This window comes from Lemur catta, chromosome 4, assembly GCF_020740605.2.
Source record: "Lemur catta isolate mLemCat1 chromosome 4, mLemCat1.pri, whole genome shotgun sequence".
Taxonomy (NCBI): Eukaryota; Metazoa; Chordata; class Mammalia; order Primates; family Lemuridae; genus Lemur; species Lemur catta.
The window spans coordinates 28306540-28450718 of record NC_059131.1 but is presented as its reverse complement, the minus strand read 5'-3'; the positions used below and the strand labels follow the sequence as shown (position 1 = coordinate 28450718).

Genomic DNA, 144179 nt, shown 5'->3' with positions numbered 1-144179 from the left:
CCTCCCCTGGTGCCATCCTCCAGGGACCTTCATGTGTTCACTATCCAGAAACTCCACTTTGCCCCCTTTTTGTGTCCCTGGATACCATTTTGTAGTTTATTGTTATTTACATATATGTTGTGGCAGCTGCTTTATGTAGGTTGGTTCATTTAACAACCTTTTCCCACAACCTCCCAATCTTTAGCTTCCCTTGCAGGTAGGAGTGGCTGCATGAATATTTCTATTCAATTAGATATACACGGAAGTCTCTAGGAAGGCTTCTGGGAAAAAAAGGCAAAACCTCCTAGGAAAGGGAAAGCTCTTTTTGTCCATTTACCATTCCTCCTCCAGCCTACCTGGCTTGGACATAAGGCCTAAAGGTAAGGCAGCCTCATTCCACCCTGAGGAGACATGCATGAGAAGGCCTACATGCTAAGCACAAAGATACAAGAAAGATAAAAAGTACCATACCAGATCTGAGCTATCTGCTTTCAGATTGCTTTTGTTTGGGACAAATAAACTCCTATCTATTTAAGCAGGTGTTTTAAGTGTTTCCACCCCAAGAAAAATCTTTTCTAATTTATCTTTCTAAAAAGGCCCTCAGGAGAGAAATCATAATTTATTTATCTTTATATCCTCAGTACTGTGTTCAGTTCCTGCATATAGTAGGCATTCAATACATATTTATTTAACCAATTAATAAATCTGCTATTCATTAGGAAAAGTTGGGATATTTTACAAAATACAAAGCCATAATTTAGGCAGAGAGATACTTATTTCATAAGTGACCAAGATATCCAAGATGAAGGTGCCAAATAAATAAATAAACAGAACAAAAAAAGCAAATTAATAGGTCAACTTCTAGATTGGTAAAGCAAGTAACAAAGGGACCTTTGCTTTTTCCAAGAAAGTTCTCTCCACTGAAGAATAATGTATTATTATTAGTGTAACAGAGAGAATGGCCTAAAAAAGGGTAAAAATGTTTTCTGTCTTTTCAAAACCCCCTCACCCTTTCTGAAAACTAAAATCTGCATACCTGCCTCAGGCCAGTGGTTGGGAGAGACTGGGGAGTGTCCTTTGTTCTTTGTGCCACAGGAGATGGCTCAAGGGAACTGTCAAGGCTCAAGGGCAGAGGTCACAAGATTGTTTTAGCCAAGATGGGATGAATGAGAAACCGTCAAGTATAACTGAACAGCAATAGCTTGAGGCTGAAAACCTCCCTTTAGAAGCTCTGTATTTCTGCTCAGAGGCTGGACCTTACTATACTTTAAGATGGCCATCTGCCAACCTCCTAATTGCTGACTCATTTGCAAACTAATAAACTTTTCTTTCCTTCTCAAGCCACTTGTCGTGGTTCTTCTGATGTGACAGGACAAGTGCCGAACTTTTGGTAACATTAGTAGTAATAATAAAGATAATAATAAATGATTATTAGCTCGATCTTAGCAGAGTAAAGCCACAAGATATATACTATTATTATCACTATGTTAACAGCTAAGTAAACTGAGGCACAGAGGCCCAAGGCCACATTGCTAGTTAGTGGTACAGCTAGAATACAAATCTAGGCAATCATACCAGAACGTGCCCTCTTAACCACTACAACCATACTAATTAAATAAGTGGGAATAACTCAAGCACAATTGTTCACTTGAAAGTGTGTTTTTAATTTATGAGGAAAATGTGTTTAAAAGTAAGCATTACCTAATCTGAAATACTAACTTCTCATCTTGTTCCAATTGGTTGTTTGGACATCTAGAGCTTTAAGATGATGTGTTTTAGCATGCCAAACTTTCCCAGCAGCTTCTGTTTCAAAGGGTAACTACAAGGAAGACGTACTCAACCAGACTTAAGGGTCTGGAAGTTAGGGACTGACTTTACCCCTAAGGTAGGTAAAACAATACCAAGTCCCATCCCCTGACAGCTGCTATTTACTCTCAGATTAGCCCTCTAACAATGGATGGATGCAAAGGGTTCAAGAGCTGGTCTTAAGAGGAATTATACTTTAGGGATGATAACTAAAGGGAGGATTACTAGGTAACTAAACTCCTCTTCCAAAAGCCAGTGGTCTATCCTCTTGGCCTCCATCAATTATCTTCAAAGAGTTTGTGTATAAAAAGGGGTAAAGGGCCTTTCTTCTCTATCCTGTGGCAAACTATAAACAGATATTTGAGCTTCCCACAGAAAGAGGGTAAAAAACACTGCCGGATCATACAGGGGCAGACAATCTTTCCTGGTGTAAAAAGCCAACAAAAATGGAAAACTATTCAAATCCATGCTATTCAGTGCATCATTATTTTGATATGTCAGTAACATTTTGAAGTCATTTTTTCTTTTTTCTTTCTTTTTCTTTTTACTTTTTTTTTTATAGCCAGTCACATTTAGCAGTGGGGGGTTGAATACCAACTTTAGTGACACTAATGTTAATAAGTTCTGATGACCCACTACCATCGGACCAGCCTGAAGTCATTTTTTCTAACAATTAAATAAAAACATTTAGAGAGCACTGGGATCCCTAATGTAACTACTTCCCCTATTTTATTTGGGAGTTGCAAACTGTAGTGACATGTTAAAAAACATTTTTTGAGGTTTTGAAAACCTTATCTAACATGATCGATAAATGCATAACATATGAGAGAAAATATTCTTTATAATGTACATCATTTGCCTTTTCTTTTTCAAGAACGTGTATCACTCCAGTAGCCAGTCTAAGACATTCCACTGAATAGGGTTGAGAAAGAAAGTGGAGAAAGGGCCAATACCTTTCTTACTTGTTACTGATCAGATTCTTGGCAGCTGCCTCTTGAATTATTTCCACAAAGAAATGATTTTTCAACCTTTTAATTACCTTGCCGATTGTGATTAGTATGATTTCAATCATACTAAATAAAACCACTCCGTGTTCAGATCACTTTTCTTTAGCTATTTGTCCAAGGGCTATGTGAGCCCTAAAGTGTAATCGGGCTTCCATGGAATAGTCTTTGTAGTTTTTTATGTTGTCGAGGCTTTTTGTTGCACTTTCATAATCTCCTTTTACATAGTGTAGAATTCCCAGTTCATAGTAAGCATATGGCACCAAATAGTGGTCATATTTTAACAATTTCTCCTGTTGAATGACACGATTAAAGTAATGTTCAGCCATTGAATATTTGCGTAAGTGTTTCAGGCATAGACCTTTCAGTAAATTTAACAAACTTATGTCATCTGTGCCATATTCTTTATTTGGATTCTCTTGTAAAAGGTCTTCTCCTTTGTTAATTATTGATAGCCAGCGTGAAATAAGCTCTATTTTTTTGCTCATGACTCGGAAACCACTCCAGGCATAAACGAATTCCAGAAGGGGCTGTGCTGTAAACCAGCCTGTAGTAGTACCATAATGCTGACCCTTCTCAGCAACAAACTTTTCTATTGGCATAGAAGTGCCTAAAAATTTCATTCTCAGGCTATCTACTTTTATGAAGAGAGAGTTCATATCCTCATTTACTGCTTTCCCAAAATTAGGAGGAAGCAAGGCTAGTATTACAGCTTTACTGTACATATATATCGCCTTGGACCACCTGCTGTGTTGAGACAGTAAATCAGCGTAGTAGTAAGCCTGCCTCCAATCCTGCATAAAAATGTGGCACCACATGAGTTCCCAGTAACAGAGGTGATGAACCTGCTTCCATTCATTCTGAATAAAAATGCACTCTTCTAATTTTAACCGTGCATTTTCAAAATTTCCATTCAACATACTAGAACGTGCATGAAAAAATCTAAGTATGACGCAGTTTGGAAATTTCTGGAGATAAATTAGGAAGAGATCCTCTATAGCAGAATTGTAAATGTTTTCAACACCAAAAGCAACATAGATATAACTGTAATAAAAGAGTAGAGTCAAAACACTTAAGATATTATTTATATGGGTTTCAGATGCACTCTCGTGAAGCAAAGCCAAGCCTACCTCTCTCTCACCAGTAAATCCAATGATATTGAGTAGTTTAAGTGTCCTTGGTGGCACAAGTGATAGCATCAAATTGAATGTTCCAAGTCCAAATTTTATTCCTCCAACTAGGTGTTTGTGGGCTTTACTTTGGTTGTTAGGCATCTGTGTTAATACTTGTTGACAATCTTTGTATATATGGTAACTTGACCCAATGTTGAACCCACTTTTAAGAAAACCAAGTATACTGTCATCCTGTATAAACGTCATGGAGGATTTCAAAACCAAACACTCAGCATAACAGATTTCTGCATGCAATTCCTCTTCTCTGATAGCTTTTATTCCTTGTTTACTCACTAGATGAGACAAAGTCATCATCCTAGGTTTTCGGAAAATGTTACAGGTTTTCAAAGCTTCCTTTGTGGTGGCCATTCCAATCTCTATATCCTGTGGCTCAAAAGTCAGGATGGCCTTGACAACCATAAAGATACTATATATTAGGGCATGGTATGAGCTGTTTTTAGACCATGGATGAATGAGGTTTATTGCATCTGAGAATCTGTTATTGAGAAATAAATATAATCCAGTTGTGCATTCTTCCAAGGAAGTTACTAGATTCATTGTTGTTGCTGCAGGGATGATTTCATGGGCGTCTTCAAAACTGTCCTCCTGATCATTTTCTCTTTTATTTAGAATAAGTGATCTAGTTACCTTGACCTCCTTATTTTCCCTTTTACTTACAGAGAGTGACATATTGTTTCCCCACTTAGAGGTGGAAAATATCTGAAGTAGAGTGATGTGGTTGCAATGAGGGTAGATCCTGATCTCCTGACCAGGGTCACTTCTTCCACACAAAGTTCGGTCTCAGGTGTTGTTGATAAAATGGATGCAAGCAAACGACTAGCTGTGAGGTGCAGCATTAGGATATTCTCATCTATGTCAGACAAGGGGAAAAAAAAAAAGATAATTTTATTTACCCAGAAGATGCATTTCTGGAAAGTTCAAATCATTTGGAATCAACTAAAGAAAAGATGCTCTTTTAAAACACTGTAAAGTAAATCCTTTGTAAACAGAAGAGTTCTTTTTAACCATCCCTCCAATTTATCAATTTCATAAGATCATGCTCTTGTATATTTGTATTGTAGAACCATGATGTGATAGCTGTAAATTTTCTCTATAGGAAGACCTTGGGGGGCAAGAATCTGGCTGGAAAGGGAATGTATTAACATAAGTCTCAAGTTAAGACTAAAGAGGGGTGACTTGTCCAAAGCAAAGAATAAAAATTACAGGAATGAAAACTCTATCTCATATTATTCTCAGTACCATCACTAATGAGTACTTGCATATATTTTCATTGAAAATTAAGTCTTAATGAAATGAAATATTATGGTCAGTTGTATAGGACTTTGGATATGGAGAGAGCTGTGTAAAACTAGAAAGATTACCTAGTTAGAAAAAAGAAATTCAAGTATAACAGTTGTTATCACAGCATTACTATAGTATTAATATCTTGGTAGAAAATTGTTTTCTAGGCTGGGCGCGGTGGCTCACGCCTGTAATCCTAGCACTCTGGGAGGCCGAGGCGGGAGGATCGTTTGAGCTCAAGAGTTGGAGACCAGCCTGAGCAAGAGCGAGACCCCGTCTCTACTAAAAAATAGAAAGAAATGATCTGGCCAACTAAAACTACATACAGAAAAAATTAGCCAGGCATGGTGGTGCATGCCTGTAGTCCCAGCTACTCGGGAGGCTGAGGCAGGAGGATCACTGAAGCCCAGGAGTGTGAGGTTGCTGTGAGCTAGGCTAACGCCACGGCACTCACTCTAGCCCGGGCAACAAAGTGACACTCTGTCTCAAAAAAAAAAAAAAAATTGTTTTCTACTGAAGTAATTTAACACCTGGAAGGTGGGGTGGCTGTGGGCACAATGGGAGACCAATTACATATAGCAAGCCATTTAATTTATTCATATTAACACAATAGGTTCAATTAATCTATTTTTTTTTTTTGAGACAGAATCTCACTCTGTTGCCTGGGCTAGAGTGCTGTGGTGTCAGCCTAGCTCACAGCAACCTCAAACTCCTGGGCTTAAGCGATCCTACTGCCTCAGCCTCCCGAGTAGCTGGGACTACAGGCATGCGCCACCATGCCCGGCTAATTTTTCTATATATATTTTTAGCTGTCCATATAATTTCTTTCTATTTTTAGTAGAGATGGGGTCTCGCTCTTGCTCAGGCTGAATTAACCTATTTTTAAAAGTAGAAACAGAAAACATAACAGTTCAACAGTTATAATTATTATAATGACTTCAAAATAATTGCAAGTGTACTTTAAAATGTGCCTGAATTCTGTATTTCAGTAAGTTAAAAGACAGGAGGGGGAGATAGAGGGGAATAATCAAAGGAAAAGGAAAAAAGAGAGAAAAGCAGAAGAAAGCTATAGATTTGCACAGGGGGAGAGAGAAAACAAAGAGGGAAAATATGTCATATATGAGAAAAAAATGATGAGAGGGTAGCAGCTTCAGAGGTGTTACTTTAGATAAATGCTTGTTTTTACACCTCAAGGTTCAGTTATGTCCCAGGTTATTAGCAACTGTAATCACCATCCTTTGAAAAGCTAGTTAATTACACATTTGTCTGAAAGGCTCCGTTCTGAATGGAAAAGCCACATAACTCATTAGGCGGAAAGTTATTCTTGGGGCAGGAATAGGAGTGGCTGGATCAAGGTCATCCAGAGAAACCTAGATGACAGCCTGATCCCACCCAAGGACAAAGTTTCTTTTCCTCTGGCCTAAAGCACAATGCTTTCAAGTTATATTCCATAGAATCCTTATTCTCTGTTCAAGACAGTTCAAATTTTACTTTTCCTGAAAACTTACTTACGTCCATCAGCATAATCACTCTCATGGCATTCTGTGTGTGTGTATATATATATAGGTGTCTCTCTCACTGCATTGTAATTATTTATACACCTGCTTTTGCCACTAGCCTGAGAGCATCAAGGCATGATTTGTGTTTTATTCAGCTTTAAATGCCAGTTCCAGCACACTCCCTTAAACAAAGTAGGCATTAATAAATGTTTGCTAAATGAATTCAGGTGTCCACAAAGTATTTCTAGGAATTTCTTGAAAACAAACTGTGAACTCAATTTTCTGCCACATAATTGCTAGGTTCCCTACTCCCAAAGAGCACATAAAGATAGAACCATAATAAATTTCCTATAATAAGATTTTTATTTTTTTTTCTACCATTTTTGGGATTGCGTTTCTGGTTTTTCCCCACTTTAAGGATTAATACTGTAAAGTCAATAATATAAATGTTCAGAGATGTTGGGGGAGTGCGTACTTATTCCTGATTTGTAATGCTCCCAGAAGGGGGATTTTCTACTAGAGGAGTACTGCTGGCTGGTGAGCTTACTTCTGGCTGGGGGTTGACAGAAAGAACTGGAAAAGTGTGGCACCAAGCCTTCTGGATTCTTTTATTTTGGAGTCAGCCTGTCCAAAGTTTGATATCAAAAAAGAGGAAGAGTTTGTTTTCTGTTCTCCAGCTGGGCCTGTGACAAGATGGGTAAATCTGTTTAATTAAGGGGCAAAGCATTCCTGAATGCACACATGTGACATCACAGTCGCTAGCAACTTAATCAAAAAGGTCATACTTTGGTCTCCTTCCACCTGATTCTTACATTTTTATCTCATTGGTTCTGAACTCGAGGGAGAAAAAAGGATGTTTTTTATTGGCCTTTAAGACCATCTCCTCCTTCTGCTCGATACCCTGTCTAGATGATCGGTACCATCACCCACCCTAGACTCTCCTTCCACCTCTCCTTCCATATCCTATCAGTGCCCAAACCCTATGACTTCTACCTTCCTGAGTGAAGTGCCTCTTTTCTGTCCTCCAAATCACCCTGGGCAAACTTCTTTAACAATGCTTATCACTAAGATTATAAAATGGTACAAAAGCACAGACTATGAAGTTGAACTGCTCAGATTTGAATCCTGATTTTGCCACTTGCTCGGCCTGAGTATGTCTTCAGTTTCTCATCCGATGACAAGGAATAATAGTACCTCTATCAAGGAGTGATTGGGAAAATTAGGTGAGTTAATATATGTAAAGCAATCAGAACAGTATCTGGCATACATAGTAAATACTCAATAAATATTATTACTCTGCCCTCCCCCAACACACAGCCTGCCATATAGTAGATGATTGCTGATTTTTTTTTTATTTTTACTTTTGAGACAGAGTCTTGCTCTATTGCCCAGGCACAGTGGCATCATCATAGCTCACAGCAATCTCAAACTCCTGGGCTCAAAGGATCCTCCTGCCTCAGCCTCCTGAGTAGCTGGGACCATGAGCCACCATGCCCAGCTAATTTTTCTATTTTTTTTTTTTTTGTAGAGATGAGATCTGGCTTTTGCTCAGGCTAGTCTCAAACTCCTGGCCTCAAGTGATCCTCCTGCCTCTGCCTCTCAAAGTGCTAGGATTACAGGCATGAGCCACCGTGATTACTTAAGGATCACCGGCCTTAAGTGATTTTTCTAAAATCAAATAGTAAATTGCAGAGACAGAATTCAATTTCAAGTCTTTTGAGTCTCGGGTCATGGTTCTTTTCATTACCTCACACTTTATTCATCAAAAAGGTAGTTTTCTGATTCTATGAAGTGATATATTTAAGCGAAGCTTTTAAGTATGAGTAGGACTTTCATAGGTAGAGCAACCGGTAGAAACAATCAAGGAATATTATAGGGATAAAAAAATGGCCTAAGGCTGGGCACCCTGGCTCACATCAACCAGCTGCTGCAGTAGGAAGCCAACCTCTGTATCTTTGTCACATCTTAGTTTACCTCAGCAATTACTTTGTCTATCTTGCTTTGTCGATAGGAATGGGTTGCTAATTAATTGCCAACACTTTCTTACTACAACTCTTGCACTTTTCCACACTCCAAGATGCTTTATAGTGTAAAACAACTTATCATTGAGCGTCCTTAAAGACAAAACATATATATATATATATAATGTGTAAAGAGTACGGAGTCTAAACTTCAATGACACACCCTTGAAATAGATCTTGAAAGTTAGTACTTCTGCGAAATTATATACAACTTTTTGTTTGCAGAAAATGATTAAAGAAAGGTGGCATTTATGGCAGAAGGAACAGGATTGAGGTTAAAAAAATTTTTTAAAAAGTTGACATTTAAACTAGTTTAAATAAATTGCATTATAATGATTTCCATTCCCAGTAAATTAAATATATATTTCTTGTGTGGTTCTATGTTGGTATTAAAATAAAAATGAAAGAAAGGAAATCATGGCAGATATGAAGTACAATAGTTTGAGCTTATAAATTTATCAAAAAATAAATTAAAATGTCAATAAATTACAGGAGTTTTGAAGAAAAACAGACTCAGTCGCAAACAGTGACTAGGAAAGTATAAAAGTGAATGTGATTTTTTTTTTTTTTTTTGAGACAGTCTCACTCTGTTGCCTGGGCTAGAGAGCCGTGGCATCAGCCTAGCTCACAGCAACCTCAAACTCCTGGGCTCAAGTGATCCTCCTGCCTCAGCCTCCCGAGTAGCTGGGACTACAGGCATGCGCCTCCATGCTCAGCCAACTTTATATATATTTTTAGTTTTCCATATAATTTCTTTCTATTTTCAGTAGAGATGGGGTCTCACTCTTGCTCAGGCTGGTCTCAAACTCCTGACCTTGAGCTATCCTCCCGCCTCGGCCTCCCAGAGTGCTAGGATTATAGGTGTTAGCCACCGCGCCCGGCCATGAATGTGGTTTTTTAAAAAGCATTCATGGAATATTCACTGTTCCACACTAGCTTATATGTATTCTATTGCAAATACTTCAGGACACAAATGGCTGGGGACTGTTTATCCAAAAAAAGAGTTGTCATCCCGGCCACCATATTCAGTAACACATAAAAATTATATACTAATTAGAAATATACCTGAATTAATAAAAAGTTAAGGGATATTTTGGAAGAATTCAATTTTATTAATTCAAAATTATATATAGTCATACATATACACATTTGTGGGCCGAAAATGTGCTGCAGTAAAGAAAGGAAAAAACAAGAGGCCAACATGAAATACTACATTTTCAGGATGCCTAAAGAACTATAGTAGCAGAAAGGGAGGCTCTTGCTGAAAAAGTTATCTTTTGAAAGACTATAGGAACAGTTGAGCTTTGGGGTAAAATCAGGAGCCACAAAATTACTAGGAAGCCTTTCTACAAGATTTAACCAGATTGTCTTCCATTGTGGGGTGGGAGAGGAGGCAAAAACCCACTACACAAAATATGGGCAAATGTGCTTCAAGACAATTTAAGAGATGATAGATTGACAAGGACCACCAGTACAAACCAACAAGTAATTATAAACAAAAGAACTAATGGAAGAAAACTATGAAATTATATAATGATAAATATAATATTAGAAATAGTAGCTTTGGAATTTCACAGCAATGGAGGCAGGAAAGAGAAAAGCGAAAATTTGTGAAAATTTTGACTAGGGTTGTGAGCAAAGTTCTAGGCAAGAAAGAACAGAGTGACTAATACAAAGTAAGGCAGTAGCTCACGCCTGTAATCCCAATACTTTGGGAAGCTGAGGTGGGAGGATTGCTTGAAGCCAGGAGTTTGAGGTTACAGTGAGCTATGATCATGCCACCACACTCTAGCCAGGGTGACAGAGTGAGACCCTGTCTCACAACAAACAAACAAACAAACAAAAACACATAAAAATACATACTTTATGTGTTTATATCCTACTGGGCTTCTCTGAGGGCAAGGTCTATACCTTTTTATTTTTTTATCCTAATGTTTAAGCACAGTCACTTTAGTGCACAATAATACAAGCTTCTGAGGAGGAAAAGATGAAAGGGAGTACACACATTTTCACTAAGGTTCTAGATCAGGTCGTGTAAAGAGAGTAAGTGATTTATATTCTCCTCCTCGTACCTCAAGTAAATACACATAAGTATTCAAAGTTTTCCTTTCATGGAAGCTAGAAAGCACCTATGGGAAACAAAACTTGAACCTCATTAGCACCTCATTTTAAGACATTTAACTGTAGGCAAAACTGCCTCCCTGAAATCTGAGGCGACTGAAAATCAAGGTGCCTTCCAATATTGTGTCAGAATAAGTGTAATCAGCAAAATCCAGGAGAATAATTTGGGTCTTTACACCTGGGAAGACCAGCTCAGAATTTTAACCTTATAGTTAAAATATCTGTGGTTGCTAGGAGTCAGGGCACATGCCTGTAGTCCCAGCAACTTGAGAGGCTGAGGAAGGAGGATCACTTGAGCCCAGGAGTTCCAGGCTGTAGTGCATTATGACTGTGCCTGTGAATTGCCACTGCACTCCATCCAGCCTGGGCAACATGGTGAGACCCTGTCTCTAAAACAAACAACCAAAAATGATCCGTATGACAAACACTGTACGAGTAACTTTGAACCAGTTACATTTGGGCAGGGGCTGGGGGAGTGGGAAGAGGAAGGAGGAAAAGACAATAGGAGTATGTGTGCATAAAAGTACAATAAACAATTTTCCATGGTATGTAACCAGACAGAACAATTCTAGGATAAAGTAGTTCGGGTTTTTTTGGTTGTTTTTTAACACCAACAATGTCCCACTGGAAAAAGGTAGTAGTATACTGGCAGGTTCATGGGCAAATTTTTATAACATAAAACAGATGTCTCACTACAACTCTCAAAGAATTGATACGAAGCCAAAACGAATTACTTTTAGGGAGCCAGTGTGGTATGAAAGAAATCTCTCTGGACTGGGAAAATCAGAGGCTCAGAATTTGTATACTAAATAGCTGTATAACCTCAGCAAAATCATTCATTTGCAAATATAAATTGAGCAATAACCATGTAAAAATGCTAAAATAGTTTTTTTAACTAAAATTCATTAATTCAACAAATATTACTATAGGCCAAGCACCATGCTAGGTAGTAGTAATGCATAAGTGAATAAAACAAAGTCCCTGTCCTTGTGGATCTTACATTGTAGTCAGGAGAGACTCTCATGCAATGAATAAGTCAGAAGGTGAGAAGGGCTATGAACAAAAATAAAGTTGAGTAAAATGGTGTGGGGAATGGGCTAATTAGTGTTTAAAAATTGTTACAAAAGTAATATATTTGCTTAAAAAAACACAAAACCTTCAAATAGTACAGAAGACTATAGTTAAAAAACTAAAGCTCCTCCCTATCTTCAACCCAATCCCACTTCTCCCAAGGGTGACCACAGTTAACAGTTTGGGAGTGGTCAGGTGTGGTGGTTCACGCCTATAATCCTAGCACTCTGGGGGGCCCAGGGGGGAGGATCTCCTGAGGTCAGGAGTTTGGTAACAGCCTGAGCAAGAGCAAGACCCTGTCTCTACTAAAAATAGAAAAAATTAGCTGGGGCTGGGCTCACGCCTGTAATCCTAGCCCTCTGGGAGGCCGAGGTGGGTGGATCGCTCAAGGTCAGGAGTTCAAGATCAGCCTGAGCAAGACCCAGTCTCTACTAAAAATAGAAATAAATTATCTGGACAACTAAAAATATATATAGAAAAAATTAGCAGGGCATGGTGGCGCATGCCTGTAGTCCCAGCTACTCGGGAGGCTGAGGCAGTAGGATCGCTTGAGCCCAGGAGTTTGAGGTTGCTGTGAGCTAGGCTGACGCCACGGCACTCACTCTAGCCCAGGCAACAAAATGAGACTCTGTCTCAAAAAAAAAAAAAAAAAAGAAAGAAAAAATTAGCTGGGAAAATTAAAAAGATCAAAGTTAAAAAAAAAAAAAAACAGTTTGGGAGTATATGTATTAATGCTAGGTTCTCCCTGTATCAACCATCCGGATTACTCCACCATTACTAATTGTACTTAAAATATTTGTACTTACTTTTTTCAAAATAAGATCACATTTAATTTTTTCTTACAAGAGATGCAGATATTAACATTAAAAAATCAGAAATTAACCAAAATGTATATACACTACACTCATAATACCAGCCCCACACAGATAGCACCTTTATTACCTCCATTTTATCCAGAGAAATCTATTAATAGAACAAAAAATGACAAGCATAGTGAGATGTTTCAGTTTACACAGCTACTAAATGCTGATTTCTCACTTCAAACTTGGAATTCCTGTCTCCAAACCCCCTACTTAAAAAAAAAATTATCATAGACATTTGTAAAACACAGAAAAGCAAACATAAAAACTTAAATAACTTTTATTAATACACATCATTTTTACAACACTGGAATCATTCTGTGCATGCATTTGGTTTTGAAGTCTGCCTTTGTTACTTAACTATATTTATACTATGAACATTTTTCTAACATTAAAAATCTTCTACAATGTGATTTTAAATGGCCATAACTTATTTAATCAATCTCTTTCTGTTTAATTTTCAAGCTATTTCCAATTTTTTTAACATTATAAATAAGATCCTATGAACATATTTCCATGTAAATCTTTATGCATGTGTATGACTATTTCCTAGAATAAATCCCAGGAAGTAAGATTGCCGGGCCAAAGTACACATATAATTTAATAATTTTAAAACATATTGTTAAACTGACCTTCAAAAACATTGTATTATTTTATATTCTTATCAGTAAATATAAGTGATAATTTCCCTACACTCTCGACAAAAATAGCATGTTGTTTCAATTTACATTTCTTTATTAGTGAGAATAGTTTTTTGTCTTCATTTGACAGTTTTTTTTTTTTTTGAAACAGAGTCTTACTCTGTTGCCCAGGCTAGAGTGCCATGGCATCAGCCTAGCTCACAGCAACCTCAAACTCCTGGGCTCAAGTGATCCTCCTGCCTCAGCCTCCTGAGTACTTGGGACTACAGGTGAGCAGCAACATGCCCAGATAATTTTTTCATTTTTTTGTACATATGGGGTCTCAACATGTTGCCCAGGCTGGTCTCCAACTCCTGGGCTCAAGTGATTCTGCTGCTTCAGCCTCCCAGAGTGCTGGGATTACAGGTGTAAGCCACCCCACCTGGCCTTAGTCTTGTTTCTAAAATGAGATGATTAGACTAATGATCTAATAAAATTCATTCTGGCTCTGCATTTCAAGCCACTTTTTCCTAGGTAGTCTAAATTTAATTATCTATTTGAAAGTTGTAGTATATGTTTCCATTTGTCACTGGCTTTGGAGTAGATCTTTTTTTTTCTTTTATGTGTGCCTGATCTTATAGAAATTAGCTTTAAGACTAAACTTGTAATAATCAAAAAGTGACAATTCTCCTATCTTACCCCCATTTCTCATGAACACACATCTTTCCGTTCCACAGGCAAATATCTTAGAATAGAACTCCTAAGGTTTCAGCATTTGAATTTGGGATTCCTGGGGATCTACTTTTCATGAAGAAAGTTTCTTTTTTCTGAATTGTTGCTTTTTATATATGTCATTGTTTTTCTCTCAGAGGATCATGTCAAAGAAGAAAAGTGACAATTTTGCTGTTATTGAAGTCAATGAGCGAAGAGACAAAGATGTCTTAGAGGGAGTTGGCTGGTCACTCAAACAAGGATAGTCACCATGTTAAAGAGTCTAGTTCCCAACTTTGCAGAAACAGAATTTCTTTTGTCAATGTACCCAGATCATATCAAATTTTGAGCAACTGACAAAAGTTGATCAACTACTACTAACAGTTAACATTTATTGAATACTCAGTATGTGTTAGACACTGTGCAATATTATTTACTTGGTTTACCTCATTTGATCCTAACAACTCTCTGAAATAGGTACTATTATTAAAACCCATTATTATAAAAACCCATTCTGCAGATGAGAAAGCTGAAGTAACAGGAGAATAAATAACTTGGTCAAGGGTAAGCAGCTAGTAAGTAATGGAGTCAAGCTTCAAACCCAACTCTGTCACATCCATGAGCTTATGCTCTTAATCATGACACTACACCATCCTTCCTATTAAAAGGAATTATTAACTAAAATAGTTTTTATCAATTTACACTAGAAGATAATCATTTCCAAGCACTCAAGGATCAGTGTCAAAAAATCCAAAGAAGTTAAGTCACTGGTCCTAAACAGTGTTTTTCTAAGCACAGCCAAGAGCTAGTCAATAAAGAAGGTTCATTAGGTCAATCCCCTGTCTAAGGAACCAGCATCTTTGGAGTAAGGATTTTGAAATCTTCACTAAGGGCATCCAAACAATTCTATGCACACTAAATTTTTATGCAGAATGGTCTTGAGTGACTTCACTCAGAAAAGCCCAAAGAATTATCCCTGTTTTACTTTAAATACACCTGTTTAATGACTGGAATAGTACTACCTACAAGATTACCTCCTTCCAAGATAGTGCAGAATAAACTGCTGAAGTCTTAAATCTAAGTTCGTCTAGCCCTCTAGTCAAGATACGAAGTTGACCAAGTCCCTTTCATTAAGATTCTTTCTTTAGAGAGGAAACAACACAATTAATTAGTTTAGGGGTTGAAGATGTCATAGTTTCACACTTTTTAACACAATCTGGTATTCCTCAGAAAGCCTCATTATTCCCTAGATTGTTTTACACTCCTAAATCACCCATTTAGGTAATATTTATATCCGTGGGGCACTCCTGCATCACATTTTTCCTCTTCCTAGTTTTACTCTTTGAAGTTGGTCAAAGCACTGGTGTTCTTTAACTATTGCTCTCTCTGCCCTTCTTTACTGCCAACTGTAGTCCAGTATTTGGCTAATGAGAAATTAATTTCTTTGTATAGTATGCAAGGATTCTGAACATGCCTCTATAAACTTTTCTTTCATACAGTTTCTTTTTTTTTTTTTTTTTTTGTACTCCTTGCTCTCATACAGTTTCTTTTTTTTTTTTTTTTTTTGAGACAGAGTGTCGCTTTGTTGCCCTGGCTAGAGTGAGTGCCGTGGTGTCAGCCTAACTCACAGCAACCTCAAACTCCTGGGCTTAAGTGATCCTCCTGCCTCAGCCTCCCCAGTAGCTGGGACTACAGGCATGTGCCACCATGCCTGGGTAGTTTTTTCTATATATATTTTAGTTGTTCAGATAATTTCTTTCTATTTTTAGTAGAGACGGGGTCTCCCTGTTGCTCAGGCTGGTCTTGAACTCCTGACCTCGAGTGATCCACCCGCCTCGGCCTTCCAGAGTGCTAGGATTACAGGCAGGAGCCACCGCGCCCGGCCTCAAACAGTTTCTTAACAGCATTCTAGAGTGAACAGAAGATCATGAAATGTTGAAAAAGAAAAAAAACTGTAGTTGAACATAGCTGTTTGGATTGACCTGTACTACATATATAAATATATATTAAAGACTGTTACTAAAGACTATTTATTTATATTATAAATACATGCATGTACAAAAGGTTTAAATTCACTTTTCTTTTCTTGTTTTAAGATGTTCACATCCAAGCTAAAATGGTGACAGTGACTTAAAAGTGAAACTAAAATGGTGAGGGAAGAAAGAATAAAAAGTGAACTTTTTCTTTAAATGCTTCCCTGGAAATACTGAATCTAGGAAATGCAGACACATTTTGACAATTGCTGTAAAAGGATTATGAATTACTTCCCCCTTCCTAAACTAATAATATTGTCAAAATTTCACAATAGTAACACATTAAGAATTAATATTTTACATTAGAAAATATTACAATATTTGAATTGAACTAAACAGTTTTCACATTCAAACTGAACCCAGGGATGTAATCTAAATTTAACACAGAATTCTAGAGGCAGAAACTTATGTGGGTGAAACTGATTTTAAAGAGAATCAGGAGGAATAAAAGTTCTCGGCACAATAAAATCTCCCTGATTTGGACTGACATTTAGTGAAAAGAACTGGTTGTGTGTTCTTAGAGAAAGAGTGTTCAGTATAGTAGCGCATGGAAATAGTATACAGTACTATTATTTTTTAATGGTAATCAGGTTACAAACCTGGCCTAGAATTGGCCTTGCTTTAATAGGGATAAATAATCTGTAATTAGCTTATCAAACACCTGTCTCCAAGAGAGGCATGGATGCCAGCCAGGGTTTACCCTTTTTCCTTTACTATATCTGAAAGCAGTTTGTTACAAGTTGGAAAACTACTTCTGTTTACACTATTATTTGCTTAGAAATTCTCTTTAGTACAACAATAGACTTTGTATTCAGAGGCAAAAAATATTTATGGAGGCCTATTAGGAGCTATGCAGTACAATAAGTACTCTTTCAAGCAGTTATCTATGCTTAATCAAAAATAATTTTCATAAATACTTAATAGAAGAAAGTCAAATTAGTGAGGCTTTACAGAGTTGATATTCTATCTTTCAGGGAATATATAAAAACATCTTTTTGTTTCTTTTGAGACAGGGTCTCACTGTGTTGTTGCCAGGGGTAGAGTGCAGTGTCGTGATCATAGCTCACTGCAGTCTGGAACCCCAGGGGCTCAAGTGATCCTCCTGCCTCAAGGTCCCAAAGTGCTAGGATTACAGGTGTGAGCCACCACGCCCAGCCCTAAAAGGATCTTTATAATTACTGTTTAATCTTTTTGGGAAGAACCCTGTTAAGTAGAGAAAAGCAAAAATCACAAAGACTAAGGGAGAACAAATATACTCTACAGAGCTTCTATTTTCTTGCTAGAGATTTTCTTGAGATAGACTAAGTCTTTTTGTAATTTGCTAAATATGAGAAAAATATATGCATATATTCAGAACATTACCTGGAGAGAATCCATGCTTTATTCACCAATGAGGTCTCCTTTCCCTGTTCTCTGCATCGTACACCTATACACACCAAATGAAGTTACAACAGATGAAAAAGATAAAAACACAAATACCTAAGGATTTCCTCTTTTATGTATAACATTTCCAACTCTGTATTGCAAGTATTTTTCATCATATAATGATGCCAAGTCGGTTTTTTGCGGTCTTAGTAAAAAGAACTTAAATCTATATTTGTAGAGTTGGTGTCTGGCAAATATAGTGTATAAAATCAAAACTGAATTTTAAGCAATGCTAATGTAAAGTTTTTCATTTATTTGATGTATATTGAGTGGTTAAGCAGCAAGGCTGCTATCTCCACTGAGTGGATATTCTAAAAGATGATTTAATGAGAGTCCCAATCCTCAGGATGTGAGTATTGGTGGATTATCGTGTTACTACAATACAAAGCAGACAGCACTAGACGGGAAGAACAAATCAATTACTTTGTAATTCAGATGCAAATAATTTCATAATTTCACGAATTGCCACTCGCTAAAATGCTTTAAGGACTCAGGGTTTTGTCACAATTTCAATATACCCAGGGGAAAAAAATCCCACAACAACTCCCCAATTCTGTGTTTTCCAGACTCCAAGAACTCAGACTGTGTTGGTGACAAATTAGTGACTGATTCTGAGAGTGGGTGCAGGGCAGGAGCAGGAGGTATTACCACGAATCCCAATGGCGGGGGTTCATGGAGTTTTCACCTTGGCCAACTCCTGATTACCTGTGAAGAGCCCCAAAGATCACTGAGTAGCAGACTAGGCCAGGTCCCCCAACAGTAAGGCGGCAACCGCTGCAACATCAGCGGTTAAATGGTACAGCCTTTCATAGCCCGGTCTCAGTGCACCTGTACTAAGATTGAGAGCGCTGAGGGTCTCTAGATTGGGGAAAACACAAACGGGTAGGAGATCAGGCAAAGGGAAGGAAGACAAGGAGGGTTCAGGAAAAGGGGGAGGAGAAGGGAGGGAGCGGGACACCACGGGAAACACCACGGGTTTACAGGCAAGATCGTGGCGTTCCCATGGAAACGTATCCCTCCGCCCATGACCGGCGTATTATGCTCTTCAGTTCCTTCCGCGCCGCTTCTAGACTGTTTCCGCCCTGCTCCTTTGTGCCGCGCAGAACGTCGAGATGACGCATGCGCAAAAAAATCCCGGCCGCCGCATATATAAGTGCGGACGCGGGTTCTTCCTCGTAGTGCCGCCGGGACCGTTGGCAAGCGAGTGAGTGTGACAGCTTTCGTGTTACGCGAGCCCTGGGCGCTGCAAGCTAAAGAGCAGAGCACGCGGGCCGGTCATCATGTCGCGCTACGGGCGGTACGGAGGAGGTAAGAAGCTGGGGTCCGGGGAGGGACGTTGATGGGGGTGCAGTGAGTATTGCGAGCCCGTGGGGTTGGCGCGGCGGTTGGGAGACGGTTATTCCGCGTGCGTAATGGCGGCTTCGGCGCACGCCATGCGAAGCCGGAGGCCGCGGGGGCGGGGTACTGAAGGGGAACAGGAGATGGCGGGTGTGCATGTGTGCCGGGTTCCGGATTCTTGAGCGTTTTCGTCGCCCGCTCCAGCCCAAAGCGAGGTCGGGGATCACGGTTTTCCCAGTGCCCTTCGTGGAGCCGCCCGCCCCCTCCCCCCGCCCTCGGGTGCGGCTGCCATTTTGAGCACATTGACGACCGTGGTGGCGCATTTCCTCAGCGCTTTCCCGCCACTTCGGCGGACAGATGTGGTCGCAGTCGTAAAATCACGGTTGAATTTAAGACTGAACGGAATGGAAGCCGCTTGCTGCACATTCTCGTCAAATGATCGATCGGTAGAATTACGGAATGGGAATGGGGCATAATCTTTTGCGACTGGCGGCTGGTTTCTTTTCTCTTTTAGCTCTTTCGAGCGCGGTTTATGGCTCTGGGGCGGGGAGCTGGAGTCTCGGGCGAGCCTGCGCCTGGGGCGGTTGCCTCGGAGGATGAGAGCCGGTGCAGCCCTGCTCTCCGGCCCGGCCCCCGCCGGGGCCCGCCCGCCGCCGACGCCGCTGCCGCCGCGGGCCCGCGCGCTCCCAGCGCGCCCGGGGCTGTCGGGACTCGGGGCGGGGCCGGGCCAGGGCCCGCCCCACGCCTTGGGTCCTGCTACTACGCATCTTTGCTTGTTTTCTGGAGGTTCCCCCCTCATTAGAATGTTAAGGACTTTGTCATAAGACTAGCTTTGCGGGAGTTTACGGACTTCACTGGTCTCAAGATTAAATTCAGTCCTCCATAGGGGACATGCTTTGCTTGGTCAAAAGGATGGCCCGTTTTAAGGCAAAAAATGCAATCAAACTTCGGCCAAATTTTGCATAACGTGCGTTCTTCTATTTGCGTTTTTAAACAGAAACCAAGGTCTATGTTGGTAACCTGGGCACTGGTGCTGGCAAAGGAGAGTTAGAAAGGGCTTTCAGTTATTATGGTCCTTTAAGAACTGTATGGATTGCGAGAAATCCTCCAGGATTTGCCTTTGTGGAATTTGAAGATCCTAGAGATGCAGAAGATGCAGTACGAGGACTGGATGGGAAGTAAGTAAAATGCCCATTGTGAAACTTAATGTTGATTAAAATATTTCTGTGGGCTGAATAGTGAACTAGATGCCAAGCTTGGATTCCATAGTCTGCAAGAAACCTTAAATAGCTGATCATGATGAAGGTTAAAGGGGGTAGCAGAGAGTTGGAAGGCCTTAATAAAGATAGCCAAAACTTATGAGGGGGGAGAGTGGTTGGAAAGAGTCTAAATCTAGAAATCACGGATATATTTTTAACTCTGGAATTTTGTTACTTTTCTTTTATAGGGTGATTTGTGGTTCCCGAGTGAGGGTTGAACTATCAACAGGCATGCCTCGGAGATCACGTTTTGATAGACCACCCGCCCGACGTCCCTTTGATCCCAATGATAGATGCTATGAGTGTGGTGAAAAGGGACATTATGCTTATGATTGTCATCGCTACAGCCGGCGAAGAAGAAGCAGGTACTTATTTTAATAAAGGAATGGTTGGTATTCTAGTTCATCAAGTAATTCTTTTATTAGCAAGGCAGAAACTAGTGTTTTTCTATAAACTTGAATGTTAATTGTACAGGTGTATTTTACAATTTTTGTTTAATTAAAAAATGTTAATATATTAATAATCAACCTGGTCAAAACCTTTCAGGTTTCTTCGTTTGAGTCAGTCGCCTTGATTCAGAATGTCACGAGCCTTATGATATCATGCTGAGGCGCCTTGCAAATCCGACAATTAAGATCCTCCTAGACCTTGAGGTGATCAGCATAAGAGGCCAGATCCCCTCGAGTCATCTACACCTAGCTTCACCTTATTCTTTAAAGGGCAGAAAATTTGAGACGGTGATCGCCGTAACAGTAAATTTGGCTTACAATTGGGGCCCCCTCCGGTTTAGAAAGAGGAACACCAGATTGACCACATTCCCAACTAGAAAAATCTTCTTGCGTCAATCAAGCCTCACCTGGCTCATTTGGCTGTCAGTTTGATCGTCGTTAGATTGAAGAAAACATCTAGATGCAGCGATCGGCTATAGATACTTCTAGATCGTCTAGATCTACTAGACCATGGGCCAAAGAGGGTCGACCTGCAAACTTGCAAGGTTTATTTTAAATACACATTACAGTGTTTTATATTATGTAATTCTAAAATGTAATTCAGCTTTTAACAAATCTTTTTTTAGGTAGTAAAAAAATAAAAAACTCGACAATAGGCCCAGAGTTTGTTTCCAAATGAGACACTAAATTTAAATAGTTTTGAGATTTGATTTCAGCAGAGGCATACAAACTCTAAAAACGAGTTATTGTCTAAAATTTTGTTTTTTTTTCTAACTTGAAAAATAGGTCACGGTCTAGATCACATTCTCGATCCAGAGGAAGGCGATACTCTCGCTCACGCAGCAGGAGCAGAGGACGGAGGTGAGAGATGTCTAATTCAGTTTTTTTTTTCCCCAAGTGTCTGAGAATTCTATCTAATTCACTTCATAACTGGCAATAATGAACTTAATTTGAAGATGGACTTAAAGTTCTTTGATTTAATTTTTAGGTCAAGATCAGCATCTCCTCGACGATCAAGATCTGTGTCTCTTCGTAGATCAAGATCAGCTTCACTCAGAAGATCTAGGTCTGGTTCTATAAAAGGATCGAGGTATTTCCAGTATGTAACACATTTTTCCCTTATTTGTATTGTCACATCTTAATGACAGCAGTGGAGTATCTTAAGTACATAATTCAAAGGGATTGCTTCACAGAATATTTGAGATATTAAAGTTGAGTTTAATACGTGATTTGTGACATGACTGTTTAAGTTTTATAGATGAAGAAAAGTGCTCCTAAAGATTTTAAGGCTAAGCCAGGAGAGGTAGTTTAAAACTAATCTCAGCCCTTTGGAAGACTTAGGCAGTTTGAGACCAGCCTGGGCAACATAGCAAGATCCTGTCTCTACAGAAAAATTAGCTGGGAGTGATGGTGTGTGCCTGTAGTCCCAGTCACTCAGGAGACTGAGGCAGGAGGATTGCTTGAGCCTAGGAGTTTGAGGGTGCAGTGAGCTATGATAGTGCAGCTGCAATGTGAGCCTGGGCAACAGAGCAAGACCTTGTCTCTCAAGGCTTGTTAAGAGGCCATGGCAATAGAGCATGGCAGGAAGGCATTTTGCTCTAAGCTTTTCTCGTGTCAGATTATCTATTATATAGGTAAGTGATAATAGTCCTGAAAAATGGTAATTGCCTGATTCCTGACAAAAAGCCCATGAGAACCAGGAAGAGATTTAGAAGCAAATTGAAACAGGTCTCATTTTTGGAATGATGGGGTGAACTTCAAACCCTGGAAAGTTGTGTAGGGTATTAGTGTACATACGGATGAATGTGAATTTTTAACTAGACACAGCACTGTAAATAGAGGTGAAAAATTAAACTAAGAGCCTCAGCTTTATTTCCTTTGTAGAAAGTCTTAAAAGGTGATAGAATGAAAAGAATTATAGAAAACGAGATGTTAATACTAGCAGTGAAGCAGTGGAACAGAATGCCATGGGGAGTTCATTGCTGTTTATTTTTTAATCCTCTAAATCAGCCAGAAAAGGTAATTGCTGTTTAATAGCATAAAACCTTTAAATGCAGGAACTCTGAATCTTGTGGTCCATTTGAGAAAGCTATGGTCCATGTCTGTAGATAAATGTACTTTGATTGTAGGACTCCAATATCTTTAATAAAAAATGATGTGTATGGGAGTCTAATTTGGTATGTCTGACGAATTGATGGCTCTGAACCATGATAATTTGAAGATCCAAGATAAAGCCTTATTTAGTGTAGTGGCTTTTTTTTTTTTTGCCACTGGGCTTTATCACCTGATGAATTGGAAGTCTCCTTTCAGGCATGTGGTGGGTTTTTTTGGTTTTTTTTGTTTTGTTTTGTTTTTTTTAAAGATGTGTGACGTTACGTTGTCCAAGCAAAAGTGCAGTGGCTAATCAACAGGCACAGACACAGTGCACTATAGCCTCAAACTCCTGGCCTCAATCCATCCTCCTTCCTCTCAGCCTCCAGAATAGCTGGGACTACCGGCATGTGCCACTGTTCTCAGCTCGGGTCTGTGGGCTTAAGTGAGTTTAAGTTGATTTTTTTTAACATTAAGTCATATCAGTCTTCTCAAATGAAGGACATCTATTTCCCTTGGATATTACATGGTGTTTGACAGTATTGCTTCTCTGTACAGGAACTAACCATTTGACTATGATAGAAACAATTAAAATGGTGGTTCCTTACTAGATAATAGCTTGCTTCAAAGTGATCATTTGTCTTACCCTTAGACTGATATTTTGCATCTTGCTCAGTTTTAGCTCTTCTATTTTTTTTTTCTTAAACTTTTTTTCGTAAATGTGTTGAGACAGTGTGTCACTTGGTGTCTCTGGGTAGAGTACAGTGATTGTAGCTCACTGCAAGCTCGAAGTCCTGGGCTGTCTGTCAGCTATCCTTCTGCCTCAGCCTCCTGTAGCTGGAACTACAGGCACACACCACGATGCCCAGCTGGATTTTGTGGTTTTGTATATTTTTTGTTTTGTTTTGTTTTACTTTTTTATTTGGTAGAGATGGGATCTCACTGTGCTCAGGCTGGTGTTGCCCCCCTGAACTCCACCTATCCTCCCACCTTGGCCTCCTAGAAAGCTAGGATTACAGGTGTGAGCCACCACGCCCAGCCTAGCTGTTCTATTAACCTACCTAAAAAGGTGCTTAGTAGGTGTATAAGGGAATTCCTGTTGACTAATTGGTATAATTGTGTTTCACTTCTCTTTATTAAGATCCCGTTCAAGATCAAGATCAAGATCCAGGTCTCTTTCCCGACCAAGAAGCAGGTAGGGTAAAGATCTAATTAATGCTCTTCTATCTAGTTATATGGCACCAATATCCAAAGAGTTCAAAGTGTTTTGAATTATTGAAGTTTTAAGTGTAAACTCTAAGCCTAGCTGTGAAGTGGGAGCAACAGTACCTCTTCAATAAACCAAACTAGAATTTCATTTATATGTGGCCTATTACTGGCTGACTTCCTGAACAAGGGAATGTGTGGCTATAGTGAGGAAGAAGTTTGTGACTTTGGGAGTTATATATTTAGAGGCCCTTGTTAGAACTAATGAGTGCATGAAAAAGCATCCAGAAATAAATGCGCTTAACACAGAATGTATTAGATTAATCATGATACAATACAGTAATAGTTCCGCTTATTTTTTAAAAAACAGTTGTTGGAAGATTGGCCTTTGTTAAGCAACAACTGGGAGGCTCTTTCTCAGTGTAACTGCATTCTGACATTTTAAGTTTAGGACAGTTGGGGGTTTGTTTCATGATACTGTGACTATAAGAAAGGGATTGGTTAGTACTTTTTCTTAATAGAATTTCTCATGTTTTGACAGCCGATCAAAGTCCAGATCTCCATCTCCAAAAAGAAGGTAAGCTAAATGATGTTTTGTTGCGAAATCCTACCTGTCAAGTGTGGCCTCCGCACAATTTGTTTGCTGCCTACTTTGCAGTCTTTGAGCTCTTTGGAAAATTGGTGCTATATAGATTAAAATACTAGATACTGAGTTCCTGAAATGTTTGCTTTTCTTGCTTCAAGAATGTCAGTTTATATTTTATTGGAAATATTTAGTCATAAAATGTTAGAGTGATAAGATGCATTCAGTCTGATGAGTACTTACAGAAATATGCTTTTTCATACATATGGACAGTAGGTAAAAAGGAAGTGTCCACATGAGGATGATAAGTCTTGTAAATAGTTGCAATTTACAACTAAATCATTATCTGCTTCGTGCTGTTTAATGACCAGAAAACTTGAAATAATTGTCCTTTTTAATTTAACTTTGTAAGTTTGACAAGGAGAGTATTAGTAGCCTAATCTTAAATAGGGACAAAAGGTGAATATATAAATCTCTTATTTTTAGGTAATACAAGAGATATGTCTGCTCTAGGAACTTAGTATCTTTGGCCACCTGTGAATTTATTGAAACTGAGTACATGTACATGAGAAGAGTAAGTTTCAATAGACACTAATTGGTTCCAAACTGAATGTTTTTCTTTTTAGTCGTTCCCCGTCAGGAAGTCCTCGCAGAAGTGCAAGTCCTGAAAGAATGGACTGAAGCTCTCAAGTTCACCCATTAGGGAAAAGTTATTTTGTTTACATTATTATAAGGGATTTGTGATGTCTGTAAACTGTTACCTAGGAAGGATATTTCAACCATCTAATCAAAATAGATCTGGATTATCACTCTGTAAATTCACAGCAGTAAGATAATATAAATTTGTTGAATGTATTAACATCCTATGGTCTGAAAATGTGGGTTTTTATTTGGCACATTTAAATAAAATGTTTCTAACTAGATTTTTGACTTGTGTTCAATAAACACTTCTCAATTGGTAAACTTCAGGAATCAAAAGAACTACATTCAAAGTTTAATGGTGTTGGTTGTCTTCTTGAATATCATTAACTCTTCTATATATAACACTTGGCCAGGATCTTAAGGGACTTTGAAAATTCCATTTTACCCTTAGAACTTTGGGTAAGATGATCTTGAGTCCCCTATAATAGCATGAATGCATCATGACAAGTCCCTAAATCTATTTCGTGTTAAAAGATATTGTCAAACTTAATGATCAGTGGTCAGGTTAGAGGGACCACTGATTTGGCTATAAATGAGCATGACAGGAACTAAGCGAAGCTTATCAAATGTGGTATAAGAAATAGAGAGCAGCTGATTTCCGGAGTCTTTTTAAGTATAGCAACTAATTGCAGTTTTCAGGCTTTTGGGTGGGATAGTGTCAAATTAGAACTCCCTATTTGAAGGAGTTCCACTCAGTGTTCTTTTGTTTCTTTGCTTTCAACACCAGTTGTCCAGTTTTATACCAAAAGAAATGCATGTTTGGGGAATTGTCTGAATTTGGGACAAAACATTTTCATGTAAACCAGCTTTGCAAAATTTTCCAGCCCAGATACTTCTGTTCAAGTGGATTGCCTTATTCTGAGCAAAGACCTGTTAATTTTCAAGCTAGGTTTTGCAGTTCCCAACTACCAACATTGTTTCTCCTATTTTGCCAGGCTGGTGCAAAGTAATTAATGATGTCAATCAGAAATGTTAATGAGACTAAAGGGGTTTTGTAAATCTCACCTATATTTAGCAACACTTCATGTAGCTAAGTTTATTTGATAGCAACCGGTAGAACTTAGAATGTTAGCCAGTAGGTTCTTTATTCAGACTTTAAATATCTTAAGGTATAGTAGGGCAGTTAATAACAGTTTTGATTGAGAGTTTACCAGGTATTTATCCTTGGTGCAAAAAAAGTCAGTGCTGGTGGCACAGGTATCTAGCCTTGTACATTTTCTTATGCTTTTCAACAAAGTCATTAGATAGTATTGCAATTTGGGAATACTGGTCTGCCTCAAATTTGGTGGTCCAAGTGATCACTAGTATGTTGGAAGTTATTTAGATTCTGTGTTTTTGGAATTTTGACAACTGGCTAAATTATGGTTGGTATAAAGTTTTGTGTGTAATTGGCAGGCTTATTTGTTGCACTTGGTTAGCTTTAATTGTTCTGTATTATATAAAGATAAGTTTACTCAACAATAAATCTGCAGAGATTGAACAAACAATCCTGACATTCAATTTTTGCAAGTGGGAGCTCTGAGCCAAAAGTAGGAGTCATTAATCCTGTAGCTTTAGGATGAGTAACTAGTATGAAAAGGTAAAGGGTGTGGAGGGGTGAGGGAAGGGAAGAGTTTTAAACAAGCAGAGAGAGAAAGTTCTGCGTTTATGGGGAAAGGGAATGCTGTCTAGGCCAACAACATTCATACTAAACTGTAACTCACTGCCCCTCTGTTTACTAGTAAGCATCTCATAATGATAAACTTTGGTGCATTCCTCCCTTTTTTTTCCTATTCTAAGTGGTGGGACTACTAAATTGATTATGACTGACTTGAAGAGTGCTAGTGCAGACTCATTCTAAATTTTCAGCGTAGGCTGGGTGCAGTGGCTCACACCTATAATCGTAGCACTCTGGGAGGCCAAGGTGGGAGGATCACTCAAGGTCAGGAGTTCAAGACTAGCCTGAGCAAAAGCGAGACCCCGTCTCTACTAAAAATAGAAAGAAAATTAGCTGGACAACTAAAAATATATATAGAAAAAAATTAGCCAGGCATGGTGGCACATGCCTGTAGTCCCAGCTACTCGGGAGGCTGAGGCAGGAGGATCGCTTGAGCCCAGGAGTTTGAGGTTGCTGTGAGCTAGGCTGATGCCACGGCACTCTAGCCCGGGCAACAGGGTGAGACTCTGTCTCAAAAAAAAAAAAAATTTTCAGCCTAGCACCGATTGATAGATAATTGGACATGTCACTCACTTTTGTTTTGTTTTGTTTTGAGACAGTCTCACTCTGTTGCCCGGGCTAGAGTGCCGTGGCGTCAGCGTAGCTCTCAGCAACCTCAAACTCCTGGGCTCAAGCAATCCTCCTGCCTCAGCCTCCCGAGTAGCTGGGACTACAGGCATGAGCCACCATGCCCGGCTAATTTTTTCTATATATTTTTTAGTTGTCCAGCTAATTTTCTTACTATTTTTAGTAGAGACGGGGTCTCGCTTTTGCTCAGGCTGGTCTTGAACTCCTGAGCTCAAACAATCCACCTGCCTTGGCCTCCCTGAGTGCTAGGATTATAGGTGTGAGCCACCGCGCCTGGCCTTCAGTCACTATTTTGAGTGCTTTAGAGATAGAACTTTATTTTGGTCCTCTCCGGTATAGAAGGGTAAGTAATGCATACCCTTGACTTCACAGTGGTAGTTCTCCATTGTGAACTACAGTAAATATTAAGTGAAAGTGTGGCCCTATCTTTCTGTATCCTAAGGGAGGACAAAGAATACTGAGGGGAGTCTTGAAATTCCATTAATTTCAGATTAGTTTAGTTAAATGAATAGTGGGGTAGGATTGTGATTCTCTTCATGTAGCCTATCTTGAAGTCCAAAAGAACATGATTTTCCAAGATAAAATAAGCTAATTAGGAACTGGAAGTTGTAAAACTTAAGTTGGCAAAGAGTTTGAAGTGAAGGAAAATGGGTGAACAACCTAGATGTTGCATACGGATAGAGCTAGAAAGACATGAAGCGGAGGTGGTCAAAGTAACAAATACTAGGTCTGGCTGATCTTGGAGTGCTTGGAGAATGGTGACAACCAGAAAGAAGCCAAAGAAATGGGACAAATAACTAGGTTCATGGTATGATAGATAGTATTAAAACTATTAAATCCAAACTTTTAAATGAAAGAAATAGGCACAATTAGGCAGTTTCAAAGCCAAGGGAATGCATTTACATTGGTGATGTCTGCAGCGGCCTGAGTCAGATATAAATCCACCAAAACTTCAGTTTTTCACACCTGTAAGTTTATTTTTCTAGTAAAACTATTAAAGGATATTGTTATTTAATCCCCACAATAAAATGTAATCCCAATCTCACAGACAAGAAAATGAGCTCAGAGATTGGTGACTAGGTTCATTTTCCTGTTTAACTCCTACCAATGGTTTCAAACTCTTTTTTTTTTAAGTCAATAAAGCACCTTATTGCTCCATTAAGACAAAAACCACATTATGGAAAAATAGAAATAAAATGCATCCTGTAGTCCTCCTGACTATAGTTTATACTATTGCTAGCAAGTTGGCAATTTTCTTTCCAGACTTAATGAGGAAAAGATAGTGGATAGAAGGATAATTTCTGGAGCATGTGGAATGTAGTAGCCTATTAACAACTGTTAAGCACTCAGGCCACTTCTCAAACCAAGTGTCTTTTCATTTTTCTGCAGGCCACCAGCCCAGCTTATTTTCCATTTCATTTCATTTTTGACTTGGTGTGCTTAAGGTGTGTGAAATAGGAAGAGTCCCTATCACTGACTCTAAGCTGTCTGGTTCTCTTCAAGAGGTCACCTTTGTGACCAGTTAGGGAGCCTGCTGGGAAGTCAATCTCTATGTAAGCAAATGTATATACATAGGTGTTTTCTCCTGTTTTTTTAATACAAAATATAGCACACTATAGTCACCTTGTTTTTCTCATTTAATGTTTTGGAAATCTTCATAGAAGTAAAAATGGTACTTCGCTCTTTTTTTTATGTTTTATAATCATTTAGTTTATTGGCTATTGTATAATTTGTGCAGTACACTTTCATGCTCCTTCAAGTATGTCAGGTACAGGCTTGGAATACAGGAAGTGAATAAAATTTATCCTTAGGCAGCTTAAGTTCTATCTAGAGAGAAAAATGAACAAATAGGTAGGTAATAAGCGATATGGAGAATAATAAAGTAGGGTAAGAGAGGGAGTTGGGTGCTGTTTCCAAAAGGTTATCTAAGGGGGCTTCTGATAGTGTTATTTGAGCAAGTGAGGGAGAAAGCCACATTGACCACTGGGGTCAGAGTGTTCTAGTCAGATGGCACAGTAAGTGCCGTGGCCCTAAAGTGGTTCAGGTTGTGGGAGGGCAAAGGTGCCAATATGAAGGGAACAGAGGGGAGAGTGAGAAGAGAGAGCATAGGAAGGGAGGGGCTGTAGGATTATATGGTACCTTATAGACCTTGGTAAAGACCCACATTTTCCACCCTGGAGGGTTTATATTTGTCATTTTCCTAACTTAAGACTGCTTTTTAAAGTAGCCGTTTTAGGTTCACAGTAAAATTGAGAGGAAGGTGGTAGAGATTTCTCATATTACTCCCCACCCCATGTATGGACTCCCCCATTATCAACATCTCCCACCAGATTGGTACATTTGTCACAACGGTGAACCTACATTGACACATCATTGTCACCCAAAGTCCATAGTTTACAGTAGGGCTCACTTCATTGCACATTTTGTGAGTTTGGACAAAGGTATAATGGCATGTATTCAGCATTATATTTATCATACAGAGTAGTTTGATTGCCAGAAGAATCCTCTGTGCTTCACCAATTTATCCTTCCCTTTCCCCAACCCCTGGAAACCACTGATCTTTTTACTATCTCCATAGTTTTGCGTTTTCCAGAATGTCATAATTGGAACCATTCATTTCAGATTGGCCTCTTTCAGCTAGTAAATATACATTTAAGTTTTCTCCTTGTCTTTTTGTGGCTTGATAGCTCTTTTCTTTTTAGTGCTGAATAATGTTCCATTGTCTGGATGTATTACAGTTTATCCATCACCTACTAAAGGACGTCTTGGTTGCTTTCAAGTTTTGGCAATGATGAGTAAAGCTGCTCTCAACATCCATGTGCAGGTTTTTGTGTAGACATAAATTTCAACACCTTTGAGTAGATACCAAGGAATATGATTTCTTGGTTGTATGGTAAGAGTATGTTTGATTTTATAGGAAACTCAAATTATCTTCCAAAGAGGCTGTATGATTTTGCATTTTTAACCAACAATGAATGAGAATTCCTGTTGCTCCACATTTTCTCCAGCATTTGGTGTTTATCCTTGCCATCGTTTGGTGTTATCAGTGTTCTCGATTTTGGTCATTCTAATAGATATGTAGTGATATCTTGGTTTTAATTTGTGTTTTCCTGATGACCTATAATGTGGAGTATCTTTTCATATGTTTATTTGCCATCTTCTTTGGTGAGGCGGCTGTTAAGGTCTTTGGCCCATCTTTTAATCAAGTTGTTTGTTTTCTCCCTGGAGGGTTTTTGAGCAAAGGAGTAACAGGAGTTGAATCAGTTCCTAGTGATGGATATGAGGATTGTTTTTAATTACTACTTCAGTGTTGCAGTGAATAACCTTATACAACATATTGCACAGGTGAACATGCATTCTAGGATAATCCCTAGAAATTGAATTGCTGGGTCAAAGGGTATGCATATTTATACTTTTGTTAGGTATTATTGGTTTGCCCTGGTGGCAGCGTATAGGAGTGCCTGTTGCCCTGTACCATTGCCTGCATGGTGGTGGGCTGTCAAACTTACTGACAATTTTACCAATCTTTTTGAAAAATGGTGTCTCAGCATAGTTTTCAAATTTTTTAAAACTTTATTTACTTATTTATTTTTTTTTTAGAGATAGGCTCTTGCTCTGTTGCCCAGGCTGGAGTGCAGTGGCATGATCACAGCTCACTGCAACCTTGAATTCCTAGGCTGAAGCAATCTTCCCATCTCAGCCTCCCAGATAGTTGGGACTACAGGAGTACCCCACCACACCCGGCTAATTTCTTTCTTTTTTTGAGACAGGCTCTCATTCTGTCTTCTGGGGCTAGAGTGCACTGGGATCATCATAGCTCACTGCACCTTCAAACTCCTGGGCTCAAGTGATCCTTCTGCCTAAGCCTCCCAAGTAGCTGGGACTACAGGTGTGTGCCTCCACACCAGGCTAATTTTTCTACTTTCTGTAGAGATGAGCTCTTGTTCAGGCTGGCCTTGACCTCCTGGCCTCAAGCAATCCTCCTGCCTTGGCCTCCCAGAGTGCTAGGATTACAGGCGTGAGCCACCGTGCCCGGCCATGGGTTGTGCTTCTTAATGACCAAGACTTGAAGGCGGCTGGATGTGATCCTATACAAAGACCCTACCGTGTTTTTATTTTCCTTTGTAACATATATTTTTTAGATTCTAGAAAATGATTCCTTTTCACTACCCAGGTTTCAGACCAGATTAAAAAAAAAAAAAACCTGTCCATAAAGAAAATATATACAGCAGAGGTACAGGTAATTAGGCCAGTTTATCTCAGCCAGTGTCAGGAGGACCATCGCCAGAGTTCCTGGGCTCCCAACAACACACTGCTTCCTTTGCCTGATACGATGGGTATCTGTGTTTTAATGTGTATATTTTCAGAGTGCAGGCCATTTGTTTAGACGGGTGTGATGTTGTGAAATATGTATCTGGTCCCAGTTTCCTGGCCAAAAGCTCCTAAAGCCCTTGGAATCTCTGGAGTGGTAAGGGTGGGCTTTTTCTACTAATGAGATGAGTGGCGGTCCCTTGATAGCTTCAGGATGGGGGCTGGTCACTGGAAAGACCAACGCGTGATTAGAAGGTTGGGACCTTCAGCCCCACCCCTCAACTTCCTGGGAAGGGAAAAGAGAAAGGGGCAGAAGGCTACGTGATCACCAATGGCCAGTGTTCTAATCAGTCATACCTACATGATAAAGCTTCCTTAAAAACCCAAAAGGACAGGGTCAGAGAGCTTCTAGATAGTGGGATGCAGGGAGGTACCTGCAGGTGGCTCCTGGAGAGGGCGTGGAGGCTTTGCACCCTTCTCACATGTCTTGCCCTATCCATCTTCCATCTGGCTGTTCATGTGTATCCTTTGCAATATCCTTTATAAAAAATGGGTAAATGCAAGTAAAGTGTTCCCTTGCGTTCTGTAGGCAGCTCTAGCAAATTAATTGAAACCCAAGCAGGGGGGTCACGGGAATCCATATTTATACTGGGTCAGCTGGAAGTATAGGTGACAACCACTACAGTAACTGTGATTGGTGTCTGAGATGGGAGGCAAGCCCTCAACCTGTGGGATCTGACACTACCTCCAGGTAGTGTTGGAATTGAATAGAATAAGAGGACACCCAGCTGGTGTCCACTGCAGAATTGGTGGGTTGGTGTGTGGGGAAAAACCCCCATACATCTGTGTCAGAGGTGTTGAGTGGTGTGAGAGTTGAGAGAGAAAAAAATTTCTTTTTTTTCCCCCTGGGGATCAGCATATTATAGCCTGTTGCTGTTTTCATATCTGGCCTGTTTTTGTTTTCATACAGTTTATGGGCTAAAATAGTTTTACATTTTTAAGTTGTTGAAAAAAAAAATGTAACATTTCATGACATGAAAATTATGTGAAATTAAAATTGTATTATCCAGGCCAGGCGTGGTGGATCTTGCCTGTAATCCTAGCACTCTGGGAGGCCAAGGCAGGAGGATCACTTGAGCTCAGGAGTTTGAGACCAGCCTGAGCAAGAGCAGACCAAGTGCCTACTAAAAACAGAAAAAATTAGCTGGGCGTGGTCATGCGTGGGTGTGTGCCTATAGTCCCAGCTACTGGGGAGGCTGAGGCAGGAGGATCGCTTAAGCCCAGGAGTTTGAGGTTCTGTGAGTTATTATACCACTGGACTCTAGCTGGGGTGATAGAGCGAGACTCTGTCTCAAAAAAAAAAAAAATTATGGTATCTGTAGAGTTTTATTGGAACACAGCCAGGATCATTTGTTTGCCTATTGTCTATGACTTTCTGTGCTATAGTGGCAGAGTTGAATAATTGTGACAGACTGTAAATCCCACAAAGCCTAAAATATTTACTCTCATTTTCTTTTCTTTTTTTTTTAATTATTTTTTTTATCCCACTGTAATTCTGGAATCTCTTATTTTCATTTTATGGAAAATATTTGCCAACCCTGGTTTAGACATTTGTCTTCAACTTTACAATCTTCAAAATAATTATCTGAGATCTCTGGTGCTAAGATTATTTACCTTGGGTGCCGGGGCTTTACCAAGACATACTTTTGGTCAGTGAAGACTGTCTCCTCCATGACTCTTTCTTGAGGAGGAAGTGCTCTGTGAAGGTAGGGGAAATTCTAGGTAAACACAGTTTTGCACTTACCATAATATTGGTGACCAATAGTACAATATAATAGTAGGGAAAGCTTTTAGCTCTAGGACAGTGGTTCTTATCCCTAGTCGCATACTAGGATCACAGAAGGAGCTTAAAAACATTTTAACTAAAGGAAAATCACTGAAGCCTGGGCATTAATCTAAAAATCTTCCCTGTGATTCTAATATGCATCCAGGATTGAAAACTACTGTTCCAGGCTCCTAGGTTACTAGTTTTTGGATGGATTGGCCTGGTTTAACACTATTATAATAAAGAAGTTAGCAACACTCACATGTGAGTCAAAGAAAGGTTCTACTATGTGTCCTCTAGGTTTCTCTGATCCTCTCTAATCAAATGACACCCCCACCCCCATACTGGAATGGAACCTTTCTATGAAAAAGGCTGAAAGTGCATTTTAATTTACATTAGTACCAGTAGGGGTCACTGTGCTCAAGGAAATACTCATCTAAACAAAAAAGGAACGTTCTATTTAGGAAATTTGAAGTAGTATTTACCAGAACTATTGGGTATGTCCAGCACTAAGTCAACTCCAGGCATGGCCTCTGGCCACAATTATTGCTTCAGAATATCTTGAGACTATATTATCAGGTGCATACATAAATTTATAATTGTTATATAATAGCTTGTTGACATGTGGATGCTTTTATCATTATGAAGGATCTCTGTTTCTAGTAATACTTCTTAAAGGCTTTTTTGTGTGATATTAGTACAGCCACTCCAGCTCTCTTGTGATTACTGTTTGTAATGGTATATCTTTTTCATCAGTTTACTTTCAACTTATTTGTAGCTTGGAATCTAAGGTAAGTCTCTGTAGACAACATATAGTTGTTGGATCTTGCTTTTAAATTCAGTCTGACAAACTGCCTTTTGGAGTATTTAAACCATCTACATTGAGTGGAATTATTGATATGGTTGGGTTTATATTTGCCATTTTGTTGTTTTCTGTATGTCTACTGTCTTTTTCTTTTCCTCCCTTAGTGCCTTCTTTTGTATTTTTTTATTTTTTTGAGACAAGGTCTCACTCTGTTGCCCAGGCTGTAGTGCAGTGGTGGTGGTGACCACAGCTCGCTACAGCTTCTAACTCCCAGGCTCAAGCAATCCTCCTGCCTCAGCCTCCGGAGTAGCTAGGACTGTAGGCTCAAACCACCATGCCCAGCTAATTTTTAAAATTTTTGTAGAGACCGGGTCTTGCTATGTTGCCCAGATTGGTCTTGAACTCTTAGCCTCAAGCAATGCTCCTGCCTCAGGCTCCCAAAGTGCTGGGATTACAGGCATGAGCCACTGTGCTTGGGCCTCCTCATCCCTCCCTTGTGCTATATATTATATATGTATTATAAACCCAATGATACAGTGTTATAATTATTGCTTTATGCAATTTTATGTCTTTTAAGAAAATAAGTGAAAAAATACAATGTCTTTTTTATTAACCCATATATTTACTATTTCTGATAGTCTTTATTTCTTTCCATGGATTCTGGTGTAATTCCCTTTCAGCATGAAGGACTTCCGCTAATATTTCTTGTCAGGTCTGCTAGCAATAATTCTCTCAGTCTTGGTTTATCTGGGAATGTTTTTTTTTCTTTTTTGCTTGTGAAACACAGTTCTGGGTTATAATAGAATCCCTGGTGTTTAAGCACTTTGACTATGTCATTCCGCTGTATTCTGGACTCCATTTTTTCAGATGAGAAGTCAGCTGTTAATTGTATTGATCGTCTCCTGTAGTGATGAGTCATTTTTCTCTTGCTGCTTTCAAATTTTCTCTTTGCTTTTGGCATCCAGTGGTTTAAATATGATGCGTCTAGGTGAGGACCTACTTACAGGATAAATCTCTTGTCCTGAGAGTTTATTGAGCTTCTTGGAGTTACAGATTAATGTTTTTCATCAAATTTGGGGTGTTTTGCCATTTTTTCATACATTTGTTCTGTCCCTCTCCTTGGACTCCCATCACACATATGCTGATGTGCCTGATGTCTCATGGGTCTCTGAGGTTCCGTTCAGTTTTCTTCAATCTCTTTTCTCTGTTTTTCAGATTGAATAATTTCTATTAATCTATCTTCAAGTTCACTTATTCTTCTGCCATCTCAAATCACTTCTGAAAACGATTGCCCTTCTGTCCAAACTATGTGAATAGCCCCCTTGCAAACTGGTGATGCAATTGTTTCAAATGGTTAAGAGTGAACCCGCCAGGGACCAGGACATGTTGTGCTTCCCTCCTGCCCTCTGCTGGTAGTCCTGTATTTTTTCATGTTCTACTCTTCATAAACTACCACTTAATTATCGACACTAAACTTCCTTTAGTCTTCTGAGATTAGACTGTCCTTGGTCACCTAATGGTCACAACAGTTCAACCTCCACAGCATGACATCTTAATCTTTACAGCAATGCTCGTGCAATATTAATAGTAATATTACATCTGACCTTGTAAAACTGTATTTCTTGCTGAGGCCTTCAGTGATTTTATCATAAGATCCTATAATTATGCTGACATGCTGGCACACTGTGTGTCTCATAACCACATAGGTCTTTTGTCAAGCAAAGTTCTCTTTTGTGTGTTTGATGAAAAAGGATAGATTGGCTGCTGCCACAAAAAATGAATTTCTCTAAATTTTTGCTTTCCTCAGATTTATGGCTTGACAAATTTAGGCTTTTTACTTTCTTTTATAAACACCATTGAAATACCAGTAATTTATTTCAACTGCCCCACGGGTGAATCTCATTACTTGGGCTACTACTGTAGACTTGGCTTATTATAAAAACAACTCTCTTTTAGAACACGGGAAAACAAAGTGTTTGGCTGTTAAATATATTCTCAAACCTAGAGGCCACTACATTGAGAACGCATTTGTAGTTGTTATGTTTCCTTGTTTGGTCCTGCTGAACCCATAGCTAAAATCACCCCAAAAGCAGTGGCAGGGGAGGTTCCACAAGGGGGTGTCCCAAACCGTCCCAGGATGGGGCAGGTTGGGATTCCAAAGAAAGAAGCACTAAGGCCGGGCTGATCAGTCCACAGCACTTCCTAGGGGAACTCAGAGAGTGCTGCAGCGATTCTTGTGACGGACAGTGAGAGGAAAGGGGTGTTCCATCCAGCTTCGTCTGTAGCGAGGGGGTCAGAGTATGGAGTTTATATGACAGTGTTAGGAATTTGGCTCAGCGCTGCGGACAGTTTCCTTCAGTGCTTTAGGCAACAACCTAGATACCTTTAATCAGTGCCTGGGAATGTTCAAGGTCCCAGTTTGGGTTCTGCCTGTTGGGAAAAACCTGCAGTTGGCTGGGTAACAGAGTGGTTAAGGCACTCTGTGATTTTCAGTCAGGACAGAAAGAAAGTAGGGGGAACCAGGGGACCATACACTAGTGAATAAGAAAATGTTCTTTCTCTTTCTTCTTCCTTCTCTGGAGTTTCCTAAATGATTGCTGGCACCTAGAATATTATAACCCTACATGAAACAATCAAATAGGTAGATGAGTTCCAGTCAGCTTCATATTTCACCTCTGAGGCCTCTTAGCTAACGTTTACATTGGTAACTTCAGAGTGGCGAGATCTGCAGACAGCATCTTACTCTCCAGTGAGGAGACAACTGAGAATGTCACCACCCGATGGGCAGCTGTGTGAAGAGCACAACATTATACATCACCTCTTTTTTTTTTCTTTTTGAGAGAGGGTCTTGCTCTGTCACCTGGGCTAGAGTGCAGTGGCATCATCATAGCTCACTGCAACCTCAAACTCCTGGGCTCAAGCCATCCTCCCACCTCGGCCCAAGGTGCCAAGATTACAGGTGTGAGCCACTGCACCCAGCCTTACATTACCTCTTGACTCTGTTAAAAAGACCCAGCAGAGGACTGTGTCCAGAGTAGCTATTCGATGAATTTAAAAATAAATACCATCTTTGGTTTACTATTGGTTGCAAAGAAAGAAGTATGGAAAGTTTGACAGGCTGCCAGTTAGGCAGCTTACCCATAGGAAAATTTCATCTAGGTTCCTCTTGGAGAGCAAGTGGAATCTAGAACACACCATGCACTCAGTCTGTTTCCCAAAGGTCCGTGCCTGACAGTTAAAGATGAATGAAGGAACTGAAGTCTTCTGAAGATGCAGATTTTGGTTTATTTCATGACTGTAGCATATATTAGTATGAAATATATTTCTTTAAAAATCAACAACCCAGTTCCATCACTGATGATTTGATTGTCCAGGAAAGGAAGAGCCCCAGCCCAGTCCACACAACACGACCTCTGCTGCCGGTGCAATGTGTAATCCTCACTGTGCTGGGACAGGTGGGGCAGTCTCCTCGCGCTAACACAGCTCCTGCGTCCCCAGTACCTGCCTTTCTTCTCATGCCTTGGCTGGGCTGGGCTTTCTCCGTTAACCCCAAAGGCAGAAAATCTAAATGTCAGATTCTTTCTGGACATTTTGATCTTCAGTTTGTCACACCAGCTCTAGGGCTAAGCGACAGTTCAATTCAACCTAATGCTGCTTATAAAAGTCAATCTGAGAAGCAGGACTGGCTCTGACAGTTAGAGCAAGGCTCAGACTCCTCTTAGCCCTTCCGTGGCCCTGGGAATGCCCTGGCAGACTGAGGTAGAGGCAAAGAAGGGACTTGAATTTGCATGACCTGAACTGAAGTCCTGGATAAAACTTTTACTTACTAGCATGTGGGTCCCTGAACCTCTCTAAGCCTCGGATCCCTCATTAGTCAATCAACCTCCTTAGAGGCAGGGAGGTCCATCTCCCAGTGTGCCAAATGAGCTCATATGACCTCTGAACACTCTGGACGGCCCCACACGAGTATGGAGGTTTGCTGTAGAGGAGGAGGAAACAGAAAAGCAATGAGAGCAGTATCAAAGAAAGGAAGGGTGGAAAGTTGAAAAGAAAAAGGCAGGGTGGAGAGATGGAGCCAACAGCAGCACGAGAGTCCCTGGCACCATTGCTGGGTAGGGTCAGGGCTTAGATGACCACATTGGTGGTTGGGTTCACGTGCCCTCTGAACTGTACAGAGAACAGAGCTGGTCATCAGACACAGCTGGAGCCAGTCATTGGAAAAGGAAATCAATATTCAGACTGATTATCATGACAACTACCATTTGCGTGATTCTAATTTACAGGATCACTTTTAAAGCTTCTCAATCTTCATCTCATCTCCGGACAGGAGACAGGCTGTTGAGCCGAGCCCTGGACCAGGTCAGATCTTCCTTAAGCCACAGAAAACTTGAACCAGGTGGTGTGATTGTACTCCTCACCAGACCTCAGCAGCACAGGAGGGAAGTGGGGCTGTGAAGGGGAAAACAACACAGGTTACACCCTGCCAGCCCAGGCTGCGCCATTACCCATTCGGGGGCTGCTGTTTTTGCTTTTGTTTTTTTGAGACAGAGTCTCATTTTGTCGTCCTGGGTAGAGTGCAGTGGTGTCATCATAGCTCACAGCAACCTCAAACTCCTGGGCTCAAGCGATCCTCCTGTCTCAGCCTCCCAAGTAACTGGGACTGCAGGTGTGTGCCACTATGCCCAGCTAATTTTTCTATTGAGCCACCGCACCCGGCCCCAGGACATGCTTCTGGACGGGTCTCTAGGCCAGGGTTCTGTGGGCCGGTGCCAGTGTGGGAACTGCTTCTTATTGCTTTGCAGTGAGAGAAAGAACTTGAGCCAGAGTGGAAAACCTACTACATCACCAAGCACACTTGATGAAGGAAGCAGCGTGTTGATTTACATTCTGGTGCAAGCTGTGAGCTTCTTATCATGAGCTGGCACTTTCAGGAGCATTATTCTAGGTAACAGCTAGAAAAGAAAGTTACAAGGGAGAAAAACAGAAAGAAAAGATATGGAGGATCTGCTTAAAAGTGTGGCTGCAGAAAATGAGAAGGTATATTGATAAGGAGAAACATTAAAGGCTTTGGAAGCACAAAATTTGAGCTTTTCTCTTAATATGTAAATGCCATACCAGTAACTTGACTATGGGTTTTCTGTGTTTATCATGAGTTGGAGAAGAGAACAAACATGGACTTTTGAATCATATGTGACCTGAGTGTCTTGACCTGTGTTATACAGTGTGACCTTGACACAACATCAGTGTGACAAGTCAGCTTTACCTGATTGACTGCATCAGGCCAGTTCTGGGTCTCCAGGCAGAATCCCGAGTGCTTGGGATAGACAGTGCCACTCTTGCCCTTCAGTGTGCCATCCAGGAAGTTGCCCGTGTAAAACTGAACCCCGGGCTGGGTGGTGTATACTTCCAGCACTCGCCCGCTGCCAGCATGACGCACCCTGCGGGTAAAGACGAACCACATGTGAGTCCAGGGCAGAAAAGCAGGCAGGGAGACAGCTTTGAGTCGGGAATCAGACCTAGCCTTGGAGTAGGGACAAGACGTAAGGAAGAGATGAAGGTAGGAAGAGCACGATGGAAAAGTCTCCCAGGCTCACAAGTGAGACCTGAGCAGGTGGCTTTGGGGATCCTTAATAAACAACTTCTCACGCTGATCTTGGCTGCTTTGGCGAATGGCAAAACAGACTCACCCAAGCCAGCAGGGGAGGAGGGTAGGAGGGTGCAGGGAGGGTAGAGAGAAGCAGTTTTAGGGTCCTGGAGGGGCTGACATTCTTTTTCATAAAGAGTGGGAGCTCTCTGCTTGACCTGCCAAAACCACCAGCCCTGTCTTATGAAAGTGAAGAGATGCTTTTCTGAATTAAACTGTCCCCTTCCCTGGGGCTTGAGCAGGCTGTTTTTCAGTCAGGTCTCCCCCTAGAACAGTCCCACTGTGGGTTTCTGTCTTTTTTTTTTTTTTTTTAGTAGAGACAAGGTCTCGCTCTTGCTCAGGCTGTTCTCAAACCCCTGACTTCAAGCGATCCTCCTGCCTCGCCCTCCTAGAATTATAGGTGTGAGCCACTGTGCCCAGCCCTGCTGTGGATTTCCATTAGATTCACTGTATCTTTTTTTTTTTTTTTTCCAAAGGGCCTCTACAGAGGTTAGTTCCTACTCAGTCCTGTACTTGGTATCAAAGGGATATAGATTAAAAAAGGCCTGGGTCTTACTGTTTCATTGAGAGGCAAAACACGCACAAAATAGTTAAAACACCCCCATCACATGTAATCAACCAAGAGGTTCAGGGAAAGATGCTTGGGAAGAGGAGGGCCAGGATTTGAGTAAGTGGGGAGAAGGCAGGAGGGCCTCCTCGGGTGGAGGTAGCGGGGAGAGGAATGTGTGGGACACAGAGGAGGAACACCAGTGGGGCCTTGATGCTGGGGCTCCAAGGCAGAGGAGGGTTTTGGGGTTCTATTTGATGTCTCTATTAGGGGTTGAACCATTTTCTCTGCTTAACTTAAAATCCATTCATTCCACAACCATTAACTGATCATTTGCTAGTGCCAAGCATGGCATTAGGGGTTCGGGTAGAGGCAGGACTTTACAAAGATGAAACGGCAGGAGGAACTAGGAGCTTAGTGAGAAGGAGAGCGCGTGCACATAGATGTCTAGCAAACAAGGCTGAAGGTGCTGAGTGCTGCAAGAGGAGTGTAGCCTCCAACTTGCCACGGGAGTGGCAGGGCATAAATCACAAATTAAGAAAAATACCAACTGCCCTGGAAGCTCTGTGAAGGCAGAAGTGACATCCTTTCTCCAGGAAGAATTAGGGTTTCTAACAGAAAATGGGCGTTAAAGAACAGGCAGAGGCCATGCGTGGTGGTGCACCTGGAATTCCAGCTACTTGGGATGCTCAGTGTGAGGGTGGGAGGATCACTTGGGCCCAGGAGTTCAAGACCCGTCTGCGCAACGTAGCACGGGATGTGGTACTTGCTCCCCTGTAACACAGTAAATGCTATTGATGTGGCCAGAGGAAAAGCTCCTCAAATAGGAGTCGGTGTCCCTTCTTCTCTACAGAAGCAGGAGGTGAAAAGTACCTGACCTTGCACAAAAATGCTTTTCTTTAGATCCCTTCAGACAGAAATTGTGGTCAAAACCATTGAGGTGGAATGCCTGCAGGTGTTTTCCAAGCTCCACTGGCTTTCTCAGGTCGAAGGCAGTTCCTTGCACTGGAGCAACTTCTCCTGGTGGGAAGAGGCAGAAAACAAAAGGTGATAAAGACCCAAATCCAATCTTTATAGACAGCATCCAAAAACCCACTGGTTTGACCCTCTCAGCGTTCGTTTTCATTTGTAAAAGAGATGGGAATCCGGCTCCTAAGAAAGAGACTGAATTATCAGACTTCCTTAAAGAGAATATGCTATTGACTGCAAAATGCAGTAGCTATAACATTCAGAGGCATTTAAGTATGAAAGTCACACCTAACTTCCACTAGGCGATGGTTGTCCTAATCACCCAATCACCTTGTTGACATTCAATTCAATACTTTGAAAGCTGTGAGTCTCCAAGAGTGATTCCTGGAAGAATTATAGTGTGGCAAACATTGCTTCCTTCTTGCGTATAAGCCAGACTCCTCAAGCTTTAAGTGCAGTCTATTCTGTCTTATCAAGGTGGGCCATCCTGGGCCTCTTCACAGTGATGTGGTGGGTGGTCAGTTCTGAGGAAGGACAGTGCAGTGTGGGGACCCTCAACTCTTGAAGGGCAAAACACAGAAGCAAACTGGACAGGACTCCTGGCTTGGTGGTTATCACACAACCAAGGCCCAGTCAAGAACATCCCTTCATGGTAAAACTCAAGGGTGTCAGGATGAGAAGGTTCTCAGAGCTCCTGTGGTCCAAACTGCTCAGGTAACAGATGAGGAAACCAAGACGCACATAACTTGATATTATTAAACAACAGCCTATGATGTTGATATACTCAATTGTATAATTTTATCAATTTAAGATGCTCATTTTCATATTTTAAAATCTCTGAAATCATGTCATGATTTAACTGGCAGAGGTTTCTCTTTCTTCATGGCACATAAAATAATGGTGAACTTTGAGTTGATAAAATATGTAAATATAGTGTGCTACATCTTCTGTTCTACTAAAACCACTAAACAAGTAATCACGGCTTTGAGGGAGAAAAAGAGGAATTGAGATGATTTTGTGAGTCATTTCAACTGGAGATTCATGGGACAGAGAATTTCTCAATAGACAATCCTTTTGCCACACTTGCCCAAAGGCTATATTGTGGGTTTTATATTCTTCTGAAAATAGAACCATTTTGTTTACCACCTTTCATTCTCTTCCTACTTTCAGTTCTGCTCTTCCCTAGATGCTAAGCCAAACCATTTCAAACAGGGGACACAAATATTTTGGATTTAGCTCAGTCAAGAAAGCCCAGACAATGTGAGGAAGCCCGCAGAGCTAACCGTTCCTTTAAGGCCCCATTCCTTCCTCCCCTCGGAGTGTGCTGGTGCCAGAGCAATGGACTAAGGGCCATTCACTCAGTCACTTTCCTGCTCCAACAACATTTATTAAACATCGACTGTGTGTCAGACACTCTGATAGCCAGGAAAACTGTGTAGATGAATGAGACATGGAACCTGCCTTTAAGCTGCTTGTAGTCTACAGGAGGAACCAGACATAAGCAGCTCATAAGCAGAGTGTGACCAGTGCTCCCGTGGAGACGTAGCTGTGAGAAAAGACAGGTGGTGTGACTGGGCTGGCTTAGGGGTGGCAGACTGGGGAGATTTCATGGGTAAAGTCACAGTGGTTGCGCTGAGGCTCAAAGTGCAATCATGTGAGATTGAATGGATGAGGAAGGTTGAAGAACATTGCATGTGAAGGAAACAGCTTGAGTACAAGGTGACAGGGTGTGCATGTGGGGAGAAGTGTGGAATGCCCCAGATGAGACAGGAAAAGAGGTTAAATAAAGTTAGATGATGAAGTCACTTCTCTGAGCCTGGGCTTTTCATGAGTGCAATGAAGTTGGATCATTGACTCCCCCAACCCCCCACCTCTCTTCCTGCAGAATTCTTTATTTCAGAGGCAATCTTTTTAGAAGGTCAATATATAAAACATGTTTATGTATATGCACACATATACAGTCACCCTCCAAATCTGTGGGTTCCACATGCGTGGATTCAACCAACTGCAGATTGAAAATATTTGGGAAAAAACAATAAAAAAAACCCAAATACAACAATAAAAATAATACAAATTAAAAAACCAATATAGTATAACAACTATTTACATAGCATTTATGTTGTGAGATGATTAAAGGTATATAGAAGGATGAGCACAGGGTATATGTAAATATTACGCCATTTTATATCAAGGACTTGAGCATCCTCAGAATTTAGTATCTGTGGGGGTCCTAGAGCCAATCCCCCGTGAATACTGAGGGGACGATTGTATATATAAAATATACATTCATATGTACAATATAAAATACATATATATATAAGCCAGAGTTATTCTAGCTGAAGCCAGGACAGGCTCTGAGCAGCTCAGGTGGAAAATCCCAGGATAGGATGATGGCAGAGGTTCACTTTGCTCCCTAAAATTATGCCCCCCCCCCCAGAGTGAGTAACAGCCAGGTCCCAGAATTTTGCAAAAACTGCAAAGAATCCCAAGTTCCTCTGCATCAGGGCAAATCGCTCCAGCCCATTTTTTCTTGAGGAGGAAAGAAGCTCAATTTCAGAGCTTTAAAACAATGATACAGTGTAGTCTTTTTTTTTTTTTTTTTTTTTTTGAGACAGTCTTGCTCTGTCGTCCCAGCTAGAGTGCAGTGGTGTCATCAGAGTTCACAGAAACCTCACACTCCTGGGCTCAAATGGTCCTCCTGCCTCAGCCTCCTGAGTAGCTGGGACTACAGGCGTACGCCACCACGCCCGGCTACTTTTTCTATTTTTTGTAGAGACAGGAGTCTCACTATGTTGCTCAGGTTGGTCTCGAACTCCTGGGCTCAAATGATCCTCCCACCTTGGTCTCTCAAAGTGGTAGGATTATAGGCGTGAGCCACCGCACCCAGCCACAGTTTAGTCTTTTTAAAAAAGTTTTTTTTATTGTCCCAGAGCTGTCTTATATATTTTAAAGGTAAGTACAAATGTTAGGTGGTTAACATACTCTTTTAGGGTGATAATTATTTTTTCCTTTCATGCAGTCAGATGGAGAAATTTTAGGAATTGGTTTCTACTATTTTTAGGAGAGAGATATAGAATGCAAAGCAGGGCTGAAATCTTAGAAGGCTAAGAAAAATCAGGAAGTTGTCCCTTACCATTAAAAGAATTAAGTAAGTAAAGGAGAAACAACTGTTAGCCATTTAAAGCATTTGGTTCTGCTTTTGTGGGTTCCTAAATGCTGAAAGGAAACACAAATCTATCTGGGCAAATGAGGACATCCTTGAACTCAGAGCTGCTGTTGAGAAATGGAATCTTCTGGCGTGTGAGGACTGGGGTACTAAATTCACATAGGGCTTTAGGGGTGCCTGGGTACAAGGCACCTGAGAGAGACACAGAGGCCCAGGCAACACCATCCTGGTGCCTTGGTGTCCACTGTTCAACCAGGGAAATTTGGGAAGCACACAAAAAAATCCTTGCTCTTTTACCAGAGTTAGCTTTAGGAGAAATTAAGTCATATTCTTTTTGAAAACATCCTTGAAAAGCATCTATTTCCTTTGCCCTGGTTCTTCTTCTTCATTTAAAAAAAAAAACAAACCTGAAGAGGTAATATTTGCACATGCAATCAATTTAAATGGTAAATCATGTAAACAATACAGAATACTATGTAATGAAAGAATTTCTCTCTTGGTTCCCCACATATCCCATTGCCTTCAACAGAAGCAGCCACTGTTACCGGTTTCTCATGCGGCTTCCAGAGATATTACTAAGATATCCAAGGATCTAAATGTATACTCACAAAAACACACAAATCTAGTAGCCTGTCTCCACTTTGATATTTTCACTCAGTACAGCTTAGAAGTTGTTTCTGAATTTATTCCTACGTATGTCATTAGGCAACTCTATATGCTCTCGTATTTTCCTCTATTTTTCTATGGTAATTTTTCTATTTAAAAATTTATTTTCAAGGTGTCACAACTGCAAATTTATATTTTCCTAGAAAATCACCCCATTCTCTACATTGCTCTCATATTTATTTGTAAAGTGTTAAGCGGAAAAAAAAAATCATTTGTGGTTTTTTAAATTTCATCTGTCTGTGCTTACTCCCTATACTAATTTATTTTGTGTATGGAATAGGTTAGCTAACGCTTTATCTATTTTACGTTTTTTTCCCACCTGCAATGAAGTGGCTCTTGGATTTATTTATTAGCACTACCTTTTCCTCCTTTTCAAAATCATAACTTCTGCTTTTATTTTTATTAATTTCTTTCTTTTGTTCTTTTGGGCTTTTAAAAATTCTGTTTCAAGTATCTTGCATTAGATGCCTAATGCATTTATTTTCACACTTTCTTGATTAATGTAAGTATTTAGGGCTAAAATTTTATTTCTTTTTTAGTTTTATTTTTAACTGACATATACTAATTGTACATATTTATAGGGGTACTGTGTGGTGTTTTGATACATATATACATTGTGTAATGATCAAATCAGGGCATTTAGCATATCCATAACCTCAACTATATATTATTTCTTTCTGGTGAAAACACTGAATGCAATTTTCTATTTCTGGAATTTTCCATAAAAAAGATTTCTTCTGAGCAATACTTTTTTTTTTTTTTTTTTTGAGACAGAGTCTCTGTTTACCAGGCTAGAGTGCTGTGGTGTCAGCCTAGCTCACAGCAACCTCAAACTCCAGGCTCAAGGAATCCTTCTGCCTCAGCCTCCCGAGTAGCTGGGACTATAGGCATGCGCCACCATCCCTGGCTAATTTTTTCTATTTTACTAGAAACAGGGTCTCACTTTTGCTCAAGCTGGTCTCCAGCTCCTGAGCTTAAGTGATTCTCCCGCCTCGGCCTCCCAGAATGCTAGGATTATAGGCGTGAGCCACTGTACCCGGCCCTGAGCAATATTTTAGCTATATCACATATGAGGAGTTTCTACTATATGTAATTATAATTATATAATATTTAGATTATATTATATTCTAATATATATTTTCCATTATATATAATTATAATATATAGTAATTTTCTAGATATTCCTAGTTTGGGGGTTTAATTTCCTTTTTAATCCAAGAATTATTAAGAGAGAGTTAAAACATTTTTAGGTCATTATTAGCTATATTACTTATATTTTATGAAATTGCCTGAGGTTTTCTTTATGGTCTTAGATATGGTCATTTTTTTCTGAACCTTCATTGTTCATTGCATTCTTTATTATTATATCTTTTTTAAATGTAATTTAATGCTTTCTGTCCTGAAATCAGCCTTTACTGACATTAAGATTAAGACTACTTTTAGCTTGCATTTGCCTGTTTTTCTTTTTTTTTCTTTTTTTTTATTTTTTTTGCCCCCCCTGCTTTTTTAAAAATTTATTTTTCATTAAAAATTTTTATATTCATACCTATTAGATGTACATATTTTAAAGGCACATGTGACAATCTGATATTCATATAATCAAATCAGGGTAAATGGGATCTCCATCACCTTAAATATTTATCTTTTCTTTATGCTAGGAACATTTGAATTATTCTCTTCTAGCTATTTTGAAATGTACAATCAATTAATGTTAACTATAGTCAACCTATTGATCTATTGAACACCAAATCTTATTTCTTCTATCTAAGTGTATATTTGTACCCACTAGTTTGCTTTTGCATTCTTGTATTTTCAACCTTTCTAAGTCACTTGGTTTGTACACAGCATCCCATGGGATTTTCCTTTGGGATTCAATCTCTAAGACTTTGTTTAATGTCTTTAATATAGCATGTGTAAAAACATCGTAATTGTTCTTAGTTCTGTCATTATCCTTTATAGTATGCTTTCTGTATTTATGACTTCTAGTTTTTGCTTTTTAGCAATTTTTTTTTACTATATAGTCTGTATTTGCCTGCATATGAGTATGTTTCTGATAATTTAGAAAGTTCGAATTTTTGTTTTAGTGCTTACATCTCACTATATAAGCAACTTCAGTATAATACACTTAATCCTCTTTTTCTTAGACATAATCTGCTCTGAGCTTGTTCCTCCGCTTTTGTCCTTCCTCTTTGCTCCCTGAGTTAGGTTTCTGACACTGTCAACTGAAGGTATTCTATAATATTAAAAATAAAGGCACTTTGTTTCCCAGTAGATGGCACTAGAGACATTACAGCAAGAGGCCACTTTACAACCAATCCTCAAAACCTGGATCAGTTCTGGGAGAATTAATAGTTGAACTTTTTGGATTTCTAAAGCCAAAGGCCAAATGCTGGGTGATAATGACCCAACTGGGTGCTTTTGTTTTGTGAAGTTTATGTGATAAACCACCTCCCAGACTGACTTGTAAAAAGGCAACAATAATTCTTTATGAAACAGCTAGACTGGGAAAAAGCAGCAGCTATTCTCACCGGCTCAGGAATATTTTAATCTTACCAACCCATATTCTGAGTGGTAACTTATGTTTTCTTTTCTAACCTTACATTGTATTCACAATATTTAATTCTTCCTTAAAGCCACACTTGACTCAAAAATCTAACCCTTAGCCGGGCACAGTGGCTCATGCCTGTAATCCTAGCACTCTGGGAGGCCAAGGTGGGTGGATTGCTTGAGCTCAGGAGTTCGAGACCAGCCTGAGCAAGAAGAGTAAGACCCCATCTCTACCAAAAATAGGGAAAAAAAATCAGCTGGGCATTGTGGTGCAAGCCTGTAGTCCCTGCTACTTGGGAGGCTGAGGTAGGAGGATCCCTTGAGCCCAGGAGTTGGAGGTTGCAGGGAGCTGCAATGACGTCACTGCACTCTACCCAGCGCAACAGAGCAAGACTCTGTCTCAACAAAACTAAACAACAACACCAACAACAAATCTAACCCTTACGACAGTCCTAGTATGATTGCCCCAGGTCAGTCAATATTCCTTATAATTATTTCCCTTAAAGTATGCTTATAGGTAGAAGACTTTAAGGAACAAAGAAAGCCATGAAATTTTTATGAAGGGAAGACACAGGGTATATTACAAGTCTGTTTCCCTGATATCAAGCAATCTACAAATTGATGTTTGCTTCAGTTTTTCCCTCTGTAAAAAGAAGCTACTATTATTTGGAAATACATGGAAATATTTGATAAATGATATGCTTGAACGTCATCAGAAGGATGGCATAAATAAATAAAAAGGCCAGAGTCCAGGATAGCATAAGGATGACAGAGAAGCCCTGACTTAAAATTAGAAACTTGGAATAGTTCTAAAATGAGATTTTTGCTAAATGAGAAGGAAAAAAGAAAAAAGGCTCTAATTTATCTTTTCTAGCCTTACTGGCTGATACATTCCCTCATGCACTTAATGGTCAGGAATATGGAAAATGTGGAATTTTTGTCCCCCCCCCCCCCCCCCCCCCCCCGACTCACCGTGTCTTTGGGCCCTTTCTCATAACTGGAATGTCCTTTCTGTGTCTGTTGCTCCCACCACACTCTGGCAAAGCCCAACTGATCATATCTAAGAACACTCTAATATAATTTCCTCTGAGAAGGATTCCAACCTCCACAGCTAGAACTAATCCTTTTTTCCACTTTGTTCCCATTATATTTAGAACAGACTTTTCTCAAAACATTCATCACATTATGGCACAACTGTAAGATTTGTCGAAGTCAAAATAAAACATAGAGATGAATCTCTAAATTTAATATTTTATTTGAGAATCACAGAATTACAGTTTGGGGCATACACATAGACCAGGTGGTCTTTGGTATGTCCAAAGAGCAAAGAGAAGGTTGGGAGTTTTATTAGAAAAAGAATGTTATGTATTATTTTGAAAGAAAGCTCATCGACACTAGAGACATTTTTGGGAGCTGGCAAGCTCTGATTGGTGAGCGACTGCGGTCGGTAAAACTAGTCTTTGAGGCGTGGCAGGTTGTTTCAGCAGTTACCAGGTGAACCAGCAGCCTGTTTCAGCAGCTGGCCTTGCAGAAAAATTCAATACTGGAGTGGGTGCTACATGCCCCAAGTGCTTTTGCCCCCTGGCCTGTCAACTCTGAGTTAGTTGGGTATGACAAGGATGACCCAATTCGTATAACCAACTTTCCCATATATCAAGCTATTTGTCTGTAAGGAATGTGAGTTCCTAAAGGGCAAGAATTGTGCCCTATTTCTTTCTCTTTGTACCCTCTGGGCATGAAGCAGAACCTTTACTTGACTGAAAAAGTGAAGAATAAATAAAGTAGAGGCAGAAAAAACAGAGGCAGCTGTGTATAAGGATATACACAGTGACAAAGAATAAAAGATCTAGGTGGGCGCGGTGGCTCACACCTGTAATCCTAGCACTCTGGGAGGCTGAGGCAGGTGGATTGTTTGAGCTCAGGAGTTTGAGACCAGCCTGAGCAAGAGCCAGACCCTGTCTCTACTAAAAATAGAAAGAAATTATATGGACAGCTAAAAATACATATAGAAAAAATTAGCTGGGCATGGTGGCACATGCCTGTAGTCCCAGCTACTGAGGAGGCTGAGGCAGAAGGATCGCTTAAGCCCAGGAGTGTGAGGTTGCTGTGAGCTAGGCTGATGCCACGTCACTCACTCTATCCTGGGCAACAGAGTGAGACTCTGTCTCAAAAAAAAAAAAAAAGAATAAAAGATCTAGAAAGAACCTTAGGAATTACCTCAACCAGTCCCCTCACAATGTAGACAAAGAGTCTGAGAGCCAGGCAGCTAAGGGACTTGCCTGAGGTGACACATCTCTGCAGTGTCAAAGTCTCCAGGCCTCCCCTCAGGCACTTTCCGCCTCACTCTGGACTGTCCCACTTGGCCACAGCCACCCCCAACCCAAACCCTCAGGTGCTCTTGATTCTTCACACTAACAGTATGGAAAATGAATGATGAATGTGCAAGTTCTTCTAACTTTGGTTCATCTGCATATGTGAGTTTGTGCTTTTGTGCTAAGAATAGAAAGGGATGTCAAATTATCGCTCTCAGCAACGCTGAGTGCACAGAAAACAAAGCGGAAATGGAAAGGGTGCCCTCGAGAGGATGTCATGTCGTCAGACTTTAGGTTTGAAGCCACCAGAAAGCTGGGGTGTGGGTAGGGAGAAGCTGTTTTCTGAAGAGGATTTCTTATTCTCCTGAACTCTGGCTGGCTGTGCCTTCAGGTATGGCAGCAACGCCCGGCAGGTGGTGGATTGACCCAGCCATGTGGGGCAGAGGAGCTAAGGGCAGCGTTTCTGCTGCTCCATCCCAGGGGAAATCTGACTGCAGGCAGCATCGAGGACCCCGCAGAGGTTGTTTTCATGAATTTAGAGACCAGAAGCTGCATGGTGGCAGCTGTGGAGGGTGGGTTTAATTGGGGTTGGGTTTATTAGGAGTGTACAAAGAGGAGGGAGGGGTAGGAGAGTTGAGAGCATGTGCAAAGGGTGTGATTCTCGTGATGGACTTTGATCTAAGCCAGGGTGGGGAGAGGGAGGGATAGAACCAAAGGATTTTAGGTTCTTGTGGCGCTGAAGACTTACTGGAGCTGAAAGGCAGACCTCTTGAATAGTGATGACAGAAGGCTGCAGTGCGAGGTAATGACAAAGTCAAAGGTATGACCCCGTGACCAGGAGTGAGCAGCTGAGAAGGGTGGAAGACAAGATCATTGAAGAGAGGATCTCGGGAAGCTGAGAGTGGTCAGGGTACCACAACACAGAAGAAGAAAAAATTAATAATTACAACAAGAGTGGTGCTCTTGGGACAGTGAGCCAGGAATGAGGGGAAGTGACTGGGTCTACAGAGACCTCAGCAAGGAGAGCTCATGTGGCGTCACTCTGGTGACAACTGCCTCCTTTTCACAAGAAGATGAAGTGGATCTGATCATTGGAAACAGGACTTTCTAACATTCCAGATATCTGCCATAAAAGATTAGATCTTCCTCTTTGCATTCTTGACAGAGTTATAATTACCTGCACTCTGAAAGTGAAGGAAAGACTCAATTGCCTTCATGAAATCCATCTGTCTTGACTCATCTCTTAACTCACATAAGGGATTCACACATACATTCTATTATGAGGAATTTGCCCTTTTCCCCACGACTGCTGTGGCAGTCTGCATTTTTCAAAGATGGCCACATCAGTCTAGATCCCATCCCACATGCTCTTACAATGTGATGTGGACACTCCTTCAAGGGAAAGTGGAGTCTGTTTCCTCACTCGAACTTGGCTGGACTTAAGAATGTGGCCCAAGTGGTGCTGTGTGCTTTCTGAGGCTAAGTTATAAACTACAAAGTGGCCTCAGCCTCGCCCTTCTCTCAAGACATTCACCCTTGGAGCCCAACCGCCATGCTGTAAGGAAGCTCAAGTTATGAGCAGAGGCCATGTGTGGGCTGTTCTGGCTGACAGTCCCAGTTAGGCCCCCAACCAACAGCCAACGTCAACTGCCTGATATGTGAGTGAATGAGCCGTCAGATGATTGCAGCCCCTGCTCTAATCTTTTAGCTGAGGTCCTAGACAACACGTGCAGAGACAAGATATGCCCTGTCTGCATTCCTGACCAACGGAAACAATGAGAGATAATAAATGAAGTCTTATAGTAATTTTTTACATGGCAATACATCATTAGTATACTAAGAGGCAATATTTTCTGCTCTTAGCACTGACTTGACAAATCCTGTAAGGTTAATGTCCCTCTGCACACCTTGCCCTTTTACAGTCAGAAGTACCTTTAAGTCACTAGAGTAAGAACACTGATCCTTGCAATTGCTTTTGAATGGGGAAAAAACAAAGACAAATTTGTTAGTTCACCAATTTTTGAGCATCTTCTATGTACCAGGCATTAAACTGACCTCAGAAAGCCTCAAATCTGGTAGAAGAGACAGATTTTAAAAAAATAAAAACCTATAGGAGAGTGTGACAAATGTAATGAGAATGACATTCCTAAGTCTCCAGTGGAGCAGGAGAAGCAGCACCTAACGCAGCCATAGGGGTCAGGAAAGGTTCCCGGGAGGTGTGATAGGAGCCTAATCTTGAAGGATAAGTCGGGACTGGCTAACTGGACAAGCTGCAGGGGAGAACAAGCACAGGAGTGGCTCCAGGCACCTGGGAAGGTGTATGTGGGGCATGGGCAAGACACACTTATATTACACACATCCTATGAGTCATAAACACCTTTGAGAATATTATAAAAGTTATGGGCTCTCTCTGTCCAGTAAAATGCATACACACATACAGAATGCACCCAGAACCTCTGAAGCCCAGCCATGCATCCCCGGCTAAGAATCCCTGATCTATAGATTGGAAAATGTGTTCTGTCTATACTGCTACTCCACAAAACAAGTTGCCCCCTCATGACCTGATACTAAAATGCACATTTGGAATGTTGCAGTCACACAGCCTCAAATGTCTGGTCCAGAAATGTAGCCTGTGAGTGAGTCTACTGGCAGATTCCTCCCATCCCAATGTGGCAAACCCTCTGCAGAATCCATCCAGGCCTCCTTCTGAACTGTTTATGATTTCTCCATATTCTTGCAGCAGATTTACAGCAAACTAACACGTGAAAGGCACAGAGGCTTGTCTTAATCTGAGCAAATCAACAGCTTTCAGAAACTGCAGGAAAATGAAGCATCAGAGAAAGTAAAAATTGTCCCTAATGATAGCTCAGAAAATAGGGCTGATTAGGCAAAACTGTGTACCCCTGGGTTTCAGTGCATATAAGAAATCAGGATCACTGATTACTGTTATCAACCTTCCAGGAGTGTCCTGCTCACCTGTGCAGCAGTCAAAAACACTCCACAGAATGGATTTTCTTTCTTTCTTTCTTTCTTTCTTTCTTTTTTTTTTTTTTACCTAAAATTTCTCCGGGGACATAGAATGGATTTTAGAGTCAAGCAGGCCTGGATTTAAATCTTGTTTTTCTTTGCTGTAAAAATTTGTGATGGTTGCTTAGCTTCTCTGAGCCTCGGTTACCTCATCTGTAAAGTGGGGATAATAAGAGAATCTATCTTATAGGATTATTGTGAAGATTAAAGGAGGTAAAACATGTAAAGTGCTCGCACCCTAAGCATGTACGAAGTACTCAGTGATATAGCAGTTATTACTGACAGTAGCAGAAGGCAATAACAGCATAATTTGGAGTTCGGGAAACTTGATTCCAGATTTTGACTCCACCAGTTACTTACCTGTTTAACTTTGTGCAGGTCACTTAAGCTCTCCAGTTTTCAGTTTTCCCAACAGAAGCACAGAGTTAACACCTATTTCAAAGGGTAGTTCAATGAACTAATGCATGTAGTGTATGTGCTTAGCCCCGTGTCTGGTACGTATTAAATACTCAGTAAATGGCGATGATGACAGTAATAATAATAATCAAGGCTTACAAAACTCTAAATGCCAGGCACTACTCTAAGCATTTTACACCTATTACCTCTTTTTTTTTTTTTTTTTTGAGACAAAGTCTCGCTCTGTTGCCCAGGCTAGAGTGAGTGCCGTGGGGTCAGCCTAGCTCACAGCAACCTCAAACTCCTGGACTCAAGCGATCCTTCTGCCTCAGCCTCCCGAGTAGCTGGGACTACAGGCATGTGCCACCACGCCCGGCTAATTTTTTCTATATATATTTTTAGTCGTCCAGATAATTTCTTTCTGTTTTTAGTAGAGATGGGGTCTCGCTCTTGCTCAGGCTGGTCTCGAACTCCTGAGCTCAAACAATCCGCCCGCCTTGGCCTCCCAGAGTGCTAGGATTACAGGCGTGAGCCACCACGCCCGGCCTCTATTACCTCTTCACACCCTATTTAATCTTCACACCCAATGAGGTAGGTCCAATTATTGTCTTCCCTTTACACATGAGGCCTGCAGAACTTAAAATGTCCAAGATTGCAGAGCTGGTAAGGATTTTAACCTAGATAGCCAGAATTTGAGTCCGAGCCCTAAACCACTGGGTTTTCCATAGGATAATGTGTCAAAATCAGCCTTGTAAAACAGCCATGCAAGATCTTATCAAGGACTCACTTCCCATATCTGGCTGGAGCTCCCTCGCCTGCCCCGTCAGTTTTCGTGGCACGTGGCGGTGCCACTGCCCAAGAGCAGGCGCACTGCTGTCCTGTGAGAACCAGGACAGCTTCCTGAATCCGCCCAGATCCTCCACTGAGCTCAGTCCACCAATGGCTGCTGGCTGCTCTAGTACGAGAGGGACGGCTTTTCTGCCTGACCACACCCGAGAGACAGCGTTCAGGGTTTGTGTGATGATTTCACAGGAGGAACATAATGGGCCTGAAGAATGTCCCCCGCACGCTGCAGCTCGGGCAGGCTCCAGGGACTGGCATACGGGAGCCCAGACTCACGGCAGACCCATGGCCTCCTGCCCTCCGCCAACACCCACAAGGCTGCCACAGTCCCGGTTCACAGGAAGCCCAGAAGGCCAACAGGGAAAGGTGGTGAACATCCTGACACTGTAAAAGGACAGGTAGCTAAATTATTAATCACCCAGGTTCAGACAACAGAACCATGAAAGGAGAGAGGGGAGAAATCAGCCCGGCCTTTCTGATCGGCACAGGGGCACTGCCACAAAATGGCTTTATGCGGGAATTTAGCCCCTATAACTTCCATCAGTGCAACCCCTCCTTGCAAATCGCCCCAAATAAACATATGATTAATATGATAATTATATTATTATATGATAATAATAAACATACAAATAAATTTGAGGCCAGCCCCAGCCTCCCTTCTGATGAGACTGCTGCCCCAATGTCCCCCTTCATAGAAATGCTGGCTGCCGTGGCTGCTCAGCCGCCAGGGTACGGCTGGCACACAGCAGGCTTGCGTTTGCACTGCTGGAACACGGAGGGAGCCTGGAAACCCAGGGACGGCTTCCTCAATCTAACTATCTGCCGGAATGAACTGGTCATTATCCTCTCTGGGAGGTGTCTTCTGCAGATCCTGCATTCTATTTGTTCCTTGCCCTGCCAGGGAAGGTTGATTTCACAAATAAATTTGGGTGCTGCTGTCTATCTTAGGAAGGATTCTGGAATAGATATCTTAAAGGGAGAAGGAAACATGTTCACCAGAAACCAAATACAAATATATCCACACACAAATCATGCCCAACCACCGGCTAGACTTCTCTGAGTGGGTTCTGAGGCTGGACGTGCAGGGGGCTTTAGGGAACGTGCAGCATCTGGGCTGCAGCGAGCAGAATCTACAGGGAATTGCCAAGTGGCCTCTGACCTTGTGGATGATCTAGATGAAGGTACAGAAGGCAGTCTTTGCAAACTGTGACAGACAGCATGAAGCTAGAAGGCAGATGCGCTTGGGACAGAACCAGGAATCCAAAAGGCAGTGCAAAGTAAGGATGAAGTGCCAACTATAACAAGATGAAATTTATGAATAACAGGAACAGGTATGGTCTTGCACTTGTGCCAAAAACCAAACCAACCAAAGGACACTGCCCAGGTTTAGACTGTGACTATAACCCTGGGCACGAAACATAATCTTGTGTATCCCCATTTCCTCACTTGTAAAATGGGGATAATAATAGCCCCTATGTCATGAAGTTGTTATGAGAATTAAAGCAGTTACTGAAAGCAAAGTATTAGGCATAGCACAGTGATGATGATGATGATGATGGTGATGATGGTGATGGTGCTGGTGCTAGCACTTCCACAGTGGTTAGCACTGTGCTTCACACCAGGCAGTCTCATTCCACAGCCCATGTTCTTAACCATCATGTTACACTAACTCTCATAAATGTTAAGTATAATTATTATAACTGCTACTGACTAGGGAAAGATGTGGCTGAGTCACCGCATGTGTGAAAATGACTTTAAGGCTGTAGGCTGGCAGCAAAGTTCAATAGGAGTCACACAAAGACTGTAATGAGGGGGTGACAGTCCTGGGCTACTTTTTGCAGCGTGGGCATCACAGGAGGAGCAGCCTAAAGACACACAGAGCAAGATCAGAGGGAAATGACCAGAATGGCCAATCCATGGCATAAGAAGAATAGCCAAAGGGCCTGGCGTGTTTTGCCTGAAGAAAAGGCTCCGAGTGGACGTGACAGCTGCCTGCTCTGTAGGGATCCAGGCCCAGGAGCAGGTCGAGTGCAGGTCAGCTCTAGGTAAACAGGTTTCAGCTCAATGTGAGGAAGGCCCTTCTGACACGCTGGCCAGGATGGACAGTGAGCACCCAAGTGCTGGCAGAGCCCAGAGATCTGCGAAGCAAATACTGGCCAGGCAGGTGGTGGCTGGAGAACACAAGGTCCTTTCCAACCAAGACATTCCAGGACTGTAGGTCCACTGGCCCATGTGACAAAAATAATGAAGCCAGTTGTTCCCTTATACGCTGTGTATATCTTGGTTATTTCTCTTCCCTTTCTTTTTAAAATCAAAATGTTAGCTTGTCTTCTCTAGGGAGGCCGTTGGCTGAGAGCAGCTCTTTGCAGAATGACCTATAGAGAATGGTTCTGGATGAGAGACGCCCAGCATTGGGAGGGCCAAGTGTTGGAGAGAGGAGGGAAATAAAGGTAGCTAAAGGTGGACCATGAGGACACAGGGTAGCGTTGGGGAGGGGGGCCCGAGGGGTGAAATAGGTGCTAAAAAGGGAAAAAGCAACAGAAGGTCACTTGAGGCTAGTTGGAGCTATTTAAAGCCTGTTAAACAGCTACTCAAAGCTATTCAAAGGACCATGAGCACAGGCATCATCTTGGGGGGTTGTTAGACACAGTGGACCCAGAGGCTCCACAACAGACCACTGAGTCTGAATCTGCATTTTAACAAGTTCCCAGGTGATCCGTGTGCACCATTACAGTGGAAAAGCATGTGCTGGGGATTATGTGAGGGAGGCCCGGGCTCAGATGGGCTGCTGCACCCATCCCTGAAAAGCAAGCGGGCGTGGGGAGGAAGCTGGGGCAACAGGAACAGCAGCGCAGCAGCCTGGAGTCTGGTCTCCATGGGGACGGCCCAGCTGTGCTTCCAGCCCAGCTGCTCCAATTATGTCTGCTTCTTTCTCCAGTAGGTTCAGAACGGTCACATTTGCATAAGGAGGCCTGTGGGCACAGGTACTCATCTGACACCTAATTAAGCCATCTTGGTAAATCATCTCTAGAATGCCTGTTATTATTTTAGGAAACAACATAAAGAGAATGATAATTAAAAGTTAACACCCTGGGTGGGAATTTTTACTTCATTCCAGTGGTTGGCAAGTAAAGCACCTTGGGAATTTTTTGTAAGGTAACATTTCTATAAATTTTCATAGATCACATAACTTCAAAGCTTGTCTCTGCTGCGGTTTTTTCCCCTTTCCTCTACCAGTGCTTTGGATTTGTGGCTTTATTCTAGTACTGGTGTTGTTTTTTTTTTTTCTTTCCACTGAGCATTTTCTGATTTTACTTTGACTGGCAACGGGGGAGGGGATTGCTTCTGGATACCACATGACATCCAAAGCATAAAATGCTAAACTGAGCCGCAGGTCGTTTTCAGGTGAAAGGGACCAACGGAAGGCATTCTCATCGTAGGGTACTTTTCATCTTAGATCCCTATGGCGATGACATCCAGGGATTTGCTGTCCAGTGGCAAGTTTGCGTTTCAGTCACCCACTGTCTGCAGCCTCCTGGCCTTCCTGCTCGAGCACCAACACAGGGGTGTTCCTGAGACACCAGCTCCCTCCTGAGGCTGCCAGGCCCTGGTACCCCAGAGCCCCCTGTCTTCAGGGCCCCCTGCTGTGCAGCCTCGGCCCTCCACGCCTACTTGGGGCCCACTGTCTAGGCCCTGCCCACTTGGTTAGTGACACTCATTGATCCACCTTACACCCTGTCCTCCTGCCCCTCCTACCTGACAAAACCCCAACTTTGGATCACAATCTGCCTTCTCTGCTCCCGACTCCACACTGTGGAGAAAAACTGCAGAAAACCCACAGAAGCACCGACTGAGGCCACCACAAACTCATGGTCTCAATCCCCACCTGGGTTCTCGGCGCCTTCTGACAACTAATTTACTTGTCCTAAATCAGCTCCTCTCCCCCTAAAAAAGCCTCTACTTGGCCCCGCATCCCCACCTTGTGGAGGCGCCTTCTCTTCCTCTCACAGCTTGCTGAAAGCAGTTTCCACACCAGTCCCTTCCATTAGCTCACTTAGGCAGCTTTTAGGATCCTAGACAGAGTCCTGGGGGCCGTCTGTGCTCAACCAGATGCAGCGGAACCTCTGGGGTGGGGCCCAGGGCTCGGTACTCAAGAGAATTGCCTCAGTTGGGAACAGTCATTGGCTTATACTCCTGAGTCTCTTCAATTCCCGTCACCCATCAAACTATTGCAATCTGGCCTCTGCCCTGACCACTGTTAAATGGGGTCAGCAGGAACAATGATGACAGCCATGCAATTTCCCAGGCCTCCTGTGCCTTGACCACTCTGGGCTGTTGACACTGTTGGCCACGCTAAGACGTCCAGACCCTTTTCTCCTCCTTTGCCTTCTACCCTTGGCCATTTCCCTTGACACCTGGATTGTGGGCCTTTCTTGCACTTTAAATACTGGTGGCTGTTTCCTAGGGTGCCCCTAGGCCCAGTTCTCAGATCATGGCTCTCCTCAATCTATGTTTCCTCCCTGGAAATCTAAGTGGTTTAATCTACAAAGTACACACTGCTTTATATCTCAGCTCTCATTTCTGTCCTAACATCACACTCGTGGGTGCACCTGCTTGCTGAACATCTTGACCTGGATGCCCCACAGTCACCTTAATCTCAAATATTTCCAAGACCAAATACACAGTCCTCCCAGCCCCCTACTCCCATGCCAGTTCCTCCTCCTCCTCCTCCTCTATTCACCACTCACTGCCTATCTCCATCCTTAGAAGCTGCCCAAGGAGCTGCCCTAGAAGCCCAGGAGCCAGACAGCCTTCCTGCTTCCTCAACGACCACATTCAATTCAGGCCTCCAAAATATTAAAAAACTACCTGCTTCCACCAGACCCTTAGTTTGGGTCTTATCTCTCGCTTGGACTATTAAAATAGCTGCGCGAGGTGGCTCACACCTGTAATCCTAGCACTCTGGGAGGCTGAGGCGGGAGGATCGCTTGAGGTCAGGAGTTCAAGACCAGCCTGAACAAGAGCGAGACCCTGTCTCTACTAAAAATAGAAAACAAAATTAGTCAGTCAACTAAAAATAGAAACAAAAAAAAAATTAGCTGGACATGGTGGCTCGTGCCTGTAATCTCAGCTATTCGGGAGGCTGAGGCAGGAGGATCACTTAAGCCCAGGAGTTTGAGGTTGCTGTGAGCTAGGCTGACGCCACGGCACTCACTCTAGCCCGGGCAACAAAGCGAGACTCTGTCTCAAAAAAAAAAAAAAAAAAAAATTTGCCATCACAAATGTAAAGAAGGGATAAGAGTGGTGGTGGTGAGAGACTGGCTGTGGGGGAAAGGAAGCAGGAGCTATTCCTAGAATGTACAGATTGGCTATTACTTGGTTTCATTTTTGTGTTTAGCACAGCTTAGTTTTCTAGCTTCAACCCAAAGGGACCTCAAGCCTGAAGCTCCTTTGCAGCTCCCTACTTTGGATCTGTAACTAAATCCTGATGGATCGTTTGAGGAAGACACAGGGGCAGATAGGGGAGCCCTGGCATGTTATGAGCTCTGAACGGCTTATGCCATTACAAAAAACACAAGCAAGAATGAATCTATTGTTTCCAGGAAGTGGAGTGGGGGAGGGAATTTCCAAGGAGAAAGTATGAGTCTTGAAGAAAGAGTAGGGGTGTATGCAGAAAAGCAGGGGGTATTGGGTGGTCCTTGTAGGCTGGGGGCAGGGGTAGGATGTACAGAAACATGGTGGGGGATAACTGAGGCACAGGGAAAGATGAGCCTGGGGAGGCAGCTGGTATCTGGCCTGGAAGCCACCTAAAAGGTTTTCTAAGCTGCAGATTATCAAAGATCTGCATTTTAGAGAGGTATCTTTAGCAACTAGATGGAAGATAGATCTTTTTTTTTTCATTTTTAGACAGAATCTTGCTCTGTCACCCTGGGTAGAGTGCCGTGGCATCATCATAGCTCAAACTCCTGGGCTCAAGTGGTCCTCCTGCCTCAGCCTCCTGAGTAGCTGGGATTAAAGGTGTTGTGCACCGTGCTGCCCGGCTAATTTTTCTATTTTTAGTAGAGACAGGGTCTTACTCTTGCTCAGGCTGGTCTCGAACTCTTGAGCACTAGCCATCCTCCCACCTTGACCTCCCAGAGTGCTTAGGATTACAGGTGTGAGCCACCACACCCGGCCCTGGAAGATAGATCTTAAGAGAATTGTTTTTTTTTTCAGTTAGAGAGCGATTGTCCAGATTATGAATCATTCATTTGCTGATCCCAATTTATACAGTTCTTAATATTAATATAAGCTGGGCATTGATATAGATGTGAAAAGATACTGTGAAGCAGGACAATGACCATGGAGACTGAGTCATATAATCAATAATACATACTGAGGAGACAGATTGGAGAGATACTTAGGAGTCAAAAATCAGTAGGACCTGATGACTAATGATATGGGGGGAGGGTAGAAAGGAAAGAGCAAGGATATTGATGGATGCCTGAAACAAATATTATGTCCACTATTTTAGAATTATATAAGTTTAAAGGAATTTTTTGTCAGTAGCTCGAGAAAGATTAGAACCCAAATGCTAATACATGAAGATCAAAACAGTTTTCATTTTCAACACCTTTCTACTTTGGATTTTATTATTTCTCTAGGGCAGAGACACAGACCTGCCCTGGGGAAGTAATTATATCTACTGAATTGTAGGTTGAACTGTGAGAGGCTGAAATAAAATACAAAAGCCTTGCTGGGCCTCTCTCCACAGCCTCGTGGTAAGACTTTCCTACCAGAATTCTAATTTTGTCAAAATAGGGTTGCTTTCATGTAATTTTAGAATGAGCTTTTAAAAAACTGAGAGCAGCAAGAACAGCAAGTGAACACAGATGGGCTGGGGGACAGAAAGGATTGGGTAAATTTTTAAAAAATAAAAAAGAAGAGGGGATGTTACTAATGTTACTTTAAGAGGCAAAAGCTCTAGTCAAAGCATTTGTTTTTTGCTTTCTGAATTCCTTATCTACTACTAAAAATAAAGAGCAGCAAAATTAAAGGAAAACAAGAGCTATGTGCTGCTGTAAATGCCTTTAAAGACACCTCCTCAGTACTGTACCGTGTTGTGTAGATCATAACGTCTTCCTGGGCAGGCTGCCCAGCTCGCCTCCTAATCTCACAGTTCTGTAAGGTGAAAGGGTGAAATGCAATGTTTACAACTCTGGGAATGAATTAATCCCTTGAGAAACAAAAGGATTGGATTTTTGCACCTGCTCACATCTAGCTGGCTCAGTACTTGAGCAGGGCACCAGGGACTTGTTTCCTCTTGTTGCAACAGGGCAGGGCACTAGAATCAGATCCTGAAGCTAAATGCCTGACATGTCCCAGAAAAGCAAAACCTGAAGCAATTTATCACCACTAGACTGGCCTTACAAGAAATGCTCAAGGGTGTCCTACATTTGGAAACAAAAAGACAATAACCACAATCATGAATACATAAAGTATAAAACTTACTGGTAAAGGAGATACGCAAAGGAGAAAGAGAAAAGAATCAAACTTTATTACTACAGAAAACCACCCATCCACAATGATAAAATAAGAGAGGAAGAAAGGAACAAAGGATATATAAAACAACCAGAAAATAATTAAGAAAATGATAGGAGTAAGTCCTCACCTATCAACAATAATCTTGAATATAATGGATTAAATTCCCCAATTAAAAGATATAGGCCGGGCACGGTGGCTCACGCCTGTAATCCTAGCACTCTGGGAGGCTGAGGCGGGTGGATCGCTCGAGGTCAGGAGTTCGAGACCAGCCTGAGCGAGACCCCGTCTCTACTAAAAATAGAAAGAAATTATCTGGCCAACTGAAAAATATATATAGAAAAAATTAGCCGGGAATGGTGGCGCATGCCTGTAGTCCCAGCTACTCGGGAGGCTGAGGCAGTAGGATCGCTTAAGCCCAGGAGTTTGAGGTTGCTGTGAGCTAGGCCGACGCCACGGCACTCACTCTAGCCTGGGCAACAGAGTGAGACTCTGTCTCAAAAAAAAAAAAAGATATAGACTGGCTGAATGGATAAAGAAACAAGACCAGGGGATGGGGGAGCAAAAAACAAAAAACAAAAAACCAAAAACACCAACTATATGCTGCCTACAAGAAACTCACTTCACCTATAAAGATATATAGCCTGAAAGTGAAGAGATAAAAAAAGAAATTCCATGCAACAAAAACTACAGATTTTAAGTCAAAAGCTGTAAAAAGAGACAAAGAAGGTCATTATATAATGATAAAGGGATCAATTCAGCAAGAAGATATAATAATTATAAATACATATGCACCTAACACTGAAGCACCCAAATATATAAAGTAAATATTATTAGATCTAAAGGGAGAGATAGACTCCAATATAATAATATATACGGATTTCAAAACCCCACTCTTAGCATTGAATAGATCATCTAGATAGAATATAAACAATGAAACATTGGGTTTAAACTGCACTTTAGACCAAATGGACCTAACAGACATTTACAGAACATTTTATCCAACAGCTGCAGAAAACACATTCTTTTCATCAGCACATGGAACATTCTCTAGGACACACCATATGTTAGGCCACAAAACAAGTCTCAACAAATTTAAAAGAATTGAAATCATATCAAGCATTGGGATATCAACTCGGGAGGCTGAGGCAGGAGAACGGTTTGAGCCTAGCAGTTTGAGACTGTAGTGAGCTATAATGACACCATTGCATTTTAGCCCTGGCAACAGAGTGAGACTGTTTCAAAAAGAAAATTCTTGAAACAAATGAAAATAGAAATGCAACATACCAAAACCTATGGAATACAGCAAAAGCAGTATTAAAAGGGAAGTTTATAGCAATAAACTTTTGATGCCTACATCAAAAAATTAGAAAGATTTCAAATAAATAACTTCACATTGCATCCAAGGTACTAGAAAAGCAAGTATGAACTAAACCTAAAATTAGTAGAGGAAATGAAATAATAAAAATTTGAGCAGAAATAAATGATACTGAGACTAAAAAATATATATAAAAGATCAATGAAGTGAAAAGTTGTTTTTTTTTTTTTTTTTTGAGACAGAGTCTCACTCTGTTGCCAGGTCTAGAGTGTGGTGATGTCAGCCTAGTTCACAGCAACCTCAAACTCCTGGGCTCAAGCAATCCTCCTGCCTCAGCCTCCCGAGTAGCTAGGACTACAGGCATGTACCACCATGCCTATTTTTAGTAATTTCTTTCTATTTTTGGTAGAGATGGGGTCTCACTCTTGCTCAGGCTGGCCTCGAACTCCTGAGCTCAAACGATCCTCCCGCCTCAGCCTCCCAGAGTGCTAGGATTACAGGCGTGAGCCACTGTGCCCAGCCGAAAAGTTGATTTTTTTAAAAAGATAAACAAAATTGGCAAACCATTAGCTAGACTAGTTCAAGGAAAAAAAAAAAAACAGAAAAGATCCAAATAAATAAAATGAGAAATGAAAAAGGAGACATTATAACTGCATACCATAGAAATATTAACATAAAGGATTATTAGAGACTATTATGAACAACTATATGCCAACAATTTAGAAACCTAGTGGAAATGGATAAATTCCTGGACACATATAACTTACCAAGATTGAACCAAGAAGATACAGAAAACCTGAGCAGACCAGTTGTGAGTAACGAGACTGACTCTGTAATAAAATCTCCCAACAAAGAAAAGCTCAGGACCTGATGGCTGCGCTGTGGAATTCCACCAAACATTTAAAGAAGAACTAATACCAATTCTTCTCAAACTCTTCCAGAAAATTGAAGAGGAGAGACTTCTTCCAAACTCATTTTACAAGGCCAATGTTACTGATACTGAAATCAAACAAAGATACAACAACAAAAAGAAAACTAAAGACCAACATCCCTGATGAACATAGATGCAATAAAATACCAGCAAACCAAATCCAACAGCCCATCAAAAAGATCATTCTCCATGACCAAGTGGGGTTTATCCCAGGGAAGCAAGGATGGTTCAACATACACAAATCAATAAACATGATATATTATGTCAACAGAATGAAGGTCAAATCATATGATCATCTCAATAGAAACAGAAAAAACATTTAATAAAATTCAACATCCTTCCATAATAAAAACTCTCAACAAGTTAGGTATAGAAGGAAGGTACCTCAATATAATAAGGGCCATATATGACAAACCCACAGCCGGTATCATACTAAATGAGGAAAAGTTGAAAACTTTTCCTCTAAGATGTAGAACAAGACAAAGATGCCCAGTTTCATCACTTTTATTCAACAAAGTACTGGAAGTCCTAGCCAGAGCAATTAGGCAAGAGAAAGAACTAATGGATAACCAAATTGAAAGGGAGGAAGTCAAATTGTCCATTTATAAATGACATGATTTTTCTTTTTTTTTTTAATAGGGCAAGGTGTTGCTCTTTCGTCCAGGCTGGATAGAGTATAGTGGTGTGATCATAGCTCGTTGCATCACTGCAACCTCCAACTCCTGGTCTCAAGCAATCCATGCACCTTAGCCCCCAGAGTAGCTGGTACTACAGGTGGGCACCCCCATGCCTGGCTAATTTGTTTTTAATTTTTTGTAGAGACAGAGTCTCATTATGTTGCTCAGGCTAGTCTTGAACTCCTGGGCTCAAGCAATCCTCCTGCCTTGGTCTCCCAAAATGCTAAGATTACAGCCATGAGCTACTGTGCCTGGCCCATGACATGATCTTATATGTAGAAAACCTTAAAATCTCCACAAAAAAACTCTTAGAACTGACAAACGAATTCAGTAAAACTGAAGAATAAAAAATCAGTAGTGTTCCTATACACCAACAAGGAACCAGCAGAAAAAGATATTAAAGAAAGCAATCCCATTTACAATAGCTACAAAGACAATAAAGTACCTAGGAATAAATTTAACCAAGGAGGTGAAAGATCTTTACCAAAAACAAACAAACAAACAAACAAAAACAAACTATAAAACACTGATGAAAGAAGTTGAAGAGGACACACACACAAAATGAAAAGATACACCATGTTCATGGATTGGAAGAATTAATATTGTGAAAATGACCACATTGCCAAAGTGATCTATAGATTCGATGCAATCATATCAAAATATCAATGACATTCTTCACAGAAATAGAAAAAACAGTCCTAAAATTCATATGGAACCACAAAAGACAGAATAGCCAAAATAATCCTGATCAAAAAGAAAGCTGGAGGCATCACACTACTAGACTTCAAAATACACTACAAAGCTAAAGTAACCAAAACAGTATGGTACTGACATTAAAAACAGACATATAAACCAATGGAACAGAATAGAGAACACATAAATAAATCCAATATTTACAACCAACTGATCTTTGACAAAGCTCAGTTCATTGGGGAAGGGGCAGTCTCTTCAATAAATGGTGGCAAGAAAATTGGATATCTGTAAGCAGAAAAATGAAACTAGACTCCCAGCTCAAAATGTATTTAAGATTTAAAGTGTAAGACCCAAAACTATGAAACTGCTAGAAGAAAACATAGGGGAAATTTGTCAGGACATTGGTCTGGGCAGAGATTTTATGGAGAAGACCTTAAAAGCAAAGGCAACAAAAACAAAAATAGACAAATGGGATTATATCAAACTAAAAAGCTTTCTCACAGCACAGGAAACAATCAACAGAGTGAAGAGACAAACTGCAGAATGAGACAATATATTTGTAAACTATTCATCCAACAAGGGATTAATATCCAGAATATACAAGGAATTCCATACAATAAGAAACAGCCAAATAATCTGATTAAACAATGGGCAAATAAGCTGAAGAGACAGCTTTCAAAAGAAGACATAAAAATGGACAACAGGTGTGTGAACAAATGCATCAATATCACTAATCATCAGAGAAATGCAAACCAAAACCACAATGGGATATCATCTCACCCTACTTAGAATGGCTATTATCAAAAAGACAAAAATAACAAATGCTGGTGAGGATGTGGAGAAAAGGGAGCTAGAGGTGGGAAGGGTGGGAGAGGGAAGGATATTCAAGAATACATGCTAATGTTCTATATAGCACTATAGGGTGACTAAAATTAACAACAATTTATTGTATATTTACAAATAGCTGGGAGAGCAGATTTTTGAAAGTTCCCAACACAAAGAAATGATAAATGTTTGAGGTGATGGATATGCTAATTACCCTGATTTGATCACCACATATTATATACATGTGTCAAAATATCACACTCTAACCTATAAATATGAGCAATTATTATGTGTCAATTAAAAATTTAAAAAGCAATAAATAAATAAATAAATGCCTGCATAGTAGCACAGGGATCTGGCACTGGAGTGTTCTCTATCTCTGGATGTCCATTATATACCTGTCCCTTCTGGTAAACAGCTTCCAGGAGTTTTACTTCTGGGAAACTACAGGGACAGCAGCCCTGACAACAATAAATACAACAGACTGGGTGTAGTGGCTCATGCTTGTAATCCCAACACTTGTGGGAGGCTGAGGCAGGAGGATCAATTGAGGCTAGGAGTTTGAAACCAGCCTGAGCAACATAGTGAGACCCCACCTCTACAAAAAAGAGAAAAATCAGCCAGGCATGGTGGCATGTGTCTATAGTCCCAGCTACTCAAGAGGCTGAGGCAGGAGGATTCCTTGAGCCCAGAAGTTGGATGTTGCAGTGAGCTGTGACCATGTCACTGCACTCTAGTCCAAACTAACTAACTAACTAAATAAATAAACACAACAGACACACTCAAGAGGACCTTAAGATGCCCCAACAACAGAGTGTGTGCCCATCCTACATAGGAGCATATACTTTATGGGTGGCATTTTTTTTTAAGTAACTAAAAACAATTGCTCTCCAGAAGCAAAGCTAAACTAACTGCAAACCTGCAAACCCAGTCTGACAGCTTAGCTGCAAACTTTGCTCCTAGTCTGTGGGTAAAATGAGCTCTCAGCCTTGAACAGGCCTTCTATTGGTGCCACCTGCCATGGGACAGGTAAGAAGCACCTGTGAGCAAGGACTATGTACTCAATACACTACTGCTGACTCAAAAGTGCCCGGAATTTCATCCAGAGGAGTAGCTTTAGAAGGTAGGTGACGAATCCCATTCTTTTGTTCAAAATATTTTTCTTTTTGGTTTTTTTTTTGCTCTTCAGCAGAAGAGCAAAGATGCTGGAAGCAGCCTAACAGCACACAAGGGATATTATTTGCCTGCATTAGGAATCCTCCAGGGCTGACAAGATGGCAGGAATTTCCAATGGGGAAAAGTGGGGAGGACTTCAAATTACTTGAACGGGGACCTTTGAAGGCTTCTGATGCCCCACACTGGCTGAGGCTTTCCCACTGGCCTTTGGGAAAGGATAGCCTTTTAATATTTAGGAGAGCAGAGACAGAGGGAGAATGAAGAAGCCACAGAATACAGGCTGTTATCTGGCTGAAAGGGCCAAAGACATTTTACATGCTCCCCAAAAATTACCAACAGGAAGAAAGGCAGGAGCAAAACAGGTACTCAAGGCTGCCAGAGGTTTGTGGGTCTCTGCCTGGGGTAGAGGTCTAAATGGGGGCCCTACATTTAAGACATGAGGGCATTTCATCATTTGTGCTTGCTCTGGCTCCCTGTGACTGTATCTGTTTCCTTTCTATGTGACAACGCCCAATCTGTAAGCAGGTAACAAACAAAACAGAGGACAGGACTTCACACCTCCCCAAACACCTGCAGGGGAAGGTTTCCTTTTACTGAGTGCCATGGTCACAGTATTATAGTTACTATAAAATAAAAGGTGCTACATTCTCATGATAATGGGTTTTCCCTTCACCTGAGAAACTATTTACTGAGGGTCTGTCACCAGGGTGAAAAACACCCCCAAAGTTTAGATATACATCAGCATTTCCTTCAAGAATAGCTCAGCTTACAGCTTTTATGAAGAGGTGAAAAACAACTGTAAGTATAAATTAATAGCCTATTAAACCTTCTTTGTCTCACAGAAAGATACAAACTTAGAAGCAACCCTGCTTGGCTGAAAGTCAAGGGGGAGGCTGATCAAATGACGCTATAGAAACTGTAATTTGTCAGATCGAGCATCTGCGACAAACTCATACAGAATTCAAGGAATGAAGACGATCTGATAAAAGGCCTCATGGTTAAAATGTTGCCCTGAGCTTCCCCAAATCCACCACAAATTTTCCTGCATCAGCTGTTTTTCTCAGACTGTGGTTTCGTTATCTCTTCTTGTGACACGGGGTACATTTAAACAGTTCTTGGTGTTTGGTTTCTTTTCTGCTACAATGATGATAACAGAGACTTTTCTCTCCAGGAGCTCCAAGTAAAATTAATGAGAATTTTTATGACCCCAGGAAGAGAGATTTAAAAAGCAAAACACATAAACAAGGAATTGGGGTGGAAAGCAGAGGACCAGGATGGTGAGCAAAATAACTGATTTATGGAGCAAAAGCCATTCATATGCAAGAAGATCAAGGCCGTTCATAGAGTAGTTTTCTACTGCTGACTTCTGAGGGTTTCACCTCAGCCAAGCAGCAGCCCCAGGGAAAGCCAGGGGGAGCAGAAGGGGCTGTAATGCAATGAACTTATTACCCAGCATGCCCCTAGATAAGTGAGGCACACCCGTCCTAAGCGACTGCTCAGATAACTGAACTCTACCCCAGTAAGTTAAGCTTTTCTTTCACTATGTGAATTGTCTATCAAAGGTGATTTTTCTAAGATTACCAATGTATATACTTAAAGAAAGTGAACTTTCAACATAACTTCGTCATTGTAAGATTTTGCAGATGAGACAACCAAGAACCAGCAAGACGAGGTTATGTCATCAAACACTGTGTGTTGCAACAGAGCAATGACCTCTGAGGTTACTTTCCCTTCCTTGTCAGGCTACCAAGAACAGACACTTAAATTCATGCTCTTTAATGTCAGGAAACCCTTCCTTCCTCCTTCTTTCCCTCGCTTCCTTCCTTCTTTCCATCTTCTTTCTCTTTCTTTCTTACATATCATTTGAACAAACTTGATTTTCTGTTTCCTTTGCAGAAAAGTAGAAATAAATTGAACAGAAGAAGAATCAGGGAGGAGAACAGTAACAAAAGCAGTCAAGTTCTTTGTACAAAAGGTGACAAAAGAAATGAGAACTGACAACTGGCAAAAAAGGCCTGTCAAACGTTTGTTCTATGGCCGGGCACAGTGGCTCATGCCTGTAATCCTAGCACTCTGGGGGGCCAAGGCGGGACGACTGCTTGAGCTCAGGAGTTCGAGACCAGCCTGAGCAGGAGTGAGACCCCCGTCTCTACCAAAATGAAAGGAAAAAAAAAAAAAAAACCCAAAAACCCAGCCGGTTGTTGCAGCGCACGGATGTTGTCCCAGCTACTGGGTGGCTGAGGCAGAAGGATCGCTTAGAGCCCAGGAGGTGGAGGTTGCTGTGAACTAGGCTGACACCATAGCACTCTAGCCAGGGCAACAGAGTGAGACTGTGTCAACACACCAAAAAAATAAGGAATCTGAGCCCCTCCTCACAACCTCCCACCCGTTCATATTAAAAAAATTTTTAAAAATTAAAAAAAGTTTGTTCTTTCTTTTTTGCTTTTGGCTTACTTCCCATTTCTTGGCTGCATGGTGATCTTGGCTATCTATATAGTTAAGAAAGTAATTTAGTTTTCTTTCTTTGCTCTCTCCTTTCCATCCCTCTCCCCTCCCCTAAATCTCCCAGACACCTAAGCACACGGTAAGGTCTGTGGAGTGTAGGTCAAGTTAAGGGCCTGAGTTCTCATACCAGACCACCTAGGTGTGAATCCTCCTTTCCTCCACTTGTTAACTGGGTGATCCTCCGTAAGCTACTTAAACTCCTGGTTCTACATAGTTTTCTCATCTGTTAAATAAGAAAAATGAACAGAATCTATCTTACAGGGTTACCGTATGGATGATTTATAATGTCCTCCCTGAAACACTAGCTATTATTATCATAAACCTCCTGATCTCACAGATAATCAGTATTTTCTTTTTCTCAGCACATCGGTCTCTAGATACTGCATATCCATTCTCAGAAGTCTTAATGGAGTGTGGCTGGTCTAACGGGTGCATACAGCATATCTCAGAGAAGTGGCCTTGTGGTTCAGCTCTGGCTGAATAACCAGAAGTTGGAAACTGGACTCAGGAACACCTGTGAGTCTGCTCTGTGTTGATCTGCTTTGAACTCCAGGTCATTCAAAGTCACCCCAGGGATTGCTGTCACACAGAGCCCAGTGCAGATCTGACATGGCCCCAGCCAACCTCTCCAGTTTCCACCACCAAAAACATGCGCTGAACACTTTCCTTCAGAAGCACAGCATTTCCCCGGGGCTAGTCCTGCTGTTCTCTGCACTGCCCAGGCTTCCTCATCTTTATCTAGAATACTTTCTCCTGCTCACGCCTAGCAAACTTTCACTTGCCCTTCCAGGTTTTATTTACCTCTCACTTCCTCTACCTGGGACCCTCCTCAGCGGTATTTCTCCTCTGAGCCAAGTCTCCTCATTATGTCCATCCTGACATTTTCCAGGTTAATGGATAAAATTCTTGTTGACCCCTCCACTTAGCCAGCCAGCTCCTGGAGAGCCCAGCAGCACAGGGAAGGCATTTTCTGAATGATCTAATGACAGGCAGGCCCTTCTGACTCATCTCAGAATTCAGCCACTTGCCCATGGGCTTTTTTGATCAATATTAAGAATCAGATGAGGCCAGGTATGGTGGCTCATGCCTGTAATCCTAGCACTTGGGAGGCCCAGGTGGGAGGATCGCTTGAGCTGAGGAGTTTGAGACCAGCCTGGGTAACATAATGAGACCTTGTCTCTATTTAAAAAGAGAGAAAAAAAAAAGAGTCAGATGAAATCTGGGCTCCTAGAGATTTGTTCTTGGCTAAAAGTGGGCCAGGCATGTGGATTCTTATATTACTGAAGTGCAATGTAGCAGTTACTGCCCATTTTTGGAGGAAGTTTCAAAGAAATCACACAATTACCTTCTTAAGCACTTCTGAAAAAAGAGGAATAAAAAAAATGCTATAATTTCTGTTTAAGTGTCACTGGGAAAACAGGTTTAACACACAGGACTATGGATGGATAGGTAGGAGAGAATTATAAATTTTTCATGAGCTCTGAAGTTGTTCCAACTTACTTACTTCCATGATAGAGCTCTAATGGATTTGAAGGGTGGTGGAAACAGCAGTTAAATGTTATACTAGGAGCCTCGTGGAATCGCAGGATGTAAGAGCTGGAAGTGGCCTTTTAGAAAGATCAATTATTGGTTCTCAATTATGAGTTCATGGTAAAATTTTCACTGGTCCACAGAAAACTGAGATACATTTGTATAATCTGCTATCACATTTCTTTAAAAAGCTATATGAATTCAATATAAAGAATTGTTCTTTATTCTGAGATTTTTTTCTACTTTTGTGGTATTAAAATATTTTTTCTTTTAAAAGAAGATGGTGACTATAAATGGTAGTTTGGTCTCTCTCTTTTTTTTTATAATTGTAGTCTACCTCTGTTTCTCATTATTATCCCAATTAGTTGTCTTTTTTTTTGTGTTGTGTTGTTTTGTTTTTGAGACAGGTTCTCACTCTGTTCCCCATGCTAGCGTGCAGTGGTGTCATCATAGCTCACTGCAACCTCAAATTCCTGGGCTCAAGTGATCCTCCTGCCTCAATCTCCTAAGTAGCTGGGACTACAGGTATGCACCACCACACCTGACTAGCAATTACCTTTTTTTTTTTAAAAAAAAAAAAAAGCTCTCCATTGAAATATAGCACGTACATTCCCAATTAGTTTTGATAGCCTTGTATTCACAGGATAGCTTTCTAACTTGGAAAAATCAAAGTCTGGGCACGCCATAAGTTTCCCAAATTTTTTTTTTTGTTGTTGTTGTTGAGACAGAGTCTCACTCTGTTTCCCGAGCTAGAGTGCCGTGGCGTCGGCCTAGCTCACAGCAACCTCAAACTCCTGGGCTTAAGCGATCCTACTGCCTCAGCCTCCCAAGTAGCTGGGACTACAGGCATGTGCCACCACGCCCAGCTAATTTTTTCTATATATATTTTTAGTTGTCCAGATAATTTATTTCTATTTTTAGTAGAGACAGGGTCTCGCTCAGGCTGGTCTCGAACTCCTGACCTCGAGCGATCCACCCGCCTCGGCCTCCCAGAGGGCTAGGATTATAGGTGTGAGCCAGAGCGCCCGGCCTCCAAATTGTGTTTTAATGAAAATTTACTGGTCCATAAAATCTGATTGGGTTCAACATCCCATCCTAATTGCAGAAAAGGAAATGGGAGTCCAGAGAGGTTAAATGTTAAAGCATTTACAAATATGAAGGTCCCCTAGCTACTTAACAACAAAAGGCAAGACCAGAACTTAGAGTAGGCAGTCAATTAGGTACGAGCAAGGGAGGAGGGACCGGAAAAGGTAGTCAACTGGCTCGAACAAACAGCCCTTGACTGAACAGACCCGAGAAGAGAGCCCTTAACTTCCCAGCGTTGCACCTTTCCCCCATGATATCACAATGGTAATAAGTTAACATTGTGGTTTTGACGATCCCCTTGTAGGAAAAACAGGGGAACTATGAGTAAGAACAGAATGAACACTGACTACCCAGGCTTCTTTGACTTCAGCAAATAAAAACCGCTTGGGGTTTGGCGCAGTTGCGGGTTTGGCGCAGTTGCTCTCTTCGAGCCTGCCCGCAGCCTTTCTTAGGAGTGTACTGTCGCCTCTGCACAAGTCTTTCCTAAGCCTGGCTGCTTCCACTCAGTAAACTTGCCACTATTGCTCACTTGTGTGCACGTCCTGAAATTCTTTTCTGCGACGCAAGCAAGAACCTTTACACCAGTGACAGAATGTGTTCTTGCCTACCAGAGTCCAGAGCTCTTAGCTTCCACTCAACAGTTGTTCAATATTAGTATAGAACTTGATAGGTATAGAATTTGACCCTGAAACCATTTATGATGCAGAACTGAGATGAACGTGAGTTTTATGCAGTCCATTAGATTGTATGTTAAGCTCTATTGTGCATTGCCACAATGATCTCTTACAAGCCTGTCAAATAATCTTTACACGGCAGTAATTATGCATCTGTGTGATTTTCACCTGATCAAAACTCAACAGGATAGCATAAGAAGATTTTATAAATATACACAAATACACATGCACTTATTTCATAACCTCCACTTATAAGCTACTTCCTTCACTTTCTTATCAGTCACAAAACAGCAGCCACTGCTATTTTTTCCTTGCAGTTCACAACACAGAGTTCTAATGTAATAATTCTGCAAGGGGGACCAGATGGGCCAGCTTACTCATGCCTGTCTGCTGAGTAATATCAGAAGATAACACATGTTACCAAGACAAATATAAAAGCCTTTCAACTCAGCCCTGGAGCCAGGAAAATATTAGAAAACTGTGATGCCAAAAATTTTAGCCCTTTTATCTCAATTTCTCATTGTTATTCCAATTCGTTTTGTAGTCACTATATTTATGGGAATTTCTAATGCCTGCTGTTAACTGAAGTGGCTGTTTAGAATGCAGGCTCACATGCTTACCATTTTCCTTGTAAAAATTTTGAACTAGCAGCCATAAACTTAACCCATTAAAGAGGCCAAACTAAAACAAAAGGCCTTACCTCATGTAAGGCATGTGTCTAGTAAACTTAAAGTAATACCTTACTCAGCTTATTTTTTTAACTTTGAAATTCTGAAATAATTTTAGACTTACAGAAAGGTGGTAAAAATAGCACATCTCTGTATACCCTTCACCCAGTTTTCCTAATATTAGCATTTTACATAAACACAGTACAAATATCAAAACTAAGAAATTAACATGGGTATAATTCTATTAACTAAACTACAGACTTTATTATGATTTCACCAGTTTCCCCAATAATTCTCAGGTTCCAGATCCAATCCACTATCCCACATAGCATAAAAAAGCTTAAATTCACCAACCTGTAGGAATCAGGGTTTCATCCACAGGCAAAAAAGTATCAGCCTCTATGGTGACTTCATGGTCATATATATTTGGGGAACCCTGGGAGGCAAAGGCAGAGGAAAGAAAAGAAGATTTACCGCTTAGTCTTATTTAATATATTTGGTTTATAACTTCTCTTGCAAAAAATGTTTTCAGGCATTGGCAAAAACTTTAGAAATCCCATTTGACTGATGGTGATGATTACATATATTCACAGGCAGTCTTTGCCAAAAAAAAATAAGTAAATAAATATGAATAAACATGATCATTTAAGTGCTCAAAATAGCAACTGATAAATTTGGAAGAAACATTCAAGCGTACATGCATTTTCTTTTCTAAATGGAATGAATATGAAGGTGAAAAGTCAGAGAGAACACAGTGGTTTGAAAGCATTTTGGACCCTGGCTTATTAGTGGAGGCGATTTTTCTACTCTCCTCACATGCCAGGAAAACAGAAGAGTAAGGGTCAGTGACCAGGAATGCACAGGTCGTGGAAGGCCAAGGCCCTGCTCCAGGATCACGTCCAGCGGGGAAGGGGCATCTGGCATCCCTCTCTGCCCGGTTCCCACCTGGAGGATCCACTCCCTGCTGCACGGCAGAAGCCCAGGAGTCAGAACTGCAGCCCTGCTTTTGAGCAACTGCCTACCTCCTGCAGCCTGCCCTTTTGGGGGAGCCGAGGCTGGTACAAGAAGCACTGCCCAGTGGCAAAGGCCTGGGGTCTAGTTCCAGCTCTCACTGAGTGGCCCCAGGTAAGTCACTCAACCTAGAATCTCATTTCCTTTGGGGTAAAATTGGGCTAATTTTACCTTTGCCAGGGTCCTTGGGAAGAACACTTTAGTAGAGTTGTATTGTACTGTTTGCAAATTGGAAAATACTTTACACAAGTAAGTTTATACTACAAAGGATTTTTTTTTAAATTATCAAATAGTAACATATTTTAAAGCATCACAGCAGAAGATGGGGAAGGGAAACCAAGTGAGGGCTTTTGCTTAGTGAATGCTCAAAAATAACCTACACCAGTGGTTCTCAAATGGGGGTGATTTGCCCTGCAGGGGGCATTTGGCAACGTCTGGAGACATTTTTTATCGTCATGACTGGGGCTGGTGGTGCTATTGGCATCTAGTAGGGAGAGGCCAGGGATGCTGCTAAACACCCTGCAATGCACAGGATAGTCCCCGCTCCCTGCCCCCACAACAGAGAATTATCTGGGCCCAAATGTCAACAGTGGCAAGGCTGAAAAAGCCTGAGCTAAGCTAAACTGCAAAGTAAGCAGAGAGAGGCAGAGGCTGCAGGTTAGTTGCAAACAGATTCTATGGGAGTCATTTTGAGAAGAAAGGCCAAGATTTTAAAGATGGTGAGAATCTATGTCGAAACATGACAGGAATTGGTTTAATTACACTACTCGGAAGCTCTGTTTCTAAAGAACTATGATCTCTTATATTCTCCCACTGGGTATGTGGAATGGGCGGGTCGGGGCCAGGGCAGAGTCTTGTCCTCTGCCCAAACTCCCCATCTTAGCCACTGGTTTGGTCCCTGTTCTGATCTGGGAAGGCTGGTCCAAGCTGGGAGAGGGTCTGCACCCCTCCCAGAGCAGCTCTAGACTCCGTGGGTGTCTCTCCTGGGCAGTTCCCTCTACTGCCATCCTCTCATGCCTCAGGGCAGTGCCAGCACTGAAGAGGCCTCTGGGAGTGACGGGGCTGAATTTGGAGCTAAGGGAAGAGAATTTGGGACTACTGTTATTTCCCTGGCTCTATTTGTTCAACACTCAACACGGAAAGCGTTGGGTCAGCCCAGACAGGGGTACGGAAGGCTGGGGTCAAGGCCTTGGTGGTACTGAATTTGGAGCTGCAACCCACATAGCTGAAGCGTCTCAGAAAAGGAGAGCCTGAACCAAAGCTCCTCCATCCTTCGCTTGCACAAATAAGACTTAAGGACAACCTCTCTAATGTCATCCAGGGAGGGAGGCCTGCAGGTAGTGAGATCATTCCCTGCACTCCTGGCCTAGCATCTATCCACGTCTTCACTTTGTTTCCTAGGTGTCTTCTTCTTCCTTCTTCTTTTTTGTTTTTCTTTAATAAATACCTATTTATAACCAGAACACTATTCTGATTTATATAGTTATAGATTAACTTTGCCCATTCTAGAACTTCACATAAACACAGCATACATCCTTTTGTGCCTTGCTGCTTCTACACAAGATAATGCTCTCGAGATCATCCATGCTATTGAATCAGTAATTTGTTCCTTTTTATTGTTGAGTAGTATTCCATTATATGACAATATCACAATTTGTTTATCTATTCTCCTGTTGATGGACTTGTGGGTTGTTTCCAGTGTTTTACTATTATAAATAATAAAGGTGCTTAGGAATTTCCTTCTTTTGTTTGTTTAGTTTTTTTTTTTTTTTTTTTAAGCACTAGGGCAGGGAGAAAATGAATCAATCTGAAAATCACACACCAAATAAAGTGATGAGTCTGAGACGTTAGGAAGAAACCTTGGAGGTAAAGAAAAGGAACATTCATCAGCCACCCACTCTCTTAATGGTCACTGGGTCACCAAGCAGTACTAACATTCCTTCATTAAAGAGACACACGCTTTGTTTAATGACTCTTCTGTCCTGGAAAAATGCAACCATTTACTCTGGTGGAATATTACTGTTGGAATCATTTCCTTTAAAGCTTGATGAAAACTTGGCAAGAAATGCTGATTCACAAACAGATCTCAAGGCCCATCTCTGAGTTCAATGTTTGTTTTGGTTAACTTTGTTTGGCTGCTACCAGTTTGTAACGTTAATCATTTATAGAGTCCCTTACAACTTGCATGGGGCTTTAAAGACTCTTTTGTGCATTGCACTACCATGGCCTTAATTCAGCCCTTATCACCTCTAACAGGAGGTAACAGACACTATTTTTGTTTTATTTTTTATTTGTATTCTATTCACGGGGTACAAGTGCAACCTTGCTGCATTGATGTATTGCACTGTGGTGAATGAAATCAGGGCCTTCAGTGCATCCATCACTGCAGCAACACACATTGTACCTGCCAAGCAACCTCCCATCATCCACCTTCCTCCCACGCCACCAGCCCTCTGAATCTCCACTGTCCATCATTCCACATTCTCCTTCCATATATACAAATTATTTAGCTCCCACTTATAAGTGAGAACATGCTGTATTTGTCTTTCTGTGAACAGATACTATTGGTTACTACTCAAAAGCCATAACAACTCCTTCACCAGTGCCCTCCCTTTCCCCTGATAGAAACCTGATGTGTTGATTTATCCTATGGCCTATGCCATGTATTTAGGGAAAGGGCCCCCTCCCCATTCCCAGAGAGCACATTTTGACTGGTCTCAGCCCATCACAGTGGTCTAATTTCCCAGCTGGCGATTGGGTTAGCCATAGCATGGCCTACACTTCTGGCCAGTGAAATGTGAGAGAAAAGTCTGCTGGGGGGATTCTAGGAACGGTTTTGCTTGTTCTTAAAAAAGGGGACATTAGAGATATGAAAAAAGGAATAGGTCCTTTTTGTCCCTGGATATGACTATATAAGGAGGTGATTTCTGGAGCTGTGGCAACCATCTTGTGACCATGAGGGGACAAGCCTGAAAACAAAAGCCAAAACACTGAGGAAGCAGATAGAAAAATGGAAGAACCTGGGTTCTTGATGACATATCTACTTGGTCATACCAGAACCACAGCTATAACTTTTCATCTCGCATTCCCCCAGACCTGCTTTCATAGTTCTTTAGGTAAAGTTTCAATAAGAAACATATTCTCCCAGTTTTATGTTAGGCGCAGGAAAAAGCAGAAAAACAAAACAAAACAAAAAGCAAATGTGCAACCCACATACATTTTCCATTCTTTGAAAAACACAGTTATCCCCTCCCCCAGGCCTCCAACACTCAAACTTAGAAGTGAGGAGCCAATGCCTGGGCCCAAGTAAGATCATCCACTCCTACTTGAGTCCCTTCAAAGGCTGGGGGCCCCCACCTACCCTCAGCACTTACTAAGATATAGGTTAAGCATCCCTAATCAGAAAATCCCAAATCCAAAGTGCTCCAAAATTTGAAGCTTTCTGAGTGCCAACATGGTGCTCAGAAGAAATGCTCATTGGAGCATTTCGGATTTTGGATTCGTGGATTAAGGATACTCAACCGCTAAGTATAAATAATGTAAATATTCCAAAATCTGGAAAAATCCAAAATCTGAAACACTTATGGTCCCAAGTATTTTGGATAAGGGATATTCAGCCTGTAGTATACGGGCGTTTACACTGTCCAACCTTCTGGGTGGGGTCTACGATCTGGGAATTTATTCAGACTTTGGAAAGAGATTCAGAAACACTCGTCACTCAAGTCCCTGTAGGATTGGAAGGGTGGTAAATGGAAAGAGCCTTAGTAAAACCTCACATTCCCATTTTGTCTCCTTCATTGAAACACACTGGCAGATGGAATACTTCATGCACAATTTCTCTATTTCCGATTCTATTCCTTTAGATCTCCCCCATTATAAAACAGGATGTCCTAAGTATACAAAAATGTGGAAAACAGAAAAATCACCATCACTTACTACCTACATAAAACAATATTTTGTTCTATTTCTGTTGTTTCTTTCTAAACTTATTTTAAAAAATAGAGCTTCTTCTGCCTGGGCGTTTTTGTTTTGCTTTTGGCTTTTGGTTAGTTTTTAAAATCTCAAGAAGGATGCTAGACATTCCCAAAGATAAGGAACAAGCAAGAGAAGGACAATTTTTCTTACTTTTAAAGGGAGAACTTCATATAATTACATAAAAACCAATTAGTTCTGCTATTTGAGAAGATTCTAGGGGGAAAAAAAAACCCTAGCAGAGCATCAGCAAACTCCTAAAAGACTGTAAAAATGCGAGCTATTACTGGTTGGCTATGAAGGTCATCTTGTGGTAGGAAACCACGCCAAAGTGATCTAAGTATAGGGGACAATGATGAGTTCCTCAGATAAAGAGGAAGTAATAGACACAATCTATACAGTTTAGCTAAGCCTTTTACTCTGTCTGATGCGATGGCCTCTGTGTGGTGTGACAGCCTCCTCAACAAGCCGACACCTTACCATTAGGAAGCAATGAGGTAGGTTAGAGGGGGGCACTTAAGAGGGGTTGTCAGCGGCTCTGCACCCCTCTCAGGAGGACATTTCAAGTGTCCTCCCACTGAGGTTTACCCCTGTGCTGGGTTGAGTGTCTTTACCAACAACTTCACAAAGTGCTTCTAATAGTGGCCGGCAAATAGAAGGTAGCTATTATTATGAAATTGAGAGTATGATTATTAATCTAAGAAACCCATCTTTTTTTTTTTTTTTTTTAATTTCCTTCCTTGTTCCAGACTAAACCCAGGTCTTGTCAATCCAAGTCCAGTGCTCCTGCGACTGTACTGTGCAGGGCATGACCGGCCACCCAGAGCCCTGTGAAGAGCTGGTGGGCTACACAGTGGCACCCACACATATGGGCAGCATGTCTAAAGGGGCAGGGCCAGGCACAATTCCAATGATCCAAGGGTGCAAAGCACCTTAATTGGAAGTAATCTGGGGGGAGCAGAGTGGAATAAGGGAAGCCAACGTAAGCACATGTTACGAGGAGATGAGAGGGAGGTTGAGAGGGAGGTTCCTGAAATAGCTACTTACTTGCCTGAAGCACATGGGAAACAGCTACTTCTCTTGGTACTACAATGTATTCATTCTACTTTTCTCTGTAACTTCCATTTATTGAGCGTCTACTATAAGCTCTCTGCTGGGCCCCTTTCATCACCATGTGGGGGACAAATGCCAGAGTAACTCCACACTGGGTTGGTCTTTCCAACCACAGTCCCGGGTCATTCCGCAAAGCAGGAGATTAGAAGTAGGAAAGAAGAAGCCAAGTTCACTTACCTGGCCTGCCAGGTTGAAATAAGAGTGGTTGGTCAGATTGACTGGCGTGGTCTGGCTGGCCTGGGCTCGATAGTTGACCATGAGCTCCCCACCATCCAGGGTGTACGTCACCCAGACTTTTAACTCCCCGGGGTAGCCTTCCTCACCGTCTGGACTGACGCGTGAGAACTGGATGCCATTTGACAGCACCCGAGGGGTCCAGAGCACCTGGAAAACAGTGTTTTCAAAGCTGCATAGTCACTCCAATCCCAAGCTAAATGCCATCTTTCAATATTTAAAGACAACTGATTCCAGCAAGGAAAATGGTTATGTAATCATTAAGGCTTTTGAATAATAGCCTGGATTTTAATTACTCTAAAATTTTGTTTTATACAGAAAAGTGGCTTTTGTGAGAGAAATTTTTTTTTTCTCTTTAACTACTCACATTCCCCATACTCTTTCCCATAATTTTATATAGATGTGTCTACAGTGTTTTCTTCTTCCCCTTCTTTGATTATTTTTCTTCAATTTTTTTATCTTACAGCCTCAATCTGCTAAATGTCATATAGCAATATCTGCTAATAGTATTTAGAGGTAACTTTAAGAGTCTCATGCTCTACCGACTGAGCTAGCTGGGTGCTTCTAGAGGTAACTTTAATAAACCAGCCCCTCTCTCTTGTGGGTCCTATATACAAATATTTATTTAAAACACTCCACAGTTCTTTGTTTCCCAAGCAGAGTTCAAAATAAAAAAGGCATTTTTCCATTAGGAAGAGTTTAAGCCTACAAAATCAGAACTCCTGATTTTGGGGCCTGGTTTGTCCCAGGTTTGTCACAACCATTGTATGACTTTGGGCATCAATCATAAAATAAAAGGGATGAAAAAATTATCTTGAAGATTTATTCTTGTTCTAGAGAATATGATTCTAAGAATAGCAAGAAAAATATGAAGAAAAGTTTCCTTAAAAAGCTTTTTGCTTGGCCGGGCATGGTGGCTCATGCCTGTAAACCTAGCACTCTGGAGGCCAAGGTGGGAGGATCCCTTGAGGTCAGGAGTTCAAGACGAGCCTGAGCAAGAGCAAGACCTTGTCTCTACCAAAAATAGAAAAATTAGCCAGGCATGGTGGCGCATGCCTGTTGTCCCGGCTACTCCGGAGGCTGAGGAAGGAAGATCACTTAAGCCCAGGAGTTTGAGGTTGCTGTGAGCTAGGCTGATGCCACAGCACTCTAGCCTGGGCAACACAGCAAGACTCTGTCTCAAAAAAAAAAAAAAAAAAAAGATAATAATAATAAATATATAAAAGCTTTTTGCTTTTGGAAATAGGAAATGGGATCTTAGATTAACATAGCAGGAAATGGGATCTTAGATTAACATAACGGTTGCTCTCAACTTTGTCCTAGAGGCCCTAAGATTATACTTACAGGGAAGTGAAAACCAACATTTACTGAGTGTCCATTATAAGCCAAGACACTTAGCTAGAAACTTCACAGGCACTGTCTCATCTGTCTCAGAGCAGACTTAAAGTAGGTACCATTACTGTCATTGAATAATGAGAGAACTGAGGCTCAGAAAGGATAAACTGCTTGCTCCAGGCCACACAGCTAGTAAACGACAGTGGACTTGGTCCTAAGCCTGTGCCTGTCCCATTATCCTACACTATAAGAGGGTGAGTTGGCCAGAGATTTTCAGTTCCTTCAAGGAGCTAGTGAAGGGCCCCACTGTAGACATGAGACTTCCAACTTGTTGAGTGCTCAGTGGTCACTGGTGCTTTACATAAATCATGTTGCTAGGGTAAGGATTTAGTTCAACCAAATGAAATGATCATCATGGGTTAAAACAGTTGAACACTGTCAATTTCATATGGCTCCAACTAATGTTTTACAGATGAGTAAATTGAGTTAGACGGAATTAACTTGCCCACGTCTACCTCCCACATCCCAGAGGAGGGGAGGTTCATACTTCATGCCCATTGTTTAAAGGGAAAAATAAAAAATCTTATTTAAAGTCACACATGTAATTTATGACAGAGCTGGTGTTCAAACTCAGGTCTGGCTGTGAACACTATTCCACATCTTAGTTTCAGTGAAGGTTTGTTCAAATCTCCATTTTTAACGGAAGAGCTCAGGCCAAACTCTGCTGTTCCAAATAGACTTGAAAGATAATAACCTCTGTGGGCCACAGGAATGGCCTATGAGCCCAGGCTCTGCCCACCCACTCCTGGCAGGGCCAGGCTCTCATTTGCATTTGCTGGGCAGGGGGGCCCAGCGGGAACAGAGGTCTCTGTCCGCACCTACGGTGAAAGCAGCTGGTACCTGAAGCAAATTCACTGAGCTTAGTAAAAAATTAATTTTACACCCTAATTATCTCCCAGAAATGTTGAACTTTCAAGACACTCAAAATATGAAGCCTGTTACATGTATAATTAAAAAATGTGCTCTCTTTGCGTCCTTCCTTTGGCTGTCGTTTCCTGCGACAATGGGTCTGGTCGTCATCTGTGGCATATGTACCATGCTCTGTAAACTATATCTTGCTCTTGCCTATAAGTCTATCTTTCTCTCAATAAAACTCATTTTCATACTTGCCTAAAAAAAAAAAAAAGAAAAAAGAAAAAAAGAATATCCCAAATGGAAAAATTTAGGAATTAAATATTTGAAATAAAATATTCTTAACTTGCTACCTAGTTTTTCTTTCTTAGAGAAAGAAAACAATGGAGGCCGGGTGCAGTGGCTCACGCCTGTAATCCTAGCACTCTGCGAGGCCAAGGCGGGAGGATCGCTCGAGGTCAGGAGTTCGAGACCAGCCTGAGCGAGACCCTCGTCTCTACTAAAACTAGAAAGAAATGATTTGGACAGCTAAAAAATATATATAGAGAAAAAATTAGCCAGACATGGTGGCACATGCCTGTAGTCCCAGCTACTCGGAAGGCTGAGGCAGGAGGATGGCTTGAGCCCAGGAGTTTGAGGTTGCTGTGAGCTAGGCTGACGCCACGGCCCTCTAGCCCAGGCAACAAAGTGAGACTCTGTCTCAAAAAAAAAAAAAAAAAAAAAGAACACAATGGAAAGAATTTTATGTAAACCAGTATTATTGGTTAAATACAATTCCTATTCACAGAAGGATTTCCCTGACACTGTAGTTTCCAAATTTCCAGAAATCTTGCACCTCTAAGCCTTCTTATATCATTTCTAATCCTGTCAGGTTATTCAACTTCTGTCTTTTTAAAAAACGTGTTGGTATAAATAGAAAAACACATACCTCTAAGCCAACAGTTATTCAGTACTTGTTGAGATCCAACACAATGTAAAATAAAGTTCATCTGATAAGGTTCATGTCACTAGATCAAAAGCTACTGCTCAAAAACTTTCAGTGGCTTCATAAAAATGTTCAGAGTCTTTCTGCACTCCTCTGTGGGCTGTTCCATTGCACAGCCATTCTCTCCAATTTCCCCATATCGAATGAAATGCTATCCGTTCTTTAGGGTGATTCAAACCCTACCTCCTCAGTTGCTATTCATTTGTTCACACCCAGTTCCTGCAGTGCACTGTTAGCATCTATGTTACGGCACTTGTTACAGCTCACCTATATCAGTTATTTATGTGAGGGTCTGTCTCCCTCCCTATACTGTGGGCCTCAGGAGTCCCCTGGTCCACAGAAGAGGCTCAGTAGCACACCGCATTGAAGGACATATTTACTCACAGCTTTGCTGTGTTCATAAAGGGATTACATGTTAAGCAACACCACAGAAAATACCACAGTGAGCAGAGAGAACAGGAACAAGCTAGAACAAGGTGCTGTTCTAAGGCTTCTATAAAAATCCCTGTCCAAAACCAAGCTGGGCCTTACTTCTGCTAATGGGGTTTGCCCATGGACCCAGAACGTTCTAGAGACTCTCAACCCTAATACTGGCAAAGCAGATGCCACCCTCTGCCTTTATACTCTCCCTGGCATGAGGAGTCCCATCACCAAGGAAAGGGGAACCAATGGGGCAGTCTGGTTCTAGATCACAGACAGGAAGCTCATGGGGAAAGGGAAACCAGAGCAACCAGCTTCCTTCAACAGGACAGGTGGCGGTCAGGGGCAGAAAAGAAGAAATTGTGGCCACTGGCTGCCATACATGGTCCTGTCTTCTCTGGCTCTTATCTCTCTCCTTCTCTTTTTTTAAGAGACAGGGTCTTGTTCTATCGCTTAGGCTGGAATGCAGCGGCACAATCATCGCTTACTGTAGCCTGGAACTCCTGGGCTCAAGTGATCCTCCTGCCTCAGCCTCCCATGTAGCTGGGACTACAGGTTCACACCACCACACCTGGCTATTTAAAAAATTTTTTTGTAGAGGTGGAGTCTTGCTATGTTGCCCAGATTGGACTTGAACTCTTGATCTCAAGCAATCCTCCCAGCTTGGCTTCCAAAAGTGCTGGGATTACAGGCATGAGCCACTGAGCCTGGCTTGTTTTTTTTTTTTTTTTTTCCTAGAAATTGGGAGGGGGGGTCTTGTTTTGTTGTCCATGCTGGCCTCAAACTCCTGGGTTCAAGTGATCCTCCCACTTCAGGCTCCCTAAGTAGCTGGGACTATAGGCATGCCATTTCTCTGCCAAGTAAACTGGGTGGCATAATTTAAAGGAAAGTGAACTACCAAAATTTTCTCCCTCACAGCCTGAAACTAGTAAGAGAACAATCATTGGGATTAACCCACAGTCTCCCACATGGGGCCAGGAAGCGGAAGGCCAGGCATTCCCACCTCAGGGAGAAGCTGTTTGATCAGTTTGCTTTCCTGACTCTGTTTTCCAGGGATTCACTCGGGGAATGGGTTTTTATGTGGAAAGGAAGAACTGGAGAGAACCTGAGGTAATTTCGAGGCACGAGGCACTTCAGCAGAAGGACAGGCCTGGGTGCGGTGCCACGGCACAGAGGGAGGGGCTTATCGACAGGATTGGGGCACCCATGTGGCCCTGAAGGGCCTTGGGCCAAGCACACCTGGTTGTCCCACTTAGGAGTCATGTGGCCTTTTAGAGCCTCAATTTCCCCATCTGATGATAATACATGGTTCTGGTAGAGGTAAGAGATAATATAGGCGAATGCCTTGTTCAATATGTGGTAGGGATTATTATTAATCCATGTCTCTTCAACGTAACCCCCTGATCCCAACACTGTGAGAAAGTTGTTCCTTGTCTTTCCTAAGTCAAGGGCTGTCATCCTTTCACTTGGGGCTCCCCCACCTGTCACAGCAGATGTGCTAGGGAAGGATGGATCTTGGCACATGGCCACTGCACCGCTCCCCTGAGGCACGGGAGCAGCCTCTTTCCTATATCTTGACCACACATGTGCTCAAGGGCCTAGGATGGTGCCTGGCAAACAGGAGGTACGCCTAAGGGTACTTCTCGAAGTGAGCCAAGAAGGAACTTGGTCACATGTCCCAACTGACCTTATCAAACCCTCTGACTCCTCCATGTAGACTGTTGGGCTCCTTGTTAATGGCCAGGTGATACTCCCTCCCATCGATCTTGAACGTTCCTTTGGCGATTCGGTTGGCCACCCTTCCAACCACTGCTCCAAAGTAGGGCTGCTTTTGGAGATACCCTGAAAGAACACGAGATGACAGTGCTTTTAGAACTTCAAGCTGAAGGCGAGGCACACGCTGCTTCACTCCTTTCTTCTGAGGGAAGCTGCACCCAGCAACAACTTGGGCTTTTTGATGTCCTCACAGAAGCACAGAAGATGGCATGTTTTACACAAGGCCTTTTCCTTTTCCAAAAGTAACTCATGTTCATTATAAAAAATGTTAAAGAACCTCATAAAACACAAAGAAAAAAACTTAAATCCTCCTTAATCTCATCAGTAGAGAGATCCACTGTTAATATTCTCATGCACATCTATCCTTCTGTCTTTAAATGCATGCATGCACGCTTTTTTTCCTACTTATAAAACTAGGGTCTTAGTACAGCAGTCCCCGCTTATCTCAGGGGGATATGTTCCAAGACCCCCAGTGAATGCCTGAAATTGTGGATAGTTCTGAACCCTATGTATGTATGTCTTTTCCAATCCACACATACTTATGATAAAGTTTAATCTCTAAATTAGGCACATGAGAGATTAATAACAATAACTCATAATAAAATAGAACAATTATAACAATATACTGCAATAGAAGTTATGTGAACGTGGTCTCTCTCTCTCAGAATATCTTATTATAACATACCTATTTTCAGATTGCAGTTGACCTTGGGTAATTGAAACCTCGGAAACTGAAATCATGGGTAAGGGGGGATTACTGTATAATGCTGCTTTGTAATCTGCTTTTTTCTAGGCCAATCAATTTTCTTAACAGAAAAGTATACTTTTGTGTAGTCTTGAAAGGAAACTATCTTATTCTTCTTTCTCTTTTTATTTTTAAGAAATCACAGTTAGTATTAATATATGGAAATATCCTTTAAAGAGAGTTAAATAGTACAGAAGGATACAGAGTAGGCTTGCCAGAGGAACTATAGGATGCTCCCTCCATTAAATGTGAATTTCAGATAAACAATGAATAATTTTTTAGCATAAGTATGTTCATAGTATCATTATATATGGGACATACTTATACTTTAAAAGTATAAGTTGTTTTTCTGAAACTCACATTTAACTGGGCATCCTGTACTTTTATTTGTGGAATCTGGCAATCTTAATACAGAACAAAACATGACAGCCGGGCGAGGTGGCTCACGCCTGTAATCCTAGCACTCTGGGAGGCCAAGGCGGGAGGATTGCTCGAGGTCAGGAGTTTGAGACCAGCCTGAGCAAGAGTGAGACCCCGTCTCTACTAAAAATAGAAAGAAATCATCTGGCCAACTAAAAATATATATACAAAAAATTAGCCAGGCATGGTGGTGCATGCCTGTAGTCCCAGCTACTTGGGAGGCTGAGGCAGTAGGATCACTTAAGCCCAGGAGTTTGAGGTTGCTGTGAGCTAGGCTGACGCCACGGCACTCACTCTAGCCTGGCAGCAGAGCGAGACTCTGTCTCAAAAAAAAAAAAACAAAAAAACATGAAAGCACTCCTTCCCCTTTCAACTCCCTTCCTTCCCAATGGTTACCACAGCTAACAGTTTGGCATGTACACTTCATTTTTTTCTCTGAATTAACTACATATAAGTATATATACAAATACAAATTCTATATAAAGAGAACTGTACCAGAATCACACATTGTTTTGTAATTTTTCATTTATCAAATATCGTAAGCTCTTTCCATGCTATTTCATATATATCTACCATAATCCTTTTGATGGCTACATGGTATAATGATGAACATAAACTGTTGTTGGGCTTTTCCAGGGGCAGGGAGCTATGAAAAGCAAGGTAGTGGCCTTGCACCTAAAACTTTGTGTGGGGGCATATTACAGTACTTTCCTTCTCTTTAAGTTTCTCTGTGGTTAGTTTACAATGGAAAAGATGAAGGTTTGGAGATTATGTGTTTTCTGTATTATCACCAAGATTACCTTCTGCTCTATTTTTTACTCAGATGCCCTTGAAATTCCATTCCCCTTCTCTGTGGTACTCTGTATCTGTCACGTCTACTTCAGATCAGCAGAGGATGCAATTCAAGCATATGAACTATTTTGCCACAGCTGGAGGGGCTCTCAGGACACAGACCCTGAACTGATTAGGCCACTCACAGGTCACAGGTTTCCATTACTCAACTAGCAGGGCACAAGTTAAACATTAATCATTCTTTTCTATGCCTTTCCTGGTTCACTTCCTTGCTAATCTGCAGGTGTCTCAAAGTCCTGCCCATGGACTATCATAATAGCTAACACTTACTGAGTACTTTCTAAGTCCCAGCCACTTTCTAAGTGCTTGATACTTAACTCATTTCATCCTCAGAATACTTCTATGAGGGAGACACTGTTATTACCCCATTTTACAGATGTGGAAACTGGGGACAGAAAAGTTAAGTAACTTGCTCCCAGATACACAGCTAATTAGTGGCAGAACTAGTGTTTGAACCCAGACTGGCTTCTGAGTCCATGTTCTTAAGTGTCACATTATTTGGAAAGTACAAGGTTTTCGGGCTGATTGACCTTACCACCAGCCCTAGGCATGGGCTGGGCTGATTCCTCAGCTGTTTCCACCTCTCCCCAGCCTCCTCTCTTTCTGAAACTATAACCTTAAAACCCCTTACACTGGTTAACCACAAGAAGCCCCAAAGGGCCAAACAACCATTTCTTGGTTTTGCTTCATCTGCTTTTCAGAAGCTCAAAAATGTACTTAAAAGCAGAATTTTTGTCTAAAAAACAGTTTGACTGTAGTGATTTTTGAGTCCTACCTTGATTCATTCAACAAATATACACAGAACGCCCCCTCTCTCTGCCAGAGACATACTAAGTGTGGAGACAACCACAAACCCAACAGCACGGCTCGTGGACTTACAAGAATTCTCTTAGATGCCACTGCTTCCTGGCAACAGTCAACCAGCCCATGAAGATAAGAAGCACTTGCCCATTCCTTGATTTGGAGGAATAGTTTTTAAGGATTAAACCCAGGCCAGGCGTGGTGGCTCACGCCTGTAATCCTAGCACTCTGGGAGGCCAAGGCGGGCAGATTGTTTGAGCTCAGGGGTTCGAGACCAGCCTGAGCAAGAGCGAGACCCTGTCTCTACTATTAAAATAGAAAGAAATTATATGGACAACTAAAAGTATATATAGAAAAAATTAGCCGGGCATGGTGGCACACGCCTGTAGTCTCAGTTACTCGGGAAACTGAGGCAGGAGGATTGCTTGAGCCCAGGAGTTTGAGGTTGCTGTGAGCTAGGCTGACACCAAGGCACTATAGCCTGGGCAACAGAGTGAGACTGTCTCAAAAAAAAAAAAAGGATTAAACCCTAAGGACAGCAGAAACCACTATTCCCAACTGTCTGAAAAACCCTTCAGAACAAATGAATTTTATACTATCTTCCTATGTTACTAAGCTCTCACATCAAATCAGGATTACAAAAAGTGACAATCCTCAAATTCTGTATAGGGCATGACTAAAAAGCTGTTTTGAAATGCAGAAACTACTGTTTTGCATGGAAACATTCAAAGTTCCTAGGTCGAGCCATGAGTGCTGATTTGATCAAGTCAATTGCTGAGGTGGCAGACAGTATGGGAAAAAATCGCCCCATTTTTCTGGCCAACGCAGTGGCCAAAATAAATTAATGTATGTTTAACCATGGGATATGGCCTTATCCACTCCCCTAACATCCCAAGGACCCCAACTATGACACTTACCTCGGGCAGCCCAAACCTTAGCCAGAGTGCGCTAAGTCTGAAATAAAATTACTCACTACTCTCACTCAAAACCTCCACCCACTGAATGACTGTCCTTTGCCTATCTGAGGAAAACAATTAATGTGGCAAGGACTTGAATCATCTCAGATATTTCATAAATTTTTAATGGCAGCTGGCTGTCCCAGATGAATCTCCGCGCCACTTTTTGCAGTGTTAATAAAGTGAAATAGAAAGGTCTGGTAGTGCAAGGGAAAATATCTGGGAGCAAAGGAAAGAAAGAGGACAAAAGTGATTAATTGCTCACTCTGATCAGGGACATACCAGATGTGTGGTCAGACATGGTCAAATACATATCACAGGCCATAGCATATTTCATCATCACAATCCTTATTTGTTTAAGATGAGGAAATAGGTCTGGAGGTTAAATAACTTGTCCAAGGTCACACAGTTTTAAGGGACAAAGCAGAGATTTAAACCAGAAATCCTCAATGCTCCTAAAAGGGCACTCTTGGGCATTTGCAACATTAAAATGCAGCCTCTAATGTGATCCCTTTTTCCTCACTCCCTTTTCTGAACCCAAGTTTTCTAAGGTACTAAGTTTATTTCTTCCATAATGGCTCTCAAGGCACTAATAGCTGGGTGTCTGGGGGTAACTGGGGAAAAATGAAAGAGAAGGAGTCTCACTGATTTTATGGGTAGGTTGTTTATACCTGTGGCTTATAAGCAAATACTCTCATCACAGGCTTTGAAAGAAGTCATGATGACTGTAGGTGGCACATGCAGATAATTAACATTTTTAAATAAAAAAAATGGTAGAAAAACTCACAGGAGGCATTACTGATTTTTCCCAGCTGTAACTAAAAGATCATATAATTTACCTCTTTAGAATTCCATGGAAGAAAAATCTCATTTTCCCAGGGAGAAATTGAACCATTCTGACCTCTGGTTATGGCTGTCCTCCAAGCAGTTTATATAAGCTATCTGGAAAATTGGAAATTGTTCACATCCAACCTGGCAGTTACAAAAGGACAGCGCCTCATGGAATTATCCACGCTTAGCGCTTCCTCGTGGCTCAAAAATTCTTGGGACATGGTAATGTCAAGATAACCCCTTACTCTGTCAAGTCTTATTACTTTAAATTATTAACCTCAGTTCATTTAAATATACTTATACTCTCAGACATTTTAAAAGAATATACAGTGAAAATTAAGGCTCCTTCATACTCCCTGCACCCCAGCTACCCAAGGTCCTTTCTTAGGGACAACCACTGTTACCAGTTTCTTGTTGACATGGGTTTTAATGCATTAAAATGAACGTGTTGTAGCAGAGCACTATAGGGGGAGAAAAAAGGGTGATACACAGCCAACACCCCTATAACAAAGACAGGTTAACAAGAGAAAAGCATAACAAATGCATTTGATGATAGTTTTATGTGGACATTGCAGACATTCTGAAGAACGAAGACCCGAAGATACAGAGAAAATCCATCTTTACGCTCAATGGAGTACGCTACAGCTGTGTAGAAATATGACTGGACAAAAGGGGGAAGATCTAATGTTAACAGACTGAGCAGCATTCTTTCCTCCTGGGTATGGGGCAGGACACCTCTAGAATGAGGGTCTTAATTTCCTTATGGCCAGCTGTTACACAGAAAGCAGACGGAAAGGTTAGAGTAATATTTTTAGGATGTATGGCTGGCTTTGTAGAAAAGGGGTTCTATGACCAGCTTTAGGAAAGAGGGATTCTAGCTTCTATGGCTTGCCTTGGGGAAGAAGGACCTGCAAGAGACAGTAGGGCCGAAGGGCAGAAAGAGACTCTGCTTCTGAGGCTGCTTCTTAGGCTTTCACTTAGGGTATGGTTTTCTGAGCCCCAACATGCCATTTCATACTTTTCTAACTGAGACAATTATGCTTCCTGCTATGACATACATGAAGTCTTATTACCTTTGGCAATACTAAAAGAATCTACAAAAAACTGAAAGACGGGGCTGTAAAACAAGGAACTGGGGTCCACTTACAATAACCTCAAAGATGGCTGAACATATTAGAAAGCATTACTTTATATTCTAATGGTATTTTCCCCCGACTTCTTCTTTTGAAAATAGCTTTCCTTTTAAAATAACCCAATTACCCAAGTTATAGCATGAGAATGAAAATGTCCATCTTGATACAGCACCTAGAAGAGTATTTTAAATGCTTTGATTCAACCTGGCATTTTGTGAAGCCTGAGCCGCATTCTGATATGGAAATGCTGTTGAACATTCTCAAGATACACTGAAAATAGGGAGGGCAATGACTTGTCAGCTGGATCATTGTAATCTAAGGGGAGCTAATGGTTTTTTCTCCCTTTTAAGAACATTTGGGGGTCATACTTTTGTGCAACTTGATCATAGGAATTGGGTCATTCTTGTCATAGCCAACTGAAATAGAGTGGAGAAGCCAGGGGGAAAAAGCACTAAGGATACATAATATTGTTCCAAGAATGTATTAATAATTTTCTGCAAGCCTGGCTGCTGAAACCACCTGCTGTAACCTCAAACCGGTTTTAATAGCTGCTGAAACAACCTGCTGTAACTCTAAGACTAATTTACCCACCACCATCACTCATTAATCAAAGCTTGACAGCTCTCTGGAAACTCATTAGTGCCAATGAATTTTCTCAAAGAGAAATACATAATATTTCTCTATTTAATAAAAACTCCGACTTTCTCTTTGTTCCTTGGACACACCAAAGACCACCTGATCTGCATGTATGCCCCAAATTGCGATTCTTTTTTTTTTTTTTTGAGACAGTTTCACTCTGTTGCCTGGGCTAGAGTGAGTGCTGTGGCGTCAGCCTAGCTCACAGCAACCTCAAACTCCTGGGCTTAAGCGATCCTACTGCTTCAGCCTCCCCAGTAGCTGGGACTACAGGCATGTGCCACCATGCCCGGCTAATTTTTTCTATATATTTTTAGTTGACCTGCTAATTTCTTTCTATTTTTTAGTAGAGACAGGGTCTCGCTCTTGCTCAGGCTGGTCTTGAACTCCTGACCTCAAGCGATCCTCCCGCCTCGGCCTCCCAGAGTGCTAGGATAAAAGGCGTGAGCCACCGTGCCCGGCCAAAAATTGCAATTCCTTATTCCCAAACAAAACATTAAACTTAGAGATTCATTTCTACATTTTTATATTGACTTCAACATTTTCTTTCACTGAGACTCCCGCAAGGGTCACAGAGACAATAGTGTGAATGCCCTCACACAAATGGTACTTCTACGACCATCAAGAAACTGGTGCTTCCTGGGTGCCACGTCATCTTGGCTTACATTTCATATGAATGCTAAAGGCACCTTGTGTTTTTAGGTCCATGACTCTTGCATCAGAACTAAAAATGTTGGCCGGGCGAGGTGGGTCATGCCTGTAATCCTAGCACTCTGGGACGCTGAGGCGGGTGGATCATTTGAGCTCAGGAGTTTGAGACTAGCCTGATCAAGAGCGAGACCCCATCTCTACTAAAAATAGAAAGAAATTAGTCAAAGAATTAAAATTATAGAAAAAATTAGCCAGGCATGGTGGCGCATGCCTGTAGTCCCAGCTACTTGGGAGGCTGAGGCAGGAGGATCACTTGAGCCCAGGAGTTTGAGGTTGCTGTGAGCTAGGCTGACCCCACGGCACTCACTGTAGCCTGGAAAACAAAGCGAGACTCTGTCTCAAAAAAAAAACCAAAAAAACCCAAAACAACAAATGCTGGTGTGGATGTGGAGAGATAGGAACACTTATACACTGTTGGTGGGACTGCAAACTAGTACAACTTCTATGGAAAGTAGTATGGAGATACCTCAAAGAACTAAAAGTAGACCTACCATTTGATTTAGCAATCCCAATGCTGGGTATTTACCCAAAGGAAAAAAGGACATTTTATAAAAAAAGACTCCAAGGCCGGGCGCGGTGGCTCATGCCTGTAATCCTAGCACTCTGGGAGGCCAAGGCGGGTGGATCGTTTGAGCTCAGGAGTTTGAGACCAACCTGAGCAAGAGCGAGACCCCGTCTCTACTAAAAATAGAAAGAAATTACCTGGACAACTAAAAATATATAGAAAAAAATTAGCCGGGCATGGTGGCGCATGCCTGTAGTCCCAGCTACTCAGGAGGCTGAGGCAGCAGGATTGCTTGAGCCCAGGAGTTTGAGGTTGCTGTGAGCTAGGCTGACGCCACGGCACTCTAGCCCAGGCAACAGAGTAAGACACTGTCTCAAAAAAAAAAAAAAAAAAAAGACTCCTGCACCCGAATGTTTATAGCAGCACAATTCACAACTGCAAAGATGTGGAAACAACCCAAGAGCCCATCAGTACATGAATGCATTAATAAAATGTGGTATATGTATACCATGGAGTACTACTCAGCCATAAAAAAGTGGTGAACTAATACTTCTTGTATTAACCTGGATAGAACTGGAGACCATTCTTCTATGTGAAGTATCACAAGAATGGAAAAACAAGCACCACATTAACAAGCTCCCCATTAAACTGGAATTAATCAAACAACACTTATGTGCACATATGGAAATAAAACTCATTGGAAATCGAGCAGGTTGGAGGGGAGAGGAGGGGATGAGTAAATTCACACCTAGCAGGTACAATGCACACTAACTGGATGATGGACACATTTATAACTTTGACTCAAACGTTACAAAAGCAAATTTATGTAACCAAAACATTTGTACCCCTGTAATACTCTGAAATAAAATAAAATTCAGAAAAAAAAGTTAACTTGTTCTGGAATCCCAGGCCATATGTCCAATTGTCCTTTGACTCCATTGAGTGATTTTTGTATGAATCAATCTCTTTGTGATTCTGTTTCAAACTTAGAAGATGGTTATGCTACTAACAGAGAGAGATGACTCAGCAAAATGATTCTAAAGAGTCCTCTTTAGCCTTTACCAGCCTCTTGCCTTCTGACTCTGAAGATGTCTTCCCCAGAAGTTGGAGGGGTCGCAGACAGGAAGGGGAAGTGGAGCTGTTTTCCCCCTACATCCCTGAACCTTCCTACTGGTAAGTCTCCTGTAACAGACTCCCTTAAGTTACCACAGAAATTCTGCTTCTTGAAGCCAAGCTGTAGAGGCTCCAAGGTAAAGACAACCAGATGCACAGAACAGGATCCTCAGGAATATTCTTACAATAAATTTTGTTAAGGAAGCAGGGGGCAAATTTCAGACTTTTAAGAGAAAAAACAAAATTCAGAGTTTTCTGTTGACCCCAAACCATGAGCCAAGTGTCACATCTAAAGAACCAAACAGACAGAATGACACACCAAAAGGAAAACCTCAAACCTCCTCTCAGGCGGAATTTTTACACACCCCCACCACTGAACAGAGGGCATTAACTCTCAGTTTCCCTCTGCCAACTTTATTTCAGACCTCATTTTCTATCTATTTACACGGTAGTGCCAAGAGATAGCACAATGTACATTTTCCTTTGCTGCAATCAAACTGCAATTGTAATTATTTATTTATGCAAGTATTGGGTTAAAACCTATCTCCCCAGCTAAACCGGGAGCTCCACGAAGAGTGGGGCCTTGTCTGTCTTGTGGAATGAGTTGGCTGAATTAACAGAGTTTTCAAATGCATGAATTAATACATACTCCCAATTGCCCATGGATTCCCATGAGATGAAAGCCCATCCTAGTTAGTAGGAGACCTCATTTCCAGGCACTGAGTTGGGTTCTCCGTTTTATTCACTTTATGGTTATTGAGCAGTTGCGAGCGCTGGGCCTCCACTGAGCTTACTTCATGGAGCATTTCTGAGGCAACCAGGCCTCAAAGAGAATCTAATTAAGGAAAAAGGAAGTGGACAACGTGTGTTTTTGATTTTCCTTCTACAAAAAGGGCACAAGGGAAGAGCTAGGAGCCACACCCCCTCTTGCTTCCTCTTCCCAGTCCTGCTTTCTCAAAGGATCAGGCAGTTCAAACGTCGCTCCAGGGTCGCTGGAGTTTATCTTACCCTCAATTGACATTTTTACATTTACTGAGGCAAAGCCTGAATGGATAATCAGAAGCCAAGTCCTATAGCTATTTCCATTCGTTATGGTTTTTTCCAAACACTGGATGGCCACACAAGCCTGAGTGAGCCAGATCCACGCACTCCGAGTGAGACCGGCCCAGGCTCGGGGACTTTGCCCGCTTCCTCGCAGGGCGCGCAGCACGACCGATCCGCGGGGCGTGCGGCCCGGGCAGAGGTCAACCCACCTTCCAACTCGGCAAAGCCGAGCACCACGTCTGAGGCTCTCCCCTGCCTGTCTTTGACCTCCAGGGCTGTGATCGTGCAGCCCCAGGAGATGACGTCCACTCTCAGCTGGTCTGAATGCAGCTGGAACTTCTCCACCGTACCCGCCCCCGAGGGCAGCTCTCCAAACACGGCTCTCGTCACCGACGCCATCGCGAAGGCTTGGAGTGCGCGGTACTCCCGCTCTTCAAACTCCAGCCGCTTAGCTAGCAGGGACCCAAGTTTACTGGAGAAGGGGCGTGATTCGGCCAGACTCCTCCCTTTCCTTGCCTGGATTTAGGGAGGGGCCACTCCTGAAAAAAAATATCCTCCGGGGGCCTTATATAAATTATTACTTAGCCCGAGGGTAACAAGAAGGCAAACTTTCCTGCCCTGCCAGGCTTGCAGTTTTTCCCTTTTGCTCTCCCAGCTGCACTGCATGTTGGGAATGGTAGTCTTTGGGAGGTGAAATTGCATTTTGGGGCCTGTAGTCTTTCTAAATCCGAATCCTGAGTCTGCAATGTTCTATCCCCTTCTACCTTGGGTATCTATCCCTCTCTTGCTCTTGAAATCCAAAGTTCCACCTAAACTTATGTACCCCCATGATGAGCTGAAATAAAAAAAAAAAAAAAGAAAAGAAAAAAAAAAAAGAAATCCAAAGTTCCTTTAAGAAGGGGTTCAGGGAACAAATATTTACTGAGGCCCCTATAAATGCCAGGTACTGTACCTTTTGCACAAGTGGAAAGAAATCTTTAAGTATATACAGTTGGGAGAGGAAAGACACTGAGGTCATCAAATAATTGTTTGGCTTTAGTGTGTCTCAGAATTATCTGAGAACATTTGAAATACATTTGCCTAGGCCTACCCCCTGGAATTTCTGATTCTGGGAGTCTAGGGTGAGACTCAGGAATCTCCATTTTTCATATTCCCTAGGTTAGTCTCTCTCTCTTTTTTTTTTTTTTTTTTTTTTATTGTTTTTAGCTCCCTCCCTCCCCGCTGTTACCCCCAGGTTATTCTAATGTAGATTATTCAGGACCAGACTTAAAGAAATAGTGCTGTAAGATTGGATGACTAATATCAGATTTTTTTTTCCCGTAAATAGGCTCTGATGGCAGAGGACTAAGGTAAATCTGTTAAAGTCCTTAATAGGATTATGAGATAAAATACCGGCACCTATTCATTTCTTTGCTAAGTCTGGCAACTCTAGAGGAATACTGGGCCTAGGAAGGGGGAGAGCGCTGGGAGCCTACAGACAAGTTTTACTAAACCCATCTGCATAATTGTCCATGTTTCCTTGACACTGCTTTTGGCTTGGTTCCTGGGTACTTCAGCAAGTATCCAACTAGACCGTGGTGAGCACGGAAATGCATCTATGATTAGGAAATTAGGACAATTGAGATCATGTTCCTGAAATCAGATGCTAATAAAACATAATAATTGTCTCTCGGCCTTTTCTGTCTGTGTAGTTTGAAGGAGTATTTAATATTCTTGCCACAAAGCCTTAATTCTCCATCACGAAGCAGAGGAATTCTGATAGCAAAGGAAAAAAGAGAGCTTGCAACACAGGCTTCAGTGAAGCATAACATGCAATAACAAAAAGACCCAAACAAGTCAAATTATAGACAGTACCACACTCATATAATAACCGATAGGCACTCTTGCGTGCAGCTTCATCAAAAATTCTCATAAACTCTGCAAGTCTCATCAGCCCACTTAACGTTTGCAGCTGATTCATACACAAGCCCTTTCAGCAATGCTGTGTTAGCAAGGATGTCTTAGAATCACTTTTGTGAACTAAGAAGACTGCATTTTTTTTCTCAGCCTCCGGTTCTCAATGTTCTGCCAAGCTCACCCTGTTACAGAAAGAAATAAATGCATTTGAGTGGCCAATGCCAAGTGTCACTAGGGAAGGTCTTGTTGCTCAGCTTGGTAGAAAATGAAATATACCATGATGTTTCCCTAAGACATAAGGAGTACACTTCTTTTGCTTTGAAGCGTTTAACATATTGTCCCAAATAGGACTATCTTGTGCTTAAGTCATCAGTCAGGCACAAGTCTTGATTTTTCTTTCCTAAATATCCCATTTTCTTAATCCCACAGTAATACTCTAAAGCAATATTTGTGCATGAAAAAAAAGAAGCAGCAGCCTAAATCTAGGGGAAAATTATTGTAGGGAGGTCAGATGCAAGGTAATAATCTGGAAAACGAAGCACTGTCAAATTCTAGGAAATATATATATTTTATTTGGGGGGATAGGGCCTGAGGATGAGGTTATTGAATCCCTGATTCAATATTTTGACTTACCTGTTTTTGTAACTCAAGCTCACTATACTTAGTTTCAGATGAAAACTACCTGTATGGAAAGCCAGGATTACCTGGGAGAATCCATCAGGTTCACAAGTGGTAGAATTCTTCACCATTCAGTTTAACTCAATTTCATCAACAGTTTTGGAGCAGTTGCTAGGTACGGCCTTATGAGGGGTATGTGAGAAGCTATTTAGGAAGATGGATTAAATTTGGCTGTATGGCTTGTTGTTCATTTGTCAAATATTCAATGCGTATGTGCCAGGCACCGTGCTAAGTGCTGGTTATATATTAATAAGTAAAACATGGTCTTTGCCTTTAAGGAGTTATAGTCTAATGTGATATAATTTTCATCTTTGTTCTCCAAAAAAACCAGTAAAATCTTCAAAATTCATTATCAGCCAATGCTGGCTGAAACAAAGTGCTGGGGCTAATCTCAAGGTATTTATAAGTTCAGGGTTGCTCAAAGAAGACTAGCCGTATTGGGATTATCTTAGAATTCCCTAGCACAAGCAGTGACTGTCACATATTAGATGGTCAATAAATAATTGTTGGATGAGACTGGCTGCAATGGCTCATGCCTGTAATCCTAGCACTTTGGGAGGCTGAGGCAGGAGGATTTCTTGAGGCTAGGAGTTCGAGACTAGCCTGGGCAACATAATAAGACCCTGTCTCCTTTAAAAAAATAATTAGCCAGGTGTGGTGGCATGCACCTGTAGTCCTAGCTAGTCAAGAGGTTGAGGCAGGAAGATTGCTTGAGCCCAGGAGTTCGAGACTTCAGTGAGCTGTGATTGAGCCACTGCACTCCAGCCTGGGCAACAGAGTGAGATTCCGTCTCTAAAAAAATAATAATAATTCTTGGATGAATATGTGATATGTTTATATGTACAAACAATGTTGTAGTGGATAATTGGCTCTGGTATCAGAAGACCTGGGCTTAAGAGGCACTGGCATTTACTGGGTGGGTAATTTGTTTAACCACTCTGAACCTCAGTTTCCTCATCTAGAAATGGGAATAATGTCACATGATTGGCCTAACCAATTATTACTAATTGATTGCTAGTAAATATAAAGTGCTAAAAATTTACTGGGCACCTAATAAATACCCCTAGAAATCAGTCACTATTATCTGATACAGAAACTGAAAGTTAGAGAGGTTAAGTAACTTGTTCAAGGTCACAAGGTTAGTCAGTTAGGAAACCAAGATTTGATGCTGCGCAGCTTGACTGCACAGATAGGAGCACTTAACCACTTCCTTATACGTTGTCTGGTATTGTGGTCATCTGACAACACGGATTCCAAAGCACTCTGTATATTCTAACACATTACAGCAATGTAAAATGTAGGTAAAGAAGGGCCCAAGCAGAAGAGCTAGTCCTTAGCACCCACAGATCCTGGAAATGAGGCCCTTATCACCTCCAAGCATATTGTATATTCATTTGTTTATTTGTTATTATCTGTGTCCTGCCAAGAGAATGGACGCTCTAAGAGAGTGGGAACTTTCACTGCTGCATACCAGTACCCAGAGCAAATTAGTAGATCGCTAATAAATATTTGTTGAATGAATGACTTGATGCTTGAGAGGAAGTAAAGAATCCCTCAATCAGTAAAACCAATCTGGAGGACAAGTTGTCAATATCTGATAAAGTCAAATTGCACATAACCCGGCAATAGTCCATGGCCCGGCATTTCCTTTCCTTATAATATACTCCAAATGATCTTTTGCATGTGTGTGTAAGAATATTTATAGAAGTATTATGTGTGAGAATAAAAATTTAGAAGTGACTTAAGGTCCATCGGTTGGAAAATGGATAAATAAATGGTGGTATATCCATGCAATGGAACATGAGATAACAGGAAAATGAATGCGCTAAGACTCCACCCATCTTCAGATATGAATTTCATAGTTATAAAGTTAAGCAGGAAAAAAAGCATGCTCCGTCACCTGGGCTAGAGTGCTGTGGCGTCAGCCTAGCTTATAGCAACTTCAAACTCCTCAGCTCAAGCAATCCTCCTGCCTCAGCCTCCCAAGTAGCTGGGACTACAGTCACGTGCCACCACACCCAGCTAATTTTTTCTATTTTTAGTAAAGATGGGATCTTGCTCTTGCTCAGGCTGCTCTCGAACTCCTGATCTCAAGCAATGCTCCCACCTCAGCCTCCCAGAGTGCTAGGATTACAGGCATGAGCCACCGCACCCAGCCCATGTATATAATATTAAAACTTCCAAAACAACATAAGGTTTTACTTAGGGATAAAGATGTATGTACTAAAAATACAGGAAGCTGGGCGCGGTGGCTCACGCCTGTAATCCTAGCACTCTGGGTGGCTGAGGCGGGAGGATCGTTCAAGTGGAAATGGCTGAATGAGTTTACTGCAGCGACTCTGGGGCCATGGGAAAGGCCAGACAAACTCGGGCAATGAGTCTAGGTAGGCAGGAGGGCTCCAGCACACACCACGTGACCAAGCTCACAAGGCAACAGGCAGCGCCCCCCAAAGTCAAGGCAGGCACTGAGTCCGTAAGATGATTAGCAAACAGGTTGCCCCTGTTCTAGAGCAGAGGCCCTTTGCTCCCTAGTCTATTGGAATTTTCCACTAGGAGTGGTGTGGATTCTAGTCAGAAAAAGGTCAGAGCCCCACGAGCAAGTCTGGCCCTCCCTTGGGCAGGCTCAAGCAGGGAAAATGTAAGCCCCACTTCTACTCCTCTTCAAAAGGCTAACACTGAATTTAGGTCAGAGAATTGCAGCGGAATTGGCCATTTCTGCTGGGCTTAACCACATTCTACAAAGAAGTGTGCTTGTGCGAGGGCCAGGTGAAGTCAGGAGGTGACAAATGTGACAGGGCGCCTGTGCGGTGGTTTTTTTCTGACACCATTTCTGATATTAAATGTGTGTCATTTTCCCAATTCTGTGACACCACTTGAGTGTCCAATAATTTTATTAATTTCTGACACTATCTACCTGGAGTTAGGGTCACATCCCACAAGTTACAGGGCTCAGCAAGACCTCCCCCACTTCAGACACCAGCCACAAATGAGGTGCCCAGGCCACCCACACTTCTGCCAGGCTGACTACAAATTTGAGGGTTTCCATGACCTCCTTTCAGGTTTGATAATCACTACAATGACTCACAGAACTCAGGAAACACTTCGCTTATATTTACCGGTTTGTTATAAAGGACACAACTCAGGAACAGCCAAATGGAAAAGACGCAGAGGGAAAGGTATATGGGGTGGGGTGGCACAGAGCTGCTGTGCCCTGTCTCGCGTCCACCTTCCCAGCACGTCAATATGTTCACCAACCCAGAAGCTCAGGAACCCTCGGCGTTTAGGGGTTTTTATGAAGGTTTCATTACAAAGGAATGATTGATTAAATCACTGGCCATTGGTAATCAAATTCAATCTTTACCCCTTCCCACTCCTAGGTTGGAGAGTGGGGCTGACAGTTCTAATCCTCAAGTCGCTGGGCTGGTTTTCTGGCAACCAGCCCCCATCCTGAAGTTACCAACACCCCATCCCCATAAATCATTCATTAGTATCTAAAAGACATGCTTATAACTCAGGAGATTGCAAGGGGTTTAGGGCTCTGTGCCAGGAACCAGGGACAAGACCAAATACTTTTTATTATACCACAGCCCCCAACCAGACTGCAACCAGACTCCAGCCAGGCCTGCCCTCTGTCTTCAGGGGGTAACAATGTCAAGGAGGAGGAGGGAGGAACAGACCAGTGGTTCTCAAACTTTGATGCACATTAGAATATTCTGGGAAGCTTATGAAAAATATGGATTCCTGGGTCTGACTCCATGACTCTTAGAAGTGTCAAAAGACAAAATTACAACAAATTCAGTTTTAAAATCGTAACTGGCTTTTAGTTGCGATTCTAGAATTTGGCGACAAACCATTCTGTAAAATAGAATGAGTGTTTTGATGAGCTGAGCAGAGGAGTTCGGCTTTATAGACAGAAAAGGGCTGAGGGAAGCAGAAACAGAGAACGAAAAGAGGATTGGTGGTTTCAAATTTACTTTCCTCATAAAGGTTAAAGCGGAGGGGACTTCTTGTCAGCTAAAACTTGCCTGTTTGGGGATTTGGCTGTTATCTCTCTCTCTCTCTCTCTCTTCTGATTTCTGGGAAGGTCAGATAAACAACTTAGTTTTGGCGTGGTGCTGTGCAACTTCAGCACGAGTGATTCCATTTTGGTTTGGTCTTTGGGCCTGGTGCAGGATCTTCGTCCAAACCAATGGCCTCCTTTAAATTTTATTTAACAGCAGTAAGTCTGGGGAGGGACCTGGGCATCTATTTTTAATAAACTTCCTAAGTGATTTCCACTCTCACTGAAGTTTGAAACCCAAGGAGTAAGCATTTTCTTAAGTCCACCCCCAACACTGCTCTGTCCCAGAAGCCTATGCAATCATGCTCTGAAGGAAGAGCCCCAAATCTGACACAGGCTGTGACTGTCCCCCCAAGGACAAGGACAAAGGATGACTGAGTACAGAGGACCCTTTGGTGAAGCACACCTTTAGGATCCTAGAGATTCTGCCTCAGGTTGGAATCAGACTCTCAGGAAAAGGAATCAGAATTCACATTGGTCAGCGTCTGCTGCATGTCAGGCGATGTGCATGCTACCCATTTTTATCCGTGAAGGAGATGTAATCATTGCCACTTCACAGCTGAAAAATTCGAGACTCAGAGAAGACCGGGGCCAACGAGGCACGGCTGGTATTCAAGCTCAGCCCGGCTTGGCTCCAATATGTACCCCAAAATAGCAAGTGATGAGCAGGGAACGTGTCGAGCTGGTGTGACCTGGCTGTGAGCTAGACCCGCTGCAGCCACGGTGCAGTGCTGTTCATTCCGTAATCACTGCGATGGGATCGGCTTCGCTCACAGACGCTACTTACCGAAGCAGCTACTTTCTCAAAGCCTCCCGGAGAAATCACCAGTCCTGCATGTTTCCCTGACTTCTATTAAAGTGTGCTGATCTCAGATCCCTGAGGTAGAGCCTGGCCAAAGGTTCTGGAAAATGCTGGGACCTACGCATCTAATGTTGAACCTAGCTTGGTTGATCCCAGTTGGACCCTATGCTGACATAGTGAGTGCGCCCGGATGGTTCTGTGGTTCTAAGTCCTGTTGGCAAGGCCAGGCAGGCCTGGCAGGACAGCAGCCCTTCTGCTCAGGGCTGGGACAGAGGGAGACAGGCTGAAATTGGAAAGGTGTCACCCAAGGCTTTTTGAGTCAGTTGAGGTCAAATCCAATGGGAACAGTGGGGAAATAAATGGAAGGAATATAAAAACCAGCAGCCAGAACTCCGAGTGGGTCAGAGTGAAGTGGAATGGGCCATGGGAAGCAGTTCAGGGTGAGTCATTGAGGGGACAGCTCGGCCAACACACCAGCAGCATGTCACGGGGCAAGCACAGGAGCTGAGAGGAAATACGTGCACCCGGCTGGACTGTGTTCTATTGCCATGAGCTTCTTTGTCCATCCTCAGTGGATACAAATGGAGTTGGCAGTATGAAATGACACTGATTAAAGGGACAGGACAGGAATTTAGTGGTGATGCCAGGAGAAACCGGCCAAATGATCACCAGAGTGTGAATTCGCCTGAGTCCAAGGTCTGGTCCTCAGGCTTTCAGGCAAGAAGCTGTCTTGTCAGCGCCCCAGGATTCATCCTGCTTATGAAGATGAACACCAGCCACACTCTGTTTATTTTTTTATTTTTATTTTTATCTTTTTTGAGACAGAGTCTCCCTCTGTCGCCTGGGCTAGAGTGCTGTGGCGTCAGCTTAGCTCACAGCAACCTCAAACTCCTGGGCTCAAGCGACCCTCCTGCCTCAGCCTCCCAAGTAGCTGGGACTACAGGCATGTGCCACCATGCCCGGCTAATTTTTTCTATATATTTTTATTTGTCCAGCTAATTTCTTTCTGTTTTTAGTAGAGATGGGGTCTCGCTCTTGCTCAGGCTGGTCTCGAACTCCTGACCTCGAGCGATCCTCCCACTTCAAGCCTCCCAGAGTGCTAGGATTACAGGCGTGAGCCACCGTGCCCAGCCCAGCCACACTCTTAAGAGACTGATATAGAAAATAAATGCCTAGTCTGTGTCTTTAAAAGGGGTTATCCTCTTGCAGGTCCTGGAATGTTGTTATCTCCTTTTTCTAGTGTTGAAGGGCTGGTGATGATGAATTAGTAATCGAGGGCCATTTGGTGAGCATGGGTTGGAGCAAAGAGCTAGCAGAACCAGGCCCAAGGAACTATACATGCTTCACCAGCAGGGGTTCCTCCCTGGTGACCGGATGGATGACATCCCCCGCATTCCATGTCTTCCCTGGACAGTGCTGGACATAACCAGCCAAAGTTTCTATCTTCAGTTCTTCTTTTTCTGTGATTCTGTATCAGAGTCGCATAATATAACTTGTGCTACAACTTTGTTTTGCAGATAAGTGGATTTTCCTATTATTTTGTCCACAGCTGATCTGTTCTTCTCTTGAGCACTCACTCACTTGGTGTGGGTGGAGGTGGTGGTGCTGATGGTGGTGGTAGGTGGTGGTAGGAACTATCTAAATCTCCAGTCTGGTTTAAAGGATGATAATGCTGATAACTGAAATGATTCATTTAGATATGTTCAGTTTCCCTAGGATAAATATATTACAACTCTCAGATTACTCCCCCCGCTTCCTGCTGCTTCTCCTAACATGGTGAGCAGGTGTATGTGAAGGGATGTTTGTCACAGCATGAAGAGCCAGGGTCCTTGGCTGGGTCCCCTGCCTGGGTCCTTTGCCTTCTCTGTGTCCTTGTCCACCTGTTCCCTATGGGCTCTGCTGGCTTCTGAAGTTGCAGCCTGCAGCAGTTAGCACACGGTCCTTAACAGCCGTGGCAATGCTTCTTGGTAACATTGGCCCCTTAACCTTACAGACTTGACTTTCTCTCAGCTCTGACTATGTACCCTGAGCCTCTGCTTTGTCCTCCATTGGTCTCCTGCCCTGGGGGTGCACCACAGCCTACGCAGTGGGGTCTTCACTTTGTTAAAACCCTTATCCTCTTTCATTAATTATACTGCGATAGGCCTGGGTGCGGTGGCTCATGCCTGTAATCCTGGCACTCTGGCCGAGGCAGGAGGACCCCTTGAGCTCAGGAGTTCGGAGATCAGCCTGAGTAAGAGTGAGACCCTGTCTCTACTAAAAAACAGAAAAGATTAGCAGGGTGCAATGGCGTATACCTGTAGTCCCAGCTACTCGGGAGGCTGAAGCAGGAGGATCACTTGAGCCCAGGAGTTTGAGGTTGCTGTGAGCTAGGCTGGGCTCTAGCCACACTCTAGCCTGGGCAAAAGATAGAGATTCTGTCTCTAATAATAATAATAATAATGATGATTATACTGCAATAGTCTCTGAATAGCCTCTTTACCAATGGCCTCCTCCAATCTCTTTTTCTCGTAGCTGCAGAGCATCTTTCTAGAATACCCATATGATCATAAAGCACTCTAAGACTTCCAGTTTTCTACAGGATAAACTTGCAACTACTCAGTCTAACATATAAGACTTTAAACAATTTGGCCTCAATTTCCTTTCCAGCCCCATCTGTATTTCTCCAGCACCATCTGTATTTCTCCAGCACACCCATCTAACATGTCGTGCTCTTTCTTTTCTTTTCTTTTCTTTTTTTTTTTTTTTGAGACAGAGTCTCACTCTGTTGTCCGGGCTAGGGTGCCGTGGCGTCAGCCTAGCTCACAGCAACTTCAACCTCCTGGGCTCAAGCGATCCTTCTGCCTCAGCCTCCCGAGTAGCTGGGACCACAGGCAGGTGCCACCATGCCCGGCTAATTTTTTCTATATATATTTTTAGTTGTCCATATAATTTCTTTCTATTTTAGTAGAGGCAGGGTCTCGCTCTTGCTCAGGCTGGTCTCGAACTCCTGAGCTCAAACGATCCACCCACCCACCTCGGCCTCCCAGAGGGCTAGGATTACAGGCGTGAGCCACCACCGCGCCCAGTCTGTCGTGCTCTTTCTTGTTTGTGAGTTCATGTGCTAGTTTTCCTGCTTGGAATTTTCTTTTCTTCTTATTCTTCAAGGTCTAAATCAAATGCTTCTCTGTGAAACAATGTTTTCTTTTTCTTCCTCTTTGCATCTGTCTCTAGTATGGCATTTACTATAAGTAAGCCAAAATATTATAAATTAAACTTAAAAGTTTAAGAAAAATGTGTTTCTTCAATAAATAATTGTGTAATAATTATATAATAATTTAAAACCCAATTAACTATAAATGGTCTTTTCTGTGCACAAGAAGCAGCCCCTGGACTTTAAAATAAACCCACTTTGACACTGACATGATTAAATAATTTTAAAATATGAAAGTCTAACAATTGGCTTATTAGAGTGCTTTTGGTTGTAAATAACAGGATACCTGTTTCAAGAACAAGTAACAACAGTATGTTAGCAAAAAAGAGTTTTATTTTTTTTACATAATGAAAAGTCCAGAGCTGAGCAGTCCAGCACTAGTACAGCTGGGAAGAGATATACACACAGACCAAGGCTCTGTCAGTCTTTCTGGTCTGCCTCTCTTAGCTTATGGGCTTTTCTCCGCATGCTTGTCACTCATGTCACCACCTAGCTATTGCATCTCCAGGCCTCGTGTCTGCTTTCTAAGCAGGAAGAAGGGGGAAGCTATAGGGACAAAAGGATCCTGCCAGTTATATCTATCTCTTTTCATCTGGAAAGGGATACTTTATAATTTATTGGCCAGAACTGAATTATATGGCCACCCCAGCAGCAAAAAAGGAAAATCAAGTATTTTGCTTTCCAGCCTCTACAGTTTAAAAAGGCAAGAAAATAGGACATTGTGAAGGGCTGGGGTTGCCAGACCCCAATGTCTATCACAGGGCTGTATTGAGTTAGATTACTCATTAGATAAATAATGGAGGACACTGATGGGAGGTGAGGAGAGAGAATGGTGGAATGCAGGATATTTTGAATCAAAAACCTCAAATCTTGCTGGGCGCAATGACTCATATCTGTAATCCTAGCACTTTGGGAGGCCTAGGTGGGAGGATTGCTTGAGGCCAGGAGTTTGAGACCAGCCTGAGCAAGAGCAAGACCCCGACTTTCCAAAAAATACAAAAATTATCCAGGCATGGGTGGCACACACCTGTTGTGCCAGCTACTCGGGAGGCTGAGGCAGAAAGATTGCTTGAGCCCAGGTGTTTGAGGTTGCAGTGAGCTATGATGACACCATTGCACTCTAGCCTGGGTGACAGAGTAAGAGACACCCAGTCTCAAAAATAAAACACAATAAAGTAAAAAAACCTAATTTTCTGCTGGAAAGTCAGTAGAAAACACTATAAAAATGGGCTTTCAGCTAGGCACAAAATTAAATGTCATGAAAAGCAATTCATTTGCTGTAGTAGAATTGTGAAGGAACTGATTCTATATTGTACTCAGTGAAAGCAGCAATTCTTTTCTTTTCATTTTTTTTCTTGAGACAGGGTCTCATTCTGTCACCCAGGCTGGAGTGCGGTGGTGTGATCATAGCGAGTGATCCTCCTGCTTCAGCCTCCCAAGTAGCAGGGACTACAGGTGCACAACTACAGCCAGCTAATTTTAAAATTTTTTGTAGAGACAAGGTCTTGCTATATTGCCCAGACTGGCCTTGAACTCCTGGCCTCAAGTGATTCTCCCCTGCCTCCCAAAGTGCTGGGACTACGGGAGTGATCCACCATGTCCAGCTTGAAAGCAGAATTTCCAAACAACTTATCCCTTTCCTCATTTGTCCTAAATAATCATGCCATTTTCTAAATTTTGGCTGCCTTATATAGTTCAGCCTTTCTTTTAGGTAAATCAGATTTTTCAAGGTATAAAGTAAATATAAAGCTATAAAACTCAAAACCAAATTCAAGATCTTGATTAGAGGGGACGACTTTAATTAAAAACAAAACCAAAAGTCACCCAAGGCCTGAAGTGGCCAAACAGGCTGCTAATTGGCAGTGTTACTGGAGCTGGGGAACTCTTCTCTCCTTGTATCTGTACAGCTTCTGTCCATTTTAAGTATTATTTGTAAGAGATAATGAAATGAAAATGAGCAAATCGGCCTAAGGCTCTGAGTAACTGCTTTCATTCTTGTTGCAAAATTCCCTCTAACTGTCACATCCTGCTCCACTTCTACCTGTTGTTGTGTAAGATAAGAGAGAAAACAGGAAATGAGGCTTATTTAGCACAAGCAAACTATAACCAAGGGGTTCCAGGGCCAAGTCTTTCTGGTCCAAAATTTGAGAAGCTGTGGAGAAAAACAGAAAATTTGTACCACATAACACTCACGAAGAAACAGTGCCCAAACAGAAGGGAGGGAGCATCACAGTGAGCTGGCTTTTGATATTGGCTTACATACTGCTGAAAATAGAGATCTTACCTCTGAAGACTGCAGATTTGAATTTTGTTCATTTGATTTCAATCATGATCAAACTACCAGGTTTCTTTTCCTCTCAGCTATTTTTTTTCTTTTGCCTTTAACTACCATCACCGTGGCAGAAAGATATTTTGTACCAGTTTGTCATTAAAAATGACTGACTATATGGTTAGCTTTATTCTTATTTTTATCTTAGTTTTTGTGATTTAAATAAATCAATTACTAAGTGGATGGTTTAATAATCCATAATTTCATCTCCGAAGAAAAGATAAGCCCCTATCATTAAAACTTTTTCCAATTTAGAAAGTTTATAAATAAGAAACTCATATTTCTAGGCTGGGCGCCGTGGCTCACGCCTGTAATCCTAAGCACTTGGGAGGCCGAGGTGGGCGGATCGTTTGAGCTCAAGAGTTCCAAGCTCAGCCTGAGCAAGAGTGAGACCCCGTCTCCACTAAAAAAATAGAAAGAAATTAGCCAGACAACTAAAAATATATAGAAAAAAATTAGCCAGGCATAGTGGTGCATGCCTGTAGTCCCAGCTACATGCAGAAAAGGGATAATAAAATAATAAATAGAAAATTAAGATAATAAAATAATAAAATAATCATTCAAGTTCCAAATCTTGCTTAAGAAATAGCCAGGTGCAATAGCTTATGCCTGTAATCCCAGCACTTTGGGAGGCCGAGGTAGGAGGGTTGGTTGAGGCCAAGAGTTCAAGACTAGCCTGGGCGACATAGTAAGACTCCCATCTCTACAAAAAATAAAAAAATTAGCCAAGTGTGGTGGCACATACCTGTAGCTAATTGGGAAGCTGAGGCGTGAGGATCATTTGAGCCCAGAAGTTTGAAGTTGCAATGAGCTATGATCACACTACTGCATGCTAGCTTGGGAAACAGAGCAAGACACTGTCCCTAAAACAAAACAAAACATTACAAATACAATTGGCACTTTTCTGTATCTTTCCCCTAGTGCATCCCTACCTTTCTCCGTAAAAGAACCAAATTCATGCCTTTGGTTTGTGCTTATTCTCAGACACACCTTTATAATTGTGACACATATCCATGTAACCCCTAAACAAAACCAGGTGTATCTGCATAGTTTAAACTTTCCAAGGAGAAGGAAGCACTTCAATTCCTGACTAAAGCTTTGCTTTTTGGAAGGCTAAACAGCTGAATGCTATTTTAGTATCATTTCTGGCATCTGGTTCAGGGTTCAAGGTCATGTGGTTGCACGATCAAGGTCAATGATCATGTGATCGAGTAGACAAATCATAGTTGTTCAGTGTCACAAATATCAGTTACACGAATAAGACATGTTATTTGGATTTATTTATTTATTTATTTATTTTTTGAGGCAGAATCCTGCTCTGTCACCCTGGCTAGAGTGCCGTGCCATCAGCCTAGTTTACAGCAACCTCAAAATCCCGGGCTCGAGCAATCTTTCTGCCTCAGCCTCCCAAATAACTGAGACTACAGGCATGCGCCACCATGCCCAGCTAATTTCTATTTTTTTTTTTTTTTTTTTAGTAGAGACGGGGGTCTCGCTCTTGCCCAGGCTGGTCTCGAACTCCTGAGCTCAATCAATCCTCCTGCCTCGGCCTCCCAGAGTACTAGGATTACAGGCATGAGACACCGCGCCAGGTCCTGGATTTATTTTTAATACCTGGAAAGTAATTTTCAAATATAAATGAGCATTTTAGACATAACTTGGAATGGAAATCTCTTTGTATGCCTTTGTATGTTGAAATTCTATCAATAGGTTGAAGTACAAATGTGTTTTTTGTTGTTTTTTTTTGAGACAGAGTCTTGCTCTGTCACCCCAGGTGGAGTGCAGTGGCCTCATGATAGCTCACTGCAACCTCAAACTCCCAGGCTCAAGCAATCCTTCTGCCTCAGCCTCCTGAGTAGTTAGGACTACAGGCACATGCTACCACACCCGGCTACTTTTTCTATTTTTAGTAGCGATGGGGTCTTGCTCTTACTCAGGCTGGTCTCCAATTCTTGAGCTCAAGCGATCCTCCCTCCTCAGCCTCCCGGAGTGCTAGGATTATAGGTGTGAGCCACAGTGCCCAATACAAATGTGTATTTTTTATTGCAAGAGGAATATGCTGTGATAATTTGCTATTTTGAAAACTGTTAATTTATGTACAAAATTATTAAAAACTTTTTAATAGTTAAATAAATAAGGAAGTAGAGAGACAATTAATGCAGATATTAAAAGTGCATTAACTGACAATTTTAGGAAGATGGCAAATTTTCACTGACTCAATAACTCCTTATCAGAATAATACAAGTTAGAATAACAGGGATTAGATTATATTATGATTTTAATCATTATATAATTGTTTGTATACTAGTATAGAAAACAAATAATCTTTAAGAACTCTTTAATTTGTAGTTTTAAAATTCCATTTAAATCATGAATTATTCAAGAAGAAGTGCCATTTCAGAATTATTTTATTTCTATGAGGAGAAATTTAAAATGGAATGTAAATTTTGCCATCTCAAAATTTTGCCAAGAAAAAAACTCCAAAATCATGTGCAACATCTATAGTAAGTCAGTTTTTGATTCAAATGTAATAAAAAGATAAGGAATACAAAGAAAAGAAAAAAGTAGTAGAGAAAAATGAGATAACCCCCAAATATCTTGTACCTCTACTGACCTCAGGTCCAAGTGAGTGTCTTTTTGGTACCACACACGGACAGATTAGTGACTACAAGAGCAAAACAGCATCTAACAGTGCTAAAGAAATAGCTGTTCATGTTTTATGACATAATTATTACTGAAATTAATAATAAAATAGCAATCAATATTTTAAATATAATTTCAGGTTTATTCTTGTATCTCAGAAGCCATTCTTTGATGTTGGTACTCATCTTTGTCCTCAACTAAATATTGGTTTTAATTTATTGACCTTTTGCCAAAATGTATATTTGGTGCACTTCTATTAGTACTACACTCTTTAAATAGTCTTCTTTGGCTGGGCGCAGTGGCTCATGCCTGTAATCCCAGCACTCTGGGAGACTGAGGCACGAGGATTGCTTGAGCTCAAGAGTTGGAGACCAGCCTGAGCAAGAGCAAGACACCGTCTCTACCAAAAATAGAAAAAATTAGCCAGGCGTGGTGACAAATGCCTATATTGCCTGCTACTCTGGTGGCTGAGGCAGGAGGATCTCTTGAGCCCAGGAGTTTGGGGTTGCTGTGAGCTAGGCTGAAGCCACTGCATCTTACCCCAGGCAACAGAGAGGGACTCTGTCTCAAAAGGTAAATAAATAAATAGGCTTCCTCAACCTCATTTTTGTTCAACGTTATATGTGTGAGATGTTCCATGTAATTCAAGTTATTCAATTTTACTAGTGCTGTGTAGATTAGTATGAACTATATCTATAATTCATTTATTCCTCCTCCCATTGATGGAAATTGAGTTTGTTTTCAAATATGTGCAATTACAAAGTTGCTATGTACATGGTGCACATACCGTCTGGTGAGTGCTTATGTAATATTTGTACTTAGGAGTGGAAGTGACATGCTTTTTTTTTTTTTTGAGACAGAATCTACCTCTGTCGCCTAGGCTGGAGTACATGATCATAGCTCATTGCAGCCTCAAACTCCTGGCCTCAAGTGATCCTCCTGCCTCAGCCTTCCAAAGTACTGGAATTACAGGAATGAGCCACCATGCTCAGGAAGATGCTATTTTATTTAAAGATGATCTTTTTTTTTTTTCTTTTTTTGAGACAAACTCTCACTCTGTTGCCCGGGCTAGAGTGCTGTGGCGTCAGCCTAGCTCACAGCAACCTCAAACTCCTGGGCTCAAGCAATCCTCCTGCCTCAGCCTCCCAAGTAGCTGGACCTACAGGTGTGCACCATGCCCAGCTATTTTTTCTATTTCATTAGAGACGGGGTCTCGCTCCTGCTCAGGCTGGTCTCAAACTCCTGAGCTCAAGCAATCCTCCCGCCTCAGCCTCCCAGAGTGCTAGGATTACAGGCGTGAGCCACCGCGCCTCGCCTCAACATTTGCATTTTCTTTTTCTACAAACAGATTCTTTAGATTGCCTAAAGGCTGGCCCCTCCACTGGGGGCTACACCTCTTTATTTTGGTATGATGGACCCAAGTTTTCACTTCTAACAATTTTAATGAGGTGTGAGTTGTTAGAGGCACTTCATAGAGTCCCTTTCACTTCTCTGCTTCCAACTGGGGCAGGGACCGCTGCTACAAAGGAGGGTCTATAATATTATCACTCTTGTGAAACATCCAGAGCTCCGTGGAGTGTGCTCCTGAGTCCTGTTGGCAATGGGCTGTCTGCTGACATCCTTGCGGTAGGAGGAGGAGCTGCTGAGCTGTCTCTGTAGCTATCTGTCCACGGCCTCCATCACCAGCATGTTATTCTCCATTTGCTTGGCCTCTTTCCCTGGACTGTGGATGCCCATCCTCCCGTCCTCCAAGGCCTGTTCCTGTAGGCATGTAGGAGCTCAGCAAAGGCCCCGCTGGCTCCTGGTAGGAGCCCATCTCAGAGTGAGTTTCTCCAGAAGGATTCCAGTAAACTTAGATGCTCCTTTCTTTCTTCCAGGTAGGACAATCCTCTACCCAGCCTGAAAAGGTATTTACCAATACAAGTCTAAGCATCTGAGTGAAACCGCCAATCATCGAAAGGGTGGCCCCCCCACATGTTGGGCTCCCTGTGTAGCAGGTCACCTTTCTCTCCTTGGACCATCCCAAGTACATAAACAGTTAATTGTAAATGGGGTCTTCTCAAATGAGGCCCACCAAATCCATCAAAGCTTCACGCTCCCAGTGTGTGTATTCATGTAGGTGCCTCATAAGAGGCTGAACCAAAGCTTTGGGTAGGAGATGAGTCTGTGCGAACTGTGTCTCCATTTAGCTGTGCCATCCCAAATGTCAGAGCCCCAGTCTTTAGTTTTTAAGGGGGTCTAAATCTAGCCGGGTTATCAAGGTCCCGAGGAACAGATCAGCGTCAGTGGCCTGCTTAGCAGCTCTGCCAGTGGCATGCCTCTCAGCATCTCTACTGAGACACTAAGGCTCATTCCTTGTTTTTCTCCATACCACGGTTTTACCATCAGTCCGAAGTCTGGGATCCAGACGTCATTCCTAGTAACCCCAGATAAGCTAATACAAGTTTACAAATCTATCTGATTGCAGGTTCTGTGAGTCCCCTGCTAAGCTTCTATCAAACAGAGCGGGAGAGCCCTTTTAAGCCCACGAGGCAGCACAGTCTCAGGATCCTTCCATTTAAATATAACTGAGTATTCTTCAAGTTCCTCAGCCGCTTGCTTATGTTGTCTCACTGCTGCCTGGCCCCTCCCCTACTGCTCCCTGTCTGGCCGGGAGAGGCTGGTGCCAGGGCTGGGGCTGTAGCTGGGGGAAGGGGCCCCTCACCGGTCTGCTTCTGTCTACACAAGTTGGCCCCAGTTGAATCCGAACTGTCAATTTTTCCCAGGGCTCCTATGGGGATATTTGGAGGCAGGGGGCTCCGGCCCCCTCCTTCACTGTTTGAGTCTCAGAGTTAAAAAAAACATTTTCTCTCCTGGGGGCTTCTTGCTACATGGAGGCTTTTGCAACTTTTGGGCAATGTTCCTTTTAAGGTCCTTCTTCTTTACAAAAAGTCAGTCTGAGGTGGCTTTTTCACTCATTCCTTTTGACTCTCTCAAAGGACCCTGCTGGTTGTTCTTGCACATTCAAGCTCCCTGTCTGATGTTGCCACAAACTGCCTGTCCCAGCTATGAGTTCCCTCTGGCCCAAATTGCGTTTGCTGTTGGGAAAGAGCCTTCTGAACTCTGAGCCATAATTTGCTGGGTGTGGGATTGAAGAGTTAGTTCAGGCGGCGCCCTCCCAGCCCATTCCCATAGTTCCAAGATGGCAGCAGCAGCAGGCATTCCTTCCTCCTTGCTGCGTGAGTGCCACTGAATGGCAGGTCATGTGCACCGGTCCTTCCTCTTGCCAGGTCCACCCCTGAGCTGTGGCCCCACCCTTTGCCTTGTCCTGGCCAGCTGTGGGGGTTCTGGCAGGGGCAGGAGGACCTGATTTATCAAAAATCATACAAACACAGATCATTTTGTATACCATAAACAATGAGTTTATCTCAAGCAGAGAGCTTTTTAACTCTATAGTGGCAGGTCAACCATTTGAGCTCTGAATTTTAAAAGAAGCAACAGCCCAGAATAAACCACAGACCATCAACCACCACTTTTCCTCACACTCCAGACCAGTGGTATCACAATAATCTTTAGACGTAGGTACAAAAACTCATTAGATAAAAACTCACAAATAATCAAACACAAACAATAGGAAATTCCCAACACAATCTAAAATGCCAAGGCCTGTCAATCAAATGGGAATTTTCATTTAACAGCCACTTGTCCTCCCACTCCAGCTCGTACATTGGATTATAATAACCTATTCACTTCACACATAGGTTAGTAGCTATAAGTTAACCATTCAGCCAAAGTTTTCCCCAAGGGACTTTGAGATGAAGCTTTTCTATAATGCAATAAAACTTTACAAACAAACACAGACAATATAGGAAATCCCCAACACAAAATGCCACAGCAGAACTAATGGGAACCACAAAACAAGAACCAAATTCTCTCAGATAAAAGAACCCACATCTCCCAATCCCTCCTGGTTCCCTGGATACTACAAATGAGCTCAATCCAAACCAGGTTTCCTAGTTCCATCTGACCTCAAATTGGCACCTCAAAACAAATTCAATAGGGAAGTCTGAACACCCCCCTACCAATATGGGTGGAAACAGGGTCTCAGTGTCCTGGGGAACTTTACTTACAAATGGCCATGGCTGATGCGAAGTTTCCCAAATATGTTTCCTTCTCCTCACTTAGTTCAGATTGTGGGGAGCTGTGTCTACTTTGGGAATACAAGAGATGAGCGTTCCCTGGAGCTAAAACAGGCTCCGCAGCTGCTGAGGCCGTCCCTTGCTCTCTCACTCCGAGAAGAAGTTGCTCCTACCTACGAAGACCCACAGCTTTGACCCAGGGCTGCTCCCTGACTCTTCCAGCAGTTGTGGGGTGCCACTCCATGGGGCACTGATGGTCCTACCCAGGGATGCCAAATTCTGTTACCAAAGTTTGGCAAGGCTGCATCAGAAGAATGAGGACAAGTGGCTTGAGTAGAAGGAAAGAAGAGTTTATTAATTTACCAGCAAATGAGGAGGTTGGCAGACTCCTCCCTCAAAGTACCAAAGTCCTTGAGATAAATTTTCTTTTACTTCTCTTTTTTTGTGTGTATGGCTTAGGACCTGTTTAAAAGCAATTTTTTCACACTTATTTTTTAAATTGACATATAAAATTACATAAATTTATCATGTACAATATGACTTTTTTTTTTTTTTTGAGACAGAGTCTTGCTGTGTTGCCCAGGCTAGAGTGAGTGCCGTGGCATCAGCCTAGCTCACAGCAACCTCAAACTCCTGGGCTTAAGCGATCCTACTGCCTCAGCCTCCTGGGTAGCTGGGACTACAGGCACGTGCCACCATGCCCGGCTAATTTTTTTCTGTATATATATTTTAGTTGGCCAGATAATTTCTTTCTATTTTTTAGTAGAGACGGGGTCTCGCTCTTTCTGAGGCTGGTCTCGAACTCCTAACCTAGAGCAATCCACCTGCCTCGGCCTCCCAGAGTGCTAGGATTACAGGCGTGAGCCACCATGCCCGGCCAGACAATATGACATTTTGAAGTATCTATAATATATATCCTTGAATGGTTAAATCTAACTAATTAACAAATGCACTACCTCACACAGTTATCATCTTTGCAGCAAGAACACTTAACATCTACTCTCTTAGCATTTTTCAAGAATACAATATTAGCATCATTAACTATAGTCACCATTCTGTACAATAGATCTTGAATTTATTCCTTGTTTAGAGCAATTTGATGCAGTGGTTGCCATGGTAAATACTTTTCATAAGAACTAAGTGATTGTTGGAAGCTGTTAGCATTTACCACCATTTAGTTTCAGAGTGATTTGAATGTTTTAACTTTCTCCCTTCATTTAAACATTTTATCTGCATCAGAATTTCTTTATTCTCCCTGGAAAAGATGTATAATATCTCATTAAGGACTAAGATACAGTAATAATAGTGAAAATATATGCATTTCCCCCCATTCCCCCCCCACACCCCCAAATAAAATGGTCAGCGTGGTTTTATACATTCTGGTCTGTAAGACCTAAAACATATGACTATGACCTCACATTTGAGGCTTTTAACCAGGCAGAATATCTCAGCCTTTAACAGTTCTTGGAAAAAAGAGCAATTGAGTCATCTTATCATGGAGGGGGTATTTGAGAATGCTCAATTATAAACCTGCTCAATAGCATCATAATGAAATCATACTTCATTCAAACTCTAAAAGACAAAATTTAAATGCAGTTTTATAGCATAGGTGAGTTCTGCAGCTGTGGTAACAACATGTATTTCCAGGTGTCCTATGGCTTATGCTATTAATTGATACACAGTACTCAAATATATCAATAATGAAGTATCCTAAAAAAAGAAAAGAACTCTAGGCTGGGCACGGTGGCTCATGCCTGTAATCCTAGCACTCTGGGAGGCCCAGGCGGGAGCATCGCTTAAGGTCAGGAGTTCAAGACCAGCCTGAGCAAGAGCGAGACCCCGTCTCTACTAAAAAATAGAAAGAAATTAACTGGACAACTAAAAAAATATATAGAAAATTTAGCCGGGCATGGTGGCGCATGCCTGTAGTCCCAGCTACTCGGGAGGCTGAGGCAGAAGGATTGCTTGAACTCAAGAGTTTGAGGTTGCTGTGAGCTAGGCTGATGGCACGGCACTCTATCCCGGGCAACAGAGTGAGACTCTGTCTCAAAAAAAAAAAAGAAAAGAAAAGAAAAAGAAAAGAAAAGAACTCTAATGCAAAAAATGACATAAAGGACTTAAGTCAACACAAACAGGATTGAGAAATATGAGGAAGGAGGAATTTTGTTGAAATCATATACTCATAAAATAGCCAACCCAACAGAGCCGAAAGTGTTCAGGTATAGTTTAATTATAGGGTAAGAGATTTTTATCCTTTTAGGGCAACTTTTGCTTTTGTCCCTCAAAAACGAACATTTCCTATTTGCTAAGGTGATACTGTGGGTTTATTTGGTTTTTCCTTTTTTTCTAGGATGAATGATAATCCTGCCCATTAGTGAGTTACCTGCACATACGTTGAAGTCTTCTCTTTCCTCTTTCCTCCCTCTGTCCCTCCCTGCCTCCCTCCTTTTGTACCTTTGCCCTCCTTCTCTCCTTTCTCCCTCCCTGTCTCCTTTTCTCTCCTTCCTTCCTTCCTTCCTTCCTTCCTTCCTTCCTTCCTTCCTTCCTTCCTTCCTTCCTTCCTTCCTTCCTTCCTTCTTAGTTAAAGACCATTCCAAAAATAATCATTGATGTGCTGATAGTACAGATATAGGTGATGGTGGTTGGAGAAGACTAAAGAAGTGGAGAAGATGTATTTGAGATGGATTCATGAAAAACTCTGCATTATGCATTCTGAAGTAATTTATTTTTGCTTTCTTTTTTATTGGTAACAAGTGATAACTTTCAATTCTGTGTGACCATGTATTAGTTTCTGGGTGTTTCACATAGGTAATTTTTATATCCCTAACTATCTGAAAAACAGGGACTATTCGTTGTGCTTTTTGCGTCACCACAATATCCAAAAGGAAAAATCCTCCGACTTTGACCCTGGCAACTCTCCCCTGAGACCATCCAAGGATGGGCTCATTTACAGGGTACACTACATACATACTCAAAACTCACCTTCTCCAGGAACCCTTTACCAATGTGTCCCCTTCTACTTCAAACTCTTTCATTTTTTCAGAATTTTAAATAAGTTAAAAATACAGGTAAGTATAAAGTTTTCTCACCTCCTGGAACTGAGAGTTGTTGGCATTTTGGCATATTTGCTTTTAGGCTTTATATGTGTTCATAAGTACGTAATAAAATATTCCCCAGTGAATTCAAAGTACCTTTGATCCTCACCTTTGTCACATTCTCATCTCTGTCTCATCCTCTGCAATTATCAACCATGAATTTGCTGTGAATCCTTTGAGTTCATTTTTCATACTTTCTCTATCTTCATTCTGTATCATGAATGGCTTCCTTCTTTCCTTCCTTTCCTCTTTCCTTCCTTCTTTCTTTCCTTTGTTTCTCCCTTCCTTCCCTCCCTCCCTCCCGCCCTCCACATATTACTTTGGATGGAGTTCCTGGTGGTTCTTCTGAACCTTGGGGCATTCCGTTTTCCCTGCTAGACTGAGGTGAGGCCAGGTGGCAGCTGTATCCCACAGACCAGGTCTTGCTGAAGTTGGTCTGTGAATCCCCACTGGCCATCCGCTTCAGTAACGTGTTCTCTCCTAGGTATATTCTGACTTTTCCCTACTACAGTTCAGCATCTTAATCCTTGGTGACACATTCATAGAATAGCTCAAATAAATGCGTGACACTGCACCTACCAAGATCTGGGCCCTGTTGTCTTGGGCTCTGTGATTAGAAAATAGAATTCTAACTTGATGTTTGATTTTTTTCTTTTCTTTTGGAGACAGAGTCTGGCTCTGTGGCCCAGGCTAGAGTGCAGTGGGGTCATCATAGCTCACTGCAACCTCAGATTCCTGGGCTCAAGCAATACTCCTGCCTCAGGCTCCCAAGTAGCTGGGTCTACAAGTGCACACCACCACACCCAGCTGATTTTTCTATTTTTTTGTAGGGATGGGGTCTCACTCTTGCTCAGGCTGGTCTCCAGCTCCTGAGCTCAAGTGATCCACCCGCCTTGGCCTCTCAGAGTGCCAGGATCATAGGCATGAGCCACTGCGCCAGGCCTTGATGTTTGATTTTCTAACTGATCTAGTTTCCCTCCTGTTTGGTTTTTAGGAAGCTCAAAGCCAAATAGACAGTCCACCTATATTAACAGGAAAGATCCTCTTGGTATGACTTTTATGTATTAACTACGTTATGGCTTTATTTTCTAACCAGAATTTAATAATTTGTCTTACTGCTCTTCATTTTTGTATTTTTGTCCTATATAGTTTATGAATCTCTCTAAGCTACTCCACATTTTTTATGTTAGAAGAATAAAAATCTATAGTGGGTGAGAGTTTTCATTGCTTCTGACCCAAGAAAACTTAGAGAGCTATGAAGTAACAGAAAAAGAAAATTTATAAGGATTAATTGCTTCTGTTACTAGATACACATTAGATGTTTTCGTTTATTATTTTTCTATGAATACTTTGTGAATCTCCTTTGTCTAATAGTTAAACAATGTTTCGAATGCATTAAATGAAACTCTAATGAGATATGATTTGGAGCCATAGCTCAAGGGTATCTTTTGTTTCAAAAAAACAAAATAAAACCTATATGCTGTTACTTTAAATCTTTTCCTTCCTTATTTGAAGGTAGAAATAATCAATATTCTTTTCCTAGGGCATTTTGGGGATCTGGGAGTAACCTTAAGCAGATGGCTTTTGTGACCAACCTGTGTGTCATGAGTCAGGGATACTGACAAGGGCCTTCTGTGTTCCCCCACCAGCCTCTCATATTCTAAAACACCAGAATCAGAGTTATGTTAATTTGTTTAGAAATCTGAATATTCCTTGAAAGGTAAACCATCTTAATAAGGATTTGTTTATTAGATTAACTGTCTGTGTTTGATGTCTGACTGGGAACAAGAGTTTGAAGAAATATGAAACAGACAAGTTGGAAAGGATACTGGGAGGTACGACGACAGAAGAAAAGGAAACTTCCTTGTAATTGTACCAATTGTACTAGAATGAGCCACCAGCATAATTAAGGGTCATCCTTTCCCTGCTCTCCCCAGAATTTTAAGATTTTCCTTCCTTTTCTTCCCTCTTTCCTTCTCCCCAAAATAAAAAACTCAAAAGGTTTTGGTCCCTAAAAAAGAATTATTATAAAAATTGACTCAAGAGGGAAAAAAGTTATTTATACTACATAGGAAATTTCCCCTAAAAGGAAATTTTCAGTAAAATTTTCCTTTGATGAGTCTCTATAATGGAATTTTTCCCTTCAGAAATTCTTTATTTAAGTAATCCTATAAAAAAACCAAATGACAAATCTCTAAACTGTGTTTTCCCTAAACAATGAAGTTTCCTAGAATGAGATTAGGCATCAGTAGCAGTGGCACCAGCTTCAATTCTGCTATGGAATTGTCAGCATTGCTGACAGGTTTAGGGGAAAACTTCTGCCAGATTTTACAAGGTAACAATCAAGTGCAGCATGACCTTGGTAGATTCTTTTCTTATTTTAGCAAAACCAAGTTCTGTTTTGAGAAAGGTCAAACTCAGAACAAGCGTACAGCTTCCTTACCGGTCTTTCATGAGCTTGCCACCTGATTGATACAGGATGTAGTAAGGTCATAGGGGGAATTTGCTTTACCTGGACACTTTACAATTTCACCTCAAAGTACCTAATCCTTTGGGCCAAACTTTCATGGATTTATATTGCTTTTTCTCTGATGAATGATGCTAAATCTTATTACTTTGAAAGTTATTGACTCTTCTGGGATCTAAAGATTTTTTAAAAATACTTTTCCTTGTGTAACTACAGACTTGTGCTTCCTTTATAGGCTTCTTGAAATCTATGTATTTCTGGCTCCACCTGCTTCCTGTCCTCTGCCACGCCTCACCTTTTCCATAAACAATTATTGGGCACAATGTTGGGCCAGATTTTGCCAACCAAAACCTTAAAAACAATTTTTTATTGTACAAGTCAGATAGACTTCAGTTTTGAAGATCCAAGTTGACTTTTGGTCAGTGGAGATGCAGGAGGAGAGATAGGGAATTGGCCAGATTAAACTGTTTTCAGGCCGGGCGCGGTGGCTCACGCCTGTAATCCTAGCACTCTGGGAGGCCGAGATGGCTGGATCATTTGAGCTCAGGAGTTCCAGACCACCCTGAGCAAGAGCGAGACCCTGTCTCTACTAAAAATAGAAAGAAATTAGCCAAACAACTAAAAATATATAGAAAAAATTAGCCAGACATGGTGGCACATGCCTGTAGTCCCAGCTACTCGGGAGGCTGAGGCAGGAGGATCGCTTAAACCCAGGAGTGTGAGGTTGCTGTGAGCTAGGCTGACGCCATGGCACTCACTCTAGCCCTGGCAACAGAGCGAGACTCTGTCTCAAAAAAAAAAAAAAAAAAAAACTGTATTCAGTTTAGTCTTCAGAAAAGTGGTGGCAATGTGTGGGGCCTCTTGGGAGACATTGATCTTTGGGATATGGTGCCCTCATTTTGAAAACACAGACTAAAATTGTATCAAAACTCAGCACTAAGTCAAGCTTGAAAATACTCCACAGTAACAGGACAAAATTTTCGGAATCTACTTTCCCAAACTTCAGCTTCTTGCTAAAGCTCCATTGTTTCCAACTAAAGCAGTGGGGTGTAGGAAATGGAAAACAAACAAAAAAAGCTACACTGGGAGTCAGGAGACTTGAACTGTCATCCAGCCAAGATGAATAGTTTAATGTGACTCCAGACCTGTCACTTAAACTCTTTGCTTCAGTTACCTCATCTGGGCAGACTGAAGGCAAAAGGCTGGGCCAGATGTCCTTTAGTAAAAGCCCTTGTTACAAAAGTAATCATGTTCATGTAACAAAACAAACTACAGCAAGAAATTGAAAAATGCAGAAAAGGATAAAGAAGAATACAGAGGTATCCCATATAACCTATAATCCCACCTGCCCTGATAGATTATTTAACATTAACATAATGATCTATTTCCTTTTAACCTTTTTTTGTGTGTGTATAATTGAAAGCATTGATAGGCAAAGTTTTGTGTAAATATCCTGCTTTTTGAAAAGCAGTGGATCCAGATTGTGTTGTTCTTCACAAAAGAAGGCTGGGACAAATGGAAAGGCAGACCATGATCTTCAATAGGAAGATATAATAGCATAAAGATGTTAGCTCTTTAGAGATTGGTAGTATCCATCAAAATTACAAATGGTTATACATTTGGACCCAGCATTCTACTTTTGATAGTGATTTCTAGAGATAGTATCTAAAAATATTATTCATTGCAGGATTCTTTTTTTGTACTAAAAAAACATTGGAAGCAACATAAATGTCAATTAGTAGAGGCCTTGTTAAATTATTTACGGCCTACCTATACTGTGGAATAGTATACAGCTATTAAAAGAATAAGTGCTTTCTGTATTGATTTAGAAAGATCTTCAAGATCTATTAATATTAAATAAGAAAAGCAAGTTGCTGGGAAAATGTGTATAGTGTTTTATAATTTGTATAAAAAAGGAAGAGGACAAAGAATACACATTGTCTTTGGGAACAATCCTCTGGAAGGCCGAACAAGAAATCACTAATACTAATGACCTGTTTGGGGCTGGGAATAGAAACCAAGGGGACCTGAGACAGGGTGGGAGTGAAACTTTCTATTGTGTATATTTTTATACTTGTTTGATGTTTGGATAATGTGGATGAATGTATTATCTATAATAGTAACATTAAATTAAAATAGAAATAAAGAATGTGCTGTTCTTTGCTAAGAAGATACTATTCACTTACCATCAGCAGGACTTTCATTTTTAGTTTAACAGTGATATATTTGCACAGAATCATGATACCACATTTATTCAATTTTAAGATGTATTTTTCCCATGTATTAAAATATCTGATATGAGTGAGTTCCCCTGCCTATTACATATAAACATACCATACTTTATTTTGCTGTTTGGCTATCATTGGACATTCGGGTTATTGCCAGTTTTTTTCTTTAATTTTGTTTCCACGAGTAATTGTCTCACACTGTTTATTGAATCATTAAATCTTTGGCTGATCCGAAGATAGTGAGTTATCTCACTTTATTGTTCACAGTTACAGATTGAGCTCCTTGTTCTACTACTTTCCCCACTTCTCACTACGGTACTTGACTGGTCTTAAAAAGGAAAATTTTTAAAAATGAAAAAAAAAATTTTTTTGTAAAAAAAGAAAAGAATCACTAAAATCTTTTTTCTTCGACAGTTAGAAACAATGCTACAATGCCACAGTATAGTGTGGCACTTAAAAATATGGGCTCTCAGGAGTTTGAGGTTGCTGTGAGCTAGGCTGACACCACGGCACTCACTCTAGCCAGGGCAACAAAGTGACACTCTGTCTCAAAAAAAAAAAAAAAAAAAAATGGGCTCTAGAATCACATCGCCTGGAGTTCTATCCTGGGCCCAATACCTCCAGGCTGAGTAATTTTGGCAATAACCCAAGTCTTCTCTAATTTGTGAGATGGGATTATAATGCCACCTATCTCATATGGCTTAAAACCATACTTGGCCATAGCATGAGCATTCAGTGGATATTATTCTTTTTTGTAACAAAGGTATTTCTTGATATATAAAAATTATTTCTATAGGACAGCTTTCTGGAAATGGCATTATTAATATTTAACCAAAGGGTGTAAACACTTTAGGACTCTTGATATGTATTGATAAACTGCTTTTCATAAATTTTTATTAATTTATCCGCCTTTCAGCGGTATAATACCAACAACTAATATACTTTTAGCCCTTCTTGAGAGGTGATAGTATTAAAATATCAAATTTTTTAAACTACTAGGTTGATAGAAGTTTTTTATTCCATATATTTAATTGCTATTTAGATTTCTTCTTGTTTAAATTTGTCTGTTCATGACTTCTATACCATTTTCTAACAGTCTTAGTATTTATTTTACCAGTTTATATGACCTATATGTAATACTCATATTTTAACTCTGCATTATTTATGAATTTTTAACTTGCTTTTAAACAAGTCTTTAAAATGAACTCAGATGACCTTTTAAATTAAAAATACAAAGATAGGCCGGGCGTGGTGGCTCATGCCTGTAATCCTAGCACTCTGGGAGGCCCAGGCGGGAGGATCACTTGAGGTCAGGAGTTCAAGACCAGCCTGAGCAAGAGCGAGACTCTGTCCCTACTAAAAAAATAGAAAGAAATTATCTGGACAGCTAAAAATATATATATAGAAAAAAAATTAGCTGGCATGGTGGCGCATGCCTGTAGTCCCAGCTACTCGGGAGGCTGAGGCGGAAGGATCGCTTAAGCTCAGGAGTTTGAGATTACTGTGAGCTAGGCTGATGCCACGGCACTGTAGCCTGGGCAACAGAGTGGGACTCTGTCTCAAAAAAAAAAAAAAAATACAAAGATAGCATTCAAAGAAAGGAATATATTAATACATAACATATTGCACAGTTTAAGACTAATAATGAAGTTAACATCTCTATACTCCACACTCAGCTTAAGTAGAACATTAGCAATACTTCTGAAAGAAACTGTGTGCAACTCCCTAATCTCATTCTTCCCAATCCTGGAGTTACCAAAGTCTTGAATTTTATTTCTTGCTTTTCTTTATAGTTTTACCATATACATATGTATCTCTAAATACTGTATTGCTTGATTTTTCCCGTTTTCGACTTTTGTATAGATGTAATCATAGTGTATGTATTCCTCTATGACATGTTGCAATGCCAGTTGTATCATATATCATATAGACTCTACTTGAGTCTATTTCTGGGTTCTCTAGTCTGTTCTATTGCTCTATTTGTCCCTGGTTAATACCACAAAGTCTTCAGTATTATAGCTTTATAATAAGTCTTAATATTCAATAGGGCAGATCTCTACATACATACCTGTTCTTCAGGAGTGTCTTGGCTGTACTTGGTACTTTGCTCTTTCATATATAATAAATGCTAGAAGAAACTTGTAAAGTTCAATGACAAAAAAAAAAACCACCTGATGGGTTTATGATTTAGAATTGTATTGCATCTATAAATCAATTTGGGAGAACCAACATCTTTATGATGTTCTATTTATGAAAAAGGTATGTCTTTCCATTTATATTTGTGGTAGACAGAATAATGGCCCCCCAAAGATGCCGATGTCCTAATCCCCAGAACTTGTAGAAAAGGCTCTGAAAAAGATTCTGCCCTAGAGCCTCCAGAAGGAACGCAGCTATGCCAACTTGATTTTAGTCCATAAGACCATTTGAGACTTCTGACTTCTGGAATGGTAAGACAATAAACTTCTGTTGTTTTAAGATGCTATGTTTGTGGTCATTTGTTACAGCAGCAATAGCAAACAAATATAAAATTGCTCTACACATAGCTGTTAACAAAATAGTTTGCTAAATTTATTTCTAACTACTTTATAGTTTCCATTACTTTTTAAAAATGGTATTTTAAAAATTAATTTTATTGTTTTTTACACCTTATAGAAATGCCATTAATATTTGTGAATTGATTTTTGTACCTAGGAATCTTGCCAACCTCTTATTTATTCTAATAATTTATCTGCAGATTATTCTATCATCTGTCATTTTCAAATAACTACAGTTTTATTTCTACTTTTTCAATTCTTTCTTATATTGGGCCGTTAGACCCCTAATATTTGATAGATGTGATAATAGTTGGTATCATTTTCTTATTCCTGTTTTTTAATGCAGATGATTTTAATGTATCACCTGCAGGAGGGTTTTTGAAGATTTTTTTTTCTTTTTGTGCTATATTCTGAGCAATTTCTTGACCTCTATCTTCTAGTTCACTAATGGCCTTTTTATCTGTTTTTAATCGGCTAAATAATACATTTGGCTTTTTACTTCAATTATGAAAATTTTAATTTATAGTTATTCTAATTATTCAGATCTGATTTTTCAGTTTTTATATTCTCCTGTTCATACTTTCAGTGTTAAATACATTTTGTGCATTTATGAAATAAATCTATAGTTGATAATTCCAATATCAAAAGTTTTCACGAGTGGGATTTTGCTGTTGTTTCTGATGACTCTCGTGCATGGTGATTTGCTTCTGCATGTGTTTTACAAATTTCAGTTGTGAGGTCATGTTCCTTGGAACTTTGTGGAAATTCTTGGAAGCCTAGGTTTAAAGTGTGTCCCACCAAAGAGAATTTTCTTCTACCTGCCAAGTGCTTGCACTGTAAGAAAACCTGACACTAGCTGTGTAACTCTACACAAGTTTATTTAACCTCCTAGCCTCACTTTCCTCACTGGCACAATGGGATAGTGGAAGTATCTACTTGCCTGGGATGCTGTAAGGCTTACATGTAAAGTGTTTAACAAAGTACTTGGCATGTTGTATGTTCTCAATATGTTAGATGCTATTATTATCATTACTGACTTTTTTCTAGGCCAGCTACCACTAAGTTGAGTACAGGACACTCGATGATATCATCAAGAACTGTAGGCCGGGCGCGGTGGCTCACGCCTGTAATCCTAGCACTCTGGGGGCCGAGGCGGGTGGATTGCTCGAGGTCAGGAGTTCGAGACCAGCCTGAGCAAGAGTGAGACCCTGTCTCTACTAAAAATAGAAAGAAATTATCTGGCCAACTAAAAAATATATATAGAAAAAATTAGCTGGGCATGGTGGCGCATGCCTGTAGTCCCAGCTACTTGGGAGGCTGAGGCAGTAGGATCGCTTAAGCTCAGGAGTTTGAGGTTGCTGTGAGCTAGGCTGATGCCACGGCACTCACTCTAGCTGGGCAACAGAGTGAGACTCTGTATCAAAAAAAAAGAACTGTAAAGCACCACTGTAACATTACTTGCCAAATAGACCCAGATACACTCTGGCCATATCATCCTCTACAATGGAGATCTATACTCCCTAAATGCTTTTCTGAAAGTCTTGGATCACCAGAGAGGCTGGAGTTGGGGTTGAGAACAGTAGAGGGAGATATTGATGGGGAAAAGTGGTGGAAGTGTCTCCTCAGTAGAGCTCCTGTTGATTTTAGAGGGTCCCCCTATAATAAGGCTAGTTCACCATCCAATTATCCTACAAAAAAGCCCTTTAGACAACACACCTGGCCAATGCACCCAGAGCTTCCAAAGAGCTTTTTTATGAGGCACTCTGAAAAATCAATGGCCAGCAAGGATCCCAGACATTTCAAGAAACCTGCAACATGAAAGGCAGATGCCAAAACAAACAGAGAAAAACGGAATTTAGATGTCAGAAGCCAGAGAGCTCTTGACCCTGGGAAAGTAAAGTCTAATTACAGTCAATGCTGTGAAGCTGTTTGATGGGCAGAGTTAGCACTGCTGTGGCCACAGTCTCATATCACTTAGGATTACCTTCAACCGCAAGTAACAAAAATCCAGGCTACAATGGCTTAAACAAATAGCAGTTTATTTTTCTTACAAAACAAGAAGTTGGTGGTAACAGTTGCAGGCATTGGTTCAATATCTCCATTATGACAGAGAGGGCACCTCTGTGATTTTCTCTCTCTCTTTTTTTTTTTTTTTGTTTGTTTGTTTGAGACAGGGTCTCAGTCTGTCACCTGAGGTAGAGTGCAGTGGCATCATCATAGCTCACTGTAACCTCAAACTCCTGGGCTCAAGCGATCCTCCTACCTCAGCCTCCCAAGTAGCTGGGACTACAGGCATGCATCACCACACCCAGCTAATTTTTCTATTTTTAGTAGAAACAGGGTCTCACTCTTGCTCAGGCTGGTCTTGAACTCCTGATTTGAAGCGATCTTCTCACCTAGGCCTCCCAGAGCGCTAGGGATTTCCTCATCCTTTTCCTCGTGATCCAAAATGGCTACTGTAATTTCAGGAATCACATACTGATCAAGGCTGCTGCTGCCCTTTGTCCTTTTATGGAGTTGGGAATCCCATACAGGTTGTGAAGGAGGCTGTTGATAGGAGTGTTTAATGGCTGCTAGAGGCTCACAGATATGTTTCCTGATATTAATAGAGCCCAATTTCTCATTGGAAGACTCTTGGCTTAGATTGGTAAGTGTTAAATGCAAGTAATCGGTAATGATCACCGGTAAAGTAATAGATTGTGCTGCTGCTGATGTCTGTTTACTTAAGGTAGCTTCCTATCCGTGCTCATGTGGGACTGTTATCACCAACATCAAAAGGATGTTAAAAAAAAAATTCCACAGGGTCTTAAGAAGATAGTTCTACAAGCACATCACTTTTCAAAGGTTTCACACTTGCCGTTTTAAAACTGTAATTCATGTTATATATGATACATAAAACATCCTCAGATAAGTTTAAAAATATGTTGCTTTGACCATGTAAAGCTGGCAGTGTTCTATAGTGTTCTCTGTAGAATTCTCAGATCCTCAGGAGATCAATTCAGAGATGAGCTGGGCTAAGTTGGGAGTCAGTCCCTGGAGCTAGGCTGTGGATGACAACAATTTTAACATTTTTCTTCTAAACATAAAAAAAGCTCAAACACTATTATATAATGATAATGTACATCAAAACAATTGGGGAAAAATCACTCATAATTCCAGCACCCTAACAAATAAACCAATTCAGTTTTCCACATTGTCTACATTATCTTTAATGGTGATTGACATATCCTTTTAGAGCTGGGTGTGGTGGCTCACATCTGTAATCCTAGCACTTTGGGAGGCTGAGGTGGGAGGATTGCTTGAGATCAGGAGTTCAAGACCAGGCTGAGGAACATAGTGAGACCCTGTCTCTACAAAAGATATAAAAATTAGCCAGGTGTGGTGGTGTGTGCCTGTAGTCCCAGCTACTTGGGAGGCTGAGGCAGGAGGATTGCTTGAGGCCAGGAGTTTGAGGTTGCTGTGGCTGTGACCACGTCACTGCCCTCATGTCTGGGCAGCAAAGCAAGATCCTGTCTCCAAAACAAAACAAAACAAACAAAAAAAGACATATTCCTTTAAATAACAAATCACCAATCCAAATACAAGGTGTTCTTGAGCTGAGAGATGTTTACATAGCCTTGGAGAGATAGGGCCACACCAGAGGTTTGATTCATCGTCCTGAAAACTCTCCTGACACTTACAAGGTAGCAACTTACAAAAATCATAATCTTCCCTTCAATTTTTAGTTCATTAAAAAAGAAAGAACAATCATAATCTGTGTACACATCTCATTTGTTCTAGATCATAATCTCTCAGAAGACAAATGAGGGCTTTGGTGTGCTCACGATTGTATTCTGTAAAATACCTTGTGTGTACCTTCGACTTCAAAGACAATTAATAAATATTTGTTGAAAGAATGACTGGGGCCAATCAAGATGCATGTGCAACTGCTGGGACTGGGAGCAGGATGGGGAAGCCAGGCTGCCTGTCCCCAGCTCCTCTCTGGTGTGGCCAGTAGCGGTCTTGCATGAGGAGAGGGCTGGGGTGCGGGTGTGAGACACCACCATGAATCTTCTCAGTGTGACTCCAGAGTCCCTGTCCATCCACTTCTGGTCACCCCAGGCTCTCGTCTCATTTTACCTAGAGGCCAGAGAAGAAACATCGTGAGATCTTTCAGAAGCCTTCCTCTCACGAGTGGCACAAGGTCAGAGATAACCAGGTTCTTGCAAATTTGTGTCTTTCTACAATGTCAAACTTTTGTTGATGCTATTTCAATCACAAAAGCCACAAGCATGGAGCTCCCAAGGAGGCAGTTCTCCTCAGTACTGCCATTCACTCAGTAGGCAGAGCCGCGGACACCCAGGCTCAAGCCACTGCACAGGTCAGTTGATATTGCAAACCATACGTGGAATAGACTGGATCAATATATAAATGTTATAGATAAAAATTTCCACATTGAACAAAGCAGTGTCTAACATCAAGAGAAAAGGGGATAGGAAAAAAGGGGGTTAATGAATCAGTCCAAGGAAAGCGGTGTGGACAAGAGGTGGCCCTGGGCTGACCTGGTCCTGACCTGGTCGGTCATCAGCGGAGCCGTCAGTGTCTTGCAAGGAAACTTTCTTGATTTGGGCAGAGCCTGGGGTGGCAGATGCCAGTTTCTTAACACGAGTGACCATAGGCCAGTCACTATAGAAACGACTGTGGCTGGCACAAGTCCTGCTCTTTTTATGGCTTTTGAGCCAACCGATGGGGACTTACAATAAAGGGTTATGCCCTTATCTGATTGGGTGTAGTTTGTAAACATCTGGTCCTTGTTGACCTGATGCCTTTTAAAATGCCTTTTTCTAAGATGATGTCACTTACGTCAAGGGTGCTCTCTACACCTCCCCTTTGGTATCTACTTTTGGGGTTGCTGTAAGGGTTACATGAGTTCATATATGTGAACTGTTTAGAAGGTGCTTGACATGGGATATGCTCAGAGATTCGGGAGGGTATGTGGGGGTAGAGTAACAGGCAGACCCAAAAGAGGCACCCTAGGTATGGCCCTGAGCAGTTAGGGGCCCAAGGACATGGAGTAATTTGAAGATAGCCAGCTAAACATTTACCAGCACGTCACTGGACAGAGGCCTGTGCTGGAACAAAGAGCCGTGTACATAAGAGACTTTGTGACCAAAAGCAAATGGACAAAACCATCAACTGCATCAGTGGTGGTGGCACAATACCACAAATGTCAGAGGGAAAGGAACATTTGCACTCAGGGGTCATCATCAAGGAGTAAGAAGACCCAACTAGCCCCTGCACAGCAGAAACCAGCAAGGATCCTGGGTATCACCTGGATCTGGGGCCCCTCTCTGCTACTGCCCTAGAACCGTGCAGTCCTCTATCACTGAGCCATCATCCTGAGGATGTCACTAGACATCGGTCCTCATGATTGAGTCATCCAACAGACTCTAACAGCCAAGACCAAGAGACTTTTGATTGGCTAGTTAAACAATTTTTAAGTAACTAATGAAAGTAAAACTTGACGAAATCTCCTTGGATGGTAGGGAGATGAATTTCTACAGGATCTGGGACTCTTGTCTTTATTGAAAGAGGAGAAAATTTTTTTTAAAAAATAGTAAGAAACACTGCTCTAGACTAGAGGATACATACTCTACTCTCTATAGATCTCCCGATTATGTTATCCTAGATGTGGTATACATTAGACTTGTTGGGGAGGGAAATACATAAACACATACACACACCTCCCAAACAGGATTCATTATTCTTAGTTCCCCCCACCAAAAAAAAAAAAAAATCATTGCATTTGTAAGCAATAGCACTGATGGAGTGAACTAAGGTCAAGAATGTCTATTGCATCCATTACTTGGTACTTTTTTAAAAATACTGATTTTATGCTAATACAGGACCATTCAGACCTGGCTGCATCAAAATAGCTGTTTAAAAATGTCCTGCTTCAGACCTGTGTCCTATTTGGTGTTCTAAACACAGTCTATCCTCACCACCTCACTCTCTGCCCCTTAAAACTTTAGCCTATGAAGGACAAGAGCATTTGCCTATGCAGAAGTCAGGAAGGATCCATTCACAAACAACCATGACAACATGGTTTTTACAATCAGTAGGAGGAGAAGTAAAGGCAATGCAAATTCTTTTTTTTTTAATCATATCTTTTAGGTTTATTAGGTATAACTTTTAAAATTCTAGGCATTTGACTACCTGTACATGATTGATAACACAGTGTGCTGGCTGCAGAATGTGAAAACACTGTAGTACATGTGAGACAAACTAGCAAGCATAAGAAGCCATGTTTGCTCATTCTGTTTGCCGGGAGAATTTCACAAAGCTCCCCGACTCAGTGACTGAGTGGCTGCCCTCTGGAAGAATGCCCTGAAGACGATAAGCAGGTAATAAAGCACAGGTCCCCAGTCTCTTGCCTGAATTGCTGCATTTCTTAAAAAGATAAGTTTAAAAAATGTATCTTTTTGTACATAAGATAAAGCCTGACAATTAATGGTTATGCCTTCGTAATCTATAACCAGAGGTGCTCTCACACCTAAGCTTTGATGAGATTTTACCCTAATGAAACTTCTGAGCATGTTTGATGTAATTTCTGAGAACCTGCAGAACCGTTACCACCTGTACACAAGCTGTGGGCTGAAACACTGCTTTGGAACAGTCTAACACACTCTTTGAAGGACTCCCCTGGGTTGCAATCCCGTTAGACTCCAGAATAAAATGAACTTTGATTCTTTAAAAGCCTGATTTTTTTCCTTTAGTTGACACATATGATGGGAACTAGGGGCAATTGTATCTATTGTAATAAAGTACCTCTCTTGCCTGATACTTTGTGGTTTTCTTATGTAAAAGAGGTTGGAGGTGAAATAGGGAAGCAAGGAGAAATAAGGAAGTCAGGAGATTCAGTCATTCAATTAACAAACACTTATTGAGCCCTGTTACATTCCAGACACTATTCTAGGCACTATTATTAGAAACAAAAGGAAGATCTGTGCATTTGGAGTTCTAGCAGAACAGAGGCGAAGGTTTCATCACAGGGTATGTTGGACACGAGTGTGGGAGCTATTGATGTACTATGTTGCATTTGAGCTATAGGATGCTTTTTGTAGCTAAGTTGAAACTTACCATAGATGCTAATTGCATATATTCATCTGTGAGAATTCTTACAGCAATCGTGATAATGCTGTTCTTGGTGTTGTTGGTAAGCCAACATCCACCATATAGCAGAAGGTGTGTGAAAACTCAAAACTTAAGTTAGGCCAGGCACGGTGGCTCACGCCTGTAATCCTAGCACTCTGGCAGGCCCAGGCGGGAGGATCACTCGAGGTCAGGAGTTCGAGACCAGCCTGAGCAAGAGCAAGACACCATCTCTACTAAAAATAGAAAGAAATTATCTGGACAGATAAAAATATATATGGAAAAAAATTAGCCAGGCATGGTGGCACATACCTGTAGTCCCTGCTACTCGGGAGGCTGAGGCAGGATTGCTTGAGCCCAGGGGTTTGAGGTTGCTGTGAGCTAGGCTGACGCCACAGCACACTAGCCCCGACAACAGAGCGAGACTCTGTCTCAAAAAAAAAAAAAAACAAAAAAAAAACCTTAAGGTAGAGGTGGTAAATAAGGCTGAAAAATGTTATATGAATGTATTATCTCAGCATTATATTTTTGTAGTGCTGTAGATTCTTCCTGGGCTTTGTTACAGAAAAGACAGTTAAGTGATGTCAGCTATAGAAAGACTAAACTCTTATAGTCTGAAAATAAAGATGCCAGAATCTCCACCTTTAGGTTCACAAACACTTTCTATGTCTTTGTGCTGACACATCACCACCTAAAAATCATTTATGATCTTATGAAAGTGTACATCACAGGGAACTACAGTTTGGTTTGAAGATGGTGATAGATACTGCTAGTTATCTATTTTTTTTTTTAAGATGGGGATCTCACTATGTTGCCCAGGCTGGAGTGCAGTGGCTATTTACAGGCATGATCCATCCTAGTGCACTAAAGCCCCAAACTCCTGGCCTTAAAGGATCCTCCTGTCTCAGCCTCCCAAGTAGTTGGAAGTTTGTGTACAAGTACACACCACCAAGCCTGGCTTGCTAGTTACCTATTTGGTGACTACTTCCCTCTTCTTTTTTTTTTTTTTCTGAGACAGAGTCTTAATCTGTTGCCCAGGCTAGAGTGCTGTGGCATCAGCCTAGCTCAAGGCAACCTGAAGTTCCTGGGCTCAAGCAATCCTCCTGCCTCAGCCTCCTGAGTAGCTGGGACTATAGACGCCACTATGCCCAGCTAATTTTTTCTATTTTTAGTAGAGATGGGGTCTTGCTCTTGCTGAGGCTGGTCTCGAACTCCTGACCTAAGGTCCTCCCCTCAGCCTCCCAGAGTAGTAGGATTACAGGCGTGAGCCACCACCTCACCTGGCCCTCTCTTCTGTCTTGTTGAGAAATTTTGTTAGGAAAAAAAAAAAGAGAGAAATTTTGTTAGAGCAGCAATGGCTTTTCCTGGCATAGGTATGAACTTTCCTAGTCAAATAGGGGCCCATGTGTCATGGTTCTGGCCAATAAGGTGATACAATAGCGACAGAGAGAGCTGGCACCATCTTTGACTCCTTTTTTTCCCTCTGCAGTCTTCAACAGTATGTGATTCTTGAAACTGCAATAGTCACCTTGGAGCATGAGGAAAAGAGTGAAAAAATCACAGAGGTGCCATCTCTAACATGATGGAAATACTGAACAATGCCTTCAGCTGCTACCTCCAACTTCTTGTTATGTGAGAAAAATAAACTGGTATTTGTTTAAGCCATTGTAGCCTGGATTTTTGTTATTTGCAGTTGAAGGCAACCCTAAGTGACACGAGACTGTGGCCATAGCAGTGCTAACTGCTGATCAAACAGCTTCACAGCAGTGATTGTAATTAGACTTTACTTTCCAGGGTCAAGAGCTCTCTGGGTTCTGACGTCTGAATTCCATTTTTCTCTGTTTATTTTGGTATCTGCCTTTCATGCTGCAGGTTTCTTGAAATGTCTGGGATCCTTGCTGGCCATTGATTTTTCAGAGTGCCTCGTAAAAAAGCTCTTTGGAAGCTCTGGGTGCACTGGCCAGGTGTGTTGTCTAAAGGGCTTTTCTGAAGGAAGGTTGGGTGGTGAGCCAGCTCTATTACTGGGGGGCCCTGTAATGTTAGAGTCTGGAGATCTTTTTTCTGGGATGATCCAGTTTCTCCAGAGGAGAATCTCTAATTGGGTTTGCTTGGGGAGGTGGGGAGTAGGTATATGTTCAGTTACTGGCATTCTGGGAAAGGGACATGTCAAAATGTCCATAATTCAGTAATACAGCTTCTGATACAATACTCCAGTTTTCAGCTCTATGACTTGTCCTTACCCTGCATTTGGCTTCATCTCCAAGTCCAGAGACTCTTGGGTTAATTTCTTCAGAGTATGAACCTCTGTTCCCCTGTGGGGTGCAGAGCAGAGAGGGGAATATTTGTCTGGAAGCTTAAGAGTTGGTGAGGGGACCAGGGACTGGAGAACCAACTCACATATAGTCCACCAGTCCATTCATTTTAGAGTCACATCTTCACTTCTACCTTTTGTGGTTCTTGTTGCCTCCAAGCTCTGAGACTCTCAGTTTCTAGCTCATTACTCATTGAAATCCCCGTCTGAGATGCTTAGATTTCCATTTCCTCTGTTCTATTGCGTCAGTTATTACTTCTCTATTCACTTTCCGTATTCCGTAAGTGTGATGAATATTTTTGATTCCTGTTTCTTCTCCAGCTTGTTGGAAGCTAATACCTTTCTACTGTAAATTCTTTTATTGTTACTTTACTGGTGTAATGGAGGCACAGGAGTGTGGTCACTCTAACATGTTTTCCTTCCTTTTTCTAGTTAACTTAATTTTATTTTATTTTTTCTTCCTGAGACAGGGTCTTGCTCGGTCGCCCGGGCTAGAGTACAGTGGCGTCATTACTGTTAGGGTGGGAAGCCTAGTGGGTGCTCACGGCACAGGTGTAGAAAAGTTTCTCACACAGAGATTAGGATACATAAAAGGAAAAAAGTTTATTTTATCTTCTTAGAGGAGAGAGAGTGAGAGAATGAAAGAGAGGGGAAGGTCGGGGAAGAGAGCAGGGAGACAGAGTGGCAGCCCAAAGAATGAGAAGGGAGTGCCAGCGCTGAGGCCAGTGGCTTGCTGGTTTTATGGGGACAAAGAGAAAGGAAAAAACATAGTGATTGTTGTCAGTTGAAAGAGCAGCGGCTGTGGAGTAAGTAGCAGGAGGCAGCTGTGAAAAGTCAGGTTGTCCGTCTTTCTTATTTTCTCTGATGATGGTTATCTCTGAAATGTAGTCAGGTTTATTGCAGGAGATGTGATTTTGCACCTGAGGATGTGGTTCTGGGCAGGAAACTAAGGCCTGGAGTTTTCCCACCTGCTGTTTGTCCAGGAGCTTCTCAGGAACACCTTGAGACAAATTCTTAAGGCAGTTTCTGGGGAACATAAAGAGGAAGATTTACTTTTCCTTTCTGTCTTTCAGCTCTTTTCAGATGTTTGTGAAAATGGAACCCTGCAGGGTGCCTGCCAGCTAGGGAGAAAAAGAGCAAGAGAGCAGGGAGAGAGCTCATGACTGATATTTAGCAGTTATTAGGAAATTGAGGGATTAGATATTTTCCTGTTATTGCAGCAAGGCCGCCCCTTTCAATTACAGCTCATTGCAACCTCCAACTCCTGGGCTCCAGCGATCCTCCTGCTTCAGCCTCCTGAGTCGCTGGGACTACGCACCCCACCAGGCCTGGCTAATTTTTCTATTTTTTGTAGAGACAGGGTCTCACTTTTGCTCAGGCTGGTCTTGAACTCCTGGCCTCAAGCGATCCTCCCACCTTGGCCTCCCAGAATGCTGGGATTACAGAAGTGAGCTACCTACCACACCCAGCCTAGGTAACCTAATTTTGAATTCCAGGATTGATGGGAGTGAGCATCTCTGTCTTAATCCCTTTTGTGTTGCTATAGCAGAATATCACAGACTGGGTAATTTGTAAAGAAAAGAAACTTATTTCTCATAGTTCTGAAGGCTGGGAAGTCCAAGGTTGAGGGATCTGCATCTGGTGAGGGCCCTCTTGCTGCGTCATGATATAGCAGAAGTAAAACCACCCTTTACACAAATCAATAATTGGGTACAAGGTGAGAACTGTGGTAAGGGCCTAGCTAAAAATAATGATAATAATTAGTCACTATCCCCCTGTTTGTGTCTCTATAATTGCCACTTGGAGCCATGCAGCTGGTGGTCATAAAGATTCAGAACTTCTCCCCATAGCTGGTGTCCATAAAGATTCTTAACTTTCTCCATAGATAACATCACCTTTTTGAAACCTAAAGGTATTTTTCAAGATATGTTCCAGGCCCCACATTCCAGTGGATTGGCTGACCCACCCAGACCAGCGATCCATACCAAGAAACCAACTCAACTGGAATAGTGACCCCACGGACTGGAGCAACAGAAGATGATTTCTACACCCCTATAATTTTGCCCCAATTAACAAGTCTTGCCTGCCAAACTATTCTTAAAATCCCTGTTTCCCAAATTCTCAGGGAGGAGGATTTGAGAAACTTCTCCCGTCTCCCCACCTAGCGCTATGCGGAATGAAACTCTTTTCTCCATTGCAACCCCAGCTGTCCCAGTACATTGGCTCTTCTCTATGCAGTGGGCAAATGAACCCAGTTGGGCAGCAACAGAAGGACAAGCGAGCACACAAGGCAGAAAGACAAGATGGGGGCCAAATGTATCCTTTGATCAGAGACAACAGCATTAATCCATTCATGAGGGATTATTCCTTCATGTCCTAATCACCTTTTAAAGACATCACCTCTTAATATTGTTATAATGGCAATTAAGTTTCCAACACATGAACTTTTGGGGACATATTCAAACCATTGCAGCACCACAGTAATTGACTGTAGGAATGAAACTCCCCAAGAAGAACTGAATAGTTGGGCAGATGGTGTTAGGAGCTCAAATCACTTATTAGTGAAAGAAACCCTACCCAGACAGGCTTAAACAATAGAGGAATTTATTGGTTCATGAAAGTGGAGGTTCAAGGGGTTGAATGGACAATTTTGATCTAAAGGAGAAATTCAGAGAGAAAGTCTGTTATGTAGGAAGAAGAAAAGGTGTCTAAGTTATCAGAAGTAAAAGGAGTTAAATTAGTAAATTCAGGGCAAAGTAAACATGTCAGCCAGTTATAGAAAGAGAAACAAAGCAAAGAAAGAAATAGGTAGGAATTGCAGAATGTCTATGTTTATGTGAACATATATGCAAAGGGAACCAAGAATACAATGGGACTTTAACCTGGTATGGTTTAAGTTTCATTCAAGTTGTGGTGTGTTAGTTTGTCCCTTCCAGATGTTCTGACAATGGATTACCCTCTTTATGATAATGACATGATAATGACGTCATCATGACAAAGACTACATACAAATGAAGTAAACAACAATTAGGGGCAAAACTGTCAGTGGTCTAGCTAAACGAACCTTTGGGGGACTGGAGAGGAGATTTGGAAGTGATGTGTGCCAGTAAAAGAGTAATATCAGGAGAAAAATAATTTCTGTTATATAAAAAGAATTACTTAGACCCTGTGGGCTTGAGAGTGATTGTAGGTACTTCCAACCTGTTGTCTCTCTCCCTGAATTTGGTCAAGTTGACAGAGAAAATGAATCATGTGTTTGCATATTCTTATTGTCTTGCCAGTTGTTTCATTGGCACCACTGCCTAGAAGAAACTCCAGCAACCCAGAACTGAGAAATGGTGAGAGTTTTTACTTTTAGTGAGCTGGGTAAATTGGTCTGGATTTGAGCGGTTATACCTACTGTTCCTGAGTGGATGGTAGGAAAAAAAAAAAAAAAAAGGAAAGGAAAGGGAGCCAACATGGAGCCAGCTTCAGACATAACTGGATCCAGGGGCTCTAATGATGTCACTGGGGCTGTTTCCCTATCTCCCAGCTCTGTCTATCTCTTGCAGCTTCATTCTGGGCCTCCCCAATCCCAGACTCCCATATTCCTAGTTTAGCACTCCTGTAAAAATGGCAGTCTTTCCCAATAGCTATGAAAAAAAACTCTTGGAGGTGATTCTGACATGTTCTGCTTGGTCATATATATATATCTGAACCAATCAATGAGACTAGGGAAATAGGGAACTCTGGTTGGCTTGGTTGGGTCACTTGTCCTCTCTTGAGAAGCTGGCCATGTAGCCCTGAGTGAGAGTTCATCTCCAACTAAGACACCTGGATTGGGTTCCTCACAGGAAAGAAGAGTTTCCTCCTAAGGGGAGGAACCATACTGTTAAAAATGAGAGTTGTCTATTACAGATTCATTTATCACTAAAGGATTAGAATCGTGCCCATCTGTACTGGCCAGCATGGCCCCTAATAGAGATTATACATCATTCAATATAAAACATTCTAAACTTTCAGAATGAATACAGAACTGATTTGCTCTATGTAGTTTCAAGTAAATTTTAATTTGGAGTGATGATCATAGAATCTGCAGAAGTGATGCTATTATGGCCTTACTCTTTAGGCTTCATAAATACCACCTTAAAAATCTGGTAGCTGTGAACATGGCAGTGGCTAATGGTGGAGCAATAATTTTAGAGTAGGGAATGTGTCCCTGTTGGTTTGCAGTGTCCAGCCTACTTTGAACTAGCCTTCATCTCAATGTTCTTCATTATCAAAAGCTTTTTAATACAGTTTATTGGAATTTTTTGTTTGGAAAATTTATTGGTGACTGCTTATGTAAATTATACCTGAAAGATGGCTATCTAGGATAAAATAGAATTTGCTTTACATTTTATTTATAGTCAATTTTTCTGAATACTTATTTTATAAGGTGAGGAACACCTGTGGAATATAAAACTGAGGATTGGTGGGGTATTTTTTTGTAAACTACACATAGTTGGAATGTTCCTATACCTAGTCAGCCCACAGGAATCAAAAAAGTCACATTAACAATAAAAGACTTCAATAACTTCTCCTCACAAAATCTTCACCAGTTAATCTGGGAATTGTGAATGGGTTTCTTGCATGTTCTCAGGAACAAGTCGGCTCATGCGCCCGTGGAGGTCCAGTCTCCTGGTCCAAGTCCCTCGTTCCAAATCTGTTGGATGGCGGCACTGAGCCTGTTGATGGGGCGCTCCCTGTAATTTCCACTTTTCTGCTGCCCCATTGCATGTGCTGATTCTGACAACACAGCATAAGAAAGTTTCTTCAACTTCTAATTCTAAACTGCTTTTCAGAAAGCCCTAATGAGTCCACAGGACCAAAGGGGTTGGGGTGGAGGAGAGGTGAGAGGTGAGATGCCATGTTTTCCTCACCACTCTCTCTCCAGATTCTTCTTTTTTTCTTTCAGAGACAAGGTCTCGCTCTGTCACCTGGGCTGGGGTGCAGTAGCATGATCATAGCTCCCTGCAATCGCAAACTCCTGGGCTTAAGTGATCCTCCCACCTAGGACATAGGCATGCGCCACCATGCCTGGCCTCTCTCCAGATTCTTGTTCAAAGTCTTTTCCTTTTCCTTTCTTCCTCCAAAGTCCCCAAGCCTCCAGGCATAGCTCTCTAAGCCAAGCATCAAATACCCCTGTGCTTATTTATTGAATCAAATATATGCCCCAGAACAGGAGAGGGTGTGTGTCAACCATCCACACCTGCCTCTCTGCCGAGGTTTATGTCCACTAGGTCACCTGCTTCTCAGATGTATTGCTTTTCAGAATAACGTTATTGACACTTTTAAAAACAGTTTAAAATTATCTGTTGTAATAGAGCAAGGAATAGAATGGCCATGTGAATGTTGATAATGATTTATTTTTTCCCAATTCTACAGTAGCCTATACTCTCTTTGTTCTATTCACATACTTGTCGTATTACTCAGCAAATGTTCATGATTTACGTTCTATTTTTTCTTGTGCTCAAATTCATTAAATGAGAGAATGAACACTGTATTCTGCAAATGTTAGATGCTGTAAACCTTAATACATTTTTTTATAAAATTGGGAATTGTCAAAATATTTTAAGTAACTTTTCCATTCTTATTCAAATCCAGTGTTGGGTATCAGTGACAGACTAATTCTGAATTCATTTTTTTCTTATACAAAATTTCCTTCAAAATTTCTTCTGAATTTGGGCAAGCTCCAAGAAGTATTCTGCAGAATAATTATGTCCAGTACTAATGAGTCATTCTGTCCTTCTCCATTTGAATCACATATCAGTTTTGGCTTTATGAGATTTTTTTACAGAATGATTTCACAATCATCTAAATAAAGTTTCTTTTGATGTTATTATAGTGGGAAGATTAAAATTTTCTCCAATAATGAAAATGTATAATAATTTTTAAAGATTAAAATTTCTTAGAGGAGTTTGTGAATAACAGTACTCAATTTTTAACCCCTTTAATATTTTTCTTACAAAAATATTAGAGAATGTTTAAAAGCTTCAATAACTTCATCATACTATTAAAATGTCTTTAATTCTTCCAAATTTCCTTCCAGCTTTGTCCATATATGCCTATATTTTATATAGCTGTAATCATAAAGTATATACCCATGGTTCTCGACTGGGGGCAATTTTGCCACCCTGGAGAGATGAGAATGCCTGGAGACATTTTTGATTGTCACTACTGGGCATGGGTGGTGCTACTGGCATCCAGGTGGTAGAGGCCACAGATGCTGCTAAACATCCTACAATGTACAGCCCCCTCTCAGAGAAGGATTATCTGGTCCAAAATGTCAATGGTGCCAGTTTGAGAAATCCTGGTACACACACACACATACACACACACACATTTTTGTATTAGCCTTTAAAAACTTTCCATTAAACAATAAATCCTTTTATTGTCACAAGAGTCTTATTAACCCCTTAATACATGTAGTTGACAATCACAATTTAAAGATTTCCCTATTCTTAGAAGTCATGGATAATGTTATGACCACCTGTATGAATATGGCTTCTATATTAGTTTGGATTAGACTTAAATTCTCCTGAGTAAAATTACTTTGACAAAGGGTATTATCACTTTTTGGCTCTTATATTTGGTACAGGGATCTTATAAATATTAACTGTGGCAAAGTACATTCATTATTAATAGTTTACCAAAGAGAATTAAAGTCTGCCTTTGACTACAGTTTCTAATGCTATCATTTTGAAAGCGAGAAGTACTAGGTGAAGATTCTACCAGACAGTTTTAACTTTTGAGTAGATGATGTGATTTTAGGTGCAGGGAGGACATCTCTTCACCCATTTGTGTTACCCACTGTGTTTGAAATCTCACATAGGTCCGAGGGGGAAAAAGGTGTAACAATCTGCCTTAGCCATCTTTAAAATAATATTGCTTGGCAGGTACACAGAGAGGGTTGGGACTGTGTTTTGTTCATCCTTATATCTGGGCCCACCACAGGATCAGGCTGAAAATGTATGTCATAAAAGTTTGTTGAATATAGGAATGGTAAAACATGAAGTAACTAGCTGAATGTAACTGACTTTAGTGGGGCAGATGACAGCATAGAAAGCTTTGTGTTCCCACAAAACAGAATGATTTTATGGGAACACACACAAGACATCGTATTACAATTGGTTCTTAATGGTTATCATTATACTTAATGATTTAAAGATTGTTGCTTTTGCTATCAGACTCTGCTGGAAATATCTGCTAAGGTTGGTGGTGGAAGCCAAGATATCAAAGGTGTGGGGACAAATACATAGCTTTTCCTCTCAGCCAGGATGAAAATGTACTCTCTAAGAAGATAATATCAATTTTCGTTTAATTTAACAGGATTACAAAAGCATTAACAAATTAAGGAATTAATAGATACATTTTTAAAAACTAGAGAGTGTGTGTACATGGCACAAAAAATTGACAAGTATACAAGAATATAGTATATAGAAACAAGGCTGTGGTTTCCAGCAATCCAGTTTCTCTCCCTGGAGGCTTATCATAGATATGTTAGGTATAGGTGAAAAACTGCTATAATTAACAGATCCCAAAATAAGCTACACAAGCAAAATAGAAAATTGTCTCTCTCATGTAACAGTCTGGAAGTGTGAGTTCCAGCTCTGCGTGTGTGTGTAAAATCATCCAGGTACCCAGTGCCTTCAGTCTTGCTGCTCTGCTATTCCTTATGTTGTTTGCATAGTGAAAGCTAACTCAGTGCCACATCTAGACTCTTGTATGTGGGAAGGAGAAAGAGAGGAATGGGGGAGCAAACAATTCTTTTGAAGCAAATGATGCATCATTTTTGCTCCTATTCCATTGGCAAGAACTTTGTCACACGACCACACCTAGCTGTAAGGAAGGCTGGGAAATGTATTCTCTAACTGGGTGGCTGCATGCCAAGCTGAAACTCTCATTGCAGAGGAAGGAAGGCTAGGTGGGTGGGACTGAGATGGGATTTGGAGGGAACTGATTTTGTAGCTGTGGGTATCTAAGAATGAGAATCAATTCTTTCACAATGTATCAGTGATGTCAACTGGATTATGAATCACTGAATCTGCCCCAGTGTTGAACTGTGATGCCTGGCATGTCACAACTAGATCCCTCCAGAATGCCAGGGAGTAAATAAGTAGCAATCAATAGAGGCCTGATGCTTCAGTACACTTAATTTCTAGATCATTTGTCTTTTTTAGCCCATTCTTCTCTTTTTTATATTTGAACCTCTAAGACTGGGGCTTGATAATCTGGAGGTCATTAGACAATCTTCCTTGTCCACAAGACCGGGCAGAGCTAATTTTTTAAAGTCGTGAAATCCGTCTTTGGTAATCTCGGCTTTCTTCACCCTTCTTTCCTTTTCTGGTGTCTCTTCCTTCCTTGGGTACAGTATACAGTGCCCTTGTGGTGTCCTGACCATTCAGAATGCCACCCACAGAGCACACAGAACTCTGACGGCTCTTTATGTAAGGCTGTGGTTACAAAACTCTCTTCTCACCCAATATTATTTCCCCTTAGTGACCCACCTCTAGCTGGTTGATGGGGCTCAGAAGTGGGGAGCAGAAAAGGAGCTTAAGGAGTAGTTGCTGCTTGTGAAAAGAATTCAATCTGAATAGGCAGAACTGTTGCCTTATCTAGTTGAAAAGGACTAGAGTTTGTCTTACTATCTGCAGGACCAAAACAAAAAAAAATTCTATGTCTTAATTGCAGATATACAAGTTAGTATTCATGCAGAAACATTTTGAAGAGTCAATTCTGCAAACTTTCACTTCTTTTCTGCAAAAAGCTTTGTCCTATGCAAATAATCATGCAGATTAACCTTCTTCTCCATTTCTATGGTCACTTTGGTATCATTTGTAGAACTGAAGCCATCTTAGAGACTTTGTTTTCAGATTGAGATAAAATGATGCATTAGTGCTTTCTTTTTCTCATTGAAATTGTATAATAAATTTTTATTATTTATTGCATCCTCCCGACTGTCTTGCAGCT

At 41.4% G+C, this 144179-nt stretch overlaps 3 protein-coding genes across 7 annotated transcripts; 1 reads left to right on the top strand and 2 right to left on the bottom strand.

Annotated features, from left to right (window-relative positions):
- Positions 1-2768: 2768 nt before the first annotated feature.
- LOC123636818 (tetratricopeptide repeat protein 39B-like) lies at positions 2769-18675 on the bottom strand. Of its 2 annotated transcripts, XM_045549434.1 has the most exons (5): positions 18606-18675; positions 18330-18482; positions 17562-17625; positions 15983-16074; positions 2769-4832 (listed from the first exon to the last, which is right to left on the bottom strand). In XM_045549434.1, exon 5 carries the CDS (start codon positions 4649-4651, stop codon positions 2885-2887), a length of 1767 nt encoding a protein of 588 aa, XP_045405390.1. In that variant the 5' UTR covers positions 4652-4832; positions 15983-16074; positions 17562-17625; positions 18330-18482; positions 18606-18675; the 3' UTR covers positions 2769-2884. The 2 variants fall into 2 exon arrangements, with proteins under 2 accessions (XP_045405390.1, XP_045405389.1); XM_045549433.1 differs by having other exon boundaries at positions 18330-18672.
- Positions 18666-25473, top strand: SRSF7 (serine and arginine rich splicing factor 7). Of its 4 annotated transcripts, none has more exons than XM_045549435.1 (8): positions 18666-18932; positions 19960-20140; positions 20410-20586; positions 21457-21531; positions 21659-21769; positions 23903-23956; positions 24509-24544; positions 25177-25473. In XM_045549435.1, exons 1-8 carry the CDS (start codon positions 18905-18907, stop codon positions 25229-25231), a joined length of 717 nt encoding a protein of 238 aa, XP_045405391.1. In that variant the 5' UTR covers positions 18666-18904; the 3' UTR covers positions 25232-25473. The 4 variants fall into 4 exon arrangements, with proteins under 4 accessions (XP_045405391.1, XP_045405395.1, XP_045405394.1 ...); XM_045549437.1 differs by having other exon boundaries at positions 18745-18932; positions 21659-21760; XM_045549439.1 differs by lacking the exon at positions 24509-24544 and having other exon boundaries at positions 18740-18932; positions 21659-21760.
- Positions 25474-37742: 12269 nt separating this feature from the next.
- Positions 37743-96358, bottom strand: GALM (galactose mutarotase). Its single transcript, XM_045549432.1, has 7 exons — positions 95913-96358; positions 85868-86022; positions 80472-80678; positions 74553-74634; positions 41547-41688; positions 39741-39915; positions 37743-38926 (listed from the first exon to the last, which is right to left on the bottom strand). The coding sequence occupies exons 1-7, from the start codon at positions 96100-96102 to the stop codon at positions 38849-38851; spliced, it is 1029 nt and encodes a 342-aa protein (XP_045405388.1). The 5' UTR covers positions 96103-96358; the 3' UTR covers positions 37743-38848.
- Positions 96359-144179: the final 47821 nt, after the last annotated feature.

Bases quoted from the DNA above. Each gene is read 5' to 3' on its own strand.
- LOC123636818 (XM_045549434.1), bottom strand. From the start codon at position 4,651: ATGTCACTCTCTGTAAGTAAAAGGGAAAATAAGGAGGTCAAGGTAACT.
- SRSF7 (XM_045549435.1), top strand. From the start codon at position 18,905: ATGTCGCGCTACGGGCGGTACGGAGGAG. The intron at 21,532-21,658 runs GTGAGAGATGTC...TTTAATTTTTAG, and splicing joins AGCAGGAGCAGAGGACGGAG to GTCAAGATCAGCATCTCCTC. The intron at 24,545-25,176 runs GTAAGCTAAATG...TTTTCTTTTTAG, and splicing joins TCTCCATCTCCAAAAAGAAG to TCGTTCCCCGTCAGGAAGTC.
- GALM (XM_045549432.1), bottom strand. From the start codon at position 96,102: ATGGCGTCGGTGACGAGAGCCGTGTTTGGAGAGCTGCCCTCGGGGGCG. The intron at 74,635-80,471 runs GTAAGTGAACTT...TTTGCCTCCCAG, and splicing joins ATTTCAACCTGGCAGGCCAG to GGTTCCCCAAATATATATGA. The intron at 39,916-41,546 runs GTCAGGTACTTT...CTTTACCCGCAG, and splicing joins GAAAAGCATTTTTGTGCAAG to GGTGCGTCATGCTGGCAGCG.